The 143,414-nt window shown below is 42.2% G+C and overlaps 1 protein-coding gene and 1 pseudogene across 4 annotated transcripts; one reads left to right on the top strand and one right to left on the bottom strand.

Annotated features, from left to right (window-relative positions):
- Positions 1–24,559: 24,559 nt before the first annotated feature.
- On the bottom strand, positions 24,560–24,657 carry LOC144507387 (U6 spliceosomal RNA; annotated as a pseudogene).
- A 7,987-nt stretch (positions 24,658–32,644) lies between these two features.
- Positions 32,645–137,459, top strand: LOC144507338 (serine/threonine-protein phosphatase 4 regulatory subunit 3-like). Of its 4 annotated transcripts, none has more exons than XM_078234503.1 (15): positions 32,645–33,368; positions 66,889–66,944; positions 71,523–71,621; positions 86,355–86,972; positions 95,780–95,857; positions 96,789–96,905; positions 100,939–101,055; positions 108,908–109,039; positions 122,480–122,603; positions 129,309–129,467; positions 129,579–129,748; positions 129,919–130,061; positions 131,205–131,395; positions 132,886–133,115; positions 136,608–137,459. In XM_078234503.1, the coding sequence occupies exons 1-15, from the start codon at positions 33,227–33,229 to the stop codon at positions 136,728–136,730; spliced, it is 2,499 nt and encodes an 832-aa protein (XP_078090629.1). In that variant the 5' UTR covers positions 32,645–33,226; the 3' UTR covers positions 136,731–137,459. The 4 variants fall into 4 exon arrangements, 2 of the variants coding, with proteins under 2 accessions (XP_078090629.1, XP_078090630.1); XR_013500070.1 differs by having other exon boundaries at positions 32,741–33,368; positions 122,480–122,582; positions 131,205–131,417; XR_013500069.1 differs by having other exon boundaries at positions 32,741–33,368; positions 131,205–131,417.
- Positions 137,460–143,414: the final 5,955 nt, after the last annotated feature.

Genomic DNA, 143,414 nt, shown 5'->3' with positions numbered 1-143,414 from the left:
GTACAAGGGTACCTGAAGTCTCTTCGCACATGTTCCCTCTCTCAATCTATAGCCATTCAGATAACAATTTGCCCTCCTGTTTTTTGCATTTGCCCACTCACTCAACTTGTCCAAATCACACTGAAGCATCTCTGCATCCTCCTCACAGATCACCCTCCCATCCATCACTTGTGCCATCTGCAAATTTGAAGATACTGCATTTAATTCCCTCATCTAAATCATTAATCTACATTTTGAATAGCTGGGGTCCGAGCACTGATCCCAGCGGTGTCCCACTAGTTACTCCTTGCCAATTCAAAAAAGATTGGTTTATTCCTACTCTTTGTATCCTGTCTGTCAACCTGTTTTCTATCCATCTCAATACACTACATCCAATCCCACACACTTTAATTTTACATGCTAATCTCTTAGGTGGACCTTATCCTGTATATTCAGGTGATTCAAATAATCTAGATCCATGTAGTGTTGTCAGATGTTCAGCTTTGTACCAGACAACCTGTTTGCAACCTGCCTTGTTGATTATTGATGATGAAAGGTTTTTTGATGTTGTCTCTAGCTTCACGTTGTAGCAACCACTAGAAATGGTTGTGGAGAACTGTAGTCCAATTAAAAATAACATAATGATCTGCTTACCCTTTCAACATCTGAAAGGTTTCATTCTGTAACTCAACTGAACAGGAAAATATAATAAAATCCAAATCTATTTGATGTCGCATTATTTTTATTTCCACCTCTCCAAGGTAATCAATCTCAATATTGGCTGCTGAGAAATTTTCCAAGAACTCTACAAAGTTCTCTCTGAAGTGGGCTATACAGATGGGAGTTGAATGGGACATTTTGCCCATCTATTTTCTCTTCACAACCCCAGAATCTCCCCACACTGCGGGAAGGATTCAAGGATGAGTAACAAAGACAGTTGCCAAGGGTTTAGATAATCGAAAGCTCTAATGGCCACAAGGGCTGATCCCACTGGAAGAACCCCCTGTAGAAAGACTCTTCCCCTGCCCCCTACAACAATCCTCCAGCTTGACTGGCCCCTGTGAGGCCCCACCCCACTTACCAGACCTTGTGGGTTTCAATGGCTTCTTCTTGTCCTGGGTCTACTGCCGTCCCAGCAGTGGACACCATTCCCAATAGCACTGCTGTGTTTGAAGAATTGTCAGCTTCTCATTGTCTGGCTGTCCTTGGAGATGGGATCCTTACCCTGAAGGACCTTGGAACCCAATGTCAGGTCGGCAATTGCCTGATTGGAATTTAGGATCCCAGAAACAGCCAGAGTGGGGTTGCCACCATCTCCCAGGCCAGTGGATAGGCCATTCCCACAGTCATTAAATTCAGTCTAGTGGGAATGATTAGAACTATAGGTGGACCAGGCAGCTTTCAGCAGATTCCTATCCTGAGGCACATTAATATGCCAATTTCATTGTTTGCGAAATCTGGCAACTTTCATGGTCCATTCTCCCAGGTTGAAAATTACCAGTTTAATTTTATTCAAGTTCAAAATTTAAAAACCTTCATTGTTAATCCAGGAGGTATAGGGAGGAAATTCCATAGCTTAGGGCACAGGCAACTGAGAAATGGCTACCATTGATGGACCGATTAAAACCAATTGAACTTGTCCACATTACAGCAGTGACTATACTTCAAAAGTACTTCAATTGAAGGGTAATTAGGGTGGGCAATAAACATTGGCCCAACCAATGATGTCCATATCCTATGAAAGGACAAAAAATAGCCTAACATTAGTCCAAAGATGTGCGGGTTAGGTTGATTGGCCAGGTTAAAAATTGCCCCTTAGAGTCCTGAGATGCGTAGATTAGAGGGATTAGCGGGTAAAATATGTGGGGGTAGGGCCTGGGTGGGATTGTGGTCGGTGCAGACTCGATGGGCCGAATGGCCTCCTTCTGCACTGTAGGGATTCTATGATTCTATGATTAGTCACTAAGTAGGCTTACAATTAGGTCTTGGTCATTTGAATGAAGTACTGGGGGATTACTGGTGTTGAAAGAGCCATACCCCAGTTACAAGACTCAGAAAGTGGGTGAAGAATTTTAAAATGTGATAAGGGGTTTTATAAATTCAAGTCTTTTGAACCATAAGAGGGCGATCTCAGACCAGTTATTCACCTACTCAAGTATGTTTCATCACTTGGTGGTGCAAAACTTGAGTATTACTAAAAAAGAGATATGGGGTGGGATTTTCCCAAAAACATTCTAAGTGTAGAATTCGCATAAAAACAGGAATGTCGTGCTGGTTTTTTCAGCGGGAGTTTCAAAAGGAATCTCCCACACTCTGTGCACTGCAGAGTGCACTAGCATAAATCTCGCAAAAAATCAGTGGGCGGGGCCTATTCCCGCTGGAGAGGCCGGCAGCATAGCACTGAGTGGGCCATTGCGCATGCGCCAATCTGTCAGCGCCAAGATCAGCGCACGTGCAGTGGCCCGCACTGCAGGCCTCCCGATCACTGGCCAGCATAGCAACCCTCGCATCGCTGCCCCTCGGACCTCCCCCACGGCCAAATGTCTCCCCCGACCCCTGTCTCGCAGCCCCGAACCCACCCCGCAGCCCTGACACCCACCCCCCAAGCAGGCCAGCCCCGTGCCCCCATCCCGATGTTTAGCCCCGTTTGCTGGCCTCCCTCCCTCTGTCACTGCCATGTGCAGAGCAGCAGCAGCCCCCATCCCCACCAATTTCCCTCCCAGAGACTCAGACCCTGCTTGTTTGGCACTGCCCGATGCGTGATGGGCGGTGCCAAAGTGCCATTGCCACTTTGCCTCTTGGGCAGTGCTGGGGGCAAGCTGGCACAGCCAAGCTGGCAATGCCCAGGGAGCACCACCCCCCCAACCCCCAACCCTCTGGGGGGCCTCGATGGCCCCCCTTCATTTCAGCGGGGTCAGGCTGCCAGCTCCCGCAAGTGGAGAGCTTTTCTAAATCCTGCTGGAGTGAAACACTCCTAGCGGGGGGCGGGGAGGGGAGGGGGTGGGGGAGGATAATGGGCCTGGAGACTTCAGCCCTGGGCCCACGAATGAGATGGAAATCCTAACTGAAGTAATCATACAGCTCCGCGCCGATATCTGGCGTAGAGCTAACGGCACCAGAAATCGACAGCCGGAGACTCACGGAGGCCATGGTGCCCAGCGGGAAGCTCGCTAAATGGCCTCCGCTTGAATCTCCCGGCCCGCTGTTCTGCTTATTTCAATTACTTAAGTGTAATCAAATGACATTGGAAAATTAAATTCAGGTTCAATGTGTAAAATTAATCCTTCTTTCCTTCGAATTGCTCACCCTCTCCAGTAGATGGTGACTCTAGTGCCCGCTACTGTTGGATGGGCATGCCCATGTTCAGGCTCTTTGCTAAGCTTTTGGATGCGATAAAATGGTTCTTCTTCCAGGCATGTATCAGCATCTAAAAAGAAACAGATTCCTTGTTAAATTCCAAGCTGAGTTTAAAACACTGCATCCTCTCTGTCTTAATGGATATCTTCTTTCCACATGGAACACTGGTTACTTCAAACTCTAACTCAACCCATGCATGATTCCTTCCCCATCTCGGTATTTGCTAACATCAGTATTTACCTCTATCCATAAGGGTGGGATACGAGGAAAGGGACCAATTCATCAATATGGAGCGTACAAGCTTTCTTTCACTGTTAAGTTACAAGTTTTCCTGAAAGTAGTTGGTGATGGCTGTGTTCAGGGCAACACAACTAACCAACACATCTTCGGACTGTGGGATGAAACCAGAGCACCCAGAGGAAACCCACGCAGACACGGGGAGAATGTGCAGACTTCACACAGACAGTGACCAAGCCAGGAATTGAACCCGGGTCCCTGGCGCTGTAAGGCAGTACTGCTAACCACTGTGCCACCGTGCTGCCCTTATCAACTTTGGACAAGTGTGAGGCTGCTTATAGAACATAGAACAGTGCAGCACAGGAACAGGCCTGATGCCACATTAAACTAATCCCTTCTGCCTGCGCTTGGTCCATATCCCTCTATTCCTTGGATATTCATGTGCTTATCTAAAAACCATTTACACACCCCTATTGTATCTGCCTGCACCACGACCCCTGGCAGCGCATTACACTCTGCGTAAAAAAGTTGCCCCCTCTGCTTTGAACTTTCCTCCTCTCACCTTAAGTGCATGTCCCCAATGTGAGACATTTGAAAAATATTCTGACTGTCAACCCTATCTATGCCTCTCATAATTTTATACATTTCTATCAGGTCTCCCCTCAGCCTCCGGTGCTCCAGAGAAAACAACCCTGAGAACTCTAGCTAAACATGATCTGAATATTTGGTTCCATCCTGCAGGCCATTGTTCTTTTTATCCAGTTTATTGTTCCGTTTTCTCACTTCTTTCCTGAAGGCGCATTATGAAATCTGGTTCCACAGCGATCCAGTATATTCGTCATGCCTCAGTGGTGGCACTCTCACCTCTGAGCAGTTCAGTTCCCACTCCAGAGACTTGAGTAAATTAGGATTAGGGTTAAGGTACTGACACACATATGGAATTCTGAGGGAGTCCTTCACTTTTGGTGGTGCTATCTTTCAGATGAAGCGTTAAACTGAGGCTCCATTACCTTCTCAGAAGGACGAAAAAAATATCACATGCACTGTACAAAGGTCAGGTGAGTTCTTCCTGGCCAGTATTTATCCCTCAACTATCATGGAAACAGATGATCTGTTATTTGCGAACTCCACACAGACAGTGACCCAAGCCGGGAATCGAACCCGGGTCCTTGGCGCTGTGGGGCGGCAGTGCTAACCACTGTGCCAATGTGCTGTCCCAATGGCTGTGGTCAAATAGATTCTCGGTTCTGAACATAAAGTTATTGTCTATGGATTTCCCCTCTGAATCCCCAATGATTGTCACAAAGGTTCCAAACACCGCTCCCAAAAAGTATGTCGTAAAATCTTCTTTTACAATCATGCTTTCCATTAGTGGTTTGCATTCTAAACTCCAGTCCATGTTTTCCAAATGACTCTTAAACAAAGCTTCCACTCTACTTTTAACAACAAATCCAGTATCCAGGTTTTACCACTTTCTTTTTAGGATTTCTTAGCCTTGACTTGTACAAACTGTTCACAATCGCTTTACCTATCAATTCTCCATTAAGATGGCTTCAAACTTTTGATATACCTCTGAAGTCTGCTTTCCCACTTTAAATCTGGTTACTGCAATTGCCCCTTTAACTCGGAACACTTTGTTTATTTTTCCCTTTGAATTCTCCTGAACAATACCTCGGTTTCTGTTTTCTTAAAGAATGTCTGAAGAAGACTGAAGTTATGTCCCGATTCCCTGGTTATCTGGACTGTATCTGGTTCTTTGAGAATCCCTCCTCTTTGCAGCTCCCTTGTACTGTCCAGTCTTTCTTCTGGCAGAGTTGAGAGATGTTCACTCCCCAGTGTCCTCCACCGGTGCCCGACAAGGCTGTGTTCTCAGCCCCCTACTATACTCCTTACACACCTATGACTGTGTGGCCAAACTCTCCTCCAATTTGATTTTCAAGTTTGCTGACGACATCACCATAGTGGATCGGATCTCAAACAATGACGAGACGGAGTACAGGAATGAGATAGAGAATCTGGTGAACTGGTGCAGCAACAATAATTTCTCCCTCAGTGTCAACAAAATGAAGGAGATGGTCATCAACTTCAGGAAACGTAAAGGAGAACATGCCCCTGTCTACATCAACGGGGACGTAGTAGTAAAGGTCGAGAGTTTCAGGTTTTTAGGTGTCCAGATCACCAACAACCTGTCCTGGTCCCCCCATGCTGACACTATAGTTAAGAAAGCCCTCCAAAGCCTCAACTTTCTCAGAAACCTAAGGAAATTTTGCTCTGCCCAAGGCCGCAAGGAACTACAAAAGATCGTGACTGTAGCCCAATCCATCACTCAAACCAGCATCCCATCCATTGACTCTGTCTACATTTCCCGCTGCCTCGGCAAAACAGCCAGCATAATTAAGGACCCCGCACACCCCGGCATTCTCTCTTCCACCTTCTTCCTTCGGGAAAAGGATACAAAAGTCTGAGGTCACGTACCAACTGACTCAAGAACAGCTTCTTCCCTGCTGCTGTCAGACTTTTGAATGGACTTACCTTGCATTAAGTTGATCTTTCTCTACACCCTAGCTATGACTGTAACACTACATTCTGCATTCTCTTGTTTCCTTCTCTATGAACAGTATGTTTTGTCTATATAGCGCGCAAGAAACAATACTTTTCACTGTATGTTAATACATGTGACAATAATAAATCAAATCAAATCAAATCAGACAGTGAGGCAGCTGTCTGGGTAGGAAAAGCATAGTAAGAAGTTTAACAACACCAGGTTAAAGTCCAACAGGTTTATTTGGTAGCAAAAGCCACACAAGCTTTCGGAGCTCTAAGCCCCTTCTTCAGGTGGGTTTACCCCAACGCGGGCATCTCCACATTAGGAAAAGCATTGCAGCCTAGCAAAGTCCTGTCCTCACCAGAGTTTAGGCAATGAAAGAGGATCTCATTGAAGCACATTGCATTTTTACTGGGCTTGGTAGGGTGGATGCTGCTTTCCATGGCTACAAAGTCAAAAATTAGGAGCCAGTCTCAGGATAGGGGGTTTGCCATTTAGGAGAGAGATAAGGATAGATTTCTGTACTTGGAGGGTTGCGAGTTCTCTACCCCAAAGGGCTGTGGATACTCAGTCATTCAGTTATTCAAGACTGAAACAGATAGATTTTTGCACACTACAAAAACCAAGCTCTATGGGGATCAGGCAGATAAGTGGAGTTGATGTAGAAGTTCAGTCACGATCTTATTGAATGACAAGACAGGCTCGAGGGATTGTGTGATTGACTCCTGCTCTTATTTCTTATATTCTTACTCACACGTGCGTTTCCTTATAGGAGTCTGATCACTGATTGTGACAGTGGTGCTCAGACCAGTTGTAAAATTCTGACCTATATCACCTTCTTCAGTTCTCTGTCCGAAGACAAGTCCAACCCCTAGCATCACAACTTCCAAAAGGAGGAAGATCCTTAATTCAACACCCCCCCCAACCACCACCCATCCCCCCCTCCCCCCATCCCCCATCTAACACCCCAAGGCAGTCCAAGTTGTTGTGGCAACTTGAACTTTTACATTCACGTTGCAGTCCAGAACTATGGTTAATGATAAAAGCAAAATACTGCGGATGCTGGAATCTGAAACAAAAACAGAAAAATGGAAAATCTCAGCAGGGACAGATATAGTATTAGAGGATTAGATGGAGAGAAATTTGTTGAGTGTATTCAGGAGGAATTTCTCATTCAGTATGTGGATGGCCCGACTAGAGAGGGGGCAAAATGTGACCTCCTCTTGGGAAATAAGGAAGGGCAAGTGACAGAAGTGTTAGTGAGGGATCACTTTGAGACCAGTGACCATAATTCCATTAGTTTTAAGATAGTGATGGAGAATGATAGGTCTAGCCCAAAAGATAAAATTCTAAATTGGGGCAAGGCCAATTTTGATGGTATCAGGCAGGAACTTTCAAGTTAATTGGGGGAGTCTGTGGAAAGGCAAAGGGATGTCTGGTAAGTGGGAGGCTTTCAAACGTGTGTTAACCAGAGTTCAGGGTAAGCACATTCCTCTCAGAGTGAAGAACAAAGCTGATAGAAGTAGGGAACCCTGGATGACTTGGGATATTGAGGCCCTGGTCAAGAAGAAGAAGGGGGCACATGACATGCATAGGCAGCTGGGATCAAGTGGATCCCTTGAAGAGCATAGAGGGTGTAGGAGTAGAGTTAAGAGAGAAATCAGTAGAGCAAAAAGGGGACACAAGATTATTTTGGCAGATAAAGCAATGGAGAATCCAAAGAGCTTGTACAACTACATAAAGGGCAAAAGAGTAACTAGGGAGAGAGTAGGACCTCTTAAGGATCAACAAGGTCATCGATGTGCAGATCCACAAGAGATGGGTGAGATCCTAAATGAATATCTAGAACCATAGAACCATAGAAAATTACAGCTCAGAAACAGGCCTTTTGGCCCTTCTTGTCTGTGCTGAACTATTTTATGCCTAGTCCCACTGACCTGCACTTGGACCATATCCCTCCACACCCCTCTCATCCATGAACCCGTCCAAGTTTTTCTTAAATGTTAAAAGTGACCCCGCATTTACCACTTTATCCGGCAGCTCATTCCACACTCCCACCACTCTCTGCGTGAAGAAGCCCCCCCTAATATTCCCTTTAAACTTTTCTCCTTTCACCCTTAACCCATGCCCTCTGGTTTTTTTCTCCCCTAGCCTCAGCGGAAAAAGCCTGCTTGCATTCACTCTATCTATACCCATCAAAATCTTATACACCTCTATCAAATCTCCCCTCAATCTTCTACGCTCCAGGGAATAAAGTCCCAACCTATTCAAACTCTCTCTGTAACTCAGCTTCTCAAGTCCCGGCAACATCTCATCACTTTACTGTTGAGAAAAACATGGATGTTAGGAAACTTGGGGAAATAAATAGTGATGTCTTGAGGAGTGTACATATTACAGAGTCATAGAGTCATAGAGGTTTACAGCATGGAAACAGGCCCTTTGGACCAACTTGTCCATGCCGCCCTTTTTTTTTAAACCCCTAAGCTAATCCCAATTGCCCCCTCTATACCCATCATACCCATGTAACTATCTAAATACTTTTTAAAAGATAAAATTGTATCCGCCTCTACTACTACCTCTGGCAGCTTGTTCCAGACACTCACTACCCTCTGTGTGAAAAAATTGCCCCTCTGGACACTTTTGTATCTCTCCCCTCTCACCTTAAACCTCTGGTTTTAGACTCCCCTACCTTTGGGAAAAGATATAGAACATAGAACATTACAGCGCAGAACAGGCCCTTCGGCCCACGATGTTGCACCGACCAGTTAAAAAAAAAACTGTGACCCTCCAACCTAAACCAATTTCTTTTCGTCCATGAACCTATCTACGGATCTCTTAAACGCCCCCAAACTAGGCGCATTTACTACTGATGCTGGCAGGGCATTCCAATCCCTCACCACCCTCTGGGTAAAGAACCTACCCCTGACATCGGTTCTATAACTACCCCCCCTCAATTTAAAGCCATGCCCCCTCGTGCTGGATTTCTCCATCAGAGGAAAAAGGCTATCACTATCCACCCTATCTAAACCTCTAATCATCTTATATGTTTCAATAAGATCCCCTCTTAGCCGCCGCCTTTCCAGCGAAAACAATCCCAAATCCCTCAGCCTCTCCTCATAGGATCTCCCCTCCATACCAGGCAACATCCTGGTAAACCTCCTCTGCACCCTCTCCAAAGCCTCCACATCCTTCCTGTAATGTGGGGACCAGAACTGCACACAGTACTCCAAGTGCGGCCGCACCAGAGTTGTGTACAGTTGCAACATAACGCTACGACTCCTAAATTCAATCCCCCTACCAATAAACGCCAAGACACCATATGCCTTCTTAACAACCTTATCTACTTGATTCCCAACTTTCAGGGATCTATGCACACATACACCTAGATCCCTCTGCTCCTCCACACTATTCAAAGTCCTCCCGTTAGCCCTATACTCAACACATCTGTTATTCCTACCAAAGTGAATTACCTCACACTTCTCCGCATTAAACTCCATCCGCCACCTCTCGGCCCAACTTTGCAACCTGTCTAAGTCTTCCTGCAAACTACGACACCCTTCCTCACTGTCTACCACACCACCGACTTTGGTGTCATCAGCAAATTTGCTAATCCACCCAACTATACCCTCATCCAGATCATTAATAAATATTACAAACAGCAGTGGCCCCAAAACAGATCCCTGAGGTACACCACTTGTAACCGCACTCCATGATGAATATTTACTATCAACCACCACCCTCTGTTTCCTATCCGCTAGCCAATTCCTGATCCAATTTCCTAGATCACCCCCAATCCCATACATCAGCATTTTCTGCAGAAGCCTACCATGGTGAACCTTATCAAACGCCTTACTAAAATCCATATATACCACGTCCACTGCCTTGCCCCCATCCACCTCCTTGGTCACTTTCTCAAAAAACTCAATAAGGTTAGTAAGGCACGACCTACCTGCCACAAAACCATGCTGACTATCACCTATCAATTCATTACTCTCCAAATAACTATAAATCCTATCCCTTATAATTTTTTCCAACATCTTGCCGACAACAGAAGTGAGACTCACCGGTCTATAATTCCCGGGGAAGTCTCTGTTCCCCTTCTTAAACAATGGGACAACATTCGCTAACCTCCAATCTTCTGGTACTATACCAGAGGCCAATGACGACCTGAAGATCAGAGCCAGAGGCTCTGCAATCACTTCTCTTGCCTCCCAGAGAATCCTTGGATAAATCCCATCCGGACCAGGGGATTTATCTATTTTCAGACCCTCCAGAATATCCTGCACATCCTCCTTATCAACTGTAATACTGTCTATTCTACTCCCTTGCAACCCAGTGTCCTCCTCAGCTATATTCATGTCCCCTTGCGTGAACACCGAAGAGAAATATTGGTTCAATGCTTCACCAATCTCCTCCGGTTCCACACATAACTTCCCTCTGCCATCTATAACTGGCCCTAAACTTGCCCTAACCAACCTTCTGTTCTTGACATACCTATAGAACGCCTTAGGATTCTCTTTAACCCTATCCGCCAAAGTCTTCTCATGTCCCCTTTTAGCCCTTCTAAGCTCGCTCTTCAACTCCCTCTTAGCCAATCTAAAGCTTTCTAGTGCACTACCCGAGTGCTCACGTCTCATCCGAACATAAGCCTCCTTTTTCTTTTTAACCAACAAAGAAACTTTTTTGGTGCACCACGGTTCCCTAGCCCTACCAATTCCTCCTTGCCTGACAGGGACATACCTATCACAGACTCGCAGTAGCTGCTCCTTGAAAAAACTCCACATGTCGGACGTTCCCAGTCCCTGTCATCTCCTAGTCCAACCTATGTTTCCTAATTCTCTCCTAATAGCCTCATAATTACCCTTCCCCCAGCTAAAACCACTGGCCCGAGGTTCATGCCTATCCCTTTCCATCACTAAGGTGAACGTAACCGAATTGTGGTCACTATCACCAAAATGCACACCAACTTCCAAGTCTAGCACCTGGTCTGGCTCATTTCCCAGCACCAGATCCAATATAGCCTCACCTCTAGTTGGCCTGTCTACATACTGAGTCAAAAAACCTTCCTGCACGCTTTGAACAAAAACTGACCCCTCTAACGAGCTAGAGCTATAACAATTCCAGTCAATATTAGTCAAGTTAAAATCCCCCATAACAATTGCCCTATTACTTTCACTCCTAAGCAGGATTGACTCCGCAATCCTTTCCTCAACCTCTCTAGAACTTTTATTGACTATCTACCTTGTCTATGCCCCTCATTATTTTATAGACCTCTATCAGGTCACCCCTCAGCCTCCTACGCTCCAGAGAAAAAAGTCCTAATCTATTCAGCCGCTCCTTATAACTCAATCCATCAAGTCCCGGTAGCATCCTAGTAAATCTTTTCTGCACTCTTTCTAGTTTAATAATATCCTTTCTATAATAGGGTGACCAGAATTGCACACAGTATTCCAAGTGTGGCCTTACTAATGTCTTGTACAACTTTAACAAGACGTCCCAACTCCTCTATTCAATAAATAGAGAAGGAGATGCTGGAAGCCTTAAAAAGCGCATCAAGGTAGATCAATCCCTGGGACCTGGTGAAGTGTAGCCCAGGACACTGTGGGAGGCTAGGGAGGAAATTGCTGGTCCCCTAGCAGAGATATTTGAATCATCGATTGCCACAGGTAAGGTGCCTGAAGATTGGAGGGTGGCCAATGTTGTGCCTTTGTTTAAGAAGGGCTGCAGGGAAAAGCCTGGGAACTACAGGCCCAGTGAGCCTCAGATCTGTAGTGGGTAAGTTGTTAGAAGGTATTTTGAGAGACAGGATCTACAGGCATTTAGAGACACACGGACTGATTAGGACAGTCAGCATGGCTTTGTGAGTGGAAAATCATGTCTCGCAAATTTGATTGAGTTTTTTGAAGGGGTAACCAAGAAGGTAGATAAGGGCAGTGCAATTGATGTTGTCTACATGGACTTTAGCAAGGCCTTTGACAAGGTACCTCATGGTAGGTTGTTGCATAAGGTTAAATCTCACAGGATCCAGGGTGAGACAGCCAAATGGATACAAAATTGGCCTGATGACAGAAGACATCAGAATGACAGAAGACTTGCTACCCTTCTTGTTTCAGAAGGGTAGCAAGAATAATCCAGGTAATTACAGGCCGGTGAGCCTTACATCAGTGGTAGGGAAATTATTGGAGAGGATTCTTCGAGACAGGATTTATTCCCACTTGGAAATAAGTGGACGTATTACTGGGAGGCAACATAGTTTTGTGAAGGGGAGGTCGTGTCTCACGAACTTGATCGAGTTTTTTGAGGAAGTGACGAAGATGATTGATGAGGGTAGGGCAGTGGATGTTGCCTACATGGACTTCAGTAAGGCCTTTAACAAGGTCCCTCATGGCAGACTGGTGCAGAAGGTGAAGTCGCATGGGATCAGAGGTGAGCTGGCAAGGTGGATACAAAACTGGCTCGGTCAAAGAAGTCATGATGTGGAGATGTCGGCGTTGAACTGGGGTGAACACAGTAAGAAGTCTCACAACACCAGGTTAAAGTCCAACAGGTCAGGAGTTGAGGTCAGGAGTTGAGCTGCCCTAGTGGAACCCAAACTGAACGTCAGTGAACACATTATTGCTGAGTAGCTAAGACTGCTGAAGATCGTAAGATTAAGTGGAATTATTGTGCGTTATTAAAATATATTAAATGTGCTGCTTCATGTAGAGTACTGGTACCAGCAATGACATAATGCCACTTTTTATATAGAATCATAGAATCCTGACAGTACAGAAGGAGGCCATTTGGCCCATCAAGTCTGTACTGACGGCAATCCCACCCAGGTCCTATTCCTGTGCATTTATCCTGCTAATTCTGCTGATACTAGGGTCAATTTAGCATGGCCAATCAACCTAACCTGCACTCTTTTGGACTGTGGGAGGAAACCGGAACATCCGGAGGAAACCCACGCAGACACAGGGAGAACGTGCAAACTCCAAACAGACAGTGACCCAAGGCTGGAATTGAACCAGGGACCCTGGCTCTGTGAGACAGCAGTGCTAACCACTGTGCCACCGTGCTGCCCCATCAGCCTTTAGTGGCTGTATATGCGTCCAGATATCAAGGGAGTGATAGGAACCTAATATCACAATGGATTTCATACTGATATTGGAATTCATTAATCTGCTTTGGTCTAACTAGTACTTTTAATTGTATGTTGTTACAGTGGTTACAATTTAAACAGAGTGTTCGAAGTGCTTAAGTATCATTTCTTTTTCTTTGATTGAAGCAACCAATGAAAGTTTGGAAATACTGAATCTACAATGGAACCAGATCCAAACAGAGGGCGCAGTGGCTTTGAGTGCAGGGTTGCAGGTGAGAACATACACTTGATGCCAATGTTTACTTTTCTCCCCTCTTTCCTCTTCTCCTGAAGGCAGTACCTGATGTTGAGGTACAGTTCCACTGCCTCAGGCAGGCCTTCAATCCTTCAGCCTATAATGGCTGTACATGTGTCCAGATATCAAGGGAGTGATATGAACCTAATAATATATTGTGCAAGAAACTCCTGGGATACCGTAGTGGGTCGGATCTCAAACAATAATGAGACAGAGTACAGGAATGAGATAGAGAATCTGGTGAGCTGGTGCTGCAACAATAACCTCTCCCTCAATGTCAACAAAATGAAGGAGATTGTCATCGACTTCAGGAAGTCTAAAGGAAAACATGCCCCTGTCTACATCAACGGGGACGTAGTTGAAAGGGTCGAGAACTTCAAGATTTCAGATGTCCAGATCACTAACAACCTGTCCTAGTCCCTCCATGCCGACACTACAGTTAAGAAAGCCCACCAATGCCTCAACTTTCTCAGAAGACTAAGGAAATTTTGCTCTGCCCAAGACCACAAGGAACTACAAAAGGTCGTGAATGTAGCCCAATCCATCACGCAAACCAGCTTCCCATCCATTGACTCTGTCTACACTTCCCACTGCTTCGGTAAAGCAGCCAGCATAATTAAAGACCCCACGCACCCCGGACATTCTCTCTTCCACCTTCTTCCTTCGGGAAAAAGATACAAAAGCCTGAGGTCACGTACCAACCGACTCAAGAACAGCTTCTTCCCTGCTGCTGTCAGACTTTTGAATGGACTTACCTTGCATTAAGTTGATCTTTCTCTACACTGTAGCTATGACTGTAACACTACATTCTGCACTCTCTCATTTCCTTCTCTATGAACAGTATGTTTTGTCTGTATAGTGCGCAAGAAACAATACTTTTCACTGTATGTTAATACATGTGACAATAATAAATTAAATCAAATCAAATCCTCCAACTGCAAACAAATTCAGCTAAAAACTAAAACTTAAAAGCCTTCCTACCTCAAAAGGCCCACAGTTGCTAAGCAACCACTGCTATTTCACACCGTAACCGTCCCTAAACATAATAGAAACATGGTTGGAATTGAAACCAACCCCTACAAATACAAACACTTTTATCCAGCATGAATCTAACTATAGGTTTTACCCTTCCAGGCACAGAAACATTAAATTAAATCCACTTAAAATGATACCTTGGCTGCAATTCACCTGAAGCAGGGTGAAGTGCTTGCGCCAGTGGGAAAACCAGAGGCCCAATCTTGCCACCGTTCACACCAGTGGGATTTTCCCACCCCACCACAGTGAAAGGAGATTTGGCTGGCCGCCAAATTCTCCGAACTCACTGCAGTGGGAGTGTGGTATGAACGGAGGTAAAATTGAGCCCAGGGTGTTTCCCGTTGGCATTGGCAGTGTCTGTCAGGTGCGATTCACCCACCTGAAAGATGCAAATGAGCCCATCTCCTGAGGCCCACCAACCAGCTTGACGTTTCAGAGATTGGGGCACCATTTTCTAAGATCTCTGCAGTCGAAGACAATCCCCCCTCCCCCCAGAAACAGAAGTGGTGACCCCCCTGCTTGCTGACCAGAGGCACACCACCAACCCCTCGGCAAAGAGGGGCATTCTCCCCCCACCACTGAAATAAGTGGTCATCCATCCCCACACCACGCAGGCATGAGGGTGAACTGACCAACTCTTCAGCCCCCTTTCCCCCTCAAATCCCCACTCATGCCCCTCTTAAGGCCACGTGCCTTGGCAGTGTCAATTGTGCACTGCCCCTGGAACCCTAGCACTGACACATTGGCTTGGCATTTGGGCCCCGAAGAGAGTCTGAAAGTAAGTCTAGTGCCCATGTGCCCTTTGCCACTGTCAGGCTACAAAGGAAGTGTCCCCCAAGGGTCAAGGTGGTCAGGTGAGTTCAGGTTGGGGGCAAGGGGTTGACCTCACCACTCTCCCCTGGAATGGAGGTCCCGTGGCTGGACTGCCCTTTCCAGTCCTGGCAAACCTGAACATCATCCCTGGCATGGTTATTTCAAGCAGCTCTGTGATTAATATCTTCATTCTTGCCTGTCAGCTGCAAATATTTGAAGTGGCCAGGTCACTTTAATCTCCATGTCCCATGAACAGCTGGCAGGTTTTCAAATCACAGGAGCACTCTATTTTGCAGCAGGGATCTCCCTTTTTCTCTGTCAGAAGCTGCAGGTCAGAAGGAGGCCTTTTGGTCCATCGAGTCTGCACCGACCACAATCCCACCCAGGCCCTTTCCCCATAACCCCATGCATTTACCCTAGCTAATTCCCCTGACACTAAGGGGCAATTTAGCATAGCCAATCCACCTAACCCGCACATCTTTGGACTGTGGGAGGAAACTGGAGCACCCAGAGGAAACCCACGCAGAAACAGGGCGAATGTGCAAACTCCACACAGACAGCAACCCAAGCCGGGATCGAACCCAGATCCCTGGCGATGTGAAGCAGCAGTGCTAACCACTGTGCCACCATGTGAGCAGACTCCTTTGAAGTCCTCTGACAGAGAGGAGATGTCAATTTCACTGGAGGGGTCCTCTCTTCACAGCTGATTACTCGCCCTGGTGTGTTCACACAACTTTTAGACAAAGTCTCTGAACCATCCTAGCAAGCAGAAACCTTTGGAACCCTCTCTGTTGCATTCAAAAACTTTGACCTCTTTCAATTTCATAGCGCAGTGCTTTGAAATACACTTTCATTCACAACATAATGCATTTCTACTTGTGGGGGAGGGGGGGCTCCAGTCAGCTATGTTTATTTACCTTTCCCTTCATGTTTAAATGCATCTAAGTCTGACTGACAGTTGTGGTTTTTCAAAGGGACAAATTGGTTTCTATTCCTTTTGAAAAAACACAGCTGTCAGAGAGCTCTTTGAACAAAATCAAACATGCAATTATGGGTGATATCAAGAAGCATTTCTTCACACAAGTGGTATGGAAACCTAGAATCCTACAAACACTGAAAATGTTAAAACTGAGATAAACAGGTCTTTGTTTGACAGGGGTAAAAGGAGTTATGATGCAGATCAACCATGATCCAATTGAATGAAGAGGTTCAAAGGGCTGAATGGTCTACATCTGTTCCTATGGTCCAGTAGGAGAAATCTAAATCAGAATCTGTTGGGAAGTTAGGAAAATAACAAGTAACTCCTGTATTAATCAATGCTAAAACAATCTTCTTTACAAAAAAGTGATTACAAGTTGGAATGGGCTTACAAGAAAGTTTGGGAGGCCATCGCACTAAACGTAAAAATACAAGATGCAAATATAGAGTTGATATGTTAATAGAATGAGATTAAATGAATTGAAACCCCCTCTTCATACAAATCTACCATGTAACTAAGCCACACTAGCTCCCAGGAGCAGAAAGCAGGCAAATGTTAAAGGAAAGAGGCCGAGCCTCCAACCAAGTTAATATAGGAAAACCTAGGCTCCAACCTCTGCGCAGAGACCCAGAATAAAAGAATTGACTTTAATCTCACAAACGCTCATTGTTCTCAGTTCACACATAACCCAGCAAACTAAGCAAACTAACCTTATTTAACGAAACTTACTGCTGCTTATGCATGCTATTATGATGTCAGCTGATTTTAATACTGGACAATTCAGATCCCAGGGTATACCCTGGCTTGATAGATCCTTTGTTTCACAAACCGTAGAGAAAAGTTACTGAACAAGTTAAAGGAGTCAGCTGATGAACTTTAATGAAAAGAATAAATAATATATTAAACAGGAAATTGAACATTACACCAGACAAAATGGTTGGGAAAATCTCAATACAAAGAAAAGAAGGTGACTCAAATATTCACCATTCCTTCAACCCAGCTAAATATTTTGGAAAAAATAAAACAAGTTAACATACCTGTCTTATATCCTAATATTCAGGGTAAGTGTGAGATACATGTGGATACACAGGCGAACTGTGGTCAGACACACAACTCTCCAATGTAGAAGACAATTGCAAACAAAGCAGATTCCATGGATTTCTCAAGAACCCACCCATACATTTGTCACCTTGTGAGCCAACTAGTCTCATTGAAACTGTCTTTCTCACAAAGTTATCAAACTCCACATTTGAAGAACATGCCCTGAATTCTCTCCAACTGTTACTCCCATTTGGATGGCTTTAACAATAGCCCACCTCACAGGGTTTCAACCTAGCCTTCCAAGATTAATTTCTCCCAAATCTTTGAGTACATTCGAACTTCACTTTCCAAGCACAATTTCAAATCCTTGACCATACCAAGCAGAACATCACTGCTCCAAAAAGCCCACAGAAAGGAGTCACCAATCTACAGCTGCCAGGGCTTCTCTCAATTCCATTTTGCTTCAAGTCTGCTTCTCATAGCTTTCTAACTTGGAGCCCATTGCTCTGCTCCTTTCTTTTATTTTGACTTCTGGGACCTCTTTCTATCCAGTCCCAGGCTTTGGTCCTTCTCCCTGTCCCCTGGGACACATTCAGCACAATGGCACTCCATTTCAGGGCACCTAACCTGCAGTTTCGTGTCATTTCACTCCTTTGCTTCTATTCATCTGTACAGATGCGCAGGTCCTGTTTCCAGCTTAAAAACAGTGAAAGACACCAGCTGTGCATATACGGCCACTTCCTGGCTGGCCCTATTTAAAAGGGAGGTAGAGAGAAAAAGGGGAATTCTAGACCAGTCAGCCTGACGTCACTTGTGGGGAAAATTCTAAAGTCTGTTACAAAAATGTAACAGCAGAGCACTTGGAAAACAGTGGCAGAATTGGACAGAGTCAGTATGGATTTATAAAAGAGAAATCATGCTTGACAAATTTACTGAAATTCTTTGAGGATGCAACTAGTAGAGCTGATGAGGGGAGCCAGTGGGTGTGGTTTATTTGGACTTTCAGAAGGCTTTTGACAAAGTCCAACAAAAGAGATTAGCTTGTAAAATTCACTTATGGGATTGAGCATAGTATATTAAGATGGATAGAAGACTGGTTAGCAGACAGGAAACAAAGAGTAGGAATAAGCAAGTCTTTTCTGAATGGTAGGTAGTGACGAGTAGGGTACCGCACGGATCAGTACTAGGACCCCAGCTATTTACAATATATATTAATGATTTAGATGAGGGAACTAAAGGTAGTATCTCCAAGTTTGCAGATGACACAAAACTGGGTGGGAGGGTGAGCTCTGAGGAGGATGCAGAGGTCCTTCAGTGTGATTTGGACAAGTTGAGTGAGTAGGCAAATGCATGGCAGTTGCAGTATAATGTGAATAAATGTGAGGTTTCCACTTTGGTAGCAAAACAGGAAGGCAGATTATTATCTGAATGGCTGTAAATTGAGAGGGCAACGAGACATGGGTGTTCTTGTACACCAGTCATTGAAGATAAGCATGTAGGTGCAGCAGGCAGTAAAGAACTCAAATGATATGTTGGTCTTTTTGGCAAGAGGATTCACGTACAGGAACAGAAATGTCTTGTTACAATTATACAGGTCCTTGGTGAGACCACACTTGGAATACTGTGTGCAGTTTTGGTCTTCTTATCTGAAGAAGGATGTTCTTGCAATGGAGGGAGTGCAGAGAAGTTTTACCAGATTGATTCTTGGAATGGTAGGACTGATGTATGACTTGAGATTGAGTCAATTAGGGTTACATTCACTGCAGTTCGAAAAAAATGAGGGGGGTGGGGGGGAGCTGGTATCTCATAGAAACCTAAAACATTCTAACAGGACCAGACAGGTTAGATGCAGGAAGGATGTTATCGATGGTGAGAGAGTCCAGAACCTAGGGTCACATGCTGAAGATACGGGTAGAACATTTAGGACTGAGATGAGGAGAAATTTCTTACCCCAGAGTGGGAAGTCTGTGGAATTCGCTACCACAGGAAGTAGTTGAGGTCAAAACTTTGTATGTTTCCAAGAAGGAGGTCGATTTCGCTCTTGGGGCGAAAGGGATCAAAGGATATGACGGGGAAGGCAGGAACAGGCTATTGAGTTGGATAATCAGCCACGATCATAAAGTTTATTAGTGTCACAAGTAGGCTTACATTAACACTACAATGAAGTTATTGTGAAAATCCCCTAGTCACCACACTCTGGCGCCTGTTTGGGTACACTGAGGGAGAATTTAGGATGGCCAATCCACCTAACCAGAATGGCGGAGCAGGTCCAAGGGGCCGAATGGCCTACTCCTGCTGCTATTTTCTGTTTCAATGTTTCCCAGGACCTGTCGATGCTCTGTGATGAGTTGACTGATCTCAGCCTGAGTAGAACAATTGGCCATGACGTTCCTGGGTTAAGGAGTTAGAAAATAAGCTCAAGTTGCCAATGTTGATCACTGATTGCTGGAAACTTTAGGTGGATATTAGGTGACAACAAGATTGGGAGTTGCTATAATGTCCTTTATGGTCAAATACTTCACTGTCACTGGTTGCCAAGAATCATAATATGAAGTACTGTTACTAAGGCAATATACTAGCTAGAGAGTGACCAATAACATAATCCAGCACCGAAAAATCATTTTCAAGAAAAGGTGGAGAATATCAGAGGAAAAAGAAATTTAAAGATTCATGCTAGTTCACCATTACACAGTAATTACATTCTCAAGAGAAAATGCTCATGCAACCACAAACCAGATCCTGATAACTTAGAACTGCCTTTTAGGTTAGTCATGGTCTATGTGCTATTGGTTTCATTGTGCAAAAATGATTGAGTTCTTCCACAGATATATACAAATGAACTCAAACCGGCAATGGCCTTTATCCTGGCTATGATTGCATAATGATCTATGTAACAACAGCTGCCATTACTCATCTGACACATACACAGTTGTAACACTGCAGGCCAGTTTATAATGTGCCGGCACAATGGAATTTCACTCCTGACAAATACCAGAGCAATTAGGTCAGTTGTATTGTGTTCAGGTTACTAAGGAAGCATTCTGAATGTACTTTAACCTTGTGCTAAGCAGTTGTATGGTAGCGACACTAAAACAGAAACTGACCTTGGACTTGAGGGAATAATGATGGTGAAACTGTCAGCATTCACTGTCATCACTCTTCTGAAACTGACAATAACTAGTGGAGATCCACACAAGGGCAATTAAATACAAAAAGATAAAGTTCTGTCATTGATTCTATGGGTGGAATTTTCCGGTTGTGCTCACTCTGCTACGAAACTCATCTCCAAACTCCGTGGCCTGGGGCTCGGCTCCTCCCTCCGTGACTGGATCCGGAAATTCCTAACCCACAGACCGCAACCAGTAAGGATAGGCAACAACACCTCCTCCATGATCATCCTCAACACTGGTGCCCCACAAGGCTGTGTCCTCAGCCCTTTACTATATTCCTATACACCTATGACTGTGTGGCAAATTCCCCTGAAACTCGATTTTCAAGTTTGCTGATGACATCACCATATTGGGTCGGATCTCAAACAATGATGAGACAGAGTACAGGGATGAGAGAGAGAATCTGGTGAACTGGTGCAACGACAATAATCTCTCCCTCAATGTCAACAAAATGGAGGAGATAGTCATCGACTTCAGGAAGCATAGTGGAGGATATGCCCTGTCTACATCAATGGGAATGAAGTAGAAATGGTCAAGAGCTTCAAGTTTTTAGGTGTCCAGATCACCAACAACCTGCCTTGGTCCCCCCACACTGACAGTATAGTTAAGGAAGCCCACCAACGCCTCTACTTTCTCAGAAGACTAAGGAAATTTGGCATGTCCGCTATGACTCTCACCAACTTTTACAGATGCATCATAGAAAGCATTCTTTCTGATTGTATCACAGCTTGGTATGGCTCCTGCTCTGTCCAAGACAGCAAGAAATTACAAAGGGTCATGAATGAAGCCCAGTGCATCACTCAAACCAGCCTCCCACCCATTGACACTGTCTACATTTCCCGCTGTCTCAGAAAAGCACCCAGCATAATTAAGGACACCATGCACCCTGGGCATACTCTCTTCCACCTTCTTCAGTTGGGAAAAAGATACAAAAGTCTGAGGATATGCACCAACTGACTCAAGAACGGCTTCTTCCCTGCTGCCATCAGACTTTTGAAAAGACCTACCTCGCATTAAGTTAATCTTTCTCTACACCCTAGCTATGACTGTATCACTACATTTTGCACCCTCTCCTTTCCTTCTCTATATACGGTATGCTTTGTCTATATAGCACACAAGAAACAATACTTTTCATGGTGTACTAATACATGTGACAATAAATTAGATCAAAATCAAATCATCAAGTCCCCTACAATCAACATTCTGGGGGTCACCGTTTACCAGAAACTTAACTGGACTAGTCATGTTGAGGTACTACAGTCTCTTTTGGGAGAGACTAAGTTAAAAAATAGAACTTCAAAGATAGGCTCTATTATTTCCCATGCCATATGCTAGCAAGAATAAAATAGGAAGATGGGGAAGTCAATGAATGGCTTGAGCCATGGTGCAAGGGGATGGGCAGAAGGCACCTATCTATTCAAAAGGGACAGGTTGCACCCCAGGACAGGGACCAATGCCCTCATGAACAGGTTGAATAGTGTGATTCGGGAAGGTTTCAACTAATTTGACAAAGGGATATAGTATATCGAAGTAGAAAAGAGTAATAAGATACATACAGTGAAAGTGTTGGATCATACTAGAGAAGGAAGTCATTCCATATTAGGAGTGTAGGACTTAGGAGCAGGAGTAGACCATTCAGCCCTTTCAGCCTCCTCCACTATTCGGTAAAATCATGGCTAATCCGGTAATGGTCTCAACTCCATTTTCCTGTGTGCTCCCTTAACACTTAGATCCCTTGTCGATCAAAAATCTATCTGACTCAAGCTTGAATAAATTCATAGAAAATAGAAGCAGGAGGAGGCTGTTCGGCCGTTTGAGCCTTCTCCACCATTCATTATGATCATGGCAGATCATCCAACTCAACAGCCTGATCTCGTCTTCTTCCCATATCCTTTGATGCCCTTCACCCAAGTGCTATATATCTAACTGCTTCTTGAAAACATACCATGTTTTGGCTTCAATTACTTCTGTGATAGTGAATTCCACAGGCTGACCACTCTCTGGGTTAAGAAATTCCTCCTCTGTCCTAAATGGTCTATCCTGTATCTACCCTGGTTCTGGTCCTTAATTATGAGAATTTAATAATTATGAATAATTAAGAATAATTATGGGAATGCCACTGAATATCAAGGGGGCATGTGTAAATTCTTTCTTGATCGTGGTGGTCATTGGTTGTTTGACACTTGTGTGGCATGAATAAATATGGTTATATTGTGAGCACAACCCCGAAGAATTTCTGCAGTGACATACTGAAGCTGACATAATGATTGGCCTCCAACAACCATAACCATCATGTAGAGTTTCCGCCCCCCGCCACCCCCCCCCCCCCCTCCGCCGCCGATTCCTATTGCCTTCAATTTTGTTAAGGCATCTTATTGCCACTCTCGCCTCACCTTTTGAATTCAGCTTTCTTTTCCACGTTTGGACCAAGGTTGTGATGGAGCCTGGAACTAAATGGCCCTGGAATGTTCTCTAGGCTTTTGATCTATCCAGCACCTTTAGTAGTTTCTTGATGGCATGGAAAGTGAATCAAGTTGGCTGAAGACTGATATCTGTGATGTAGGGATCCTCAGCAAGAAGCTGAGTTGGACCATTCACTCTGCACGTCTGGCTGAAGATGGTTGCAAATGTTTATTTGCATTGATGTGTTGGGCTCCAGCATCATTGAGGATGGCAATGCTGTGGAAGCTCCTGTTTAATTGTCCACCTCTAATCACAACAGGATGCAGCAGAACTTTGATCTGATTCATTGGTTGTGGGATCACTTAGCTCTTTTAACCTGCTGCTTCTGCTGTTTAGCATGCATGTTGTTATAGCTTCAACAGGTTGCCAAACCATTGTTAGGTTTACAAAGTGCTGCTCCTGGCATGCTCTCCTACAGACTTTATTGAACCAGGTTTCATTCCCTGGCTTTTTGATGGTAATGGGGCCATGTGATTACAGACTGTGGTCAAAAACAATTTTGCTGCTGCTGATAGACCATAGAGCCTTGTGGATTCCTACTTTCGGCCTGTTAGATCTGACTCCTTTTAGCACAGAGATAGTGCTACACATAATGGCAAGTGTCTTCAGCATAAAATCAGGACTTGATGCCCACAACATCTGTGCAGTGTGTTACCGTACAGATCAGAAACTATTTTGGCATTAGTGTGAGGAGATGATGTTTCACTGCAGGCACAATTCTACTTACAACACTGGGAAGCTTTTATCAAAACAAAATTTATTTAACAACACAGTTTAACATAACAAATGAATTAGCTTAACATTTAACAATTGAACAACACGTAAACAAAATATACAATTCTTAACTGCTAATCTATCCCTATGAGTTCCAATTCAAGCAATATTCCTCTTGCAGACTTAAACCGCTCTTCAAAATCAGTTACCAAAATACAGGCTTACGTGCTTGTACTTAGATTGCCAACCCTGAAGCTGCCAAACAACCTCCAGAGAGAGAGGGAAAGAGACAGAACGACATATCTTACTTCTTTAAGAACCAGGCAGGAACTGCTTGTTTTTTAAAAAATGAAAGAGAAACTGTTTTTGCCTGCAAGCTTAGCTCCTCCCATTGAGCACATACTATGTCTCTGTCTCTGTCAATCAACCTAATCAAAACTCTACTCTGAAACCCCAGGACAAAAACCAAGTAAACACAAATGCATTAACAATGTTTAGACAAACACACCATAGAAATCATAGAAACCCTACAGTGCAGAAGGAGGCCATTCGGCCCATCGAGTCTGCACCGACCACAATTCCACCCAGGCCCTACCCCCACATATTTACCCGCTAATCCCACTAACCTACGCATCTCAGGACTCTAAGGGGCAATTTTTAACCTGGCCAATCAACCTAACCCACACATCTTTGGACTGTGGGAGGAAACCGGAGCACCCGGAGGAAACCCACGCAGACACGAGGAGAATGTGCAAACTCCACACAGACAGTGACCCGAGCCGGGAATCGAACCCGGGACCGTGGAGCTGTGAAGCAGCAGTGCTAACCACTGTGCTACCATGCCGCCCCCAAACGCTTCACGAATTTGCGTGTCATCCTTGCGCAGGGGCCATGCTAATCTTCTCTGTATCGTTCCAATTTTAGTATATGTGCTGCCGAAGCGAGCATTAGCTAAAACGAGTTATTATTCTGTAGTTTCAGATTGGAGCTGCATGCTTTTTCAGACAAATTGATTCTTTGCAAAAAAAACACTGCAACATCTGATATTTGACTAATTGGTCCATAGTTCACTGTTTTCTCTCTCTCTCTTTTCTTGAAAAGTGGTGGAGCATTTGATGACTTCCAATCTAGTGGGACCATTCCTGAATCTAAGGAATTTTGCAAAATCATAGCTAGCACATCCACTATCTCTGTGGCTATCTCTTTTAGAAGCCTAGGTTTTAGGCCACCCGGTCCGCAAATTTGTCAGAATTTACTCCTTTAAGTTTCTCCTATAATTTATCTCTGCTGCATTAATTTCCCTAATTTACTCACTGTTTTTAGCCCCTAGGTTGTCGGTTTCTGGTATGAAACTTGTGTACTCTACTATGAAGAGAGTCACAAAGGGCAAGATTTTCTGGTCACGTAACCCCAGACAGGAAAATCACGCTCAAGGTCAACAGACCTTTACATGGTAGTGAATAAACAACTAGCTAAAGGAGGAGAGGGCTTGGGAGATGTTAGTAGCGCTTCAACAAACCGGGTCCAGATAAAGGCTGGCATAAAGACACTTTGCCTGAATGCACGAAGCATTTGAAACAAAGTAAATGAGTTGATGGCACAAATCCATACAAATGAATATGATCTAGTGTCCATCAAAGAAACGTGGTTGCAGGGTGACCGGGACTGGGAACTGAATATACAGGGTTATCAGGCATTTAGGAAGGATAGACAGGTAGAAAAAGGAGGTGGGGTAGCTTTGTTAATAAAGGATAATATCAGGACGGTAGTGAGAGACGACATAGGCTCTAAGGAGCAAAACGTGGAATCGTTGTGGGTGGAGATAAGGAATAGTAGGGGGAGAAAGACACTGGTAGGCGTGGTCTATAGGCCCCCAAATAATAACTTAGAGGTGGGGAGGGCTATAAACAAGCAAATAATGGATGCGTGCAAAAGTGGAACGGCAATAATCATGGGGGATTTTAACCTACATATTGATTGGTCGACTCAAATTGGACGTGGAGGGCTTGAGGAAGAGTTCTTGGAATGCTGTCGGGATTGTTTCATTGAACAGTATGTTACAGAACCTATGAGAGAGCGAGCTATCTTGGATCTGGTTCTGTGCAATGAGACAGGTAGGATTAAGGATCTTCTTGTGAAGGATCCTCTTGGGATGAGTGATCATAATATGGTGGAATTTCTGATACAGATGGAGGGTGAGAAAGTAGGGTCCCAAACCAGTGTCCTCTGCTTGAACAGAGGGGAGTACGATAGGATGAGGGTGGAATTGGCTAATGTAGACTGGGCGAGCAGACTGGTAGGTAGTACAGCTGAGGAACAGTGGAGGATTTTTAAGGAGATTTTTTTAAGTACTCAGCAAAAATATATTCCGGTGATAAAGAAGGACTGTAAGAAAAAGGATAACCGGACGTGGATAACGAAGGAAATAAAGGAGAGTACTAAAATAAAATCAGATGCGTACAGAGTGGCCAAAAATAGTGGAGAATTAGTGGATTGGGAAAGCTTTAAAGAAAAACAAAGAACGACTAAGAAAGCGATTAAGAAAGGAAAGATAGATTATGAAACTAAACTAGCTCAAAATATAAAAAATGATAGTAAGAGTTTTTACAAGTATATAAAAAGGAATAGAGTGGCTAGAGTGAATGTTGGACCCTTGGAAGATGAGAGGGGGGATTTAATAGTGGAAAACGAGGAAATGGCTGAGACTTTAAATAAGTTCTTTGTGTCGGTCTTCACGGTGGAAGACACAAATAGTTTGCCGAATATTAGAGATCGAGAGTTGGTGGGAGGGGAGGTCCTTAAAACAATTACTGTTACTAAGGAGGTGGTGCTTGGTAGACTAATAGGACTGAAGGTAGACAAGTCCCCGGGCCCGGATGGAATGCATCCCAGGGTACTGAAAGAAATGGCTGAGGTAATAGCAGATGCGTTAGTAGTAATTTATCAAAATTCGCTGGACTCTGGGGTAGTGCCGGCTGACTGGAAAACAGCTACTGTTACGCCGCTGTTTAAAAAAGGAAGTAGACAAAAGGCGGGTAACTACAGGCCGGTTAGCTTAACGTCCGTAGTTGGGAAGATGCTAGAGTCCATTATTAAAGAGGAAATAACAGAGCACCTGAATAAGAATGGTTCGATCAAGCAGGCGCAGCATGGATTCATGAAGGGAAAGTCGTGTTTGACGAATCTACTGGATTTTTATGAAGATGTCACTAGTGCGGTTGACAGAGGGGAACCGGTGGATGTGGTGTTTTTAGATTTCCAGAAGGCGTTCGATAAGGTGCCTCACAAAAGGTTGCTGCAGAAGATTGGGGTACACGGAGTTAGGGGTAAGGTGTTGGCGTGGATTGGGGATTGGCTATCTAACAGGAAGCAGAGAGTTGGGATAAATGGGTGCTTTTCTGGTTGGCAGTTGGTGACCAGTGGTGTGCCGCAGGGATCGGTGCTGGGGCCTCAATTGTTTACCATTTACATAGATGATCTGGAGGAGGGGACTGAATCTAGGGTATTCAAGTTTGCTGATGACACGAAGGTGAGTGGGAAAGCGAATTGCGTGGAGGACGCGGAAAGTCTGCAGAGAGATTTGGATAGGCTGAGCGAGTGGGCGAGGATCTGGCAGATGGAATATAATGTTAGCAAATGTGAGGTTATCCACTTTGGAAGAAATAATAGTAAATTGGAATATTATTTAAATGGAGAAAAATTACATCGTGCGACTGTGCAGAGGGACCTGGGGGTCCTTGTGCACGAATCGCAAAAACTCAGTCTGCAGGTGCAGCAGGCGATTAAGAAGGCGAATGGAATGTTGGCCTTTATCGCGAGGGGGATAGAATATAAAAGCAGGGAGGTCTTGCTGCAACTGTACAAGGCACTGGTGAGGCCGCAACTGGAGTACTGTGTGCAGTTTTGGTCCCCTTATTTGCGAAAGGATATATTGGCCTTGGAGGGAGTGCAGAGAAGGTTCACCAGGATGATACCGGAGATGAGGGGTGTAGCTTATGAGGAGAGATTAAACAGATTGGGTCTGTACTCGTTGGAGTTTAGAAGGATGAGGGGTGATCTTATAGAGACATATAAGATAATGAAGGGGCTGGATAGGGTAGAGGTGGAGAGATTCTTCCCACTTGGAAGGGAAACCAGAACTAGAGGGCACAGCCTCAAAATAAGGGGGGGCCGGTTCAGAACAGAGTTGAGGGGGAACTTCTTCTCTCAGAGGGTAGTGAATCTCTGGAATTCTCTGCCCATTGAAGTGATGGAGGCTTCCTCGTTGAATATGTTTAAATCACGGGTAGATAGTTTTCTGATTGATAAGGGAATTCGGGGATATGGGGAGCAGGCGGGTAAGTGGAACTGATTCGCTTCAGATCAGCCATGATCTTGTTGAATGGCGGGGCAGGCTCGAAGGGCCAGATGGCCTACTCCTGCTCCTATTTCTTATGTTCTTATGTTCTCTCCTGCCTGCTATGATTCCCATGCCAGACAGAATGGGAAAATTCCGCCGAAAATATTTGTTCAATGCTCCCATTGTTTCCTGATTCTACATGATAATTTCTATTGCCTCTGCTTCTAAGATACCAATATTCACTCTAGCTACTCGCCTCCTTTCTATATACTTATAAAAGCCCTTACAATCTGTTTTTATATTCCTGGCAAGTTTACTCTCATTCTATTTTTTTCCTTTTTTATCAACTTTTTGGTCGCTCTTTGCTGGTTTCCAATCCTCAGACATGCGACTGATTTTTGCAACATTATAATTCTCTTCTTTTAATTCCAATACAAATGTGGCCTCCTGACCCCAGGAATGTTCGGGGCCTGCATTTATTACTGATAACAGAAATACTGGAAAAAATAGTCAGTCAACATCCAAAGGAGAAAAGGCAATTCATAGTATAATCACTCTTTGTAAGAAGACACTTTGAGATGCTCCTCAAAACATGTCTCTTTGGTCACCAGTCTTACTACAAGTCTCCTTACATGATTCAGTATCAAATTTAATGATAATATTCCTATAGCATGTTTGATTTACTATGTTAAAGAACAAAGAAAATTACAGCACAGGAACAGGCCCTTCTGCCCTCCAAGCCTGCACCAACCATGCCCAACTGAACTAAAACCACCTATCCTTCCAGGGGACCATATCCCTGTATTCCCATCCTATTCATGTATTTCAGGCACCCACCACCCTCTGTGTAAAAAACTTGTTAAAGATGCTAAATAAATTCAACTTGTTATTGAAGTATTTCCTGATATCATTGTGTGGTCCTGAAATCTCGGGCAGGATTTTCCGGCCGCGCTCGCCCCAAAACTGGAAAGTCCTGCCTGAGGTCAACGGACCTTTGGATGCTCCGCCCCCCCGCCCGCTATGATTCCTGTGACGGATGGGCAGAAAGATTCCCCCCTCGTGTTTCATCCTGGTCTATACTGAGTTAACTGATGTCATTTATTTTCACCTCTTAGACTGTTGGAAAGTTTAACAATATCTCCCATAAATCCTCACTGACCCTCAGCACAGTGATGGTCACTCACAGGCCCTCAGCACAGTGATGGTCACTCACTGACCCTCAGCACAGTGATGGTCATTCACTGACCCTCAGCACAGTGATGGTCACTCACTGACCATCAGTACAGTGAGGGTCACTCACTGACCCTCAGCACAGTGATGGTCACTCACTGACCCTCAGCACAGTGATGGTCACTCACTGATCCTCAGCACAGTGATGGTCACTCAGTGACCCTCGGGCAGTCACAGTGTTGGTCACTTTAGGCCCTCAGCACAGTGATGGTCACTCACTAACCCTCGGAGCAGTCACAGTGATGGTCACTCACTGATCCTCAGCATAATGACGTTCAACCACTGAGCCTCGGCACGGTGATGGTCACTCACTGACCCTCAGCACAGTGATGGTCACTCACTGACCATCAGCACAGTGATAGTCACCCACTGACCCTCAGCACAGTGATGGTCACTCACTGACCCTCAGCACAGTGATGGTCACTCACTGACCCTCAGTACAGTGAGGGTCACTCACTGACCCTCAGCTCAGTGATGGTCACTCACTGACCCTCAGCACAGTGACGTTCGCTCACTGACCCTCAGTACAGTGAGGGTCACTCACTGACCCTCAGCACAGTGATGGTCACTCACTGACCCTCAGCACAGTGATGGTCACTCACTAATCCTCAGCACAGTGATGGTCACTCAGTGACCCTCGGGCAGTCACAGTGTTGGTCACTTTAGGCCCTCAGCACAGTGACGGTCACTCACTAACCCTCGGAGCAGTCACAGTGATGGTCACTCACTGATCCTCAGCATAATGACGTTCAACCACTGACCCTCGGCACGGTGATGGTCACTCACTGACCCTCAGCACAGTGATGGTCACTCACTGACCATCAGCACAGTGATAGTCACCCACTGACCCTCAGCACAGTGATGGTCACTCACTGACCCTCAGCACAGTGATGGTCACTCACTGACCCTCAGGCAGACACAGTGATAGTCATTCACTGACCCTCAGCACAGTGATGGTCACTCACTGATCCTCAGCACAGTGATGGTCACTCAGTGACCCTCGGGCAGTCACAGTGATGGTCACTCCCTGATCCTCAGCACAGTGACGTTCAACCACTGACCCTCGGCACGGTGATGGTCACTCACTGACCCTCAGCACAGTAATGGTCACTCACTGACCCTCAGGCAGACACAGTGATGGTCATTCACTGACCCTCAGCACAGTGATGGTCACTCACTGACCCTCAGTACAGTGACGTTCGCTCACTGACCCTCAGCACAGTGATGGTCACTCACTGATCCTCAGCACAGTGATGGTCACTCAGTGACCCTCGGGCAGTCACAGTGATGGTCACTCACTGATCCTCAGCACAGTGACGTTCAACCACTGACCCTCGGCACGGTGATGGTCACTCACTGACCCTCAGCATAGTGATGTTCAACCACTGACCCTCGGCATGGTGATGGTCACTCACTGACCCTCAACACAGTGATGGTCACTCACTGACCCTCAACACAGTGATGGTCACTCACTGACCCTCAGGCAGACACAGTAATGGTCACTCACTGACCCTCAGCACAGTGATGGTCACTCACTGGCCCTCAGGCAGACACAGTAATGGTCACTCACTGACCCTCAGCACAGTGATGGTCACTCACTGGCCCTCAGCACAGTGATGGTCACTCACTGACCCTCAGCACAGTGACGTTCACTGACTGACCCTCAGCACGGCGAAGGTCACTCACTGACCTTCAGCACAGTGATGGTCACTCATTGACACTCGGGCAGTCACAGTGATGGTCACTCACTGACCCTCAGCACAGTGGTCACTCACTCATCCTCAGCACAGTGATGGTCACTCACCGACCCTTGGGCAGTCATAGTGATGGTCACTCACTGATCCTCAGCACAGTGATGGTCACTCACTGACTCTCAGCACAGTGATGGTCACTCACTGACCCTCAGCACAGTGATGGTCACTCACTGATCCTCAGCACAGTGATGGTCACTCACTGACCGTCAGCACAGTGATGGTCACTCACTGATCCTCGGCACAGTGACGTTCACTCACTGACCGTCAGCACAGTGATGGTCACTCACTGACCCTCAGCACAGTGATGGTCACTCACTGACCCTCAGCACAGTGATGGTCACTCACTGACCCTCAGCACAGTGATGGTCACTCACTGATCCTCGGCACAGTGACATTCACTCACTGACCCTCAGCACAGTAATGGTCACTCAGTGACCCTCAGCACAGTGATGGTCACTCACTGATCCTCAGGCAGTCACAGTAATGGTCACTCACTGACCCTCAGCACAGTGACGTTCACTCACTGACCCTCAGCACAGTGATGGTCACTCACTGATCCTCAGCACAGTGATGATCACTCGCTGACCCTCAGCACAGTGATGGTCACTCACTGACCCTCAGCACAGTGATGGTCACTCACTGACCATCGGGCAGTCACTGTGATGGTCACTCACTGACACTCGGGCAGACACAGTGATGGCCACTCACTGACCCTCAGCATGGTGATGGTCACTCACTGGGCGACACGGTAGCACAGTTGTTGTGGGCAGCACGGTAGCACAGTGGTTGGGGGGGGGGGGGCGGCACGGTAGCACAGTGGTTAGCACTGCTGCTTCAGAGCTCCAGGGACCTGGGTTCGATTCCCGGCTTGGGTCACTGTCTGTGTGGAGTTTGCACATTCTCCTCGTGTCTGCGTGGGTTTCCTCCGGGTGCTCTGGTTTCCTCCCACAGTCCAAAGATGTGCGGGTTAGGTTAATTGGCTATGCTAAATTGCCCCTTAGTGTCCTGAGATGCGTAGATTAGAGGGATTAATGGGTAAATATGTAGGGATATGGGGGTAGGGCCTGGGTGGGATTGTGGTCGGTGCAGACTCGATGGGCCGAATGGCCTCTTTCTGTACTGTAGGGTTTCTGTGATTCTGTTCACTGACCCTCAGCACGGTGATGGTCACTCACTGACCCTCGGGCAGTCACATGATGGTCACTCACTGAGCCTCAGCACGGTGATGGTCACTCACTGATCCTCAGCACGGTGATGGTCACTCACTGACCCTCAGCACGTTGATGGTCACTCACTGACCCTCAGCATGGTGATGGTCACTCACTGACCCTCAGCACGTTGATGGTCACTCATTGACCCTCAGCACGGCGATGGCCACTCACTGACCCTCAGCACGGTGATGGTCACTCACTGACCCTCAGTACGGTGATGGTCACTCACTGACCCTCAGCACGGCGATGGCCACTCACTGACCCTCAGCACGGTGATGGTCACTCACTGACCCTCAGTACGGTGATGGTCACTCACTGACCCTCAGCACGGCGATGGCCACTCACTGACCCTCAGCACGGTGATGGTCACTCACTGACCCTCAGCACGGTGATGGTCACTCACTGACCCTCGGGCCGGGCTGCGGATGACGGTTGGCGGGGGCGCGTGCCGCGGCCGCATTTGGCGGGAAGGCGGCCCCTGGCGCACGGCGCCTGGCGGGAGACCCCGTGCCGCCTGTCGGGGAGGCGGCAAGATGGCGGCCGCTGGCTGAGGGAGCGGGGGGAGGAGAGGAGAGCGGGGAGGGAGAGAGAGAGAGAGCGAGCGCGGGGCGGCCTCCAGCCAGCCAGCGGGAGTAAACACCGGAGCCCGGCCCGGCCTGGCGCGGAAGCAGTGGGCAGACAAACAAACCCGACATGAGGATTTAAACCTGCGAGAGCCAGCGGCGCGGCTCCGGTGTGAGGAGGCGGCGTTGACGGGACGGGGGGAAGAGATTCACCGGCCCCCTGTTACCGGGGGCCTGAGGCTTAGGCCCGGGCCTAGGCCTCGGCAGGATGAGCGCGGTGTGAGCCGGGCTTCGCTATTTCTTTTATTTTCCTTTCGGTATTTTTTTTTGTTTTATTGTTGTGGGGAGAGATCGGTCCCGGTTCCCCATCGCCGCCAGCCCTCCATTTGCTTCCTCCTCCCCCGAGCCTGAGCCGCGGCCATGGCGGATACCCGGAGGCGGGTGAAGGTTTACACTCTCAACGAGGACAGGCAGTGGGACGATCGCGGCACCGGGCATGTCTCGTCCAGCTATGTGGAGCGGCTGAAGGGAATGTCCCTCCTTGTCCGGGCCGAGTCTGATGGTAAGAGATGACTGGGAAGGGGAGGGGGGGCAGCCCTCTGTCAGGGTGCTGTATTGGTGGCATATTACAGGCCTCAACCACCCAGCAATAGGTCTGTACACACTCAGTAATGTGTTAATATCTGAAATTCGAGTCTGCTTAATAGATCAGAGTGAATGAGGGGGAGGTTTATCTGAAATTATATCTTATTGGTACTGAATATCTTCCCTGACACCTTCCTCCTGCATGGTATAACTCTAAAGAAGTTTAGTGTTGCTGCAAAGAGTTTATATCTATCCCTCATTAACCCTCGAGTGGTTTGTCAACCTCTGATTTGTATTGGTCAGCTGTCTCATGGAGGCAGTTCCCTTGAAAGAAAAACATTATGGCTCCACTTGATTGATTCTGTTTTCTGATGTTGATGATCAGATTGTGGAGTGCCATGATTCCTTGAGTTAACCACGGAATTGGCTGGATGCTGCAAATAAAAAACATGGAGTTGATGTCTCTTTGAGGTCCAGTTTTCTTTCTTTCACCGTTGGGATATTTATTGTTGATTTGTGTCAACATACATTGAAAATGATTTTCTTCAATGAGCAATCGGTATTTGAAAGGAAAGATGGTTTAAGATCATAAACTTTTACAGTACAGACCTTTTGCCCATTTGCCGTGGCAATTTGAAAGAGCTGTAGTTCTGTTTCCCAGCTCTCTCCAACATTATTTTTTTCATTTTTCCAATATTAAATTCTTCAAAAGCAGTTACTATGGGGCATATGTCCTCACAACCTGTTTTAACAATATCATTTTTCAGCCCTCTCTTTGCTCATTTGGTAGTGTGGACTAGTGTGCATGGGGACAGACCACTGTGTCCATCCACATGGCTGAAAATGATCTCCCCACCTGGTCCCATTCTCTCAACTCTCAAGTGGCCAATGTACAGGGGAGAACAAAGAAAACACTTCAAAGGCACTGAAGTGCAGCAGCATTGACCTTAATGACTGTGAGGAGCTTACCATCCTGAGTTCCTGAGAATGGCCACAAATTATCCATCCATCTGCATCACACTTTGTGTCCCAACACCTTAACAACGAGGTAGAGCGGTGGTGAAGGAAGGAAAAAGAAGAAAGATCCTGCATTCCAGATCGCGTTCCAGATCGGATGCCCTGCCCATTTGCTAAAGATCTGCAAGTCAAAATACAGCCTGCTCAGTCACATGAAGACCCATGCCAAAACTCAACTCCGAGTGGACATCATCCTCAAATCGAGAGCCAATGATCATGACTAGCATGCTTGACATTTCGAGCTATGTGGAGTAATCCACACCTGCTAAATTAGTGTCAGGTGAGTTTGTGTTAGGACACTGAAAAGAACTTGTAGCTCCGAAGCATCTTCATCTCCTATCCAAGATGGCGCCGGAGTGTGGCAACTTCTTGCGAGCTGTGCCCAGCGTACCCTCTAATTCTATCTTTTACACTCATTCTATGCACTCTCTCCTCCTTCTCTATGAATGGTATGCTTTGTATAGCGCGCAAGAAACAATATTTTTCACAGTATACTAATACATGTGACAATAAATCAAATCAAAATCTCCCATCAGTTTTGTAACTCCTCATAACACAGGTGAATCCCAAAACTGGGAGCTTTCTCCATGATCATTTAGAAAAATAAATATGAGCCAGTGGGGTTCTCAGGCCTGAGATGTTAGATCTGACAAACGGACATTGACCCGGATCATGAAATCTTTCTCTCTCCATAAATGCATTGAGTACTGCTGAGTATTTCTCGCATTTTCTGTTTCTTTGGCGGACCTAAAGCTAAGTTTAATTCCTTCTGCTTTGTGAGCTGTTCTGAGATAATATAATCATCCCTATTGGAAGGGGCGAGGTGAGGGACCATACTCAATCATACTTCTGATCACTTGCTTCTTATCCACCTCATGATCATCAAGTGAGTGAGGTTGGTTTGTATCATGCTATTCATAAAAGGTAATAACTCCATATCACCCCATTAACATAAGAATTGCTTAGTTGGTTTTGAAGTTAATATCTTTTATTTCCCACTTTAAGTTGGTTGCATCACCGTGACTGAACCATCTTCTGGTAATAACAGTGTTCAGTTTTCAGTAGCATGGCATAACAAACTTCCTCATTTCACTGTACATGTTTTGGTTAGCATTGTCAGCTTATGGAGAATTTGGATGGAAACCAGGGACCTAACACTTTGATTGCCATGATAGTAATGTCCTTGAGGGAGCAGTTAATTACTTTTGAAATTATGCATATGTGGTTTTGAGTGTATACATTGATGTGAAAGTGGTGGTATAACATTTAAGTCAGAGAATTGACTTGGAAACATTCTGAGGCTAAACGTATCACCTTCACATCAGCAGCAGTATACCTTTTGGCAGTTGCAATCTTATATTTTGGAAATGCATGCACAGTCTATCGACCACCTGGGTACTTTCTAAACCCTATTTTCAGATAACGTTACCAAGACAGGTTATTTTGTCATTTTATTTTCATTTTTGTGGGACATTGTTGTGTGCAGTTTGATTGCTATGTTTTGCTTCTATAATACTGGCTACATTTAATTCATTGACAGTGAAGGACTTTGCAATTTCCTGGGGTGCAAAAGGCATTAAATCTCAAGTTTTGTCAATCTTTTGTTGTTTTGGGAGAAGGGTACTTCTGCCAGTTGCCTTCCAAAATGAAACAAGAGCAACACAGCAAAAGGTGAGCATGTTTTTCCGCACAACCAAGCCCTTCATTACCAAGTTTTCATACACAACTGGCAGTGTAACTGGGATCTGCTAACAGAACATCACAAATTTCAGGTAAAAGTCTGAGGCCGATGTCTGACATATAGTTGTCGATGTCAAGCTCTGAAGGGCTCCATTAGCAAATCAGTCTGCCATTGCAACTTAGAAAGATTTTTCTGTATGATTTTTATGTGATGGAATGAAACTTATAAAGCACATGTAAATAGACATGGAATTGTGGCAGTAAAAGTTAAGTAGGGGAGCAGATTTTTTCCCCCTTTTATGGCAGATAAATACAGGTATAAGAAAGCATTAATAAAGTCAGTTTTTGTATTCTTCAATCAGTTGTTTTTGTCGTCTTTTACCCATTCCTATATATTATGGGTTTACAGTTCCATCTGATTTTTTCCCCCTTTTTACGGTACCTGCAGTCAATGGATTTCCTCATTTCATGTTGGGCTTTGAATAAGTCATAGTACAAGACATGATAAATTTTCATGCATTTCCACTTAAACAGTATGAAACACCAATTATTAAAACAATGCATTTTTGTTTTTCCAATCTTGTTTGGAGAAGGTCATTTGAGTATAATTCTATGGTGAAGTATTGGTTGGAGGTTTTCCAATGGTGCAAGCAATTTGAAGTGACTAATTAGCAGCATCACACAAGCCAATTGCACAGCATTAATGTGTATTCGCTTTCTCTCCTAGTTCCCATTTCTCACCCCCTCCACTCTTTCTTCCACTAATTTTTTTAAAGCCTAGTCAGTGACAGCATGACACTTGTGTTAATTTCCCACTGAAGGGATAATAAAAATATACAATTTGTTAAGAACATTTACCTGCTAGTTACAAATTTTCTAGTTGAAAGGTTATTTGAATTGAAGGTTAATTCCTATAACGTTGAGATTATTTTTAACAACTTCACACTTGGATCATTTGTAGCTTGGGTTTCATTCTTGTTCATTGAGGGAAATGCAAGAATTAAATTTTATCTTGTATCTGCTATATCACCTCCAGTGTTACACAGAAATAGCGCATTGAATGAAGCTTCTGTAGTTTATAACTGAGTCTGAAAGTTTCAGTGGCTTATTGTCTCAATTCAAGATCTGCTACAGCGTAATATTGAAAAATAGTATTATGCACAGAAGTTAGGTTTGATTGGTTTAATAAACTGTCCAGTTGGGATTTAGCTTACTGACATGGGGATATTTTAGATTTTCTAGAAAACTAAAACTTACTGTTGTGATGCTGTTTTAACTATCGCCCGAGCCACAAATAATTTTTGACACTTGAACTTGCTGGGAGTTCTATAATATTTATTTATTGTTTACTACTTTCTAAAATTCTTAATGTAGGTGATTTGGATAGCAATCTGCAATACATGTATTGTGTGTAGTCAATATAAGGAATTTTGAATGTAGTATCCAAACTAATTAACACGATTAAGAACTCATTGCATTAGCAATTTCTTTTTTAAAAACGAAGAAATAGTTCATTAATTTCATGTGTGAAGCTGCGATGGTCATTTTTGGTAATTCTGTCTCCCTCCATGTCCTTTAAATTGGATCATTCTAGTCCAACGAAGTAGTCTGATAAGAAGCTGTCTCTTATGTACATAATTGGTAGCGGTGCCAAGTAGCCAATTCAGCAGTGAAGACTAGCCTCGGGACCTCTAAAGTAGAGAGAAAAAAACCTCACGCTGTCGCTACTAATTGCCAGCCAGAAACCCCTACCTAAACCATAAATGTAGTGTGGAAATAAAATTTTCTGTGGTTGACCAGACTGCCTAGGCCTGTATATAAAGAAGATGCAGTTCCCAAGAGGATTAATACCTGAAGGACATTTGACAAAGTATTCATTTCTTTAGCTTATTTTCCTTTGAGCTGGCCCGACATCATCTTCAAACCTTCTGATAAAATTACTAAGTGGAACGAGCACGTCTTTTTCCAAAGATTGCCCAAGTGGAGGGGTCTGGACAGGGCAGACAAGGAGAAATTGTGACGAACCAATGCACACTAATTTATGGTGAATGGCAAAAGAACCAAAGACAACATGAGGAAAACGTTCTAACGTAGTGTGTGATTCGGATCTGGAATTTACTTCCTGAGAGTGTAGTGGAGGCAGATTCGATCGTGACTTTCAAAATGGAATTTAATAATTATCTGAAGAGAGAAAATTTGCAAGCCTACGGATAAAACGCGGTGAAGTAGGACTAGCTGAGTTCTTGCAGAGAAGTCTGTAATTGCAGAGAGCCAGCATGAACATGACGGATTGAATGGCCTCCTGTGTTGCAACTATTCTGTGATTCTATGAATATTGTTCACAGCAGCTGGAAGTGTTTTGTTTGAAGTAATGGAGCAATAAATTAAGGTTTGGCCTTTTGGTCCCTTGGTGTCCAATAGTAGCAATGTAAACTATCATAGTATTGTAAACTATGCACTGGCGTGCATTATTATAAGGGTTTATATGTGGGAGAGTTGTTTCAAGTTGTTGAGAAATTCTAAAAGAGTTACTAATTTTTAACTAAACAAGTAGAAATTTTACTTATCCATGGGATGTGGGTGTTGTTAACATGCCAAGTGTTGATTATCCACCTCTAGTTCCCCTTGGGAAGGTGATGGTGATCCACTTTCTTGAACTACTGCACTCCATGTGATGAAGGTACTTCTCTCTTTAATGTTATATAGAGATTTACAGCAATGACTCAAAATTGATCGCTGGAATGCCCAAGATTGTTTGCTTGGCAATGTGTTTTCAATCCCATGATCTTATGTTTGATAGTGTTTCTTTAATTTCTGAAAGAATTGTTGTAGTAAATTGTTATCTGTTGAACATGGAGTTGTCCTGAATTTTAAAAAAATTCTCAATGTTCAATAATGCTCTCAAGGCTGCATTTATTTGCCCCCTTTTTAATTGCCCTGAAAGGTGATGGGTCACCAAAATCACTGAAGTCCTCATGGGGATACTGCACTCACGTTGCATTTGGTAGGAAATTCCAGCATATTGTCTCAATGACAGTAAAGGAAAGTGATACTACAGGTCTCAGGTTTGGATGATACATCTTTTTTGAAGAACTAATAATGTGATGTTTTCATGATACTGCTCAGGCAGGTGCTATGTATTGTTATCACACTGTGCTCATGATGGAGGGACGAGGTGTTAACTTCAGGATTGGGTGGGGCAGCGTAGGAAGGCAGAACAAGGATAAATGATCAATCAAACCCAGCTGGTATTGGGATACCAGCTGGTATCCCAATCAAACCCAGCTAGTATCCCAGCTGGTAATTTAGTGGCGGAAAGTATTCCATTGTATTATTGGTTTGGTTCCTACATCCAGGCCTAAAATTATTCTTCAATTTTATCAAGTGGCCAATGGAAGTATGAAAATATTTCTTTATGAATTCTATTTGAATCTCAAACTTTTAGCACGCTGACTTGCACGTGAACAAGGTCAGGTGTACCAAGAAGTATTTTCTGTGAGTTTGCCTCACTGAGCAATGGTGGAACTGTAAAACGCAGGTTTTGCTGAATGCCTGTTGTTTCATTTGTTTCACACACAGTGGTGATCCTTTATTCACTACAGTGATTCTTTTTTATTCTGTTAAAGCAGTTATAGGAGAAAGCACTACACAATATAAAACTTTAGTTGAATCATGTATGATACATATCCTAGTTTATCAAGGCTGGCCAGATTTCCATTCTTCATTCCTGTTGGGAAAGTTGCAATTGATAAAAGTTTAGCTGGGATTGTGGGCCCTTTTTTGAATGGTGAAAGATAGTGGTAATAATCATGTATCTTTTTATGGTGAAGTACTGAATATATATTAATCACATAAGGGTTAGGCCTGATACTGGGACCTGATGATGTTCTAATACTCTTCAACACTTTGATTTGGGGTAAAATTTATTTATTCTCTCTGGTTCTTTTAAAATTGTGACAGGCAAAGAGTATACTTTTCTATTGGTTAGTATCTAATTTGTCTTGTTGGGGCAAATATTTGCATATGTCTCTGATTCACTACAGTATCAAATCCTATCCCATACTGACAAAAAATACCAATGTTATATGATGGAAAAAATGGTGAACAATGTTTTTAATGTCATTTGCCAGCTGAGTACTTGATATTCATGAACACAGTAATGTAATCTGGACAAGTTGGGTCTTGTTTTTACCACTTCCTGGTTAATTGCATAATCTTTCTCAAAAACTGCTGATGCCTTGTGAGTGCTGGACCCAGTTTGAATATCTGGCCATTTCAGTCAGTGGAATGATCAAAAATAGGAACAATAGTGAATCATTTATTTGTACATATTTTTGCTGAGGAAATTCATCTATTCTATAGACCTAAAGATCATAGACATATAGACCCAAGGGGGACGAGCTAGGGTAAATGCATGGGGTTATGGGGATGGGGCCTGGATGGGATTGTGGTTGGTGCAGACTCGATGGACCGAACAGCCTCCTCCTGCACTGTAGGATCTATGATTCTATAGAAGTTGAACATTGTACACACTTCCTACATTTTTTTTAGTTTTTTGTAGACTCATTTACACGTGTATGCTAATATTCTGGTAAGTCAGTAAATTTTTGCAGATTTGTTCCCTGTGAAATTTCATCAACCAGAAATATTGACACATTTATTATGAAATGACTAATGGTAGCTAGGTGTGAGAAAAAGCCACAAAGTTTTAAAGCTGCTGCTGTGAAAGTTAAGCAATTTTGGACTATAGTCCTTTCACTTTCTCTCAGTGGATCTGTGTTGTTGACAAGGCTAGCATTTATTACCCATCCTAATTGCCCTTGACAAGGTGGGTTACCTTAAACCACGGCAGTCTGAAGGTACACCCACAGTGCTGTTAGGAAGGATATTCTATGATTTTAATGCTAGACGATGAAGGAACAACAATATATTTCCAAGTCAAGGTGAGGTGTGACTTGGAGGAGAACTTGCAGGTGGTGATGTTGGAATCCACCTGCTGCCTTTGTCCTTGTAAGCAGTAGAGGTTGTGGGCTTTGGAGCTGCTATTGAAGAAACTGTGGTGAATTATTGCAGTATATCTTGTAGACAACATACATTGCTGCCACTGTGCACCAGTGGTGGAGGGATAGGCTGCCGATCAAGTGAGCTGCTTTGTCCTAAATGATGTTGAGCTTCTCGAGTATTGTTGGAGTTGCACTCAGCCAGGCAAATGGTGAGTATTTCATCACACCCTTTGACTTGTGCCTCGTGGATGGTTGACAAGCTTTAGAGATGAAGAGGTGAACTACTAACCACAGAATCCCCAGCATCTGGCTTGCTCTTATAGCTGTAGTAGTTTCTGGTAAGATGTGACCCAAGAATATCATGATGGGAAATTGGACAATGCTGTTTAAAAACAGAAGGAAGTAGTTGAAGTCTGTCTTGTTGAGGATGGTCATTATCTGCAACCTGTAAGGTATGAATGTTATTTGCTACTTTTCAATCCAAACTTGAATGTTGTTCAGGTCTTGCTGCTTGTGGACATGGAATGCTTTGTTACCTGAGAAGTTGTGAATGGATTTTGAACACTGTGCAATCATTGAACATCGCCTTTGCTGACCTTTTGCTGAAGGGATGGTCATTGTTGAAAGTAGCTGAAGGTAATTGAGTCTAAAAAACTTCCCTGAGGAAATCTGTTCCAGTGTTCTGGGGTGAGATGGTTGGCCTCTAACAACCACAATCATCTTCCTTTGTGCTAGATTTGACTCCAGCCTGTGGAGAGATTTTCCCTCTAATTTCCATTGACATTAATTTTACAAGGGCTTCTTGATTGACTGTTTGGTCAATTACTGTCTTGATGTTGAGGGAAATCACATTCACCTTGCCTTAATTCAGCTCTTTTGTCCTTGTTTGAACCACGGCTGTAATGAGGTTTTGAGCTGAGTGATCCTGGCGGAGCCCAAACTGAGTATCTGTGAGCAGGTTTTTAATGAGTAATCCTGCTTGATGGCACTGTAAACAGCAGCTTCCATTACTTTTCTGATGACTGAGAGTCGACTGATGGGACAGTTATTGGCCAAATTAGAATTATTAACAGCACGCAACGGCATTTAAAAAACACATTTACAGGATGTGGGCATTGCCTCCTAGTCCAGCATTTATTGGCCTTCCCTAATTGCTCTTGAGAAGGTAGTGGTGAGCTGCTTTCTTAAATTGCTGCAGTCCCTGAGGTATAGGTACATCCACAGTGCTGCTAGGGAGCGAATTCCAGGATTTTGACCGAGCAGCAGTGAAGGGATGGCGATATATTTCCATGTCAGGATGGAGAATGACTTGTTGGGAACCTCTAGGTGGTTGTGTTCCCAGCCGTCCGCTACCCTTGTCCTTCCAGGTGGAGGTAGCGGTCATGGGTTTGGAAGGTGCTTCGGTGAGTTTCTGTAGTGCATCTTGCAGATGGTACACACTGCTAACACTTTCTCGGTGGCAGTGGAAGGATTGGATGTTTGTGGAATGGATAGCAATCAAGCTGTCCTGGATGGTGTCAAGCTTCTTGAGTGATTGTGGAACTGCATTCATCCAAGCACATGGATGAAATTTACCATTTTTCTTGGGTAAATCCCAGTATTGTAGCTGTACTGGAAAACATGACTGAGAAAAACATAAGAGTATAAGCAAAGGAGCAGGAGTAGGTCATTTAGTCCCTCGAGCCTGCTCTGCCATTCAATAGATACCATGGTTGATCTGATTGTGACCTTAACTCATTTTCCAGCCTGACCCCAATAACCCTTGACTTCTGTGTAGATCAAAAATCTGTCTAACTCGGCTTTGAATATATTGAAGGCTGCACAGCTCACTGGGGTAAACACAGTAAGAAATCTCACAGCACCAGGTTAAAGTCCAACAAGTTTATTTGGTAGCAAAAGCCACTAGCTTTCGGAGCGCTGCTCCTTCGTCAGGTAAGCTTCGTCAGCTTGACTTACCTGACGAAGGAGCAGCGCTCCGAAAGCTAGTGGCTTTTGCTACCAAATAAACCTGTTGGACTTTAACCTGGTGTTGTGAGACTTCTTACTGTGCTTACCCCAGTCCAATGCCGGCATCTCCACAGCTCACTGGGGAACAGAATTCCAAACACGGAACAACTCTGAGAGAATAGAGATGTAGAAGCATAATCTTTAGCTCAAATATTCCACACAATTATTGCTGAAATGAGGCTTAAAGGGGAGTATGAATGGGAGCTTAGCGTTTCTGGTTACAGGGCTTTCTGATGAGTTAGATAGGGGAGCAAAACAGGAAGTGGGTTGCAGTATTGCACATAACTATGAGTAGGCCATCTGGCCCTTCAAGCCTGCTCTGCATTCAATAAGATCATGGCTGATCTTTTCATGGACTCAACTCCACTTACCCGCCCACTCAACATAACCCTTAAGATCTAGCATATCGACGCAGACATCACAAGATCACCATAACCCTTAATTCCTTTACTGTTCAAAAATCTATCTATCTTTGCCTTAAAAACATTCAACGAGGTAGCCTCAACTGCTTCAGTGGGCAGGGAGTTCCACAGATTCACATCGCTTTGGATGGCGAAGTTCCTCGTCAACTCAGTCCTAAATTTGCTCCCCCTTATTTTGCGCCTATGCCCCCTAGTTCTAGTTTTAAAAACCTGGTTTAAAAGAAACAATCACAGCTATGAGGAGGGATAATATGGGGGAAGGAGGATTGAATGAGGTCGTGTAGATTGAACTGAGGAACAAAAAAACTGCCTCCACATGCACACACACACGCACGCAGTCAGGTAGGCAAAGTAACTGAGAGGTGCAGAAACAATCGGGCACTAACAGCAGGGGATTTCAACAACCCTAATACTAACTGAGATAAATTCAATGTGAAAGATACAGAAGGGTGCAGAACTCTTAAAATGCATTCAGGAGAATTTGTTTTAAGCCAGTATGCAGCAAGCCCGACAAGACAGTTTTGGGCTTAATTTGAGGGAATTAAGCTGGATAGATGGAAGCGGTATCAGTGGAAGAGCATCTTAATGATAATTCAGTTAGATCCAGAGTAGTTATGAGAAAGGAAAAAAGATAAACCAGGAGTAAAAGTTTTGAATTAGGGAAAGAACATTTTTTTCAGCTGAGATGTCATTTGACAAAAGTAGATTGAAACAGTTATTTGCAATTAAATCAGTGTCAGAGAAGTGGGGGGGTATTTGAGGAGATAATAAATAGGAGGTAAAAAAGGATGGGGCCCTCAAATTCAGAACTCTTGAATGTCAAAAGAGCAGACAGCTTAAGATTAGACAAAAAAGCTTGTATCAGATGCCAAAAATGAAATACTGCAGAGAGCCTCAAGGAGTAGAGAAAGTATAGTAGTGAAATTAAAAAAGAAATTAGGTAGGCAGAGAAGTATAAAATAATATTGGCCATTAACATCAAGGAATGTCCAAAGATGTTTTTGAAATTCATATTGAGCAAGAGGATAGTTAAGGAAAGAATAGACCATTCAGAGACCAAAAAGGTAACTTGTTTGTGGAGGTGGAAAACATAGACACAGTCCTTAATGCTTCCTTTTTCACAAAAGAGGAAGAAGAAGACATTATAGTTGAGGAGGGATGTGGAAAATAGAATGTGTTAAACATTGTGTGGGAGGAAGCATCAAGCATACTTGAAAGGTCATAAACCGGATGAAGTGCATCCCAGGCTGCTAAGGGAATAAATAGCAGAAGCCCTAAGAATTTTCCAGTTCTGTTTGGCTGCAGGCATGATACAGGAGTACTGCTAACATTGTACCGTTGTGCACAAAGGGAGGAAAGGATAACCTGAGTAAGAGATAAAGTTGCTATAGTCCCAGATGACCATAGGCTGGTCTACCCTTTGAGGGGGAGATCTGACTGGTGATGATTTAACTTGAGGATCTCCACGCTTCAATCAAGAGGCAAGGTTGAAAAGGCGGCCTTCGTGAATAACCTCAGCTGGTATGGGAATTGAACCCGCATTGTTGGCATTGCGCTGCATCACAAACCAGCCAGTCGAGCTAACTGTAATTGCAGACCAGTCAGCAGAACCCCACTACTGGGCAAATTATTGGGGGGAAAAGTTCCGAAGATTATACAAATCATCATTCAGAAAGGTACAGATGGTCAAGGCCAGTCAGCATGGATTTGTTATGGGAAAGGTTGTAGCTGACTAATTTGTCTGAGTTTTTCAAAAAGGGCCAGTAAATGTAGCATGTTTGATGTAGTCTATATAGATTTTAGCAATACTTTTGACAAGGTTCCACATAGACTGGTCAGAAAATTAAAAGATCATGGAATCCAAAATTGTCTCAATGGCAGGAAGGAAAGGGCTATAGACAGTGGGTATTTTTGTGACTGGAAAACTGTATCTAATGGCACAAGGCTCAGAACTGGGTCCTTGGTATTCTTGATATCTATCAGTGATATAGAATTAAACATAAGAGGCATGCTTAAGGTGCCACAAAAAATTGCTATGTGATTTGTAAGTGAGGAAGAAAGCTGTACGTTGCAGGACGCTATCAATGGACTGGTTAGGAGGGCAGAAAAGTGACAAATGGAATTCAGTCTGAAGAAGTGTGAGGTAACACATTTGGAGAGAATACACAAGACAGTGTAATGCACAATAAATAGTAGAATTCTGAGCAGAGTGCAAAGGATCAGAAGAACATTTGGAGTGTACATGCACTGATCCCTGAGTGTAGCAGGACAGGTAGACAAACGGGTCACGAAGGCCATTATTAAATGAGGCAGGAGAGGTCATGTCAGAACTGTAAAACACTTGTTAGATTGCAGCTAGATTACTGCGCAGAGTTCTGGTCATCCTTTACAAGAAGGTTGTGATTGTACTGGAAAGGGTACAAAGGAAATTTATGAAACTGTTGCCAGAAATGGAGAATTTTAGCTATGAACAAAGATTGGAAGGCCAGGTTGTTTTCTTTGGAGCAGAGGGGAGATTTAATTGAGGCATATAAATAATAAGGGGTCTGGGGAGTGTGAGTAGAATGGAGAGGTTAATACAGAGGTGGGGGGTGGGGGGGAGCATAAAGATGGATTAGAGGGAAATTGAGTTTTCTCACCCAGAGGAGGAATGAGATCTGGAATATTTGGATATGCACTTAAGGTGTTGTAACCTGAAGGGCTATGAACCAAGAACTAGAAGATGGGTACGGCCGGATAGTGCTTTTTTAGCCAGCATGGATATGTTGGGCCAAATTGCCACCTCCTGTGCTGTAATTGTTTTTAAGTTCTATGTTTTTATACTCCACATCCCTCTCCACAACAGCAAAATCAACTTTGGACTGTACCAATTCCTATTGATTTTGGGGGAAGCAACGAGAGTTATCACCATATTGCCACTCTTGAGCATGTGGCAGTTAAGCTTTTACAACTTTTCTTTGTACTGTTTTTGCATCACTCCTTTGTTTCTCATGATTTAGAAAACTGAGATAGTTCACCGGTTATAGAAATATCCCAGCCGAACCATTCTGCTTTCCTTGTGGTACTTGACAATTTTACTGCATTTTAGTTGGTTGTACACCAGCATAGCTTAAACAGTTCTACTCAGTAAATGGAGAACAGTGGGACACAGCGAGAGTGATTATGTAGCAGAAATCTAACCAACAGCTCACGCTAACACGAGAACAAAATTGAGAAATTTCTAGCTGAATCTGATTGGATTGCAGTTTATCCTTCGTTCTCAAGCTAGCTTAACATTCTATAGCATGGACTGCATTTTACACTCGCTGCTGAACTTGCTGAAAATTGTCCACAAAATTCTAGCAACCTCTATGTTAAAGATATCCCTTTTCCCAGCAGCAATTTAAATCTGGTGTCGATTCAAGGAGATTTCCAGACATCCAACAACAGTGATGTCAGCAAGCAAGATAAAAAGCCAGTCATGTTGAAACATTCATGTAAACATGCAAACCAGGAAGTTCACTGACTCACAAGAGTATTGCCATTATGGTATAGAGAGAGGCCATTCAGCCCCTCCAGTCTGCGGCTGTGTGCAGAACAATCTAATCAGTTCCATCCATTGCTCTGCTCCCATAACTCCAAAAATGTATTTCCCTGAACTGTCCATCCAATTTTCTTTTTAATCATTCACTGTCTCCACTTCCACAACCGTGGTGGGAAGCTAGTTCCAGGTAATTTTTAAGACAAATTCAGTTTTTAGATTTGTGCAATGTCACTGTCATGACTGGATGATGCTCATTATTACATCTTTTGCATTCATAACAGGACGGGTCAATTTTTGGAAACTTTGATGGCAACTTTTCTTAAGATTACTGCTAAAGTAATGAATACCTTGACAAATGCCTTTCATGTATTAATTAAACCTCATTGGAAACTGCACCTTCTTTGTATATGTGCCTAGGCAGTTGAGTCAACCACAGAAACTTTTCACAGCCAAACTCGATACCCCCCACCCCTGCTGCCCTTTCTATGGTAGACATCCTGAGGCTAGTTATGTGAGACTGCTTTCAATCAGAGCACTTTGTCTGACTACAATTATCCAATTTTAAGGACATTGAGGCAGACAATTACCAAAAATGAATATTCATAAACAAAATACAGCAATTGTTCCTTTCTTTAAAAAGTAATTGTAAATACGTGTCATTAATTAGTTTGGGTACTGCATTCAAACTATTCAAACAAGAACAAAGAACAATACAGCACAGGAACAGGCCCTTCAGCCCTCCAAGCCCGCGCTGCTCCCCGGTCCAGGATTGAATCCTGAATCCAGGATCCCCGCCCAATTTTCCAGCCTATCTACATACCAATATCCTATCCACCGAGCTGTCCCTCACAGCTACGATGCTTTGTTCATCACAACCTATTAACTCACCCCCACCCCCCCATTCCAGACCATGTGATCTCCAGGGAGAGGCGAAAACCCAGAGTGAAAACCCCAGGGCCAATATGGGGGAAAAAAAATCTGGGAAATTCCTCTCCGACCCCCTGAGGCGATCGAAACGAGTCCAGGAGATCACACTGGCCCTGATCGGAAAATGCTTCCCAACCCTAGTCATTTCCACTTCCACGAACACCATATGAATTCCCTGCCCCTGAGACAGGTTCCCAACTATCCGCAGTCTCGCTCTGTACTGGCACCAGCAAGATGATCATAGAATGAAGCCTGCTACGCTCTTTGCATTGAAGTATAAGCACTCCAGACCTCCAGGCTCAGTGAGGTCGTCCTCCCCCAGAGTGCTCTTCTTCTTTGCCAGCCTTGTCCCAGCCCCAAGCTCGTCCCCAGCCACCACACTTATAGACCTAATAGTTTGATCCCCACCCCCCTGCCATACTAGTTTAAACCCCCCCGAACTGCACTAGCAAAGCTCCCAGCCAGGATATTTGTGCCCTTCCAACTTAGTTGTGACCCCTCCCTCTTGTACAGGTGCCATCCTCTCCTGAAAACCTCCCATTGATCTATGAAAATAAAGCCCTCCCTCCTGGACCAGTCCTTTAGCCAGGCATTCATTTGTACCAACTCCCCATTCTTAGCCTCACTCCCCGGTATTGATTGTATTGATTACACACAATGCCTGCATTGCCTGCTGCTATTCAAATCATCTACATTAATTCTTTTAGAAATTACATTCAAAGGGAAGCAGATACGTCAAAACTTGTTTGTGGCACAGAGAAACCGTTAAAACAGCATCAGCAACTTAGTAGAGTTTTAATTTTCTACGAAGCCTGGAATATTCCCATGTCGGTAAATTAAAACCCTATAGAACAGTTTATCAAACCAATTGGACCTAAGGCAGGAATAGATCTTGAAGTTGACGCAATAAACCACTTAAACTATAGAAACAACATTTAATGTGGTATTTCTGTGGAACACTGATAATCCATCACTTTGAATCTTCAGATCTGGAGGTAAATAATCATAATCATGAAAGGAAGAAGGTAAACTACCATAAACATGAAAATCTTTCAAAAATATATGTGGAATTGCGTATCATAATGTAAAGTTAGCTTTTTGGGACCAGTGAGGGTGTTTAGTAATAATGCAGTAATTATGAACTTATGCCAGTAAAACTCAGGTACACAATTCAATATGACGTAACTTTTCTAAAGGGTTTTAAAGTGAAATTAACAGGGTCATATTCAAAGGTTTCATCTGTTCACTGTTTAGGGGCTATACACTGGAGAATACCTCAACCATGTACCCTCTGGAGGAGCGTGGAATCATTGACAGTAACTTCAGAATTTCCAGGTTCTTCACACATATGTGTACTCCTGAAGTTGGTGTCAGTTTTGTGGAGTAATGATGGTGAATGCTAACAACTTTGCCGTCGAAATCCAGGCCATTGGTTCAGAAGAATTGGACCCCATGAGAGCAGAGTTATCTGATGGAAGTTTTGTTTATGAGAGTGTTGATTTGTCAGAATTGGGAAGGTAGTCCTGGAAATGAGATAAAGAATCTAGGTGACTGGCATTCCTGTGAGTGGCATCTCCGGGTATGGTACAGGTGGAGTACCTCAAATCTGGCTACTCAAAAAACTGGCGGTGTCTGAAAGCTGGACATTTTTTTCCCCACATTGCAGCCAACTTTGAGTCCACCCAGTTGGAAAAGTTCAGGGAGTTTCTGAGGACTGATAGATTTTGTATGTCTGACATTTCCCACGCTCCAGTGAACCTTGACCCCCAGTGACCTGCATAGGAGCCCCCAACCCAATCTCAATGTCAAATAAAACAGGTAACCTGATGCAGATTTAAAAAAAAATAGAAGTCTTGATAGTGTACGGGGAAAATAGAATAAAATATGGGGAAGTGGGGCAGAGAGAGTTATTAAATCTAATGTGTGAGAAGTGAAACAATACCAGTAATTACATGGCCATTAACCCAAAGTGCTTTGCAATCATGCATCCCGTGTCGCTAACTAAGGCATTCCGATTTGCATGAAGGCTTTCCAATTTGTTTCTGAGACCTGACAGGTTCTGAATTCTAACAGACTTGGTCCCGAGGTTTGAGGTACTCTATTCCTATATTAATTCAGGGTGGTTCTTGGGGTCTGGTAGCTTGAATGAGAGGGTTTCATTGGAGCTTCAGAATAGGTCCCAGGTTCGGGGACCGATGCTGTCCTGGTACCGTTGACGGTTTGGAAGCAGGAAGGTCTACAAAGCTTATCCTGGAAATTGTGAAAATTATCTGGAAGCATTTGTGAATACTGGGAACTAATCTCTCTCATTCCCAATTTGTTTTCATTAGAATCCCTAGAGTGCAGAAAGAGGCCTTTAGGCCCATTGAGTCTGCACCGAAACTTCAACAGAACATCTTACCTAGGCCCACCCCATCCCTTTAACCCTACACATCTTGGGACACTAAGGGGGCAATTTAGCATGGCCAATCCACTAACCTGCTCATCTTTGGATTGTCGGAAGAAACCTGAGCACCTGGGGAAAACCCACGCAGCCACGGGGAGGACTGCAAACTCCACACAGACAGTCACCCAGGCTGGAATCAAGGCTTGATCCAGGTGATCAAGAAGGCAAATGGGATGTTGGCCTATATCACAAGGGGGATAGAATATAAAAGCAGAGATGTCTTGCTGCATCTGTACAGGGCATTGGTGAGGCCGCAGCTGGAATACTGTGTGCAGTATTGGTCCCCTTATTTGCGAAAGGATATATTGGCTTTGGAGGGAGTGCAGAGAAGGTTCACCAGGTTGATACCAGAGATGAGGGGTGTTGATTATGAGGAGAGACTGAGCAGATTGGGTTTGTACTCGTTGGAATTTAGAAGGCTGAGGGGGGATCTTATAGAGACCTATAAGATAATGAAAGGGCTGGATAGGGTAGAGGTGGAGAGATTCTTTCCACTTAGAAAGGAAGCGCGAACTAGAGGGCACAGCCTCAAAATAAAGGGGGGTCAGTTTAGGACAGAGTTGAGGAGGAACTTCTTCTCTCAGAGGGTGGTGAATCTCTGGAATTCTCTGCCCACTGAAGTGGTGGAGGCTACCTCGTTGAATATGTTTAAATCACGGATAGATGGATTCCTGATCGGTAAGGGAATTAGGGGTTATGGGGATCAGGCGGGTAAGTGGAACTGATCCACTTCAGATCAGCCATGATATTATTGAATGGCGGGGCAGGCTCGAGGGGCTAGATGGCCTACTTCTGCTCCTATTTCTTATGTTCTTAAACCTGGGCCCCTGGCGTAATGCAGCAGTGCCACCAATCATTTTTAAAGTTTTGAATTCTGAAAAAGAGTCTCCTCCTCCAGGATGAGGGGATGTGCCTTTCTCCTCTCCACAAATGCTTTGTATATTTTGCAAGCTGTATTTGTTTCAAAAAGATGGCTGTGATAGTTTTGTTTCAACAGTTTTGGGGATGTAATATCCAGTTGGAAGCATTGGCTTTTCAAAAGGGCTGAGTAAAACTTTAAGGTATGAAACATGGCAAGAAGCATTGGATAAATTTAATCATGTAAAATATGTATTTTTTGACTTTTCAAATCTCATTTCATTACTTGAAGTGGGGAAGCTTTTTGAATGGTTCAGTAGTTTTTTTTATTAAAGGCTGGCTGTCTTTTGGTTGTTTTTGAACTGCTTTCCTCGGTACTTATCAAATGCAAGATTCTTAATTATTGCCCCAAAAGTAGCTGTGGAGCAGGGTTGGATTCTTCTCCAGCAAGAAATAGGAAGAGTTGGAGAAATCCTAATTTCATTTGAAACTCTAGGTCTTTCAGTTTAATAAAACATTTTTACTTGCTGTACAAACAATGGAATCCAGTACTTGCTTTACAGTTATATAAATGATTAATTATTTCTATGATTGTGCCACATCTACAGATTGCATGGTATTTCTAGATAGATATGTTGATAGTTCAAGTACAATGCATGAAATTGTTTTCTTGTTCCAGTGCAAGAACGTACTTCCATAGATGACTTCACATTTTGATAAACCATGTGGCCCTTGCACAAAGTGAACTGGGAGGCAGCATGATTGAGTGAACAACAAAAGCGAATTTTCTTTGATTTACAGACAAATAACATGCCAACAGACCATATGTGCCTGATTATCAACTCTTACATCAGGCTTATTCAGAAATAATGAAATTGGAACAAGGGTCATTAACAGTCATTTATTTTAGATCAATTTGTAAAGAAGAAATTTTTGCTTCAACGGCCTTCATAATTTGGAACCTTTCTTCCCTTCTGAGGGAAAGCTCATCGGAAATAGAAATACACTGTGTTTACCTGCTGAGCAGAGATTTACTTCAACCGATTTACTGGCTCACCATTTTCTTGCTTTGAAGGTTAAATTGTGAAGCCTTGCTGATGAAATATAGGTTTCAGGGAATTTTAAAACTTTTTTTCTTGTGTTCTGTGTTGCAGATGTATTTAAGTTGTTGTATGCCTAAGGTTAAACTGAAAACTGCTTACTTTATTTCTCAGTCTATCAAGAGCCTTTAAGCTATCTTTGGCAATCAATTTAACGTGTCCCAAAGTCAACAAGCAAATTTACTTAACGACAAACAAATCTGTAGTTTGTTAAAATTAGGCAACATGGAACTTGCCATGTTGTTTTGATATTTATTAGTTAAGTGGAAAAAACCAAGGTGAAAAAGAAAGTATTGTCATGCTGAACTGCAGTCCAGTGCAACATTTGCACCTGTTTGATGTCATGTAAGTGTACCTTCAAGAAACCTTTTTCAAAAAATTATGCTGCTTACAGCTTCAGCGATGTCATTGGGGGGTGGAGCTAAGCTGTGGCAGTCAGGTGATAGACGTTTTTCCCTTTGGGCTTTCAGTTTCGTTTTGGGGAGTGTGAAGCAGTTTAGCAGCAAGTAAGAAGCAGTCTCTCTCCTTCCCTGTTATTTTTGTTTGGTTCTGAAACTATTATCAGTTAGCTGAAGGAGAGGCTTATGGCCATCTGCCTTAAAGAAGCTGTGTTTTGGGAAACAGATTCGATTACAACCTCTTATGAGTTTCTTCACAAGGGATTTTGAGCATTCAACCCAAGAGGTGGGATTCCTGTAACAAGTGGCACATTGGCGTTAACCTATGCAGTATTGTGCTTATTTGGAGGTTTTGTGTATTGGATGTTGGCTTTGGTTGGAACACATTAGAGATGTTCCTTAAAAGTTATACGTTATCGTGGTTGTTGTGTTTCTTGTTTGTAATTGTTAAATGTTCTTGCTAATTGTCTTACTATGCATGCCAACAATATTCTTAATTTTTTTTTTGATAAAAGCTCCTCGTGGGTCAGTTGAATCACACCTGAAGTGAAATCTCTCATGCTCACCTAGCCAAATTCAACATAAAACGTTATAGGTCAGGCGAGCTTCACAGAACACCTTGAAGTGTCTGACCTGACTTGTAACATTGGTTTTCTAATTGAACTTTTTTTTGCTGTGGCTCCGTTGGTAGCACTGCTGTCTCTGAGTCTTGAAGGTTGTGTGTTCAAGTCCAGTGCCGAACTTGAGCACAAAAATCAGAGCTGACACTCCAGTACAGTACTGAGAGAGTCAGAGGTGCAATCTTTCAGATGAGATGTGTAATCAAGACCCTGTCTGCTCCCTCGGGTGGACGTAAAAAGTCTACAGCACTTTTTTAAGGATGAGCAGAAGTGTCCCTGACTAGTATTTATCTCTCGACATCGGATTATCTGATTATTATTGTATTTGTGGGAGGTTGTTGTGCATAAATTGGCTGCCCCATTTCCTGCATTACAGTCGTGACTACACTGCAAAAGTACTTAATTAGCTATAAAGTGTTTCAGGATGAGCTGGGGTTGTGAAAGTTCCTTTCTAAATGTATGCCCTTTACCTTTATTTAACAAAATAAATACTTAAGCTGCATAACTATTAGGTTCTAGGTTGTGTCTCCCAATTAATTAAGTTGTGATCAGTACCATTATACATGTGAGAGAAAAATGAAACAATTTTGTCATAGGAATAATCAATTATTACTGATTTAACTCATCTTACATCTGTGGATCACCACCTTGACATGGTGAAGAGAATTGTCTGCTCTGATGGCCTCTTGAGCAATGCTGTAGTGATCTCCTTGCTCCTTTGGGTGCATCCATGCCACAAGTTCAGCGGGAAGGAGGTGCAGAAGAATGCAGTCGAAAAAGTCCTCAAAGGCAGAACAGATGAAGGAAGACTGTGTCGCTAATTGTGAACGTAAGAAGGTTGCAGTGGCAAGGTGGTCCTGATTCAACATATCACTGAAACCTGACACCAACCCATGAAGATTGTGAACAATGAAGGTGCCCCAAGTTAAACCAAGTCACATGCGGGCTTCTACAAGGGTGCATTTGCCAAGAACTGTGGCGATAGAGAATTGGCGACAGGGCTGCGAACCTGGGAGTCTCTAGTTAAGAATTGGTGCATGTGTGACATATCCATGAAGGTTATTGGATATCTGTGTTGTGACACAGGTGTCTTTGGGCAGCATCACCTGTGACTGAACAGTCCTGCTTACCCCAAATGGGGAGGGGGGTTGAAAAAATGCTCTAAAACTAGACTGGCTGGCTGAAGAACCACACCCTAAGAGATCACCATTTTAAAAATTAATTTGTGTGATATGGGCATCGCAAGCTAGGCCAACATTTATTGCCCATCCTTAGTTGCCTTTTAGAAGTTGGTGGTGAGCTGCCTTCAACCACTGCAATCTCTGAGGTATAGGTACAACCACAATGTTGTTAGGGAGGTTTTCCAGGATTTTGACAGCAGAGTGAAGGAATGACGATGCATTGCCAAGGCAGGATAATTGACTTGGAGGAGAACCTCCAAGTGGTGATGTTCCCAGGTATTTACTGCCCTTGTCCTTCTAGATGGTTGTGGACATGGATTTGGAAGGTGATGCCAAAAGAACCGTGATGAGTTCCTGCAGTGAATCTTGTAGATGGTACACATGGCTGCCACTGTTCATAGCTAGTTGATGGATTGAAACTTTGTGGAAGGGTTAGCAATAAAGCGGGCTGCTTTGTCCTCGATGCTGTCAAGCTTCTTGAGTGTTGTTGGAGCTGCACTAATTCACGCAAGTGGAGAGTATTCCATCACACTCCTGACTTGTGCCTTGTAGATGGTGGACAGGCTTTGGGGAGTCAGGAGGTGAGTTCTCATACGAACATAGGAATTAGGAACGGGAGTAAGCAATTCACCTCTTCAAGCCCGTTCCACCATTTAACATCATGGCTGATCTTATCTTGGCCTCAACTCCACTTTCCTACCTGTTCCCCATAACTCTTTATCCTGCTTTTTATCAGAAACATATCTATCCCTTTCTTGAATCTGTTGATTGATTCTGCCTCCACCGCACTCTAGGGCAGTGAGTTCCACAGATTCACAACTCTCTGAGAGAAGTAGTTTCACCTCATCTCAGTTTTGAACCTACCTCCTCTCTCACACCACATGATTCATAGCCTTTGATGTACTCTGGTAGCCACAGTATTTATATGGCTAGTCCGGTTCAGTTTCTGGTGAATAGTAACCGCCAGGATGTTGATGGTAGGGAATTCAGCATGGTAATGCCATTGAATGTCATGGGGTGATGATTAGATTCTCTCTTGTTGGAGATAGTCATTGCCTGGCACTTGTGTGGCACGAATGTTACTTGCCACTGGATATTGTCCAGGTCTTGCTACATTTGGACATGGACTACTTTAGTATCTGAGGAGTCGCAGATGGTACTGAACATTGTGCAGTCATTAGTGAACATCCCACTTATGACCTTATGATGGAAGGAAGGTCATTGATGATTGGGCCTAGGACACTATCCTGACAAATTCCTGCAGTGATGTCCTGGAGCTGAGGTGATTGACCTCCAACCACCACAGCCATCTTGCTTTGTGCCAGGTATGTCTTCAACCAGCGGAAGGTTTTTCTCCTGATTGCCATTGACTCCAATTTTGCTCAGACTCCTTGAAGCCATTCTCTGTTAAATTCTGCCTTGATGCGAAGGTCAGCCACTCTCACCTCACTCCGGGAGTTCAGTTCGTTTATCTATGTTTGAACCAAGGCTGAAATGAGCTGACTGATCCTGGCAGAACCAAAATTGAGCATCCGTGAGCAGATTATTGCTGAGTAAGCGCCGCTTGATACCACTGTTGATGACGCCTTTCATTGCTTTGTTGATGATCAAGGGTAGACTGATGGATCAGTAATTGGCTGGATTGGATTTGTCCTTGGGCAATTTTCTGCATTGCCGAGTAGATGCCAGTGTTGTAGCTGTACTGGAACTGCTTGGCTAGGGGTGCGGCAAGTTCTGGAGCACAAGTCTTCAGTACTGTTGCTGGAATGTTGTCAGGGCCCGTAACCGTTGCCGTATCCAGTGCCTTCAGCTGTTCTTGATATCATGTGAAATGAATTGAATTGACTAAAGACTGGCCAAAGAAAGAAAACTTAAAATTTTGCAACTTGGAATGTTACAATCTCATAAAGACCTATGCAGTTCTAACAGGGTAGATGCAAGAAGGGTGTTCCCAAGGGTGGGGGCATGCATGGGGTCACAGTCTAAGGATACAGGGTAGACCATTTAGGACAGAGTTGAGGAGAAATGTCTTTACTCAGAGATTGGCCAAACTATGGAATTCACTATCACAGAAAGTAGTTGAAGCCAAAACATTGTCTGTTTTCAAGAAGCAGTTAGATATAGCACTTGAGGTGAAGGGGATGAAGGGGAAGGCAAGATCAGGTTATTGAGTTAGATGATCAGCCATGATAATAGATGGCGGAGCAGGCCCGAAGGGTCAAATGGCCCCCTGCAGCTCTTACTTTCTATGTTTCTATGAATCATCTCGAGTGACTGCCTGGAGAGAAACTCAGATGAGTTATCAAGGCTCCAAATTGGTATCACCACCCTCAGTGAAACCTGCCTTGCTGGGAGGTACAGCTGAAGGAACAAGCAGGATGATATACCTCCTACTGGTAAGGAAAGGCTGACAGTGATCCTTGTGTCCACAAAGTTGGATGCCATTTGGAATAGGATCTTGGATGTACTGCCAGTTGTATAAATGCAACACTCATGACATTTCTTCAACAACTCAGCGATAACCAATATGCCATGGTCATCAGCACTTATGCCCCAAACTACGAGTCTGTGAAGGAACAGTTCTATTCTGACTTTGATGAAATCCTTACTTGCCATTTCAAAAGAAACGTCTTTCTGGAGAATTTAATGTCAGGGTTGACCATGACTCTGTCTGGAGTAGAACCATTGGGAAAAATGGAGTGGGAAAAGCCAATGCAAATGGCATCCTCCTGTTGAGAAAGCATGCTCAGCATGGCTTTATTATAACCCTTTTCCGACAGAAGGAGACAGCCTGGATCAAAGTATTGTCATTACCTGCATTATGTCATTGTTCAGGTCAAAGATCTACATTTGTATTGCTTGTACCATGTGGGGCCTGATGCCTGCAGACAAACAATAGACTCATTCAACCAGTGATGAAAGCAAGGCATCATAAGGCCCAAAAGTCCAAGAGGAAGAAGATCAATGCCTCGGCCATAAAGCAGCCTGACCAAAGAGAGGAATTCCAAATGCAGCACCTAAATTTTCTCACACCCAACTCAATTTCAGAACGCTGAGATAAAATAAAGTCAACTGTACTCGATTCATATGCCCAGACTATTGGGTTTGAGCATCGTTGTCACTGGGTCTGGTTTGATGAAAGCTGCTAATATATTTAACCTTCTAGAACAGGCAGGCTTCATTGCCAAAAGCCCAGGTCACAAGTCAAGAAAGCAACATTCCATTGGCTCAAGGCTGGCGCCCAAAGCCAAATCCAGAAGGTAAAGGACATGTGATGGAAAGAGAGCCTGAGAGATCCAACAATGTGCTAACCATCACGTTATGTGAATCTTTTTTGAACCCATCAGAGCATTTTCAACCACTAACCATGAATCCATAATGGCAGCTGATACTGCCCAGACTATTCCTTCGTATCTTGTGGTAGAATCTGCAGGTGTACCACCATCTATGGGAGAGCTACAGCAAGCAATAATGTGGATGATAAACAGCATGATGACCCCCCCCCCCACCGCTTGACTTCAGGAATGTGATAATTGTACCTATCTTCAAGAAGGAAGATTAATCATGCCGTGGAAACAATTGGGTACTTCCACCATGTCCACAGCAGGAAAAATCCAAACTCTCATTCTCCTGAAGCAGCCACTTTGTGTGGCTGAGGAAATCCTCTCAGGATGGTTCTAGACCTTCCAGAGGAATCTATCACATGCCAGACAAATCCAAGAAAAATGTCAATAACAACAAGAACTCTTCATTGCATTCATTGTCCTGACCAAAGCTTTTAATTCAGTAAAGAGCGAGGCTCTGTGGATTGTGCACCAAAGATTTGGATTTCCAAGAAATTTTGTCACAATTCTGCAATTGCTTCGTGATGATATACTTAGAATGGTCTTGTGTAGGAGATCGAAAACAGATACCTTCAAAGTCCAGTCTGGGGTCAAATAAGGATGTGTGATAGTCCCCATAGTATTCACAATCTATCCAACAGTGGCTATTTGTCTCATTGAAGATCAGCTGCCGTCTGATGTGAGTATTAAATACCACCCAGATTACTTTAAACTCATCTGCCACTCCGCCGAAATTAAAGTGACCACCATAGACGTGTATGATCTACAGTTTACAGATGACAGCAGTGTCATTGCACTAGATTTGTAAGCCACTCACAATCACTTCAATTCTGAAGACAGACTCAGCTTGGCTTTAAATATTGCCAAACAAAACTCATATCAACCCACATCCGGTCAGCCAAATGTACCTCCCAACTGTGTTGCCAGAGCCACTCTGGCAGAAACCTTGGCAGCCACCTTTCAAAAGACCACCATGGATGAGATTTGATTTGGATCAGCCGCACCACTAATTCTACAGACTAAGACAGTGAATGTTTCAAAACAAAGACCTCCACACGTCAACAGTTGTCGTCACCTCAGGCGAGTCTTGAACTCTGTATCATACGAAAATATAAATTGGGAGCAGAGCAGGCCATTTGGCCTTCAATCCTGTCCTGCCATTCAGTAAACCAATGGCTGACCTGATTGTGGCCTCAACTGCACATTACACGTGATAACATCTGATTCCTTTGTTAATTAAAAATCTATCTTCCTCTGCTTCAAAAATTTACATTGCCCTGCCTCCGCCGCTCTCTTTGGGAAGAGTTCCAGAGATTCACAACCTCTTGAGAGAAAAATAATTCTTACCATCTCTGTCTTAAATGGGAGACCCCTTATTTTTAAATTGTGTCTCTTAGTTCTAGTTATGAATCAGTGACATACAAGACTGCAAGAGGAACTCTATCAGTGGTGCACCCACTATATCTTCCAGATTGATTGGGAGGACTGCCAAGTAAACACTAGTGCATTTCTTGAAGCCAGCTCCACAAGCATTCAGGCAAAACTCCTGCAGAATAATTTTCAATGGATTGAATATTATGTCCATGCGGCCAGCAAGCATCTACCCTGTCAGGTCCTGTTTTCTCAACTCTCAAACAGCAACATTCCAGGAGGGGACAAAGAAAACATTTCAGAATTATTTCTTAAAGTGTGGCAGCATTGCCATTAATGACTGAGAGGAGTTTGCTACAAGTTGTTCAAAATGGTGACAACCTGTCCATCAAGATGCATCATGCCTTGAGACACGATGCCTTAATGGTGAGGCAGAGTGGCTCCAAATCCCATTACCTTGCGGTATGTCCTGCCCCATATGCCCAAAGATCTGTGGGTTGAAAATCAGCCTGTTCAGTCACATGAAGACACATGGTAGAAACTGAGGAAATGTCACCCTTGAATCGAGGAACAGCTGACAGTGATGATCATGCAGCAGCTAGATATTCTAAATACATTCAGTGCTTGTCACTTTCAAGGATGATGCTCATTAAGTCATCTCACTATAGATAAATCATTTATTCTCTATTTTTGTCACCTACCCACACAGATTGACACACAAGGTCTGTGGTTAATGTGCATAGATGTGATATTCCCAGGAAGCATTAATTTTAAAGGTTACTGGTGCAGACTATCAAAAAAAATCAGCTTTTATGTTCATGTGATTGGTTTTTTCCTTATCTTTGGTTTCTTTGTGAAGAAATTGTAAGTTCTTCAGAACAAATTGCTAGTTTAAAGGAAAAAAAATGTTTCAGGTGCTTGTGTGGAGAAAATGTGGTGGGAAGGATACTACTGTTCAACATATAAGCAATTTGGTGACCATTTATTTGTTTCCATCACCCAGTGTTGAAAACAATCCTCAGTACTGATGAGGTTTTTTTGGGCCAATGTTGCCCAGTCATCAGTTTGATATGTCACTTCATTTGGATTTGATTTAAACTGAGTACAAATGATTTTACTTCAAAGTGTTAATTTCCAGTTTAGCGTCATTATGACACAGAAGAGAGACCATTTGGCCCATTGATTCTGTTCTAGCTCTCTGGAGAGCAATCCAAACAGTTGCATTCCCAGCTCTGTCGCCTTTTTAAATTAATGAACGTCTCTGCTTTCTCCACCTTCGTGGGCAGCCAGTTCTAGATCACTTTTAAGGCAAATTTAGTTTTTCAGTTTGTACAATGGAGCTGTCATGATTGGATGTTGCTCACCTATACATCCTTTTGTATTCACAACTTTACTGTCCTGACCTCCTGCTGGTCAAATATATGAAACGTTAATAGTAATTTTTCTGCTGAAGTAATGAATACATTGACAAATGCCCTTCAGGTTTAAATCCTCTTTGGCAACTGCACCTTTTTAATGTAGAAACCTAGGCATTGAGTGAATGCAGTCTAGTCGACAACCGAAAATGTGCTACTCTTATGGGTCCTCTACCACAAGTTCCCCTCCCGGTCACGCACCATCTTGCCCTGGAAATATATTTCAGTTTCTTCATAGTCACTGGGTCAAAATATTGGAACTCCCTTCCAAACAGCGCTTTGGTTGTAGCTCTACCCTATGGACTGTTCAAGGCAACAGCTCACTACCACCCCATTGATAAATAGGGATAGGCATAAATGCTGCCTTTGGTGACAACGCCTACACTGTGTGAACAAATAATAAAAAGGAACCGAGAACTGGACTGACTGAAGCATTCATGACTTTCGTTTACACTCACTCACTAATTTACTTTTGTCATTTTACTGTGTGCCTTCTCATTTCAATAATCTAATCTTATAACAACTTGAGGGGGAAAGAGAATAAACTATTATGGTCAACTCTGTTGCCTTCCACTTCTTTTGACCCATCCACTATCTCTAAATTATCTGACTGCTTATCTTACATTCAGTTCTGGGTGAGCAGAAATTTCCTCAAAATAAGTACTTGGAAGACTGAAGCCATTACCTTCAGTCTCTCTCTCTCTCTCTCTCCTCCTCCTCCTCCTCTCTCCCCCCCCCCCAACAAACACTGCTCCCAGACCGCTAACTCCATCTCTTTCCCTAGCAACTGTCTGATGCTGAACCAGACTGTTCGCAACCTCAGTCTCATGAATGTATCCCTGCTGTCACTGAAATCATCTATTTCCACCTCTGTAACATATCTCCCCTTCATCCCTGTCTCAGTCTATCTGCTGATGAAACCCTCATCCTTGCCTTTGTTATCTCTAGACTCAGACTATTCTAATACAATCCTGGGACAGCCTCCCTTTTCTTTCATTCAATAACTTGAAATCATCCAAAGCTTTGCTGACAAAATTTGTTTGTCCATCACCATTGTGTTTGATAACCTACACGGCTCCTGGTTAAACATTGCTTTAATTTTAAAATTCTCACCTTTGTGTTCAAATCTCTGTCTCTGTCTCTCGCCTCTTCCCCACCCTTCAATCTCTGTAACCTCCTCCAGCCTCACAATCCTCATACATCTATGGATCCTCCAATTCTGGCTTCATGCACATTCCCAAATATAATTGCTCCCAAACCACTAACTCCATCTCTTTCTCCATCTCTTGGTGTCCTGCTTTCAACTGTGTAGGCTCTGAGCACTGGGATTTTCTCCCTAAGCCTCTCCAGTTCTTTCTCTCTTCAGATACTCCTTAAAACTTTTCTTTTGGCCAAACATTTGGTTTGCTGCCATAATATCATATGCTGCTTGGTGTCATATATGATGCATCTGTGGGACATTGTATTACATTAAAGGCACAATGTAAATAAGTTAGTGTCATTGTTTCCATTTCGCCAGCTCTCACTCTTTATTTTGATACTCATGAGCAATAATTAACATCGTTTTAGTGATACTTAATTAAATATTTAGTTGGCTGTAAAAGGGTGGGGCAGTGTGGGAAAGTCTTTCTGATCTTAAAGTACTGCCTTTTAAATTATGTACTGCTCCCTCATTCCTTATATATCGGGCACTGCAAATGTGAACTTGAAACCAGCTATCTGAGAGGTGGGTGGGGTGGTTTGTGAGATAATCTTGAACTGTTCTGTCTACTTTTTTTCCCTCTGCGTGTATGAGGGAAAGCAAGTGTTATGGAAATCGAATGTTTCTCTTGCATAACTGCTATAATCTTGACCCTAAACTTGATGCAGCTACCAAATCTTTGTTTTATTATCTCCTAAATTTTAGGATAGTTTAATGGATTGAAGTTTATCCATCAATAATTTGATTCATTTACTAATTTAACTATGCTGTTGTGCTGTTCTTGCTGCACATCCAGAGACTTTGTCTTATACACATATTGACTCTCCCCTTTTCCTTCTAATGCACTGCTGAAAAGTATTTAAAAATTGGCACTCAGAGATGTTGGGCCTTGAGGCAGAAAACAGAAACTGGCTAATTCTATACATCCAACATTAAATTTTTCATGTTTTTATCTGCTTCCCTTTTGTAAGCAATTATATATTCCACTTCCATTGTCCTACTAAATTATAATAATCCTGTATTTTTCAAGGAAAAAGCTTCTTCCCCCTTGATCTTTAGTGATAAAGTTATGACCTCCAGTTTACAACTCATTGACAAGTGGGAATAGTTTTTAATCTTCAAATTTTGAGCATCTCTATTAGATTTCTCTTAACTCTTATTCGGACAAAGAGAGCCTCAGTTTTGTTAGTCTCCTCATAACGAGAGCCTCTCTTTTTCTAGTATCAGTGGATCTCTTCTAAATCATTGCCACAGATTTCACTCTGAATTCAACTGCAGGATGTTATTGCATTATCAGGTGAATTTACAGGATTAAATGCTAGATTGTAGAGTATTGCAAAGTTATTCAGTGTAAACATCCTATTTGGAACAGTTAATATAGTGTTGTTACAGTCTGTTCATAGTATGGCACATCAGTAAACTGGTCAGTATTTAAAAACTCTACAACCAGCCTGAACGAGTACGCTACTACAGTAACTGACTTCATTAATAAGTGTGTAGAAGACTGTGTGCCAAAGAATCTGCGTGTTTCCCAACCGGAAACCATGGATGAACAGGGATATCCAATGCTTGCTGAAGTCCGGGTCTGAGGTGTTTAAGTCAGGCGACCCTGACCTATACAAGAAAGCCAAATATGATCTAAGGAGATCCATCAAAGACGCCAAAAGACAGTACCGGATCAAGCTAGACTCCCAGACTAGCCACGTGGACCCCTGCCGACTATGGCAAGGTCTGCAAGACATAACAGGCTACAAGATGAAAGCATGTCACATTGCCGGCACCAGCGCACCCCTTCCTGATGAGCTCAGTGCATTCTATGCCCGTTTTGAGCAAGAGGTCTGCGAGCGCACGCCCTCCACCGCGGAAGCCTTGGATGAACCTGTATCCGAGGTCACCATTGCAGATATCAGAGCAGCCTTCTCGAAGGTCAACCCAAGGAAAGGGACTGGCCCGGATGGGATACGCAGATGAGCACTCAGATCCTGTGCAGACCAGATGGCAGGGGTATTCGCAGACATCCTCAACCTCTCTACAAGAATCTGAGGTCCCTATCTGCTTCACAAAGACGTACCATCATGCCGATATCTAAGAAGAGCCAGACAGTGTGCCTTAATAACTATCGTCCGGTAGCTCTGATATCCATCAGAGCACTTTATGAAGTGCTTCGAAAGGTTAGTCATAGCACGAATCAATATTGGCCTCCGAGATTGCCTGGATTCACTACAGTTCGCTAACCGCCGCAACAGGTCCACAGCAGACACCATCTCCCTGGCCCTGCACTCAACCCTGGAACACCTAGATAACAAAGACACCTGTGTCAGACTTTTATTTATTGACTACAGCTCAGCCTTCAACACCCTTATTCCTACGACTAATCTCCAAACTCTGTGGCCTGGGGCTCGGCTCCTCCCTCTGCGACTGGATCCTGAACTTCCTAACCGACAGACCGCAATCAGTAAGGATAGGCAACAACACCTCCTGCACGATCATCAACACCGGTACCCCACAAGACTGTGTCCTCAGCCCTCTACTATATTCCATGTGTACCTATGAATTGCTGATGACACCACTGTAGTGGGTTGGATCTCAAACAATGATGAGGCGGAGTACAGGAAAGAGATAGAGAATCTGGTGAACTGGTGCAGCAACAGTAATCTCTCCCTGAATGTCAACAAAACGAAGGAGATAGTCATCGACTTTCGGAAGCATAGTGCAGGACAAGCACCTGTCTACATCAGTGGGGATGAAGTAGAAATGGTCGAGAGCTTCAGGTTTTTTGGGTGTCCAGGTCACCAACAACCTGTCCTGGTCCCCCCATGCTGACACTATAGTTAAGAAAGTACACCAACGCCTCTACTTTCTCAGAAGTCTAAGGAAATTTGGCATGTCTACTATGACTCTCACCAATCATAGAAAGCATTCTTTCTGGTTGTGTCACAGCTTGGTATGACTCCTGTTCTGTCCAAGATCACAAGAAACTCCGAAGGGTCATGAACGAATCCCAGTCCATCACTCTAACCAGCCTCCCACCCATTGACTCTGTCTACATTTCCCGTTGCGTCGGAAAAGCAGCCAGCATTATTAAGGACCCATGAACCTCGGACATACTCTCTTCCACCTTCTTCTATTGGGAGAAAGATACAAAAGTCTGAGGAGACGCACCAATTGACTCAAGAACAGCTTCTTCCCTGCTGCCATCAGACTTTTGAATGGACCTACCTCGCATTAAATTGATCTTTCTTTGCGATCTAGCTATGACTGTAACACTACATTTTGCACTCTCTCCTTTCCTTCTCTATGAAAGGTATGCTTTGTCTGTATAGTGTGCAAGAAATGATACTTTTCACTGTATACTAATGCATGTGACAATAAATCAAATCATTAGGAAACTATTTGAAAAATAAATATCATGCTGGGTTGTTTTTATTCACCCACAGCAAAATTAGAAAGGCATTAAAACTGGAGAAAATGTTATAAAAACGAGGTTGATAGATGCAATTGGAATATTTTGTGCAGAATTAGACACCCCATTATAGAAAGAACATAAAAACAAAAAATATGAAAATGTCTGCTGTTCCCAGGGATTTAATTATGAAGCGAGTATCTGAGCTTTCTACTTTTGTGGGTGCATAGATTCATGTGAAGATTTCTGTGCCACATATTGCATACCAATTTAAACTTTATATGTGGCTGCAAAGGTATGCACTTATCAGAGCTGTTCAACTATTGGACTGTCGGATCGTGTAACACTTAAACTTGACTTATTCTATCTTTGTTAACATAAAAAAACAGAGTTGGGAACCTGGTTTTTATTTTCCTTCCATCTTGCAGCACGGGGGACATCAAGTCCACGTTAATTGCAGAGAGCACACACACACACACATCACTTACCAGATGCAGACTGGGACCACTTTAGACTGTATGGATTAGTTCCTCGGAGGACAGTGTTAGCCTTCCTCAAAATAACTTGCAATAAAAGGACTAAAACCTGGAGTTTTTATTTTCTTAATTGCTCCTTTGTTGGCATTCAGGCAGAAACCAGATTAGATTTCTGTGATATTCCCTCTGTTTTAACAGAATGCTGCCAGTCTATCCAGGCTTAAATGATTGTTATTTGGCTCATCAAGCATGCAGTGCCATTTTTGGTTGGTTGTGGCAATCCTCCTTTTATTCCACATTATTTTTTTCCTAAGTATCTGCTTGGCTGAGCAACCGATGTAATTCTGGCCCCTTTTTAAATAATATAATGGCATTCTGTGATAGCCATTGCCTTTCTACCATCAAACCTTTTAATGTATTTTCCCAATTCAACACAGCCAATTTTTTCCTCATAATCTTCATAATTTCTATTTTTCAAAATGACCTATATCATTTTCAAATTTAGTGTCACTATTTCCTAATGGCTTCTTTGCATCAATGTTATTATTAGCCTCTTTCTCATTACATAACATTAAATCTAAAATAGCACGATCCCCAATTGGTTCCTCAACGTACTACTTCAGAAACTCATTTCATACACAGGTCAGGAATTCATCCTCCACAGGATTAGTGCTAATTAACTTTACCCAGTCTGTATGTAAATTGAACCTATGCTACGTACAGCTCTAATTTCCTGATTTATACCATGCCCAACATCACCACTACAGATTGGTGGCTTATAAACAACTGCCACCAATGTTTGCTGCTTCTCGCTGTTTCTTACTGCACCCAAACTGCTCCGACATCTTGATCCTTCAATCCCATCCCTTATTAACAATGCTACCCCATAGTGCCAGTATTTATTGCATAGGCCATAGTGAAGGTATGGAGTTGGGATGGGGATGGAAGGACTAAGGAAGTATTTGCCAGAATAAGTCAATGCCTTTAGGAAAATAATCTTTTTGTGCCTGAAGAAAGCAATTTTAAACGATCCTTTTTATTCAAATAAAATAAAAAGCATATATGATTTTCTTATTTATCACAATGTTTTTCTTTTCTCTTTTAGGTTCTCTTCTTCTTGAATCTAAAATAAATCCTAATACAGCGTATCAAAAACAACAGGTAAGGAACCTAGGTAAATTTATATTATAGTTTGGCATTGAAACCATATTACAAGCTGACTTACGTTAGCTCCCTTTCTAACACCTCAATTTTAAATTTTTAAAATTTTTTTGTTTAAATTCCTCCATGGCCTTTTCTCATCTACCTTTGTTCTTTCCACCATCCCTACGAGATATCTGCACTCCTCATTATATGTCCATAATTTCCTTTGCTCCACTGTTGGCAGCCATCTTTTCAGCTGCCAAATTAATTCCTAAAAAATGCTACTAACAGAATACTTTGGAATTTCTTCCCTAAAGTAAAAGGCACAAAAAGCATACCAAAGGCGCTAGGGAACCAATGGGAATATCAGAAGAGAAAAAGTATTAGATAAATAATGGGATTCCCCAGAGCTGATGGCCCACCTCCTAGGGTTTTAAAACAAGTTGCTGCAGAAATAGTGGATTTAGAAACATAGAAACCCTACAGTGCAGAAGGAGGCCATTCGGCCCATCGAGTCTGCACCGACCACAATCCCACCCAGGCCCTACCCCCACATATTTTACCTGCTACTCCCTCTAACCTACGCATCCCAGGACTCTAAGGGACAATTTTTAACCTGGCCAATCAACCTAACCCACACATCTTTGGATTTGTTGTCGTGTCCCAAAACTCTTAAATTCTAGAACAGTCCCAGTGGATTATTAGCAAATATCACACCGAGAATGCTGGAATCTCTTATAAAGGACATGTTAACAAGGTACACAAAAGAAATAATGGCATTTGGCAGAATCAATATGGTTTTATGAAAGGCACATTTTATTTGAAAAAATTATTTGACATTTCTGAGGTATTAATTAACAGGGTTAGATAAAGGAGAACCAGTGGATACAGTATACCTGGATTTTGAAAAGGTTTTCAATAAGATGAAACATAAAAGGTTAATAAACAGAATAAGTGCTCATGGGGTTAGAGTGATATATAAACATGGATAGAGGATTTGGTTAATCAACAGAAAATAGAGTAAGGGATAAATGGGGTATTTTCAAGTTGACAATTTGTAACTAGTAGAGTGGAGCTGCCTTAGATATTTGTAACTTATATTAATGACTTGGATAAAATGTTATTTATCACAAATTTGCTAATGAAGCAGACGAGGTGGGACAGTGAGGACATGAAAGGCTGCATTGAGAAATAGACGATTCAGTGAATGGCAAGCTGGCAGACTGAGTATAGTGTGGGGAAATATGAGGCTATGCACATTGGTAGGAAGAATAAATAGATGAGCAAAATTTGTTTTAACTATTGAGAATTTTGTATTTTGGTGCACAGTGAGATTAAGCGCACTCAAAAAAACCAAGTTAACATGCAGGTGCAGCAAGCAATCAGAAAGGCAAATTACATGTTGGGCCTTTATTACAAGGGTTGGAGTACAAGAGTAAGGATAACTTTGCTACAGTTGAACAGGGCTTGGGTGAGACTATATCCAGAGTGCTGTGCACAGTTGTGATCTCCTTATCTAACTAAAGAAGGATATACTTGAATTGGAGATGGTGCAACTCGAAGGGTCATTGGATTGATTCCAGGAGTGACAAGATTGTTCCATAATGAGTGGTTGAGTAAATTGTGCCAATACAGGTACTAATTTTAGTTTAGCAGAACGGTGGTGATCTCATTGTAATATACTAAATGGGGTTTTACAAGGTGAATGCTGAGAGGTTATTTCCCTGGCTGGTGAATCTAGAACTAGAGGGCTTTATAAGTGTAGATCGCTTAAGACTAACATGAGGAGAAATTTCTTAGTTGGAGGGTTGTGAATATTCACTCTGGACTAGTGAGTTATGGATGTTCAAGGCTGAGAGAGATTTTTGAGGATCAGGTGGAGAAGTAGAATTGGAGCAGGTTTGAGGACCAGACTGGGTTACTCCTTGTTCTATTTCCTATGTTCTTTCGGCGCCTCCTCCTTCAAGTCACTTCATAAGACCTAACTGTTTGGCCAAACCTTTGGTCAGCTGCCTTTAAAAGTTTTGTGTGGCTAGATGTCATATTTTGCCTGAACGCTTCCGTGGAATGCCTGAGGACATTTTATTGCCTTAAGGGCACTATATAAATATAACTTGCCACTGATCTGGAATTCACTGATTGCAAGACTTTGGATGGAAAAACATGGCTCCTGCACACGTCCCTACTCTGTAGAAAGAAACTGGCCTCAGCTGTTACCTCATAGTGGAGTAACTGAGGATGGGCGATTCCAGACTATTCTGTCATCACATAGAAATTCCATCCTAACTTTTAATTGTGAGCATTGCTACTAATTGTTATTCACTTCAGTCAGTGTACATGTGTGTGTATTATATATATAGAATGTAGAATCTGCATTTAAAAATATGTTTGAATAGAGACCAAGTAACTCGTGCTTGATCGATGTAATCGAGTAAGTGCGTGGTTCATAATTTACCTTTGTATGTGATATTTAAATTGGTACTATAATGTAGTTTTTTTGTGTGACTGAACTCAAAACCCAAAGGGTATATAGTTGTGAAATCTAACCATTTGTGGGCTGGCGAAAGGGAGTGAGTGGGGGAGGTGGGGAGGAGGAAATGAAGAAAACATGAATATTGCTGAAGCCTAACTGGAATACCAAAGTCCTTCAGGCAAGAAAACCCCTCCCATATTATATGCTACATTTGATTCTTGATGTTCACTGAAGTATCCTAGCAACTCACTTGGTTGTAAAAACACTTTCTATTGAAACACTTTTTCATGGCAGCTAAGGCAATGCAATGAATGTAGTTTTGTTTATATTTACTTTCCTACATTTATCCCCACCCCATTTCACCAACAAAGAAAATGAAATGTTTTTAGTGAAGTCACTTGATTACTGATTGTTGTGATGCCTGATTTTTGGTACATGAGAGCTTGGTTTGAAGGTTTGATTTTAATTTAGATGCTGGTTTTGAGTTCTTGTTAATCAGCTGTGTTAGCACCAGCACATTTTTTCTCTCTGCTTCAGAATGCTTTGAGGGCAATCATAATGAGAGAGTTGCTATGGATACAGCAATGCACTTTAGAGAGTGAGTGCACAGCTGTTTTGATGTATTTTTAAACTGCTGGTAGCTAGGGGGAAGCAGTTTTGGTCAGATTGCTATCTCCATTACACAGAGCAAATTACACATTCCTTATTCGATAACGAGCGTGCATTATTGTATCTGCAGTTCTGGCCTGAGTGTTGTATTAAGCATTCTGCTATGGTACAGTGCGTAGTGTTTACATTAGATCCATCGTGTGAACTTTAGATCCATCTGACAATTCAAATAATTAATTGCTCACCTGTGTGAAATTATTTAAATCTACTGTAGAGAGAAACATTAAATTCAAACATTGCAGTGGGAAACCAAATGACTTAATAGAGAAATGATTTGATAACTTCCCAACATGCAGTTTAATGTACAGGTTATTAGTTATATTTTTTAACTTGGTGGAAAAGCAGCACTGGCTCAATTTAGTTGTCAGAAAATGTGCAGATTATTGTATGTTCTATATTAAATGAGTACCTTTGACGCTAACAACATTCATTCATTGGAGTGATATTTTGAAAGTTAATATTTTAGCACTTTCCCAGAAAAGTTTGATTGTGTTTTCTTAAGTACCATGAAGTGATGTTCACTGCTTTTATACATGCTCAGTTAACTAAAGCAGAAAGCTGAGGAAAATATATCCATAATTTATATTTGTGCTAAGGAAATCAATAATTTGTCAGCCAGTGTTCATAATCTTGATAGTGGCCAGTGCTGCAAAGTACAATTTGGACATGATGATTTTCAGTTTATCTGACCTCCATAGTGGAATAGCATGTCAAGCTTTGCGCATGATGAATAATAATGTTTAGAGAGCTGCTAATACATGTTGATCAGTGCCCTAAGAATCGCCATCTTCTAGGGAGAAATTTTGGGGAGAGGGTTAAAGAACTTGACTAGCTTTATGGCATCCACAGGTTACCATCTAGTTGAAGGAAGATGTGTGTTGGCGCAGAGTAGAGATAATATTCTGCAGGTGTTTGTCGCAGGTGTTTGTCACAAGACTATTATTTTATTGATATTTGGGAGACAGTGATATAGTGGTAATGTTGCTGTAGTAGTAATCCAGAGGCCCAGCCTATTGCTCTAGGGGCATGATTTCAAATTCCACCCTGGTAACTGGTGGAATTAGAATTCGGTTAATAATTCCAGAATATAAAGCTAGTCTTAGTGATTGTGACCATGAAACTGTCATCGATTGACGTAAAAACCCATCTGGTTCACTAATGACCTTTAGGGAAGGAAATCTGCCTTCCATACCTAGTCTGGCCTACGTGCGACTCCAGATCCATAGCAATATAGTTGACTCTTAATTGCCCTCTGAAATGGTCCAGCAAGCCACTCAGTTCAAGGGCAATTGGGAATGGGCAGCAAATGCTGACTTTGCCAGTGACGCCCACATTCTATTATTGTGGTTCATAAATAATAGAACAAATATCATGCCATTTCTGGTATTCGTGAAACAGGCCATGGCATATTTGTGTGCTCATTTTATTGATTTTCTCATTTTGATTTATTTTAGGATACATTGATTGTGTGGTCAGAAGCGGAAAACTATGACTTGGCCCTTAGCTTTCAAGAAAAAGCAGGCTGTGATGAAATTTGGGAAAAGATATGCCAGGTGAGTATCACAAAGCAAAAATGGTGCATTAAGTCTGGCCATTATTCAAAAAACATTTTCTTCACAAATTTAGGTCTGAGTTTCTCTCTGACTCAATGCAAATTGATTCAGCTTGAGGAGCTCACTGTTGCATTTAAAAGCCTGGAAGTTGGTGTAAAATAAAACTGCGGCATTGTAGTTTATATGGTAAACTGCTGAACGGACCCAGTTTTAATGGTGATGGGAACTACATTCACTTGTTAGATGAAGCTGTAGTGTCATTTTTGGTCCTTGCTCTACATCGCAACATTAACTAGGTTTCAAAAACGTACCTCCAGTGTAAAATGTTTTGGAACACTCAAATTGCAGGATGCTACATAATAACATTTGCCTAATGTTCTTATAGAGATATATAATTTATAGACAACACAATGGTCCATAACTTCCTTAGAGTGGCAATCAGTATCAAATTCGGGGAGGAGCTGGTCCAACCAGTTTGAGTCAGGAAGCTAAGTTGGGTGAGTGTGGGGCAGCTCCCTGGGGGTCAGAGAAAGTCTCATACGGGCATCGATCTGGGTATTTAAAATAGTTGTGCTGAAGTTAGAAGTGCTTTTATTTCTTCTAACTTTTTTCAGAGTTAGTATTCGCATAACACCATTAGAACCATCCAAAGTTAGCAATTTAAATAATCGCTTTGTTGGATGGTTCCCAGCACAGGGCAATTGTCACGGGGAAGTTAGTGCTTCTGGACAATATTTGTGTAAACCCTTAACTGGGAACTTTCAAGAGGGATTCCCCAGTGTATGTGGGAAAGTGTGAGATTATGCACTTTGGTAAGAAGAATAGAGGCGAAGAATAGAGGCGCAGACTATTTCTTAAATGGGGTGAGAATTCAGAAGTCAGAACTGTCAAGGGTCTTGGGAGTCCGAATTCAGGATTCCCTTGAGGTTAACTTGCAGGTTGACTTGGCAGTTGGGGAAACAAATGCGATGTTAGCATTCATTTTGAGAGGACTAGAATACAAAAGCAGGGATGTACTGCTGAGGCTTTATAAGGCTCTGGTCAGACCACATTTAGAATATTGCGAGCAATTTTGGACCCTGTATCTAAAGAAGGATGTGCTGGCCTTGGAGAGGTCCAGAGGAGGTTCACGTGAATGATCCTGGGAATGAAAAGCTTGACATATGAGGAGCCACTGAGGACTCTGGGTCTGTATTTGATGGAATTTAAAAGGATGAGGGGGTAGCTGTTGAAACTTGCAGAATACTGAAAGGGCTGGATAGAGTGGATGTGGGGAAGGTGTTTCCATCAGTAGGCGAGACTAAGATGCGAGGCACAGCCTCAGAGTAAAGGGATGACCCATTAGAACTGAGATGAGGAAGAATTTTTTCAGCCAGAGGGTGGAGAATCTATGGAATTCATTGCCACAGCGGGCTCTGGAGGCCAGGTCAGTGAGTGTATTTAAGATCCCTCAATGCATTCTATGCCCATTTTGAGCAAGAGGTCAGCGAGACCATGCCTTCCACCCCGGATGCCTCAGCTGAACTGGTATCCAAGGTCAACACCACAGACGTCAGGTCAGCCTTCTCGCAATTCAACCCACGGAAAGCGACTGACCGGAGGGGGTACCCGGATGAGTACTCAGATCCTGTGCGGACCAGCTGGTAGGGGTATTTGCAGACATCTTTAGCCTCTCCTTATACCAATCTGCTTCAAGAAGACAACCATCATCCCAGTACCAAAGAAAAGCCAGGCAGCGTGCCTTAATGACTATCGTGGCTCTGACATCCATCATTATGAAGCGCTTCGAGAGCTTAGTTGTGGCACGAATCAATTCCAGCCTCCCAGATTGCCTGGATCCAGCACAGGTTGCCTACCACCGCAACAGGTCCACTGCAGACGCCATCTCCCTGGTCCTACACTCAACCCTGGAACACGTGGATAACAAAGACCACCTATGTCAGACCCTATTTATTGACTACTACAGCTCAACCTTTAACACCATTATTCTTTTAAAATTCATCTCGTGGCCTAGGACTTGGCTCCCCCCCTCTGCAATTGGATCCTAGACTTCCTAACCCACAGACCGCAATCAGGAAGGATAGGCAACACCTCCTCCAGGATTATCCCTCAACACCGCTACCCCACAAGGCTGTGTCCTCAGCCCTTTGCTATACTCCTTATACACCTATGACTATGTGGCCAAATTCCCCTCCAACTCAATTTCAAGTAGTGGGTCAGATCTCAAACAATGGTGAGACAGAGTAAAGGAAAGAGAGAATCTGGTGAACTGATGCAGGCAGTAATCTTTCCCTCGGTGTCAGTAAAAAGGAAATAGTCATCGACTTCAGGAAGCGTAATGGAGGACGTGCCCCTGTCTACATTAACGGGGATGAAGTGGAAATGGTTGAGGGCTTCGAGTTTTTAAGTGTCCTGATCACCAACAACCTGTCCTGGTCCCTTCACCCCAATGCTATAGTTGAGAATGTCCACCAGCCCCTCTTTGTCAGGAGGATAAGGATTTTTGGCATGTCCGCTACAACTCTTACCAACTTTTACAGATGCACCATAGAAAGCATCCTTTCTGGTTGTATCACAGCTTGGTATGGCTCCTGCTCTGTCCAAGACCACGAGAAACTACAAAGGGTCGTGAACGAAGCCCAGTCCACCTTGCAAACCAGCCTCCCATCCATTGACTCCGTCTACATTTCCTGCTGCCTTGGAAAAGCAGCCAGCATAATTAAGAACCCCACACACCCCGGACATACTCTCTTCTACCTTCTTCCATCGGGAAAAAGGTCCAAAAGTCTGAGGTCACGTACCAACTGATTCAAGAACCGCTTATTCCCTGCTACCATCAGACTTTACCTTATATTAACATAATCTTTCTCTACACCCTAGCTGTGACTGTAATACTACATTCTGCACCATCTCCTTTCCTTCTCTATGCTTTGTCTGTATAGTGCACAAGAAACAATACTTTTCACTGTATACTAACTAACAAATCAAATCAAAGTCAGAGATAGATATGTTCTTGATTGGTAAATGGATCAAAGGTTATGGGGGAAAAATGAGAGAATGAGGTTGAGAAACTTAGCTATGATTGAATGGTGGAGCAGACTCAGTGGGCCGAATGACCTAATTCTGCTCCTATGCCTGATGGTCTTGTAGTGCATCTTTGGGATACCTCCCAAATCTGATCCCAGGGAGCCAGGAAGTTAAGGTAAACCCAGAAAATCATTACAAATTAAATTGCAAATACAGGACAAATGGTAACAGGGTCAAAGCAGTAAAAGGCAAATTTAGGATTTATATCAGGATAGTTTCCGCGGAGTGATCAATAAGATGAATAGGCTTCGAAGTCAAATGCTGGCAGCCACAACCCAATGAGGAGGAGAAATTCTTAATGCACATTTTTCTGGGCTAAATCTAAAGGGATCGTTGGTTTAGTGAAATTAAACTTTATTAGAAACTTGAGGTTGAGAGTTCAAATTCCATCATTGCAATTTCATAAATTGCATTCAGTATATCTGCTTAAAGTAGCAACAGAAAATGGCTATGTTGCCTGCCGGATTATCATTTAAATCAAAGTTTCTGTGATGTCCTTCATAGAAGGTAACATGCCACCTCTATACAGTCAGGTCTACACATTACTCCAGTCCCATACTTCATAGTTATCTCTTAATTGCTTCAGAACAACTCGGATGGACATGAAATATTGTCTTGCCAGTGTTATACAGATCCTAGTATTGAAAAAAATGGGCCAAATTAACAGTTGTTATTTTGATTTGTACTTCATTCTTCCTGTGGTTTTTAAAATATTGGGTAAGTACCTTGGCTTTTGATACAGAATAGTGACATTTTATCACCAAAACTGATATTTAAACTTCCAAACTGACATGTCATAAGTTATTCTGTAATGCCAGTGGATCTTCTCCATGACTTCATAAAGCTTTAATTCCTTCATTGATCTTGTTGCTAAGCATATTGGTGCAAATAATAAGTGACACTTGACCCAATATATTTTTGATCTGCTAAAATTTGAAAATTCTACAGTTATATCCCTCACATAACACATTTATTCCATAATTAGTGATTGCGGTTATTCATCAATCTATAGTGACCTGGCTATCCCTTTTCCAGCAGCTGTTTTTGACCAATGTCGATGTGACTGTATCTGCTAAGTGTGCCATTTCTAAAGGTCATGGGTGTCAATTGCTGCTGAAAATAAAAATCTACTTTTCAATATTAGTACCGACTTCCTGCTTGGTGTGTGATAACATATTGCAGTTTCTGTGAAACATTTTCTAAACTCCTTCCAAAGACAAGATTGAAATTTATTAATCAAGCACTTTGAAATCAAATGCTGGCAGCCACAACCCAATGAGGAGGAGAAATTCTTAATGCACATTAAATTTAAACATCAATAGCCTTATTTTGAAAGTTGTCATTGTATGTTATTTAATTAAAATTCTGTGGGGCTCTCTAAAGGATGTGGGCCCGTTTCCCTTCCCTTTTAAAAGCTATTATAAATTCTGATTCCATGATTGTTTCTGATAGGACATTCCATGTTCAAATAACCCTTTGCGTTCAGCAACAATGAAAGCAGCTTATATAGCACTCTTAATGCCATAAACCATCCCACAGTATTTCACTGGAGTGTTAATAGACAAAATATAATGTCACAGAAGGAGATAATTGATCAAGTGACCAAAGGCATTGTCAAAGAGGTGGGTTTTGAGGAAAGCCTTAAGGAAAACAAGGTAGCTGGGTGTAGACTATTGGGCCTAGTTGGCTGTAGACATGGCCACCAATGGTGGAATGATTAAAATTGGGAATGTTCAGGAGTTCAGAATTAGAGAACAAAGGATCTCAGAGCAGCAAGAGGAGATTGCAGCAGTAGAAGCGGGAGTGAGGCCATGGAGGATTTGAAAATGAGAATAAAAATTTAATACCAAGATATTGCTTGACCAGAACTAATGTTGGTCATTGAGCACAGGAGTGATAGGACATTGGATAATCAATTTTATGGGGGGGTTGAATGTGGGAAACCGGTGAGGAGTGCATCGGAATAGTCAACTCGAGGTAGCAGGCATGAATGAGTATTTCAGCATGTGGGCTGAGACGGATGAAGTTGTGCCGTGTTATAGAGGTGGAAATAGGTGTGAATGTGAGGTCTGGAGCTCATTTTAGGGTTGAGTGTGACACCAAGATTACGAACAGATTGGCTTAATCTTGAACCTTAGCAGAGATAAGGATGGAGTAAGTAGCTAGGGAGCAGAGTTTGAAACTCTTGAGTTCTTTCTTTATTTCTTCAAGTTTATGCTCCTTTGTAAACAACCAAGTAGGAGTTTTCCCATATTTTGATGAAACCATTCAGAATTTGAAATGGTTTTATGGACCTCACCTTGATAAGTAAAAACTCACATTTTTAGTTTCCTTTAAAATTATCTCGTAGCACTTTTCTGATTCTATTCATAAAACTTAGGATCAAATTTTTGGGAGGGGTTTTAACAGGTTTTTCACTTCTAAAGATTTATGTACCCATCCTTTGGAAGTCTTGTCATCATCGCCTCATATTTCTCTGTATTGAATTTCAACTGACATGTCTCCCCATTCCAACAGTCGGATCAGTCTTCTCCAAAAATTATGTAATTGTCTCTATGGTTCCCAATTCAGTGTTGTCTGCAAACTTTGACAAAATGAAATCCATGTAATCTTTTATTAAGACATATGGTCCCAATAATCCTTTGATATTGTTTATAATCCTTCTGGCAACAAAACATGCATTAATACCTACTCTCTTTATCATTAATAAATATAACATTTCAAAAATGTATTCTCAAATACTGGTTAAGGCTGGAAAGCCCAGCATTTATTCCCATCCCCACGTTTCCTAGGGTGGTGTTGCTGAGCTTGTATCTTGAACCACTGCAGACTTTGTGATGAAGATACCTCCACAATGCTGTTGGGTAGTCAGTACCAGCATTTTAACTGAAAATGTGAGAATACTCAAGTACCACTACCGCAGTTTCAAGCCCTGAAGATGGGCAGATTAGTGAACCTTCGAGCTTTTAGATTGCAGCAGATCACTCAAGAATTAAATTAATTGTTGCAAACCTTTCTTCATTTCATTATTGTCAACAGTGTAGCCTCCTAAAGGTCAAATTAGAATTCCTGGAAGTTACTTATTACCCAAGTATTTGTTTACTGTTCCTGCTGTGAGCAGGAAATAACATTTTCGGCCAAGTGGATTCTTCTATGTATGAACGTAAATAAAATTACACACAATGTACAGCACTGGAACAAGCCATTCAGCCCAACTAATCTACATCTGTTGTTATCCTCCATGTCATGTACTGTAAGCCAATGCATCTCTGTAGTATGTCACATGATTACGTGGTGGCATCATCAGAGGCATTTGGGAGATTGTCCTTCTCTTCCATCTTGGATTGCAAGCAAACAGCACCTATTTAATAAAACTCCATAAACTGATTAAGTAACCCACCATGTGGCCGCCTTTTCATTCTTTTATCTTTGCTGTTAAAGTTAACTGCCCACTTTAGTACACAACACTCCAAATGAACTGTTTCCCACAGTCCTACTTCCTCTAACTCTGGCAGTAAAGACCTCTGTTTCTTTCACCTGACTGTTCATCCGGATTTCTTTTAAATATTTCTGCTATCCACCTCATCTCTTTGTGGTAGAAATTGACACTGTAACTGCTCTCTTGGTAGTCTTATTAGTTACTATCTTATGCATAAGATCCCTAATTTTGAACACTCCCAAAGTGGAAACATCTCTATTTCTCATCTTCCAACATTTTTTAAAATCATAAAATCCTCTATCAGCTCACTGCTCAAGTCATTTTTCCCCAAAGAGTATCAGCTAGTTCACCAATACTTATAACCTCTCAGTTTTGGTATTGGTCTGTGTAAACCTTTTATGATGTGGAGATGCCAGCGTTGGACTGGGGTGAACACTGTAAGAAGTCCCACAACACCAGGTTAAAGTCCAACAGGTTTATTCGGTAGCAAATACCAAAGCCCAAAGCTTATGGTATTTGCTACCGAATAAACCTGTTGGACTTTAACCTGGTGTTGTGGGACTTCTTACTGTGTAAACCTTTTATGCACATGTTCCAATGCCTCGACATTCTACCTATAACACGGAGACCGGAACTTTGCACAATACTCTTGAGTATGGCCAAACCAAGATTCTATGGAAAATTAATGTAACTCTTCTGCTATTCTGTTCTATCCCCCTAGAAATGAACCCGAATAATTTGTTTACAAAGCAAAATATTGATTGCTTTATTTAGTGACCTGATTAGTCATGCTTGCTGACACTTTGACTGCTGGAAGCATTGCAGGCAAGTCTATGGCTCTTCTCACGAGAGCCATGAGATAGCAAATAGGAGTGATAATCTAACTGTTTTTTCGGTTATATTTTGCAATTTGCTTTATTATTTGCATTGTACATGTCTCCTAAAATTACTTTTATGATTAAACTCAAAGTTTTCTGGGGATAAACAATCTGTTCTATTCCTAACCTGGAAAAGCCGTGACTTGATTGCAACTGATTGCCATATTCTAAATCCAAAATCAGGACGTGGCTGGAGTTAGATGGGGAGGGTGCTGAAGACAAATGACAAAGTCTAATTTTGCAGCAGAAATACGTTTGATATTTTTTACAGAAACCTGAGAGAACTCAGTGATGCTGTTTGTGCAGAATGATGTAATGACTATTTTTAGGATTGTTTACTCACAGTTTTCATTACCAAGAATGCCTCAGTGCTTCCCAAATATCCTAAGTATTGCTGAATATTATTTACACCAGATGTTGGTTAATCATCGCACTGCTGCAGTATTTATTGCCCGTAGTAATTAAAAATAAAAATTCACTTTTATTCAGGGTAACAACAAAGGTATAAATTTACAAAAGCAAAATACTGCGATTCTGGAAAAAAAAGGTATTCTCTACTTTCCCTTTGCTGTTGACAGCACATTTCTTGCAATGTGTGGTCCCTTTGAGGTTGTCGTACATGTACACATCTCAAAAAAACTGCCCCTTGCACACTTCCAATTTCTGAGTGACTGCAGACCTACACAACTTAGAAAGAACATTGTTGTGGATGTTCAAAACCTGAAATATAAGCAAAAAAAACTGGAAAATACTCAGCGGGTCTGGTGGCATCAGTGACAAGAAACTTAAGTTAATGTTTGAAGTATTATTGCCCCTTAGCAGGTGGGTTAGGAATCAGTGTGCCGATAAAATGACAGGGAACCATGGTGGGGTGGGTCCTCGATGCAGTTTTGTCATTGGGCAGGTTTCCCAGCAATGGCAAATCTACTTCCCACCATGTGAGGAGGGGGGAGAGATGAGGCATCTGAGCCAGGGGTTCCATGGCCCAAGGAGGGGCTACCCGGGACAAAGACAACTCCCACAACCCCTGTGCCACCACTGAGAAGTTTTTCCTTTTGAAAATGGAGCGTGCCTGTTTGGCCTCAGCAAAACAAAAGCAATTCTTTACCATCCTGCACGAGTGCCTCCAATTGGAGATGCCCTGATGCATCCCTTGCTGCCTCATCAACAGCTATCTCCCTCTCTGGCCAAAAAACTCCACAGTGCCGGACATTGCATGAAGATTCTGCCCTCTATTCATCAGAGCTGGGAAGCAGGTGAAAAAGGGTGACGGAGGAAAGAACAAAGGGAAAGGTCTGTGATGGGCTTCAGGTGGTAGAGATTTCAATGACAAATAAAATGATGATACAAGACAAAAAGAGTGGTAATGGGACAAGTAAAGATACAAAAGATGGGTCTAGAGGAAATGTAAATGGCTTTAGTAGATTCATACGGCTGTCTGATAATGGAGTGGTTGTTATGAACGGAAATTGCTAGACTCACTGTTGAGTCTGGAAAGAGGGAAGAAACCTAGTCAAAGATGGGTATGTAGCTATGTTAGTCTCTACAATCTTTCTCTATAAAGAAACATAATGGTGAGGAAAAAAAACACTATTTGATTTATTTATAGAAATCTTGAACTTGCCTTTACCCAAAACCATGGTTTAAGTAGGTAAATATATTTAGTAAAACATTATGTTGGTCCTCAGCCTTTTCAGTATTTCGGTGTTTACCCTCTGACTTGCCTCTCAATTCTACTCATTTCACCCTCTCAAGCAATAACTCCACACAACATGACCACCATAGAGACCACCACATGGGAAATAAGAACATAAGAGCATAAGAACATAAGAAATAGGAGCAGGAGTAGGCCATCTAGCCCCTCGAGCCTGCCCCGCCATTCAGTAAGATCATGGCTGATTTGATAGTGGTTTAGTTCCACTTACCCGCCCGCTCCCCATAACCCTTAATTCCCTTATTGATCAGAAATCTATCTACCTGTGACTTAAACATATTTAACGAGGTAGCCTCCATTGTTTCAATGGGCAGAGAATTCCAGAGATTCACTACCCTCTGAGAGAAGAAGTTCCTCCTCAACTCTGTTCTAAACTGACTCCCCCTTATTTTGAGGCTGTGTCCTCTAGTTCTTGTTTCCTTTCTAAGTGGAAAGAATCTCTCTGCCTCTACCCTGTCTAGCCCCTTCATTATCTTACATGTCTCTATAAGATCTCCCTTCAGCCTTCTAAACTCCGAGTACAGGCCCAATCTACTCAATCTCTCCTCATAAGCCAACCCCCTCATCTCCGGTATCAACCTGGTGAACCTTCTCTGTACTCCCTCCAAGGCCAATATATCCTTCCGCAAATAAGGGGACCAAAATTGCACACAGTACTCCAGCTGCGGCCTCACCAGTACCTTGTACAATTGCAGCAAGACCTCCTTGCTTTTATACTCCATCCCCTTCGCGATAAAGGCCAACATTCCATTTGCCTCCTTGATCACCTGCAAACTGAGTTTTTGCGATTCATGCACAAGGACCCCCAGGTCCCTCTGCACAGTAGCATGTTGTAATTTTTCACCATTTAAATAATAGTCCATTTTACTATTATTCCTTCCAAAGTGGATAACCTCACACTTGTCAACGTTATACTCCATCTGCCAGATCCTCGCCCACTCACTTAGCCTATCCAAATCTCTCTGCAGACTTTCCGCATCCTCCACGCAATTTGCTTTCCCACTCATCTTTGTGTCATCCACAAACTTTGTTACCCTACACTCGGTCCCCTCCTCCAGATCGTCTATGTATATCGTAAAAAGTTGAGGCCCCAGCACCGATCCCTGCGGCACGCCACTAGTCACCAACTGCCAACCAGAAAAGCACCCATTTATTCCAACTCTCTGCTTCCTGTTAGATAGCCAATCCTCAATCCACGCTAACACTTTACCCCCAACTCCGTGTACCTTAATCTTCTGCAGCAACCTTTTGTGAGGCACCTTATCGAACGCCTTCTGGAAATCCAAAAACACCACATCCACCGGTTCCCCTCTGTCAACTGCACTCGTTGCATATTCATAAAAATCCATTAAATTCGTCAAACACAACTTTCCCTTCATGAATCCATGCTGCATCTGCTTGATCGAACCATTTTTTTCCAGGTGTCCTGCTATTTCTTCTTTAATGATGGATTCCAGCAATTTCCCAACTACGGACGTTAAGCTAACCGGCCTGTAGTTACCCGCCTTTTGTCTACCTCCTTTTTTAAACAGTGGCGTCACATTAGCTGTTTTCCAATCAGCCGGCACTTCCCCAGAGTCCAGCGAATTTTGATAAATTACAACCAACGCATCTGCTATTACTTCTGCCATTTCTTTCAGTACCCTGGCATGCATTCCATCCGGGCCCGGGGACTTGTCTACCTTTAGTCCCATTAGCCTACCAAGCACTACCTCTTTAGTAATAGTAATCGTTTTAAGGACCTCACCCCCTACAGTCCCACGACCGTCAATTTTCGGTAAGCTATTTGTGTCCTCTACTGTGAAGACCGACACAAAAAAACTTGTTTAAGGCCTCGGCCATTTCCTCGTTTCCCATTATTAAATCCCCCTTCTCGTCTTCTAAGGGTCCAACATTTACTTTAGCTGCTCTTTTCCTTTTTATATATTTGTAAAAACTTTTACTATCAGTTTTTATATTTTGTGCTAGTTTAGTTTCATAATCTATCTTTCCTTTCTTTATCGCTTTCTTAGTAGTTCTTTATTGTTTTTTAAAGCTTTCCCAATCTTCTAATTCCCCACTAGTTTTGGCCACTCTGTGCACATCGGTTTTTAATTTAATACTCTCCTTTATTTCCTTAGTTATCCATGGCTGGTTATCCCTTTTCTTACATTCCTTCTTTATCACAGGAATATATTTTTGCTGAGTACTGAGAAAAATCTCCTTAAAAATCTGCCACTGTTGCTCAGCTGTCCTACCAACTAGTCTGCGCTCCCAGTCTACATTAGCCAGTTCTGCCCTCATCCTATTGTACTCCCCTCTGTTCAAGCAGGCATCACTTCAGTAAGCAGTGTAAACCTGTTGCACAATAATGTATTAACATACAGTGAAAAGTATTGTTTCTTGCGCGCTATACAGACAAAACGTACCATTCATAGAAAAGGAAATGAGGAGAGTGCAGAATGTAGTGTTACATCTATGTAACAGGGTGTAGAGAAAGGTAACTTAAGGCGAGGTAGGTCCATTCAAAAGTCTGATGGCAGCAGGGAAGAAGCTGTTCTTGAGTCGTTTGGTATGTGACCTCAGACTTTTGTATCTTTTTCCCAATGGAAGAAGGTGTAATAGCAAATGTCCGAGGTGTGCGGGGACTTTAATTATGTTGGCTTCTTTGCCAAGGCAGTGAGAAATGTAGACAGAGTCAATAGATGGGAAGCTGGTTTGCGTGATGGATTGGGCTACATTCACGACCTTTTGTAGTTTCTAGTGGTCTTGGGCAGAGCAGGAGCAATACCAAGCTGTGATACAACCAGAAATGGTTGTCTCTGGTGCATCTGTAAATGTTGGTGGGAGTCGTAGCTGACATGCTAAATTTCCTTAGTCTTCTAAGAAAGTAGAGGCGTTCGTGGGCTTTCTTAACTATAATGTCGGCATGGGAGGACCAGGACAGGTTATTGGTGATCTGGACACCTAAAAATTTGAAGCTCTCAACCGTTTCTACTTTGTCCCCGTTGATGTAGACAGCCGCATGTTCTCCACTACGCTTCCTGAAGTTGATGACAATCTCCTTTGTTTTGTTGACATTGAGGGAGAGATTATTGTTGCTGCACCAGTTCACCAGATTCCCTATCTCATTCCTGTATTCTGTCTTGTCATGGTTGGAGATCCGACCCACTACGGTGGTGTCGTCAGCAAACTTGAAAATTGAGTTGGAGGGGAATTTGGCCACACAGTCGTAGGTGTATAAAGAGTATAATAGGCGGCGGAGAACACAGCCTTGTGGGGCACCGGTATTGAGGATGATCGTGGAGGAGGTGTTGTTGCCTTTCCTTACTGATTGCGCTCTGTGGGTTAGGAAGTTCAGGATCCAGTCAGAGGGAAGAGCCGAGGCCCAGGCCACGGAGTTTGGAGATTAGTTTTGTAGGAATAAAAGTGTTAATAATGCCACATTGGCCAATTTCATCCGGTGCAGGGAGGGCGTTTGTTACATTTTGCCTCCATGCCCCTGCACAGAAAATGATCAGAATTTCTGCTTTTGGGTGCTTCCTACAGAAGAGTAAATGTTGAGTGGCTGGGATCTGGCTCAGATATGATGCCGCCATAGAATCCCTAGAAGGAGGCCATTCAGCCCATATAGTTTGCACCAACAACAATCCTACCCAGGCCCTATCCCCGTAACCCCACATTAACACCACTGTTGCATGGTGCAATAGTCATGGTGTTCCTTTCACACATGAAGAATAGCCGCCACACAGCATACCAGTGGCCACTTGTTCAGCATGTTTTAATACTTTCAGGAGATGAAAAAGGAACCAAAGAGCATTGGCGACCTTTGTAGGACACAAATACTTCAGTGATGATAAAGAATTAACCCCTTCTGAAATTATAATATCAACTTGGCTCGGTGGACAGCATTCTCTCTTCCAAAAGAGAACTTTGTAGCTTTGAGTGGCTCATGAGTTTGAGCGTGTAATCTTGGTTAACAAAGACTTTCAGCGGACTTTGGGGAGCAGGGTACAGCATTGTTTTTGGATGAAACTGAATAACCATGAACTGATTAAGTAGTAATTCATCTCTAGTTTATTGCGCACAGATTGCTTGCTGCGTTTGCCTGTGAATTGATTTGAGGGATCCCAAGGGTATGGTGGGGGACCAGTTAGCTCACTTGTCAAGGTGGCTAAGATGTGGCTCAGTTTAACACCAATAGCACAGGGTTCAATCCCCATTCTGGCTGATGTAGACTCAGAGCCTGTCTCTTGGCCCACCTGTAGCTTAAAATAAAAATCACTTAGCAGCGCTTTGTCGAACAGTCGCAAAGGACCTGCCTTCCATTAGAGAACTTCAAGAAGAAGAATGATACTAATTGTATTATTTTTTTATCTGTTAATACTAATTATAGTACGAGTTCACTGAGTGAATTACTCATTTGGAGAGCAGGTGAGATAGGATGGGCCAAATGTGTTCCTTCTGCTTCGTAACAATTCTGCGATTCTGAAGATTTTGAAACTGAGTGACCTGATGTTACTTATGTCAGCGGTACTATTGTAGAATAAGACACTTAAGTGCACAGGTGCTTGCTTTGGGGAAAGTGAATTGAGAGAGGGGGAAATGCAATAAAATTACTGTTTATAATTCTGTGATAACAGAAGTATGTCAATGTCTACAGCAGAACTGGATTGCCATTTTTCTGTGCATATCTGTAATATAAACATGTTTTAGCAATTTAGTGCAGTTTTCGGGGGGAAAAACTAATCCAAGATGAGACTTGGGTCGAAATAAATGTCCAGTGGAGTATCCCCTTGTGACTGAATAGCACAGCTCTGTTTCAACAAGTGATACATGAACTGAACTTGTGATACTTTAGTTATAGTCTTCTCCCATACAGATGTTTAATTACATTTCACAATCGGGCATGTATCAATACAAGAATGCCAGCTCGTGAGATTTTATTGATGTGTGTGTCATTTTGGTTGAAGCTTGCTGTATAGTTGGAAACTGATGCTAATGCTCAACATAAAGATGTTGTGAGGGGATTTAAATTATAAATGTTGCCATAAATGTGTTGGCATGGAGCTAGTTTTCAATTTCACTGTGATCCAGAAATATAATAGAAACTGATTTCATATCTAAACCCTTTGTTGATTGTTTGTGGTTCACCTTACATACTGATGCTGTTAGCTTAAATTTTCAATGTAATTACAATGCTCAGCTTGACTTGATTTTCATGTATGTATGACAGGTTTTGCAATGTGTATTACAGAATTATAAATGCAGTGGTTCATTTTAGCATGAATATAGTCTTTAACAGGAGGCTGTTTTTGTATGTGAGAGGTTATTGTAAGGACCACTATTTACTGTCTTCTGTTATGTGTTAGAAAGGAGGTGATGTTTGCAATGGTTTGTTCATTTGTTTTTTTCAGCCTATAGCACTTCCAAACTTTATCTTTTGTGATCACCTTAGTACAATTGACTGCAAGACCTTATGAAAATTTTCCTTATTTGAAACTTCAGGAGCTGCATGAACAATTGTACCTTTAATCAATGCAGCGCAGTCACAACAAACACTCTTCACTTGTCTGAAAACAAATTCTGATGGCACAGTTTTGCATTAGAATAATTCTGTCTTCTTTTTTGACCAGGTTCAAGGGAAGGACCCCTCGGTGGACATCACACAGGACCTCGTGGATGAGTCTGAGGAGGAACGTTTCGATGACATGTCATCACCCGGTTTGGAACTTCCACCTTGTGAGTTGAGCAGATTGGAAGAGCTGGCAGAACTAGTTGCGACATCACTACCTTCTCCCTTGCGGCGGGAGAAACTTGCACTTGCACTGGAAAATGAGGGCTACATTAAGAAGCTCCTGGAACTCTTTCACGTGTGTGAGGACTTGGAAAACGTTGAAGGACTACACCACTTGTACGAAATAATCAAGGGAATTTTCCTTTTGAACAGAACTGCACTTTTTGAAGTCATGTTTTCAGAAGAATGTATAATGGACGTAATAGGATGTCTAGAATATGATCCTTCTTTATCCCTGCCAAGAAAACACAGAGAATTTCTGACAAAAACGGCTAAGTTTAAAGAGGTGATTCCCATATCTGATCCAGAACTTAAACAGAAAATCCACCAGACATACAGAGTACAGTACATTCAGGATATGGTTCTGCCTACACCATCTGTATTTGAGGAAAACATGTTATCAACACTTCACTCCTTCATCTTTTTTAATAAAGTTGAAATAGTTGGTATGCTTCAGGTAAGCATTCAACATCTGTCCTGATATAGCAGAAAAACTGCGCAAGTATGACAGGCATGTTACTGAGTTTCATATTTTATTTTGTCACTACTAGTTTTTGTAGTGTGATTGTGAAATGTTTATACTGAGCTAAAACCATCCAACATTGTGAATATAGAGTTTTGTACTTCCAGACTTTGGTTATCTAGATTGACCATTTTGAGCCATGTAACATCATGGTGAATTACACCTCTCATTAGTCATGGTAGTTTCAGTATTAATTTGAGGTGTGGTTTCAAGATCAGTTTGAAGTATTAAATTAAGAATAGCACACTGGAAGTGCAATTTGGCTTAAGTGCAATCTTTTTCTTTCACTGATATGAATATATGGTAATTAAGTAAGTTTAACATTTATCGTTATCTGCTATTGTATTGTATAATTAGCTCCTGAATTGTGAAACCACATAAAACTCCCTCTTCTTTCTGGCTTTCTGGCCATTTTAGAAGGGAGTGTGATTGATACCTTTGGGGTTACAGGAAAGGTTCGTTGTAAGTTTTGAAGAAAAAGTATAAATTATTTTGGTGCTTCCAAGAAGAATTTGTTACGAACCTCCTTACAGAATGGTTAGAAGGCCGACTGGAAGGCAAAGCAGAAGGTCTGGATAAAGGATACCTATTCTGAGTGCCACAGGATGGGAAGTGGGGTCCCACAAAGATCAGTGCAGGGATCACTGTTCATAATTTATATTAATGCTGGAATTAAAAGCACAATTTCTAAATTAGGAAATGAAAGTCAACATTGAGGAAGACTGTAATGAATTACAGAATCAGAGAAAAATTGGCCAACAAATTTCAACATAGCAAAGTGTACGGTATTACATTAAGAAAACTAAGGAGGCCGACATTGAAGTGCCTAGAATTTGGATAGCACCTTAATTGGGCCACAAATGGAGTACTGTGTGCAGTTCTGGTTGCCATGTTAGAAAAATGATATAGGTGCATTGGATATTAAGATTGATAAGGATGATATCAGAACTGAGGTTATAGCTATCGGGAAATGATGACCGTGGGGGTTGCTTCTTTTAAAAAGGAGGAGGTTGAGGGATGACCCAGTAGAGGTCTTTGGAATGATAGGTTTTGATAGAGTTGATGCAGGGTGTGTTTCCACTTGCGGGGAAGAGCAAAACTAGAGACATCAATGCAAGACAATCACTAAGAAATCAAATAGGGAATTCACAAGAAACTTCTTTACCCAAAGAGTGATGCGAATGTAGAACTCGCTGCCACAGGGAGTGGTTGAGGCGAATGGTATTGGTGCATTTAAAGGGAAGCTGGTTAAATACACGAGGAATAGCGGTTATGATAAAGTTAGATGCAGAAGAATGGAAGGAGGCTTAAGTGGACCACAAATGCCATCATCAACTGGACGGAATAGCCTGTCTTTCTTTCAGTGCATATATACATGTGTGCGTGCATGTGCCACAGAAGGGTTTTAAGTACTATTAAATAAGTGAAAAGGCCTACTGACTTGTTCAACAACTTACCACGCCATGTATTTATTTGCTTCACATGCATGTTGTCTCCCGAGCTCCCAGTGATCAGTGACCATTGACCCCCACCTGGCCAGCGTGGATAGGTTCGGGGAATTGCGCTTGTCTGCACAACTTCCATCTCAAGTGTTTCTCTATAGCTTTAATGGCCTGAAGTGAACATTGTTTTTCAGTTACCAAAGCGCTACCCAGTTTCAGTATGGCTGCCTTAGACTCAATCACTGCCAATCTTTACCTGATTATGTTAGCGGTACATGAAAGCTCTCGGAAACCTTGTCTGAAAACCGGCAAGATCCAAAATCCGGCATGGATTCTGTCTTCCGTGGCCAGTTTTGAGGCACTGTATCTGTACTTTATATAATTAGATAACAGTAACTGAAGCATTAAAAATCTTGCCAGAACATTATTTGAAGTTGTGATATTCATGTCAAATGGCTTTGTAGCTTATTGCAAGGATCCTAATAGCAGCAAAAGAATTCTGGCAGCTAGGTACTTAAAAAGAGCCAGCATCCAAAAAGGAAATTAGCAGCTAATCATTTTACTGCTGGGAAGTGATTTTCTCTTGTAACTGATTTTTTCTGTATTTCTGCCTCAATTTGGAAGATTACTTTGTTTTAACATTAGGTTAGCATCCTACTTAACAACCTCATAGCCTCCATCACAAGCATTACCTATGTTTCACCTCTATGCTATGTCTGGATCCACTCTACCTTTGTACCTGAGGGGCAACACAGCGGCACAGTGGTTAGCACTGCAGCCTCACAGCACCAGGGACCCAGGTTCGATTCCCGGCTTGGGTCACTGTGCGGAGTTTGCACGTTCTCCCCGTGTCTGCGTGGGTTTCCTCCGGGTACTCCGATTTCCTCCCACAGTCCAAAAGACATGCTGGTTAGGTGCTTTGGCCATGCTAAATTCTCCCTCCGTGTACCCGAACAGGCACCAGAGCATGGTGACTCGGGGATTTTCACAGTAACTTCATTGCAGTGTTAATGTAAGCCTACTTGTGACAATCATAAATAAGCTAAATTTAAACTTTAATATCCACCTGCTGCTAAACACTTACTTGTGCCTTTGTTACCTCAAGAAACAACTTTTCCAAAGTTCTCAGGTTCTCCTCCCATGCTGCACCTTCCATTATGTTTAGATCATCCAAAACACATGCTCCACATTCTGTCACAGTCACATTTCACCCGTCTGTACTGACCTATATTGGCTTACAATCTTCCATTTAACATTTCTCATACTCCTGTTCAAACCAAGTCATGAACCGGTCCCTCCTCACCACCATTTTTGGCAGTCCTAGACCCTAGGAGAATTACATGGGCGGCATGTTGGCACAGTGGTTAGCACTGCTGCCTCACAGCGCCAGGAACCCGGGTTCAATTCCCGGCTTGGGTCCCTGTCTGTGCGGAGTCTGCACGTTCTCCCTGTGTCTGCGTGGGTTTCCTCCGGGTGCTCCAGTTTCTTCCCACAGTCTGAAATACATGCTGGTTAGGTGCATTGACCCAAACAGGCGCCGAAGTTTGGCAACTAGGGGAATTTCGCAGTAACTTCATTGCAGTATTAATGTAAGCCTTGTGACTAATAAACTTTACTTTAGTTCAACATATACCTCAATCCCATCCTGTCTCTTCTCCCCATCACTGGTAGCTCCACCTTGGGGTGGTGAGCTCTGGAATTCCTTTCCCACACCTGTTTACCTTTAAGAGCTTCCATTGAACTCACCTTCTTTAGCTCCGTGTTGATTTTCGTCTGTTTGATTCTGGAAAGTGCCTTGGGCACTATGGTGTGATAAAAGATACAATAAAAATGTAAGTTGTTTTCGCATACATTTAGCAACTGTTTTTCCATGCCTTATTGTAGAATTTGACAACAAAGAATGGGATGCAGCCTATATATTCTGTTACTTATTGGGTGTTAACCAGAGTCTGCGTTATTCGTGAATTGTGAGGTCTTTGTTTTTACACTGTACTGCAAAGATCAAGCTTGTGAGGATCCGGAGACCAACTCATCGAGCACTTGTTTTGGGATTAATCAGTTGAAGTGGCTCTTGCTTGTATTGGGTACGTTGAGAAGCAAGGGATTAGTACAGATGCAACAAGTATCAGGGTGTTATGTGAGTACTTTGGCACTCTGGATCAAATGGTAAAGCTGTGTTTGGAATCAGAACATAAAATGAAATAGTTAAATTATGCAGATGGATCCTTGTGGCTCGCTATGCTTATCCAGTGAATAGCTGAACTATACAGATCAGGAAGGTTGACCTCTAGTTTACACTGTTGGCTGATCTATCCTTTTGTGGTTCAAGTTAGGCGATGCAACTGTCCAGCTAGTGTTTAAAGAAAATGTAAAGGTAGCAGAATGGATCCAGATTGCAGTCCCTTTGTAATCATAACAATCAGCATTTTGCTCAACTTAAATACATTTCATAAAATTAAAAGTATTATCCTCCACAATTTGAACATGCATGATTTTTGAGCTTTGTTTTTCCAATGAACTGCCCTTTCTTGTGACTTCCAAACTGCTGGGCAATGTGTCAGGTTTTGCAATAACTAGATGTTGAATTCTACATTTCAGTGTGGTCACCAACAGTTAGAATTAAAGAATTTCCAGTTTGTGGAATAACAGTACAAAACTGTACAAACATAGAATTGACTGAGGTCTCTACAGATCCAATATGGATTTAAGCACTGGCTGCTATGTTGTGCAATATGCAACTCATTCATGTTTCATTAACTAGTCCAAAGTCAACATTGATTTCTTGTTCAAATGTGGGGATATTGATACAATTTTACTTTTGAAATTTATGTAGTTTAAAAATTTACTTTAGAAATCTATGTACTTTAAAAAAAAAGCAAACTTAATTTTTAGGTTCAAACCCTACTCCCGCATGTGAACACATAATCCAGGCTGATATTCAATGCAGTGTGATTGAGTGCTGCAATGTTGGAAACATCGGTCCTTTTGTTCGCTTTTTGATCAATCTTAAATTGTCCATGCCTGCTCAGGTGGAAGGAGAAGATCCTATGACAATATTTGAAGAGCAGGGAATTCACTCGTGTCCTTGTTGATATTTACCGTACAACCCGCACTACTAAAACCATTTAACTGTCATTCATTTCATTGCTTTTTGTGAGATCTTTGTGTGTAAAAATAGGCTGTTGTGTTTGCTAGTATAACAAGAGCAATAGCACTTCTAAAGTACGTTATTGAACTTGAAGAGCTTTGAGGGCATGAAAGTTTTTTCTTTCTTTAATAGTTGCAACAAAGGTTATTTTGAATTATTTAACATTGACTCTGCTAATTAGAATAGACTGATACTTGTTTGAAATGTAAACTAGTCTGTACAGTAAATCAATTCAAGACGAGAAATTTGAACAAGCTCCTCACAAATTGTATTTTAAAACTTTAGGGACAAGGGCTTAAAAGATCTATATCATTTCAAAACAATGTACCTTGAGGCAAAAAACATGAAGACTCTTAATTTGCAACGACTAGGTTGCTGTACTTTTCAGATGGCATCAGTTGTTGAATTGAGTGGTCCTGATATAATAGAGAACACACATGAAGGTTTTTCTAATCAAATGACTGCACCAAATAAGATATTAGAAGCAGAATCTTGTAATGTCTTCTCATTAGCTGAATGTAATTTTAAAAGATGTATTAGAGCGTTCACCAGGTCCTATTCTATTCTATGTAGTTTAGTTTATGATGTTGAAGATGAGCAAGTGCCAGTGAGTCTGCAAAATGATGTCATGATGCAGCAAAGTTACTGCAGTAAAATTCCTCGCCGCTCATGAATGATAGTTGATCACTGTTCAATAATCTATGCAGTATAAGTATTCTTTATACTGGACTAGAGTAATTGTGCAAATATGTTGTAGCAGAGCCCAAAACCTGTCGTTGCAATATAAGATATGTTGCTAAATCAGTGCTTTTAGATGTTTTTATCGATTTATGTTATTTATCCATTTATGTTATATTGAACACTATTAAAGTAATAGGGTGGGGTCCATGATACCAGAAGCCTCAAAAGGTAGATTTGTGCTTTAGTAGTTGGGTGATAGGTACTGAGCGCTTGGAAAGGGAGGTTACTCCATGGTTTTGAAGTATTGGGGAAGAGAGTCCCAATTTCAGTGAAGGGGAGTTGAAAATCCAACAGAAAAGGCATTTCCAAAGTTCTTTTTGCATTTTCACCGTAAGACATTTGTATGAACAAAATGTAAGGTTTTTTTTGTGTTAAAATTGCAAGTCTTGACCTCCTTGGGGCTATGGGAATAGGGCCTGGGTGGGATGTTCTGTCAGAGAGTCGGTGCAGACTCGATGCGCCAAATGGCCTCCTCCTGCACTGTAGGGATTCTATACTTGAGAGTGAAGTTTAAGATTTCACTGATGTGTTGCACTACATTGTTTGTGTATTCAATTGTGTGTGATTTCTGTCACTTTAAAAAACTTTGGCCAAGTTCAAGAAGATTGCAAGTCTTTTGTGATGCCAATCCATTAACCAAATTGGCAAACTCATAGCAGATTTCAGTAAATGAACCACTTTTGCTAGCTCATTCCTGAACTCTGGAAAATTATTTTGCCTCAGCTATTCCAAGATTGATGAAATTACATAACTAATGGAAGACATACTTAACTTTTGTAGTTTATTTTACATTTCTGATAGAATTTGCAAAAATGTACAGAATCCTTTACTCCTAGTATTTCAGTAGCTTACAGGATAGTTAGTGCAACGTTTGGGGCTCTTGTTTAATAGAAATCCAATTATTCCGGAACAGTCATGTCAAAAGAAGTTTTATGATGAGGAAAATTCACTAATGCTTTGGCTTTGGCCTTGTTAAAAGAAGCACCAAGATAAATGCTGAAGCGAAATACTGCAAACCCTGCAAATCTGAAATATAAACAGAAAATTCCAGAAATACTCAGCATACCTAGCAGCATCTCTGGAGGTAGGAATCGAGTTAACATTTCAGGATGCTGTTTGCCTGTGTAACCAGTGTTATTACTCAATCAGGTGAAGTGCTTTAAGATACAAAAACAGAAAATGCTGGAAAATCTCAGCAGGTCTGACAGCACTTTGTGGAGAGAGCATGGGCTCTATTCTCTTTCCACAGACGCTGTCAGACCCGCTGAGATTTTCCAGCATTTTCTGTTTTTGTTTCAGATTCCAGCATCCACAGTATTTTGCTTTTATCTAAGTGCTTTAAGATGTTTTGACTTAAGGTACTGTATGAATTAACTATTTTAAATAAACCTTGTTGCTCTTCTCTGTATCTTCAGCATATCTGTATTCTAGCTCTGGCTTCAATGGTGATATGTACAAGGTTAGATTAACTTAATTTGACTTCTTATCAGAAGCCTTCAAACTGTATTCTGATATTGTGATGAACTGTGTTGCTTAATTATCTGAGTTGACTCGAAATCTTTGGTGAATGATCAGCAATCACAGCTCAATTCTTTTTCTTTATAGAAAACACTTATTTGACAGCATACATTACATTTGTCAAATAGCCCTTTCTAAAAGAAGGAGGGACTTCTCCTCGTGTCCTAACTGATATTTTCTCCTCAGCCAGTGGTGCCAGTAAGCAGTTTATCTGGTCATTCAATTTGCTGTGTGCAAAATAGCTATTGCAACAGCCATTGCACTTCAGAATAGAGTGCTATGAGAGGAACTTTATAATGTTTCAGATGTTATGGTGTGCAATGTAAATGCAAGTCATTCGAGAGCTATCATCTTCAATTATCATGATTACCAACAACGTGACATACCTGTAACTACCGTTATTTACCCTGATTCCATACAGTTCGGAGTGTGGTCTCCAGAAAAAGGAAATTAAAATCAATAGTGGCACTCCTGAGTGTTTTTTGCACATCAAATGGACATATTACTAAAAAGTTACTAAAATCCTAGTAATAACACAGAGGAGGATGGCTACTTTTTTCCAAAATCTAAATGCTGAATGTTCTTAAGTCAGGCTCTGTCGAGAAACTTTTAGTAATAGCGAAAAAAAGCATGTGCCATAGAACAGGTGCAACAAAAATATCACTGACTGTCTTTGTTGCAGGATATCGCTGCAATATGACCATAACCACTGCCTTCCCCTTCTCTGTCTAATGCTTCCTAGCACTTCCTTGCAATGTGCTGTACCAGCATTGGTATCTCAGTCAAACTTTACAGCATGAACTCTTAACAAATTAATACTGACATCATAAGGAAGTGCCAGTCTGGACAGCAATTTAATATTGTGCCAATGTTTGTATAGCTAGGCTTTCTCTTTTTATTAAAAACATTGTCCTCAATCCATCTTGGTTGTTCAGGCTAAGTCCAACCAGACTAATTATTATCAGTAACTATATCCACCTTAACAGATGTGTATAATATGGCTTTTAACTATCTTCTTAAATTTATTCATGAGATGTGGGTGTCACTGGCAAAGCCAACATTTATTGCCCCAACCAAATTATGCTCAAGAAACTGATGGTGAGTCACCACCTTGAATTGTTGAAGCCCGTGTAGTGATGGAACACCCATACTGCTGTTTCAGCTCGAGCTCCAAGTGACGATGAAGGAATGGAAATATTTTCCAAGCCTGGTTGGTTTGGCATTGGAGGAGAACTTGAAGGTGGCAGTGTTCCTATGTGCCTCTTGCCCTTTTTCTTTATGGGTGATAGTTCATAGGTTTGGAAGTTAATGTCGAATATGCCTTTGCTGCATTCAGTGAGAATGGCAACACAAGTTTTACCTCCGTCAAAATGTCCTTATTGCGCACATCTGCTTCTCCGCCAAAAATTGAGTCAACTGCATGATGTGGGACTGGAATCTTCCATAGGCCAGAGCAGACAAAAGTGAGCAGTTAGGTTTTGATAACAATTTGTCAGCCCTCATGGTCATTTGTTGTATTTATTGCTGGCTGCCCAAAAATTTACTATTTATTGACTTCAATTAATTTGAGCTTATTGCCTCAGCATTGCTAGACTAGTACCATAACTGCTAGAATACTATGCCTATTTGTGTACAAGTGGAGTTAATTATATTTTTAAAAGAATCTTGAGGGAAAATCAATGTAACTGACTGGCTAAGGATCTGCAGGCAGTGACTGAGTGTCTGTTGCTCCCTGCTTCAGTCATGGTCATGAGTTATTTTTATTGTGCTAGTGTATTAACAAATGTTATAGTCACACAGTAAAGAAGAAAAAACCCTGTTCAGTGGGTCACAGCTAGTCTTCTGTCTGTATTTTATCAGCGATCTTGCACTTTTTATTTTAAATCTTCCAGGAAGATGAGAAGTTCCTAACAGAACTTTTTGCACAGTTAACGGATGATGCCACCGATGATGATAAGAGACAGGAACTGGTAAGTGTGGGAATGTCTGAGTGTATATGTGCTACTGGAGATATGCGCAGGGGCTGAACAGAGCCATTTTGGGATGGTTCATAGCTAAAATGTAATTGGGTGAATAATATATCGGACCAGATCTGTTGGTGTTCCTTGGTACACAGTCTTTGGAAGTAACTATTTTCTGCAAATCAGTGTGCTTTTACTATAAGAGGGTCTCACTTGTGTCTCTGGAGTGTCACAGGATCTAGCTCTACATACATAAATACCCCGAACATGTGAATTTGTATTTTGTACAGTTGTTTAAAGAGAAATTGTAAAGAATAGTACTTTGAAGAAGTTGTTCCAGTGCAGCCTTTGAGCCAGTTTGATCCATTTACTTCTGAGCCTTCCTTCCTAGCTTACATAGCTGTTGGATGTGGAAGAAGTTGGACCAAAAGGAAGGAAATGCTATTAGGAGGCATGGCAACACCAGAACTCATAGGATAAGCATAAGCAAAGGAACCCTAATCAAAGCATGCTGCAGATCATAAAGCTTTCTCCTGTCCTATGGCAAAGCACTGGGAATGTCACATTTGAGCTGGAACGTTCCGGCTGTTCATGCCGGCGGGATCTTCCGGTCCCACTGAGAGTGCATCCCTGCCACGGGTTTCCTGACATCAAGGGGTACATTCAACACAAAACCCCATTTGACAATGGCAAGACCAGAATATTTGGCTGTTGTGGAAAATTTTACCCTTGGAAGTCAAGCTATACGTAGGGATCTGTAGACACCATCTCATGTCCTTCCACTTGTGAAGTATGTAGGGAGTATTATTAATAGCAATGGAATTGGGATTGTAGTGCTCAAAATAAACTTAGTGAGTGTCATCAGTCGAGTGGATGGGTGGAATGAATGATACCTAGTGGTCTGATTGATCCCCAAAATGTAATTTTGCTTTTGTTACAGGTGAATTTTCTGAAAGAATTTTGTGCATTTTCTCAAACTTTGCAACCTCAGAACAGGGACTCTTTCTTCAAAACGTTGTCAAATATGGGTATACTGCCAGCTCTTGAGGTCATTTTGGTAAGTTGTTAATTGCAAATTGCGGAAAGTGCAATTCCAAACGGAACAGATGCCCTCCAATATCTCATCAAAATTTTTCATGTCAGCCTGACAGTGAGCATCAGGCAACTGTTTGGCCATGGGAGCTCCTGCCCTCACCCGACCTCCACAAGTTTAAAGTGGGAGTTAGTGGATGGGAATGGGAAGCCTGATTACCCTCTTTCCCCCCACTCCCCTCTCTCCCCCCCCCCCCCCCCCCCCCCCCCCCCTCCAGCCCAGCAGTACTGAGGCCAATTATTGTAGACCCAAGCTGTTATTAGACTGAAGGATTCAGTTGAATCCTTCCTGATTGTTCCTTTGTGACTTCCCATCCTCAATGCTGCGGTCATCCATTGGGAAAGAGTCTTTAACCAGGAAATCACACGGTTTATTTGATCATACACTGTGACCAAATGCTTGTCTGCTTTTAATTAAAAATGATCCAGGATTTTCGTTCATCCATTTAGACCAAGTGACATTAGCATTTCACACCACACTCCTAATCGGCAGTGTGCTAAGGATGTTCATGTTGATGGTGTCTGTGTTGTTCTTCTGGATTGGAGTATTGGAGTAGAGGGATGGATTATATGTCTTCTGTTTGTGTTGCTACTTTAAAGTTCTATTTTCATCTCTCAAATGCAGAGCACCTTAAAATAGTTGAGCTATTTTACTTTACATGAATGAAACATTGCCATACCATATGTGGGGAGAGAGGAAGGCACATGTAGAGGAGTATTTATAATGCAGACTGTCTTCTACTTACTACAAGTATATATTTAGTCTGTTTTATGGAAATGAGTGGTTAGGAGGGAGCAATCAGACTCCAGAAATAGCCTGGAATGTGTCTGTTGGGCGCAGAGGAGAGCCACAGGCATTAAAACTATAGCTGAAGAAGGGCTAAAGAGCAGCACCATTGGTCCTGCTGCTTATACATTTTGGTTACCTTCCCTCTGCTGGCCTGACTCTTAATCTCGCTTTAGGCCTGTCAGAAACTAGTGTGAGGCAGGGCGTAGGTCTTTGTGGACATATGTGAGTGTAATATTTATACAGAAAAGTTTCACAGACATCAGTTTTAATATGACAGCAGCTCCAAGGAATTCAAACTGAGTTGTGTTATTTTGCAATTATAATCAATGCCAGATTGGCTGCTACACTGTTTTCTAGACTCAAAACAAATTCATTCTTTTTAAATCGTGGGGAAAAAGTATATTAGTCTTCTGTCTTGTATGAAAGTTAATTACTCTTGTCAAAGTCCTGTGAATTGCAACCCCACAGCTACCTCCATCAAGTGACACACAAGCATCAGGTCCTCCATTGATTGCGTGACATCCCTTTCATTCTCATTTGTGAGTCTTCTGATATTGAATGTTTCAGTCATGGTGAATGCTAGGTTTTGGCTCTGATTGGGATCAAGAATTGGGATCAAGAATCACAAAAGATGCCAAGCAATGAATGTTTGGAGTCGGGCACGCTTGGGGTTGTGAGACTGCAAATCAAATTGTAAGCCTGGATCCTACACAAACTCAGGAGGATTGCCTTTCTCTTCCCTTCCTGTTCCGATGGCATGAAAGTAATAGCCCTATGTATTGTGTACAGCCTTCCACAGAAGTATCAAAAGGATCTATTCGTCCAAATAGGAGCATTTTTCTAATCAGTCTTGCCTCAATTTTCAACGGAAACCATATACTCTCAGTCCGAGACTTCCTTTTACCCTCATCGCCAATGTAATAATTCTTGCCCACCAGTTAAGGGAAGAACAAGAGAAGTTTATTTAAAGGTAAAGGCTGTACAGAAGCTTACAGCATCTTGGTTGCAACCAGCTCCCAAGATGGTTCTGGAACAGAAACCCCAGCTTGCTGGGATGAACCCTCAACCAGGTCCCTGATTGGTTTACTGAGTCATGTGACCCTTAAAGGGACTATCAGCATGCATGGGCAATTAGGGATGGGCAATAAAATGCTGGCCTAGCCAGTGATGCCCGCATCTCAAGAATTATTTTTTTAAAAGGGCAACTTCCTGCGGCATTTGACTGGCAACAGGAGACTTTGCCATGTCTGCCATGCCAGAAGATGAGAAGTAACCTTTGTGGCCTTGGAGTGGGGCTTCCTTTATGGCCGCCCCTTAACTACAACAGCACCAATGGAGTGGATACCTCCCCTAGCCCTTTTCCCTCCATCACACCACCATAGATCCACCCACTATCACAGATTGCCTGCCTGGCCCTGCCAAACTAAGTTTTCATAAGTGGTTACAAGTGGTGTACCTCAGGGATCTGTTTTGGGGCCACTGCTGTTTGTAATATTTATTAATGATCTGGATGAGGGTATAGTTGGGTGGATTAGCAAATTTGCTGATGACACCAAAGTCGGTGGTGTGGTAGACAGTGAGGAAGGGTGTCGTAGTTTGCAGGAAGACTTAGACAGGTTGCAAAGTTGGGCCGAGAGGTGGCGGATGGAGTTTAATGCGGAGAAGTGTGAGGTAATTCACTTTGGTAGGAATAACAGATGTGTTGAGTATAGGGCTAACGGGAGGACTTTGAATAGTGTGGAGGAGCAGAGGGATCTAGGTGTATGTGTGCATAGATCCCTGAAAGTTGGGAATCAAGTAGATAAGGTTGTTAAGAAGGCATATGGTGTCTTGGCGTTTATTGGTAGGGGGATTGAATTTAGGAGTCGTAGCGTTATGTTGCAACTGTACACAACTCTGGTGCGGCCGCACTTGGAGTACTGTGTGCAGTTCTGGTCCCCACATTACAGGAAGGATGTGGAGGCTTTGGAGAGGGTGCAGAGGAGGTTTACCAGGATGTTGCCTGGTATGGAGGGGAGATCCTATGAGGAGAGGCTGAGGGATTTGGGATTGTTTTCGCTGGAAAGGCGGCGGCTAAGAGGGGATCTTATTGAAACATATAAGATGATTAGAGGTTTAGATAGGGTGGATAGTGATAGCCTTTTTCCTCTGATGGAGAAATCCAGCACGAGGGGGCATGGCTTTAAATTGAGGGGGGGTAGTTATAGAACCGATGTCAGGGGTAGGTTCTTTACCCAGAGGGTGGTGAGGGATTGGAATGCCCTGCCAGCATCAGTAGTAAATGCGCCTAGTTTGGGGGCGTTTAAGAGATCCGTAGATAGGTTCATGGACGAAAAGAAATTGGTTTAGGTTGGAGGGTCACAGTTTTTTTTTTCACTGGTCGGTGCAACATCGTGGGCCGAAGGGCCTGTTCTGCGCTGTAATGTTCTATGTTCTATGTTCTATATCTTTATGGGTGCCTTGACAAGCTCTGATCCTTGGATTCAATATTTCCCACCCACGAATCCATCAGAATCACTGAATCCTAAAGGAATTACAACATTTTATTTGTAGCTAACTCAGTTTGTGGATAATTGAATTGTGCTCAAAAACTTTAATTGTATTTATTTAATTGATTTAATTAATGGAGGCACTGGCACCACCTTCTTCTTGCAGCCTCAACGGTGGCCAATGGCGCTGCAAGGGTTGGCAGCTCAGGGGGTATGGGCAGCTATCCATAGGCGGACAGTGGTGCTGGTGGCAGCCAATTGAGCACTAGTAAAATGTCCCGAGTCTCACAGCCCTTCTGTGGTTGGTTTCTCCTTTCAGTCCTGCCCTGCCCTTTGATAAAATTCTGGACTAAGAGGCGCAGTGTATGGAGGGGAAGGAGCTTCAGAAAAAGGAAATTTTAAATATTTTTTCGTAAGGGTGATGGAACTTGCTGTACGCCTTCAAAGGGTAATTGAATAGAAACCTGTGGTAGTCTTTGGATTATGTTAGGGAACAAGATAAGTGATGCAAATTCCTGAATCAGCATTAGGAACCAGACTGATCCATATAGCCTACTCTTATCTCCAATCCTCTTCCCTTTTTGAAAACAATACTGTATTTGATATGGAGTAACAGTATCAATGGTTTCGGTGGGATAATTTGACTGAAATCTCACTGCTTTCTTTCCAAATCTAGCTATTGTGTGATAACACTATATACCATTATATTGATTTTTCAGGGTATGGATGACGTTCAGGTGCGAAGTGCAGCCACTGATATATTTTCCTATTTGGTCGAGTACAATCCATCTATGGTACGAGAATTTGTCATGCAGGAAGCGCAACAAAATGACGATGTAAGTACTTGAAAGCTGGTTTTCTTAAATGTTTGAACTTTGCCATGACATGGTCTGTTTTGCTTAATGCAAGCTAGTCAGATTAATGGGATATGCATGTTGCTGGCAAGGACAGCATTGTTACCGATCCACAATTTCCTGTGAGCAGGTGGTGGTGAACCTTGAGGTACTGCAGTCCACGCGGTGTAGGTACATGTCCTGCGCTGTGAAGGAGGAAGTTCCAAGATTTTCACACAGTGAAGAAACAGCACAGCAATATATTTCTGTATCAGGATGGTGTGTGGCTTGGAGGTGAATATGCAGTTGGTGGTGTCCCCACTACTTGTCCTACTAAATAGTGGAGTTTTGCAGGTTATAAAGGTGCTATCAAAAGAATCTTGGTGAGTCTCTGCAGTGTGTCACGAAGATGGTACATGCTGCTGTCACTGTGTGCCAGTGTTAGAGGGAGTGAATGTTTAAGGTGGATGTGGTAACTGATGGTTGTGTTACTATATATTGTAAATGAAATCACAGCATTGGTGTGAAGGTGTGTGGTTAATTTGAGTCAGAAGGTCAGATGTGGGGGAAGGTGGGCCTAGGTATGATGTTCTTTCAGAGAGTCGATGCAGACTCGATAGGCCATATGGCCGCCTCCTGTCCTGTAGGGATTCTGTAATTCTGGCCCAGTCTTGACCCCTCAGGAAGAAGTAAAAGATACATTATCAAAAGAGAGCAAGGGAGTTCTTAAATCCTGGCCAATTATTTTATCCTTCAACCAACGTGCAGATCGTCTAAACATTGCTCTTTGTGGGACCTTGCTGTACACAAATTGGTTGCTCTGATACCCTCTTTATAATAGTGACTATATTTCAAAAATAACTCGTTGACTGCCAGATGCTTTGGAATGCCTTGAGATTGTGAAAGATGTTCTTTCAGTACAAGTTTTCGTTTTTATAAAACTTTAGTTGGAATCACATTGGAGAACATTGAAAGGGTGCTGTCTAGTATGAGGTAATATGATAGAGGAGCTGAAAAGTTAGGGATATTTTCTTTGAAACTGATATTAAGGTTTTTTTTATAGCAATGTTTAAGATTGTGAAAGCTTGGGACAAAGTAAGTAAAATAAAACTCATGGTGATTAAGGGACTTAGAATAAGGGGACATACATATAAAATTGAATGTGGAATATAGGACAGAGCAGGAGAAATGTTTTACACAAGGTGATGAGATTGTGAAATGTAGAATCAGCTACTGATTGAAGCAGAGACCATGTAAACATTTAATAGATAAAGGAAATGGGGATAGAAGGAATGGAAATGTGTGATTGTGATTGCTCTTCCTGGAGGACAAATACCAACATGGACTGTTGGGACTGAACAGCCTGTCCTTTGCTGTAAATTCCATGTAATTCTATTTTCAAATATTATTGCTTTAAGTATGTACAATTTGGTTTACTTTGTATTCTTTAAGGCTAGGGATGTTTGTGTTGTGGAATGAGACAACATCCATTCAACTACATTGAGCCATCCTGAATTCTAGGTTAAATGAGGATTGTGTTTTGTACACCATATTGAGCCATTTTCGAGTACTGTTCTACATTACCTGCTGACTTCCCAATTGAACTAAATTGGAGTTACTCATGATTGCTAAATTATTGTGCAGCTGAACATCTCTCTCAGCTTCACACTGTGAAGTTTTTTTTTGAATGCACTGATTGTTATGTAGCCAAAAGCAAGACTCCACTGGCAAAGATTGAGTGGCCACTCAAATCCGTGTTTTGGTGTTTTTCTGTCTTTTGTTGGCTTGGGCACCAGGAGAACTCTGCTTATTTTCAAATACTCTCCATGCAACTTTTAACATCTCATCTGAACAGGTAGGAAGAACCTGGTTTAGCTCCCCACCTGAATGGTATAGTTTCTGACAATATGTTGCTCACTTAGTCTTTGAGCTTTGAACCAGCAGCTTTCTTCTCTGAATTGATCCAAGATAGCAACTTTCAAGCTTGTTGAGATCCACCAGACTGACAATTTAATGAGGCAGGACTTAATGCTAATGAGCCTGTTCCATGTAGAAATTTATCTCGCTGCATTTATGATATATCATATTTATTATATCTTGTATATAAAATGGAATACCAAAATTGCAGTATGGGTAGGGGTTTGATTCCTCCAAAAGTGCCAGAAAATGGGAGTGGTACGGCAGCACAGTGGTTAGCACTGCTGCCTCACAGTGCCAGGGACTGGGTTTGATTCCCGGCTTGGGTCACTGTCTGTGTGGAGTTTTCACATTCTCCCTGTGTCTGCGTGGGTTTCCTCCGGGTGCTCCAGTTTCCTCCCACAGTCCAAAGATGTGCTGGTTAGGTGCATTGGCCTTCAGTGTACCCGAACAGGCTCCAGAATGTGGCGACTAGGGGAATTTCACAGTAACTTCATTGCAGTGTTAATGTAAGCCTACTTGTGACTAATAAATAAAAACTTAAATGTTTACACTTGCCACAAATCTGCATCTGGTTTTACCATGTCATTGGAATCTCCACTTAGTCTTCAGCTGTCAAATCAATCAGTGAATCTCATCTCTCGAGATCAAAATAAAAACAATTACAATTCTTTAAAGTTACAGGGCCATTAAGTCTGAAATAAAATACTGATATCAGTAATGGTTTCCGTGAAACTACCGTGTTGTTTTAAATCCCATCTGGTTCACTAATATCCTTTAGGGAAGGAGTTTACTTATTGACTGCATGATAATACTTTTTCAGTACAGTGTTAAGCATGATATATATTTTGGCACAAATTCCCAAGAACCAAAATACAAAATCAAGCAAACCTGCTAAAGTAGTTTCTCGTAAGAGACCGTTGCTGTACTTTTAGGGAAGGAAAAAAATAATAAAGTATTTAGTTTCTGTTGTACCTCTGTCTCAGGTGTTCTAATAGATGTTTAGTATTTGTATAGCTGAGGCAGAGGTTCAGCAAAGACTATATTTAGTTTTTCATAACGGTTTCACTTTCTCCCCCAGCTCCTTGTTATTATATTTAATTGCCTAGGAATTGGGGTTTGTGTGAGTTTCAGAGGGCGAGCTGTTGGTGTTTGGGTTTGTTCAGCAGCCCTTTTGCGGTGCAGCAAGGTCCTGTGAGATTGGTGCTAAAACTGGCTCCAATACGGCAACAGAGATCAGGCCATTTTCTGATAGGAGTGGAAGCTATTCTGAAATGTGAGCATCAGTCATGGTAAGGGGTGGTGGGTGGGGAGCTGTGGGTGGGTGATGGAAATATGTGTGCACATAATGTGAGGCAGGCATAGAAATTGGACAAACGCAACAGTTGATGTCTTGATGTTTCAACAATTCACAAAAGGGTGCTGAGCTGAAATATATAAAACATTTTATGGCACACCCTGGACATCTAATTCCATAAAGGAATCTAATGGAAGTCTCCATTAGCACTTTTAATTAACACTCTGCATGATGTCATCCATGGCAATCTTCTGGATGGCACAGTGTTTAGCACTGCTATCTCACAGTGCCAGCGACCCGGGTTTGATTCTAGCCTTGGGTGACTGTGTGGAGTTTGCACATTCTCCCTGTGTTTGCGTGAGTTTCCTCCAGGTGTTTGGGTGCAAGTTAGGTGGATTTGTCATGCTAAATTGCCGTGTAGTGTCTGAAGATGTGCTGGCTAGTGGGATTAGCGGGGTAAATGTGTAGGGGTTACAGGGATAGGGCGGGGCGGGGCTGGACCAGGGTCAGATGCTCAGTCGTAGAGTCGGTGTAGACTTGATGGGCCAAATGGCCTCCCTCTGCACTGTAGGAATTCTTTGATTCTCCTTGAATGAGAGAATTGAAATAAGGCATTAAATCAATTTTACATCATCCTGGGACAGGAGGACAGAAATGAAAGCATTTTCACACCTTGAAAGCATTTATTAACTTTATTTTTTATTTTTTCAAAATCTTCATCCCTTTTCACAAAATAAACTGAACTAAACAGGACTTGCCACCTAGATGTAGCAGCATTTCAACATTAAGTCTGAATTTGCTACCACATGGAGTAATTGAGGCAAATATCATGAATATATTCATGAGGTAAGCACGTGAGGGAGAAAGGATTATAGGACATGTTGATAGGCTGAGTGCAGTTAGGTGAGTGGACGCTAGTGACAAGCGTAAATACCCTGATAAACTTACTCAGCAGAATGGCCTTTTTTCTGTGTTACAAATTCTGTGAAACCCCACTGTGAAAACAAGCAGCTATCTGGTTATTTGAAGCTTTAAAAAAAAGTGACCCATAATTGTTACCTAATACCAGTTGCCACTTTGCTGCTCATTTCAGTACTGCCTATACAATGTTGATGCAGCTGCTCCCTCCCCCTGTACATTAGTGCTGCAATCACAGATATTCCTTCTGACAACAGTAGTGAATCTCTGCTTCCTCAGAAAACTGCCAATCATTTTGAGCATTTAAAAACTCACCAATAACTCAACAGCTGCATGTTAGTAACTACTGTGTCACACTATTAGTAGGTAGAACTTTGGAGTCTAATCCTACGCTCATGTTTTCTTACCATGGCCTTCACTTTCAAGTAACTATCTAATCTCCTTGATTATTTTTAAGATCAATCCTCCAAGCTTTTCTAATCCTAAGTTATCAAACCACTCTCTGTGACTCGAATCTCTCATCCTTGGTAACATCCTGGTTAATTCATACCATATCTTTTCGGTTGGTTTTATATCCTCTCTCATGGAGTGTCCATATTTGTACTTCGAATTCTATTTAATTAATACAGTAAAGGTCTTGAAGAACATCAGCATTATTACCTTGATTTTGTATGTTTCTGGATAGGGAACCAGGATTCCTTGTGCTTTTTTAGAAGACATAAAAATCATAACTAGGAGCAGTAGGCAATTCAGCCCCTCATGCATGCTCCGCCATTTAATACAGTCATGGCTGATCTCATCTCTGTCTCAACTCCACTTACCTGCCTGTTCGCCATAGCCCTTCAAACCCTTCCTAATTAAAAACCTGTCCACCTAAGTTTATTCAAAGTTGCGGCATCCACCATACTCTGAATTCCACAGACTCTCAACCCTTTGAGAGAAGTAATTTCTCCTTGTCTCTTGTTTTAAATCTGTCACCCCTTATCCTAAAACTATGATCCCCATTTTTGGATTGCCCTACGAGAGGAAACATCCTCTCCACAATGACTTTGTCAATCCCCCTGATCATCTTGTACACCTCAATTAGATCTCCCCTCATTCTTCTAAACTCCAGGGAGCATAGGTCTAATTCTGTTCAATCCCTCTTCGTAAGTCAAACTCCCTCGGGCAGGATCTTCCGGTTGCACTTGCCCTAAGACCGGAAAATCCCACCTGAGATCAATGGACCTTTGCATGATCCTGTCCTGCCCATTACATTTCCCGTGGCAGGCGGAACAGGAAAATTCCGCCCCTTATCTCTGGAGTCAATTTAGTGAATCTCCTCTGAACCGCCTCCAATGAAACTACATCCCTCCTCGAGTAAGGGCCAAAACTGTACAATATTCTAAGTGCGGTCTCACTAATGTTTTGTACAGTAGCAGCCTCATCCAATAGAGCCACCACCTTTTAATGGCCTATGTCTGCACATCAAGATATCTCTGCTTCTTTACTCCATCTAATACTGACAATTTTACAGACCATTTCCTTTACACGTTGCAAAATCCAGTATTTTTCAATTTTCTTTAATTATAATATAGACTTGGATACTAGTTATATAATGTATACAAAATATGTTGTACTATATTTGTAATTTCCAATTATTCACTTTCAAAATATATTTTATTGTTTAAGAAGTTTATTTATTAGTGTCACAAATAAGCTAACATTAGCACTGCAATGAAGTTACTGTGGAAGTCCCCTAATGTGTAGAGTACTTGAGGTACAAAGACGTCATAGCTACAATTCCTTATTGTAAACGCTTCTCTTACCCATTGAATCTCATGTTTGCAAATTGAAGGGAGAAAGCAGAGACTACAATGTTGCAGGAAATAATTAGGGAAATGTAATTGGACTGCCAGAGTTCTGCTGTGGTCTTTGTGCACTGATGCTTGTAGCGTTTGCAGAAAAGGCTGTAAAGTGTTACTTTTGATAGTGAATGCAATGAGCAACCACAAAAGGCTTGCATTTGTCAGTTCAGACAGGTTTGTGGTTTTCACTGAAATTCATGCCCACTGTGACGACGGAAGATTTCAAATTGAACCCAATAAAAACACAATGCAACTTATTTAATCACTATAATCTAGTCAGCTCTGGTTTACACGGAATTGTAGAATTGTTGTATGTTCCTGAAAGGAAAATGATTAACAGTTGTCAGAAACGCTTGTATGCTTATAATGCCTTCAAGATCGTAAAATATCCGAAAAAAACTTCTTGGGAGCATTATCAAACATCACTGCAGGCCATACAGAATTCTCCAACCCAGAGAGGTTTACATACTCCGACATGAAGTATATTTAAGACTGAGATCAATAGATTCTTGGAATCCAGGCAAATCGATGGATATGGAAGTCGGTCAGGAAAGTGGAGTTGAGCTTGAAGATCAGCCATGATATTAAAGTTTATTTATTAGTCACAAGTAGGCTTACATTAGTACTGCAATGAAGTTACTGTGAAAATTCCCTAGTCTTCACACTCCGGCACCTGTCTGGGTACCCTGAGGGAGGATTTAGCAAGCCCAATGCACCTAACCAGCACGTCTTTCGGACTGGAAGGAAATGGGAGCACCCGGAGGAACCCCACGCAGACATGGGGGAACATGCCGACTCCGTGCAAACAGTGACCCAAGCCGAGAATCATACCCGCATCCCTGGCGCTGTGGGGCAGCAGTGCTAACCATTGTGAATGGCAGAGCAAACTCAGAGGCCATATAGCCCATACCTGCACCAAATTCCTGTGTTGTTGGTAGATATGGCCAAGAGCTTGGTTGGAGGTGGTTTGTGATTTACTGCTTGGAGAAGAAAAGGGAGGAAATTACAGAGATTAAGGCATTAGCAGCTAAAGAAACTGCTGCCATTAGTAGAGCAATTTAAATTGGGGATGCGCAACAGGCTAGAATTAGAGGAATGCAGATATCTTTATTGTGGGGCTGAAGGAGATTATGGAGATAGGAAGTGGGAAGGTTAGAGAGAGGGTTTTGAAAACAAGGATAAGAATTTTCATGTCAAGATGTTGTTTAACTGGGAGCCAAAGCAGGTCAGCAAACACAGGATTGATGGATGAATGGGAGTTTGCTGCCTGTATTCAAATTCACAAAGAGTTTTGGATCACTTCAAGCTTACAGACAGTAAAACGTGAGAGACTGGCCAGGGGTGCATTGGAATATTTAAACCCAGATGTGACAAAGGCAGAATGAGGGTTTCAGCAGAAAGTGAACTGAGAGGGTGGAGTTGGGCACTGTTACAGGGCAGTTTTAGTGACGGTTTCAATGTGCAGAATCTCAGCTCAGGGTCAAATGTACCAAGTTTGTGAACTGTTTGGTTTAGCCTGGGTTGCAAGCAGAGGGTTACAGTCATTAACTTGGGAATGGAATTTGCAGAGAGGACCGAAGCCAATAACTTTGGCCTTATTGGTATTTAGTTGGAAGAAATTCAATACGGAATATCAGACAAGCAGTTTGTTACTGTAACAAAAACAATCATGGAATATGGAAAATTAGCTTGACACTTTGAATTGCATGATTACACACAAAGCAGAGAGGAAAGCCAAAGTCAACACACATTCCTGAAATTAAATGGCAGAAAAACTAGGAACGTTTGCTTGTGCTGTTTTGTGTTTAGTTGTGTGTGCTAATTCACAGCTTGGTTTGATTATGAAACTTATAGCTATTGATGTACTTTCTTTTAGGATATCCTCCTCATCAATCTCATCATTGAACATATGATTTGTGATCCCGATCCTGAGCTAGGCGGCGCAGTCCAACTTATGGGACTACTCCGCACTTTAGTTGACCCCGAGAACATGTTGGCCACAGCCAATGTAAGTATATTTTTTTTTTAAGTTGCATTCGATGTTCCAGTTATCCGGGTGTTTATTAATGTCCATTTGCTGCTGTGTGTCTGTTTCTTTGAGTCCAGTGGTGTTGACCCTTTTGCTCAGTCCTGAACTCTGCTTCCTTCACTGCATTTTTCCTTTACCAATGTTGCTTTCTTAGACCTTCAACACATTGGTGGTTACCTCCACCTTTGTCACAAAACCTCAGTCCATAATTTCCTTGACTCCAAACTTCACCGATGCTCTCATTCCCATCCTTCCCACTTCCTACCTATGAGCTGAGACATCTGGAATACCCTGTCCTTTCTACTCATGCACACATCTGTATAGTCTGCATCTCAATCACCTACCTTTCCTTGAACAATCCACTGGTTCCCACGTAAAGAAAGAAGGACTTGCATTCATATGGCACCTTTCACAACCACTGTGCATCTCAAAGCACTCTACAATCAATGAAATACTCCTGATGTGCAGCCATTTTGTGCACAGCAAGCTCCCACAAGCAGCAAAATGATAATGACCAGATATCTATTTTTTTGGATTGTCAATTAAGGGATACATATTGACCAGGACACCAGCGAGATCTCCCATGCTGTTCTTCAAAATACTACCATCTTTTATGTATACCTGAGAGGGCAGACAGAGTCTCAATTTAATGTCTTAAAAGAAAGATAACACCTCTTAAGGAGAAGTAGTCCCTCAGTGCTAAGATGTTGTGTCAGCTGGATTGTTATGCTCAAGTCCTGGAGTGGGACTTGAACCCACAACCTTTTGACTTTTGACATGAGACTGCTACCACGGAGCCTAGACTGACAAAGCAAAGATCCCTAAAAGAAAGATACTCTGTTGATGATCAAAACTTAGCAGTGGCATATTTTTAGCAACCTGTGGAAGTCAAATTAGATTATTTTGCTTGCCTCAAACAGTTCCTTTGAGGTATCGAGTCAGAGAGAGTGAGACGTTAAGACCGAGTTGTTTTAGGTATATGTGTCTTGGGATTAGTGCAGAATACACCAGTGATTCTCCATAGAGTTGTTCAGCTGTTACCCAGACTATTGAGTCTACCCATTGGTGCCTTAATTTGTTCATTCATTAAAGTTACAATACCTCATTTTGTGTCTTCTAACCCTGCTTAAATTGTTTTCTTCATGTTGAAAGCTACCTGTTCTTCACCCAGTGGATTTGGATATTCCTGCCTGGCTATATTTCAAAGCATTTTCCCCCAGTGGCAAGCACATTAATGCACACCATCTAACTTAAATTCCAAGCACGGTGATTTTCCCCAGAATGTGACTAATTGTGAGAAAAATACACGCTCCAGAATTTTCTGTTGGTAATCCTGGTGTATGAGATAATCCAAGGGAGGGAACAGAGGGATACGGTCCGAGTAAGGGCAGAAGTTTTTTTTTAGTTTAGTTAGGGCATCATGATCGGCTTGGAGAGCCTCAGGGCCTGTTCCTGTGCTGTACTTTTCTTCTTTGATCCCTTGCTGCAAGATGATCATGAACAGCAGCATATTTCAGCTTTCCATCGCTCTGATGCTGCAAAAGAAGGAAAAGCAAAATGGGGCTCAGTAATGAAGGCATAGAAAGCTAGCATCATTTCTGAAAGTACTTTATATAGTGTTAGACCACTATATAAGGCTTCAGTTGATCCATGAAACAGACTTGAGGCGCTGAAGAGCAGCCTGTTCCTATGAAACTAATTATTGACAAGATAATTGATCTCTTTTCTCTCACTCTTTTGTTTCTTTCTCACATGCTCTCTGTTACCTCTTCTGTTTTAAATATATAACAAAGCTTCTGGTCCTGCTGTGAGTGTCTTTAGAGATCTCTATTGTAGTAATCTTTCCTGTCCTTCAGTCCGAAGTTGCACATAACACCATGTTTATGAAAAGGTCTAAAACGAAACTGATGCATCTAACTTAAATTCTACATGCAGTGATTTCCCCTAGATGCTAACTTTGAATCTGTGACAGTCCAAGCAGTTCATCAAAAGGTGAGGCAAAACACAGTTGGAAAATCCAGCTGGCTTGCTGTCCATCAAGGACAGTAAGTTCTCCTTCAACCCACACACCACTCTGATTTAGAAATATGTTGCTGCTGCTTCATCGTCAACCAGTCAAAATCCCCTCCTCCCTATCAGCATTCAGTACAGACTACAGCATTCCAAGAAGATGACTCACCACCACTTCTCCAGGGCAGTTCGGAATGAGCAATATATGCTGGCCTTGCCACTACATCCCGATCTTATGAATCAACAAAAAAACAAATATTGCAGGACATTTTATCATATCCTTGAACTGAACCCATATTCATCTTCTCCTTGCTGCTTCAGAAATGTTTTTCTATTTTGGGTGATTCAGCTGAATTCTTCTTCTCAGCCAGTTCTATGGGATTGAGGATGACTTGCTGTACTCCATTTTGATGGGTTCTAAAATAAATGATACGTCCAATGTGCAATTTACAGACTGCTACATGCAAGGCACGTGGTGCTTGGAGGATTGGGTGAATGAGTTGTTGGAAGGTTATTGCGTTCCCTCCAATGTCTTGGCTTCACCCTGCATTTTTCCGACGAAGCCTCTTGATGTGTTTGGTACCTTTCTGAATGAACCTTCCCCACTTTGCTCTGTCATAAGCCAGGAACTCACATGAGTTGGCAGGGATTTTGACCTCTTCAGGGATGTTTTGAGAACATTCCGAATGTGTTTCTGTTATATATTTAATTGGTTGCATGATTGCTTTAAAAGGCCGCTTGACTTGATCATGAGATCATTCGGGTGTTTCACAGGCTGCTGTTCAGTTTGTTCAGTTTCATTTTCTGTTCTGTGCAGAGAGCATCTTTCAATAAACCCGTTGTATGTTACTTAGAATCTATGTGTGCAAACCACATCTTTCTCTTTCTGTTGAAAACCCACAGCCCCTAATATAGTTACGACATTACAAAAAGAAAATTGATGACGAGTCGGGGTTTGTTTCATCGAGAACATCAAGAAAAGATCCTAAATAGAAAAAGGGGAGTACTCAGAAGGCAGTAAACAAAAAATGCTGAGCAGTCGTGAGTCGCTAACACCTGCAAGAGAAGTGGTGGGTCAATTAGGATCCATGGGTCCTTTCAATGAAGAAAATGAATCCTAGAGTTGCTATGCAGAGCGTTTTCAGCACTTTACAATTTTATTTACTTGTACAATGAGTTGAACAAAGAAAATTACAGCACAGGAACAGGCCCTTTGGCCCTCCAAGCCTGCACCGACCATGCTGCCCGACTTAACTAAAGCCCCCTACCCAAAGCTCGTACCAGCTTTTCTCAGTACAATAGGAAGTAAAACCAAAATGTTCCAGAACTTGGTTCATCTCGCAAAACTAGGAACCAAAAATTGTGATGGCTTGACAAAGATCTTGGGAAGAGCCTAACTCTCCAAAGCCACGGATCGTTGCAGAAATGTTCAGGTTCCACCAAAGGATTTAAGTGGAAAGTGAAGGTATTGCTCAGTTTGTGGCAATCTTAAAAAGGCTGGCACAACACTGTGAGTTTGGTGAGTCATGAGAAGATGCTCTTCAAGATCGTCTAGTTTGTGGTCTCCAAAATGAGGCTATCCAAAGAAGATTACTAACTGAACACGCATTGATTTTAAAGACAACAGTAGAAACTTCCGTGTCGATGGAACTGGCCTCTAAAGAGGCTTCACAATTTGGTACAGGAATGAAGATCCACAAATTGCGAACTGCCCATAAGAATTCAAAACAGCAACAAGCATGTCACAGATGTGTTAAAATGGGCCATTCAGCAGGTGAATAATGGAGCAACAATAGTCAGTGCAAGAATTGTGGCAAAATGGGTCTCATTGCAAAGGCTTGTTGGCTAGTCAAACTTCCCCTGAGAAGAATATTCAGAAGAAGAAGAATCTGGGTACATTCAAGAAGAACCAAGTTGCATTCTAGATTCTACAAAAATAATTTGAGTTGTTTGATTTTATTTATTATTGTCACATGTATTAGGATACAGTGAAAAGTATTGTTTCTTGCGCATTATACAGACAAAGCATACCATTCATAGGGAAGGAAAGAAAAGAGTGCAGAATGTAGTGTTACAGTCATAGCTAGGGTGTAGAGAAAGATCAATTTATTGCGACGTAAGTCCATTCAAAAGTCTGATGGCAGTAGGGAAGAAGCTGTTTTTGAGTTGATTGGTATGTGATCTCAGACTTTTGTTTCTTTTTTCCAATGGAAGAAGGTAGAAGAGAGTGTCCGGGGTGCGTGGGGTCCTTGATTGTGCTGGCTGCTTTTTGCGGCAGCGGGAAGTGTAGACAGAGTCAATGGATGGGAGGCTGGTTTGAGAGATGGATCGGGTTTCATTCATGACTGTTTGTAGTTTCAACATGTGAATTAGCAACATGAAAGAAAAGAATGAGGACTGTGAAGAAGAGAATGTCGAGAAATATGGTGAAGAGCTTGAACTGAATGTATTATCCATACAGGGTGAAGCACATAGATTCTGGGTGATTCTGAAGTTAAGTGGACAATCTATTAGGATGGAGGTTGATACTGGTGCTGCTGTATCTTTTAATTCCTGAAACTATATACAACAAAAGCTGAATCATCTTCCTTTAAACTAGCTGATGTGATTTTAAAGACATAAAAGGTAGAGATTGTGCAGGTAAAAGTTTACATCATAGTCAACATGGAGATGAGTGGACAGAATTGCATATCCATGTGGTTTGTGGTAATTTTCCAGCTCTATTTGGGATATCGTGATTGGAGAAGATAAAGCTTAACTGGAGTGCTGGCATCAGATTGGCCGATGCTAAAACAGACCTGCAGCACCTTCTGGATAAATACAAGAGTGTATTCAAAGAGACACTTGGCTCAATGAAGGGAGTTCAAGTGAAACTCAAGATAAAGCCCAATACTCAACCAAAGATTCTCAAGGCAAGAGCAGTGCTATTTGCAATTCGTGTCAAGGTCCAAGAAGAATTAGTACGACTTGTTGACACTGACGTGTTAGAGCCAGTTATAATGAGTGACTGGGTACCTTAACTGTACTTGTCATGAAACCAGATGATTCGGTTCGTATTATGGGGCTATCCAAAGAAGAGCTTTTAAACAACCATAAATCCAGAAAAGATCCCTTGATGGGGAAGGTGATGGATATGGTATTGAAAGGAATGATAGCTAGAAAACATTGCACACATCCTGATTTGAAGCCACTTGTGTCAAGAAAGTTTGAATTGACCGTCCAAGGTAGCTAGGTGTCTATTGTAGGAAATCTGTGTGATCATTCCTCCTAGTCTGCATGGAAGAATTCTTGAACAACCACATGAAGAACATCCTGGTATAGCCCAGATGAAGGAATTAGCATGTAGTTGTTGTTGGTGACCAGGCTGGATACTCGGATTGAAGAAAAAGTCGGACCGTGTTAATCCCCTGCACAAATAAGAAATATACCACCGCTGTCTCCTTTTACACCTTGGGAGTGGCCTAAGATGCTATGGCGACAATTGCATGTAGATTTTGCTGGTTTGTTTAAGGATTGCATGTTCTTAGTCATAATTGATAAACATGCAAAGTGACCAGAAGTTATCATGAGATCTACTGCAACTGAACAAACCATTGAAACACTTGATGAATTTTTTGCAAGATTTTGTAAACTGGCACAGATTATTAGCGATAATGGTTCACAGATTACTTCGCAAGAGTTTGAGGATTATCTCAAAGTAAATGGTATTCAGCATATACAATCCGCAACTTATCATCCATCAACCAATGGTTTTGCGGCAAGATTTGTATAATCCTTGAAACACTCTTTAAAAGCTTCAAGAGAGCAAGATTCGTCATCATATCATGTGAATGGCTTTTTGGCATCTTATAGAAACACTGCTCATGTGACCACCCAAAGTTTACCTGCATTACTACTCTTAAATAGGAAGTTGAGAACTATGTTTGATTTGTTTTTACCTGCAGAAACTTCAGAGATAGTGAGTGTCAACAACAATCTCAAGTTGCGAGATGAGAAGTGAGGGCAAAATTGCTCATTTCAACAAGGAGATCGAGTGTTAGCGCATAATTATGTAACAAATGAGAAATGGGTACCCGTCATAGTTTTTGCAAAAAAAGGTCCAATTTCATACACGGTTCAAACCACAGATAAACTAGTTTGGCGACGTCATGCTGACCAATTGTTGTCATCTTCAAATAATTTCTCGGAATCATTTCAGAAATACCAACTTCTTTAGTCCCTCGTGTTGTGAATACTACTACTTAGTTGAATCTGATTTTCCTGTTGATTGTGTCTTAGCTACTGTACCACGTGAGAATGATGCAGAATTAATTCCAAGAGGAGAAGTGCCTACTGAAATTCCAAATTCCAGAATACCATATACAACGAAAGAGGAATAGACATCCTCCTGATCAACTTTCTTATTAACTGTATTATGATTAATGTTGCATAGTACAGTGCCTAAAGTATTATTGATCCTATGTATGACATCGTAATTTTTTGTCTTGACCACAGAAGTAAAGGAGGAGGGATGTTATATACTTAAGTGGTTGCATGATTGCTTTAAGAGACAGTCACATGACTTGGTCCTTCGGGTGCTTCACAGGCTGCTGTTTAGTTTCATTTTCTGTTCTGCGCAGAGAACATCTCTTTCAATAAACCTGATGTGTGTTACGTTGAATCTGTGTGTGAAAATCACATGCTTTTCTTTTTGTTTAATATCAACAATCCCCAAAATAGTTAGGACTTAACAGTTTCCATTGTCCTTCTGGGAATCTCCCATCCCACTGAGTTCTGCATCAAGAAATTGCCTTGGCGGTCTGGTGTCAGGCTTATGAATAACGTCCTGCCCAATGGACGTGGTTTTGAGTGATTAGCACCTCATCCTGGGTATGTTAGCTTGGGAGAAGATGCTGCTGTTGGACCAACTTCCTTAAGGTTCCTGCTGTAGGTGTCTAATCCCCTGAGTAAGAAGTCTCACAACATCAGGTTAAAGTCCAACAGGTTTATTTGACAGCTTTCGGAATGCTGCTCCTTCATCAGGTGAGTGGAGAGTTGGGTTCACAAACAGGGCATATATGGACACAGACTCAATTACAAGATAATGGTTGGAATGCGAGTCTTAACAGGTAATCTAGTCTTTACAGGTACAGACAATGCGAGTGGAGAGAGGGTTAAGCACAGGTTAAAGAAGTGTGAATTGTTTCAAGCCAGAACAGTTAATAAGATTTTGCAAGCCCAGGCCAAATGGTCGGGGTTACAGGTAGTGTGACATGAACCCAAGATCCCGGTTGAGGCCGTCCTTGTGTGCGGAACTTGGCTATCAGTTTCTGCTCGGCAATTCTGCATTGTCGTGTGTCCTGAAGGCGGCCTTAGAGAATGCGGAGGCTGAATGCCCTTGACTGTAGAAGTGTTCCCCAACAGGAAAGGAACACTCTTGCCTGATAATTGTCGAGCGGTGTCCATTCATCCGCTGTTGTAGCGTCTGCATGGTCTTGCCGAAGTACCATGCCTCAGGACATCCTTTCCTACAGCGTATCACAGAGACAATGTTGGCTGAGTCGCAAGATAATGTACCATGTCCCTGGTGGATGGTGTTCTCACATGAGATGATGGCATCCGTGTTGATGATCTGGCACGCCTTGCAGAGGTTGCTGTGACAGGGTTGTGTGGTGTTGTGGTCGTTGTTCTCCTGAAGGCTTGGTAGTTTGCTGCGAACAATGGTCTGTTCGAGGTTGTGCGGTTGTTTGAAGGCAAGTAGTAGGAGTGTGGGGATGGCCTTGACGAGATGTTCGTCTTCATCAATGACATGTTGAAGGCTTCGAAGAAGATGTCGTAGCTTCTCCGCTCCGGGGAAGTACTGGACGACAAAGGGTACTCTGTCGGCTATGTCCCATGTTTGTCTTCTGAGGAGGTCGGTGCAGTTTTTCGCTGTGGCGCGTCGGAACTGTTGATCGATGAGTCGAGCGCCATATTCTGTTCTTACGAGGGCATTTTTCAGTGTCTGTAGGTGTCTGTTGCTTTCCTCATCAGAGCAGATCTTGTGTATACGGAGGGCTTGTCCGTAGGGGATGGCTTCTTTAACGTGTTTAGAGTGGAAGGTGGAGAAGTGGAGCATCGTGAGGTTATCCTTGGACTTGCGGTACAGTGAAGTGTTGAGGTGACCGTCCTTGATGGAGATGCGTGTGTCCAAGAATGCAACCGATTCTGGAGAGTAGGCCATGGTGAGTCTGATGGTGGGATGAAATTTGTTGATGTCATCATGTAGTTGTTTCAGTGACTCTTCGTTGTGAGTCCAAAGGAAGAAAATGCCATTGATGTATCTAGTGTATAGCATCGGTTGAAGGTCCTGTGCAGTGAAGAGGTCTTGTTCGAACCTGTGCATGAAAATATTGGCATATTGAGGTGCGAATTTGGTCCTCATGGCTGTTCCATGTGTCTGGATGAAGAACTGGTTGTTGAAGGTGAAGATGTTGTGGTCCAGGACAAAGTGAATGAGTTGTAGAATTGCATCTGGGGATTGGCAGCTGTCGGTGTTGAGTGCTGAGGCAGTTGCAGCAATGCTGTCATCGTGGGGGATGCTGGTGTAGAGTGCCGAGAAGTCCATTGTGACGAGGAGTGTTCCTGGTTCGACTGCTCCTTGGGTGCTGAGTTTCTCTAAGAAGTCTGTATTGTTACGACAGAAGCTGGGGGCTCCTTGTGCGATGGGTTCCAGGATGCCCTCAACCTAGCCAGAGAGGTTCTCACACTGGGTCCCATTGCCTGATACGATGGGACAGCCGGGTGTGATGGCCTTGTGTATCTTTGGGAGGCAGTAGAGATCGCCAACGTGGGGAGTACGTGGGATGAGAGCATGGAGGGTGCTCTGAAGGTCCGGATGAAAGGTCTTGATCAGTCTGTTGAATTTGCGGGTGTGTTCTTTGGTTGGATCTGCGGGTAACTGTGGTGTTTCTGGTTGTTCCATTGTCAGTACACTTCTTTGCAGTAATCCATTCTGTTCAGTATGACGGTGGCCCCTTTTTGTCTGCTGGTTTGATGACAATGTTGCGGTTGGTCTTGAGAGTGCGAATGGCATTGCATTGTACTTGGGTGATGTTTGGGGCTGTCTTGTGAGTACGGCTGTTGAATCTGGCATTGACGCATCTCCTAACGGCTTGGGCATACATGTTGAGTCGAGGCCAGCAGCCTTCCGTAGGGATCCAATTCGACTTTTTCCTCTTCGGTTGTTGCACCGCGGATCTCTCTGCTGGCTGTTCCCACGGTGGAGACCTCTACTGCCTCCTGAAGATGCACAAGGCCATCACACCCGACCGTCCCATCGTATCAAGCAATGGGACCCTGTGTGAGAACCTCTCCGGCTACGTCGAGGGTATCCTGAACCCCGTTGTACAAGGAACCCCCAGCTTCTGTCGTGAAACTACGTACTACTTGTAGAAACTCAGCACCCATGAAGCAGTCAAACCAGGAACACTCCTCATCACAATGGACGTCTTGGCACTCTATACCAGCATCCCCTCTGTGTTGTATGTCATTGGCAAACTTGGAAATACAGATTTCTAGTGTATAACATAAGTTACAATAAATATGAATAGTTGAGGCTCCGGCACAGATGATTGTTGGACATTGAGACATTTCCATCTAATTCAAATATGTGCCCATTTCTCCCTACCCTCTGCCTTTTATCATTTAACCAATCTCCTACCCAGGTCAATAATTGAATTCCATGAGCTTTTTCTTTACAATACAGACTTTTCAAAGTGGATCCTTATCAGGTATTTCCTGGAAGTCAAAACCATGGACGTTTTCCTGTCTGTGACCTTTCTTCCTCATATATTCACTTAGGTTTATTAAACATGTCCTACTCTTCTCAAATCTGTCGCCCAGCTATGTTATTTCATGAAACCATAGAATGCTGCAACACAGAAGAGAGCCATTTGGCCCTTCGTACACGTGCTTGATCTTTGAAAGAGCTTGCGGAACATAGAGTATCTTTAAATTTCACTTTGTTGGAAATTTAACTTGGTGTCCTTTATTCACTGTTCCAAGTTATCCCTTCAATGTGAAAGTTTTGGTTTTGCAAAGTATTCTCTGACTGAATCATCAAGTCTTGTTAGCTGTAATAGTTGAAATCATTTTGCTTTGTTACAGATAGATTTGAGGATTGATTCTATTAAGTTCTGTGCCACGGTCAGAATGAGTTGTTTGCTACTAAATTACTGCAAATGACACTCAGCTGGCATTAGGTTACAGAAGCTACCACTTAACTCTCCAGATTGACATGCTTTCCTATACGGCTTCCTACCCTAAATGGTTGTTTCCGAGTGGCGAGTAGCCAAGTGCTGGGGTGAAATAGACTAAACAATGCTATTTACTAGTCGTAACCCTACATGAATGTTCAGAATGGTATTTCCTTAAAAATTGAACAACATTGAATAACAACACCAGGTGGCACGGTGGTTAGCACTGTTGCCTCACAGCACCAGGACCCAGGTTCGATTCCCGGCTTGGGTCACTGTCTGTGCGGAGTTTGCACATTCTCCCCGTGTCTGCGTGGGTTTCCTCCAGGTGCTCCGGTTTCCTCCCACAAAGGTGTGCAGGTTAGGTGGATTGGCCATGTTAAATTGCCCCTTAGAGTCAGGGGGACTAGCTAGGGTAAATGCTTGGGGTTATGGGGATAGGGTTTGGGTGGGATTGTGATCGGTGCAGATTCGATGGGCCAAATGGCCTCCTTCTGCACTGTAGGATTCTATGATAATGTCTATGATTTAACCAACCTTCAGTCTCTTCCATCAGACTTCTAGAAGATGTGCATGTTTAACGTAGCCTTTGTAAATTCTGTAGTGCTATGATCCAAATCCCTTGACAGTTCCCTTTGTTGGATAGTTGAAGGACATAAATAGCAGATGTGAATATCTGTGACTGGTTTGAGCAGAATTTTGAATCCATGCCAATGTTTTTATGGACATGTCCTACCCTTCACAAATTCTTCCTGGCTCTCAAGTCAGTTGCCAAGCTATGATATTTCATTAAATCATAGACTGCTGCAACACAGAAGGGGACCATAAACATAAGTGATCATTCTGCTATTTATTAAAGATCACAGCTATGTGGTTTTTGACCACCTGTTGGTACTATTGACAGAGTAACAGAATTACGTCTGCTTTGCAAGACCGCAAGAAACTACAAAATGTTGTAAATGTAGCCCGGTCCATCACGCAAACCAGCCTTCCGTCCATTGACTCCATCTACACTTCCCACTGCTTCAGAAAAGCAGCCAGCATAATCAAGGATCCCACGCATCCCGGACACAATCTCTTTTTCCGTCGGAAAAAAGCTACAAAAGTCAGGTCACGTACCAACCGACTCGAACAGCTTCGTCCCTACTGTCATCAGACTTTTGAATGGACTTACCATATATTAAGCTGACCTTTCTCTTCACCCTAGCTGTAACTGTAGCACTATATTCTGCACCGTCTCCTTTCCTTCTCTATGAACGGTATGCTTTGTCTGTATAGCACGCAAGAAACAATACTTTTCACTGTATCCCAATGCATGTGCCAATAAATCAAATCAAAGTATAGAACCAATCTGGAGTTAGGTCTGGAGCAAACATGTGTGAATCTCTTCCTGCTGAGCATTTCCAGGTATGTCACAGCACGGGGTAATCAAACTCCCTCCACTAAGTCTCAGAAAAATTCCTTATTCTCAACACAGAGACATCAGGTTGAAACTTTTTGCAACCCCTGTGGCTATTTTAAATGATCTTGGGAATTTAATGATGGATTGAGGGCAGTTATCTGGTTTGTGCACTCAGCCCAAGTGAAATTGGATTGAGAGATAGGTCAACAAAACGAAGGAGATGGTCATCGACTTCAGGAAGCATAAAGGAGAACATGCCACTGTCCACATCAACGGGAACAAAGTAGAAAGGGTCGAGAGCTTCAGGTTTTTAGGTGTCCAGATCAGAAAACAACTTGTCCTGGTCCCCCCCATGCCGACACTATAGTTAAGAAAGCCCACCAATGCCTCTACTTTCTCAGAAGACTAAGGAAATTTGGCATGTCAGCTACGACTCACCAACTTTTACAGATGCACCATGGAAAGCATTCTTTCTAGTTGTATCACAGCTTGCTATGGCTCCTGCTCTGCCCAAGATCGCAAGGAACTACAAAAGGTCACGAATGTAGCCCAATCCATCACGCGAACCAGCCTCCCATCCATTGACTCTGTCTACACTTCCTGCTGCCTCAGCAAAGCAGCTAGCATAATTAAGGACCCCACGCACCTCAGACATTCTCTCTTCCACCTTCTTCCATCGGGAAAAAGGTACAAAAGTCTGAGGTCACATACCAACCGACTCAAGAACAGCTTCTTCCCTGCTGCTGTTAGACTTTTGAATGGACTTACCTTGCATTAAGTTGATCGTTCTCTACACCGTAGCAATGACTGTAACACTACATTCTGCACTCTCTTGTTTCCTTCTCTGTGAACGGTATGTTTTGTCTGTATAGTGTGCAAGAAACAATACTTTTCACTGTATGTTAAATACATGTGACAATAATAAATCCAATCAAAGTCTAAACTCTGCTGCTCCCAAAATAAAAAGCCAAAATGTAGCTCAATAAAATAATTTTAGTATGTGTAACCGACACGGTAGCACAGTGATGAGCACTGCTGCTTCCCAGCGCCAGGGACCCGGGTTCGATTCCCGGCTTGGGTCACTGTATGGAGTTTGCACGTTCACCCCATGTCTGCGTGGGTTTCCTCTGGGTGCTCCAGTTTCCTCCCACATTCTGAAAGACGTGCTGGTTAGGTGCATTGACCCGAACAGGTGCCGGACTGAGGCGATTAGGGGAATTTCACAGTAACTTCATTGCAGTGTTAATGTAAGGCTTACTTGTGGCTAATAAATAAACTCTCAACTCTTTGCTGAAACTGTAAGCGAATGTGTATCCCTTTGCTGACAAAGCATACCATACATAGAGAAGGAAAGGAGAGAGTACAGAACGTAGTGCTACAGTCATAGCTACGGTGTAGAGAAAGATCAACAAAGGTCTGACGGCAGCAAGGAAGAAGCTGTTCAGTCGGTTGGTATGTAACCCAGACTTCTGTATTTTTTTCCCCGATGGTTCCTTCCATTGCCACCACTAGCAGCAGCAGACCTGTAATTACCACTATGCCTACACCTTAAATCCCATGTCCAAACACAGTCCAGACTGGAAGAACAAAGTCCACCGTTGTTCTGCCAGACCTTGAAGTATTTTTTCAGAAGTGTAAAGATTTCTTCTGACCAGCCTTTTCAACATCAGGTTCTGCTTCTTGGACTGTGATTGCATGTGTAATAAAATATTAGTAAATAATCATTAAGTTGCAGTCCCTGCGGGTTGTTAGATTTGCAAGGAGTCTAAATTGAAATGTTTTTTTGTGCAGAAAACAGAGAAGACGGAATTTCTGAGTTTCTTTTACAAACACTGCATGCATGTCCTGACTGCCCCCTTGCTGGCGAATACCACTGAGGAGAAGCCCAGCAAAGGTGAGCCATCTCCGTATAATGGTCAGTACCAATCATCATCTTTCTTCAGCGTGTGGCATGCAAATACACTTGTGTCAAAATGTTGAATGGTGATGAAGGGACTTGCTTGTCAACTCAAGTCCCAGCATTACCTGTTCCTGAAATCCAGCAGCACTAGCTGTGATGAGCATTGCTATTAGTTCTTAGGTGGAATGCCTTTGCTTGAGGAAAGGAAACTGAGACCGTAGCCCTTAACTCAAATATGCTGCTTGCCAGTGGGTCAGAACCACTTTGCAAAAGCTACATAGAATTAAAGAGATTGACTTTTGATGGAGAAAGTCAATGGGATTAAATGATTGGAGTTGGGCGGCATATTTAAAGTAAATGCTACAGAATAAGGATAGGGGTATATTTTCTTGCGCTATCTGTTTAACTTTTGTGCATTTTTATTCCTTATGGAGCAGTTTTAAGTTAAGTAAAACTTGATTCAGAGAATGAGGGAGCAGCGAGAGTTTTATAAGGTGTGTTTGGGGGGCTTGAAGTTGCACAAAATTTTAGTGCATCTCAGTTATGTTTGTACAATTCGAAAACGCTGTGCCTTTGGAATTACATTGTGGATTTCAAATTTGTCTGCATGATTGCTTGGTTTTACTGTGCAAAATTCTTGAGATACAGGTTAATATATAGTTTAGCAAAGGGCTCTGAATAAGTTTCAGGGTGTTAATAGCTAGTGAAAGTAGTTGGTGATTAAAGTCAAGTTTTTATTTTTATTTTGATTATTTCTACCTAAAATAACTTTCAATTCCTTAAAATTCATTTGAACAGAATTCTTTTCTTGGCATGTTTTTGAGAAGACATGGTCACTTTTGCCTTGGTCAACATTAAGGGCCCCCAAGTTAGATATATATGCAGACAAAGGCTCTTTTGATTGTATTAACATCCTCCATTGATGTGAATACAAGCAAATATTCAATTGGTGTGCTGATTTTATGTTTGTATGCCAAGTGAACTTGTGTATGTTGATTCTGAGTCCTGTAAGAACAGTTATTATATACTTTTGTTGGACTAGAATGTGCAATTTGAATTTTGTAACCTGATTTTAAGACCATCTCCCCTTGCCTCCCTCCTCCATGTCCTTACTCACAGTCGGACACATGGGATGCTAATTATAGTCAGATTTCACGTCACTGATTACAGTTAAATGATGCTAAATGTTTAAATGGTATATTGGGTAATGGGTTGTTGTGTTACAAAGAGGGCAACCTTGGATTTTGAGGAAAATGATCTGATTGTTTAATATTTTTATGTATGTTTAGAAATTACAATAGTTCTAATTGTGCAGAGCTGCTGGTGTCAGAACTTGTAGAAAACTCATCCATTGTTTTGAGAACCCTGACAGCAGGCAATGCCACTCACTTTTCTGTTTCAGAAAGTCTTGTTGTTTGCCACTTCATGTGGTTTTAGTCCAGCTCCTTATTTTCAGAACCACCTTCCACCCTAATAAATAATCTGTATTCATGCTGTTAGTCATTTTTAACAATGGCAAATATTTGATTTTTTATTTGGCTGTGCTTCCTGTCATGGGCCTGAGGTGAAGGACTTCCTCTAGAGACACCCACACAGTCCTGTACCAAAGAAGAAAGATTAACAGTCTCACTCATTAGTCTTAAAAGGCCGTAGGTATGTAAAGGTCTGACATTAGCTGTTTTGCTCGACAGAAACCGGAAATGATCTCTCTGTTCCTTCTCGTTTACAGAAAAGTCAATATTGTCGCAATAATGAGAGCATTAAAAATCAATGGAATCTTATGCATTTGAACATTGGGATGAACAAGTGATAGTTAATATACTAAGCTACTTTTGTAATCATGGGGAACACTGTAGTATCCAACATCAAGCCCATATTATCAAACTTTGATATTGAAGTAGATGTTCTTGATAAGCTTCAAAGGGCAAAAAACCCATAAATATTCTAGCTAGTTAACAAATCCACTGTAAACTCTGCAATCAAAATCTATGTTCCGAAACACCAGTTGTCCAGAATTCTTTTGAGCAGACCCAAGCAACTCGTGGCTTTTTCAAGAAGAAGTTAGATATAGCTCTTGGGGCGAAAGGGATCAAAGGATATGGGAGGAAGATGGGATCAGGCTATTGAGTTGGATGGCCAGCTGTGATCATAACAAATGGCGGGATTTTCCAACCCCTGCTGCATGTTTACCATCACATTGGCCGGTGGTGGGATCTTCCAGTCCTGCTGATGTCAATGGCACCTTCTGTTGTTCGCCGGCCACAACACCGGGAAACCCATTACAGGCGTGGGGGGGTGGGTCACCATCAGCAGGACCAGAAAATCCCACTGGCAGGAACGGGCTAGAAAATTCAGCCCAGTATTTGAATAAGTAATATTGTTATTATTACTGCTTTATAATGTTTTACCATTGTTTTATGCTTTGGATAAATATTTATATCTATGGTGTTTTCCGATTCATGCACTTGGGGTTAGACAATGTATCACCATTGTACAATCCAGAAAATTCCAAATTGCAGAAATGACTTGGTCCCAAGCATTCTGGATCGGAGAGGTTACAGTGTGATTGTGATCCACTAGCTGTAATTTTCAAAGAGTCAATGAAAAGAGGGATTGTTTTCCTGACCATAGAATCGTAGAAACCCTACAGTGCAGAAAGAGGCCATTCGGCCCATCGAGTCCGCACCGACCACAATCTCATCCAGGCCCTAACCCCATATCCCTACATGTTTACCCGCTAATCCCTCTAACCTATGCATCTCGGGACACTAAGGGGCAATTTAGCATGGCCAATCAACCTAACCCGCACATCTTTGGACGGTGGGAGGAAACCGGAGCACCCGGAGGAAACCCATGCAGACATGGGGAGAATGTGCAAACTCCACACGGACAGTGACCCAAGCTGGGAATTGAGCCCAGGTCCCTGGAGCTGTGAAGCAGCAATACTAACCACTGTGCTTCCGTGCCGCCCAATCTTGAATCTTTTTTGGGAGAGGTGATATCTCAAATTGGTAAGGGAAACTATCTGTTAACTTCCAGGTAATAAAAGGGCTGTAATAAACTATTGCACAAAAGATTCTTCACAAACCTAGTTCAGTAGATATCACAGGTAAGACCTGGATATGGGTTAGTTACTGGTTGAAGCAAAGAGCAGCAGCGAGCCAAAGGGAACTTTCGTCACATTTGGATCCATACTCCCCTTTTTGGAATGCATAAATAACCTGGACTTGCAGTCTCAATGCAAACTAGTCAGAACTGACAGCACAGAGGCAACGCAGTTTGTACCTGGACTGATTGAAAGGTGATATTCAGTGATGACAAATGCCAGAAACTGCATGTATTAGAAATTTTAAAAAGCACTTGTGATAACAAGGGGAAGATTTACTGATACCTGGAGTGCTGGTTGACTTGTCACTGTCTAAACACTGAGATAGGGCAATAAACATTAAAGTGCAGAAGATGCAACACCTGCCTTTTACTTTCTTCCTTCATGGTCCAGGACCCTAAAAGCACTTTCTAATTGAAACATTTAAATGTGCTTCTTTTAATGTAACTTGTTGTATTCACTGCTAATGATGCAGTCTCCTCTACATTGGAGGAAACCAAATCCAGAATGGGTGACTGATTTGCAGAGTATCTCTGGTGAGTCTGCAGACATGATCCCAAACCTCTGGTCACCTGTCATTTTAATTCCCTACCCCATTCCCACTCAAAGTACGACATCACAGGAAAGCAGGTAAGTGATTGCTTAGTGAGTATTTTTCTTTTTCTCTCTTCCTAAACTAGGACACTTAAAGAAAAAGCCAGAATTTTTAAAAAACGTTTGGGGTAAATATAACAGGTGAACTAATAAAAAGGTCCAGAGGTCGTAGTTCAGATGAATAGCTAAATAAAGTAATATCTTAATTCTAAAAGGAGGAGTAGATTTTTTTCGATCATGGATGAGCAACTGAGCCCTGTACTTGCAATTCCTGCATCATTAAAGTTTTAAAGGTTATTTATTATTGTCACAAGTAGGCTTACATTAACACTGCAGTGAAGTTACTATGAAAATCCCCTAGTTGCCACACTCTGATGCCTGTTTGGGTATTGAGGGAGAATTTAGCATGGCCAATGCACCTAACCAGTATGCCTTTCCGACTGTGGGAGGAAACCGGAGCACCCGGAAATCCACACAGACACAGGAAGAACGTGCAGACTCCATACAGACAGTGACCCAAGCTGGGAATCAAATCCGGGTCCCTGGCACTGTGAGACAGCAGTGCTAACCACGGTGCCGCCCATTTCCGTGGGAATTTCAGGACGCTTCATGTGTCTTGGGCGATCACCTGTGTAGGATATGTCTTCACCTGATTCAGAATCTAGCTTATGGTTTCTGAACTTGGGGGGCAGCTGGAGTCTGTATTTTTTGATGCTAACTGATCACTCATCTTGTTGCAGTTCATGGAATCTTGTGTACAAAATTGCTGCCTCATTTGCCTATCGAACATTGGACAGTGTATTTCAAAGTAATTAATTGTATGAAATATAAAAATAATACTCTTGACTTATCTGTTATTACAAGACATTGGCAGGTGCTTTATCATGATGGAAATTAAATTAAACAAGATGAGTCAGTTAGTAAAAGCTCAGAAACCTTATGAGTTCAGATAGGGGACATTTACTACATGTGATCAAGACACAAAGAGTGCCCTGAAGTTCCCACAGGAATGATGCAGGAATTGCAACCACAGGGCTCAGAAATTACATCTAGCCTGAAATGGTGATGCTGAGTGACTTGATGTTGGCACAAAGGTGTAAGATAGGTAGAAGGGCTAAATAATGAAAGTGATTGCAAAAGAGACCATTGTGTTGCCTCACCACATAACCTCAAAGCTCAAAGTTTATTCATTAGTCACAAGTAAGGCTTGCATTAACACTGCAATGAAGTTACTGTGAAATTCCCCTGGTCCCCACAGTCCGGCACCTGTTCGGGTCAATGCACCTAACCAGCACGTCTTTCAGAATGTGGGAGGAAACCGGAGCACCCGGAGGAAACCCATGCAGACACGAGGAGAACGTGCAAACTCCACACAGACAGTGACCCAAGCCGGGAATTGAACCCAGGTCCCAGGCGCTGTGAAGCAGCAGTGCTAACCACTGTGCTACAGTGTCGCCCACGGAACGGCACAATGATAAATAACCTTATCACTTAACTCCTTCATTTTAGTATGTTGTTAGCATTTTGTTTCTGTTCAATGATTCTGAAAAATACATTTGAATTCAAGAGTATCTAATGACTTTCAAGTACAGTGTCCATTGTTGTCTGGACAAATGAGGCAGCCACTTTGACCAGAAGATAATCCCACTGACAGCAATAAGATGAATGATCAGTTGGTACTGTTTTTTAGTCCTATTGCTTGAGGGAGGAATATTGGTTAAGACACTGAAAATTCCCTGCACTTCAAAAAGTATCATGAATCTTTATCTTGAACCATTGGAGCAGGTGACTCCTACCTTAAAGCAGTACTACAGTGGCATGTCTGCTTCAGTGTGCTTCAATCCACAATCTTCTGGTGAGTGAAAGCAAAGCTGACAGACTGAAAAGTAGATGATTGTTTCCTTCATTGAACTTTGTTGAGAAGCTGAGTACTATATGATCATGATGTATGATTAGTTGAAGCTACTATAAAGAATAACTATGTTATGTACCCGTACATTGAGTAATCATGTGGTTTTCATTAGAGTACTAAATACAAAGTACATCTTATACAGTACATAATTATCTTTTTACTGTATCCATATATTTCCTGTAGCTACTTATCAACATATTTTGTGGACTTGTTCTGTTAGGAATATCGATCTATCACATTTATATAGCATCCCTTTGGTATCTTAGACATTCCAAGCATTTTCACATTGAACAGAATTATACTGTGCAGTGACTGTTATGTGGACGTGCACAGCAAAGTCCCACAAGCTGCAAAGACATGAATTACCATAAGCTTCAGAGATCTTTTTTCAAACAAGGCCAAGTATGGGAACTTGTTAAGAAAGAAAAATAAATTTGTGACTTACACATGAAGCCACTTGCTGGGTTATAAACACTGAACTCCTGTAGTTTGAAGCTTTGGAAACCAATGAGTTCTCTTTCAGTGCATTGCAGTTTGTTGCATTAATATTGTCCACTTTTCTTTTTGACTTTGTTACACTGTAGTTCTGTTTTCACACAAAATCAGAATTCAGATCAGATAACTGATTTATAGCTTATTGGTTGCAATTTTTTTAGGAAAAATATTGTTTGTTGTTTAATAGTACAGAACTTGAGTATTGCTGAGCAAAAACATAGGTCGAAGCTTTTCGTCTTGCACTCATCAGGACACTTTGCAAGAATACTAATATAAGGGTAAAAAAAATTATGCTGCGTGAGAAAACTATTTATACTGTGTGAGAAGAGAATGGTGATTGGTTGGCAAGTGACAGCCATTTGCTGATTGATTCCCCAGGGCAGTGCCATGACCAGTCAGTAGGGTCAATTTCAAACAATTCTTGGCAGTTATCTGTCAGTCACCGTCAACTGGTGCATTCTTCATTGCCAGCCAACCAACCAGCATTCTCTTCTCATACAGTATAAATTATTATTTTTCCATCATACTGACTTCAATATGTCTTTTTTCAGCAATACTTAAGAAAATATTGTTTTAAAAGTTGGTCAACCCACATTCTTATTTTGCTCTTCAGATGACTTCCAGACAGCTCAGCTTTTGGCCTTAATTTTAGAGCTACTCACCTTCTGCGTGGAGCACCACACCTATCATATCAAGAACTACATTATAAACAAAGACATTTTACGGAGAGTGCTTGTACTCATGGGCTCAAAGCATGCCTTTGTGGCATTGTGTAAGTCATAGTTTGATGATTTCTTTTTAACTTCGTCTGCTGTCCTTTGTAAAATTTAGCTTTATGATGTTCAACATTTTATATTTCAAGCTGTATTTACTTAAATCTCAGGTGCACTTCGCTTCATGAGGAAGATAATTGGGTTGAAAGATGAGTTCTACAATCGCTACATAATGAAGGCCTTTCTGTTTGAAGCTGTGGTAAAGGCATTTCTGAATAACGGGTCCCGCTATAATTTGCTGAATTCGGCCATCATTGAAATGTTCGAGTTCATCAGAGTAGTAAGTATAGCTATCTGACTGACAAGTAAAAGAAGGTGAAGGTGTGGGAACTGGGGTAGAATCGCAGGTGCCATATTGTTCTGCTGTATCTAGTCTCAGTTACAATTTAATGGTAATGTTTGTAGGTTTTTGTTAAAAGCTAAAGCATAGCATCTTATTTTTCTATACAGGAAGACATCAAGTCTCTAACCGCCCATGTCATAGAAAATTACTGGAAAGCACTTGAAGATGTGGATTATGTGCAGACATTCAAAGGACTGAAACTTCGTTATGAGCAGCAAAGGGAAAGGCAGGATAATCCAAAACTTGACAGGTGAGCTTTTCAATAAATATTATTTCTCATCCTTGAGAACTCAGTGCAAACAGCACAATCCATTGGATGAGACAAAACTGAGGATGGAAAGTGTGAAAGAAGGTGAGAAGTGTGAAAGAAAGGTAACGTTCAAAAAGTTGTGGTTAGAGAATGCCAAGTTTTTAATTTAGAACATTGGGTATATAAAGCAAAATTGAAAGAAGTGTGGAAGTTTCACAGTTTTGTTGAGTTAGGAGTTAAGAGTTCAAAACAAAAATGTTATAGGTGGGTGCCTCCATGGTTTGTAACATAAATCTGCTAAAACAAGTGGGACTTGTGATGTGATCTTGCCTCATTTCTGCCAGACCTCTTTTTTAAAGATCACAGACAGTACACTGATCTAACTTACTTTGAAACCTGAGCATCATGCTTATTCATGTATAATGCTCTCAGCATTTGTGGTATCCAGTGGTGTTGGTGTGAATCATATATTTATGTCCAATGATCTATTATTGGTAGGTAGACTCAGGATAAACACAACCTTAAGTTGATCTTTCTCTACACCCCAGCTATGACTGTAACACTACATTCTGCAATCTCTCGTTTCCTTCTCTATGTACGGTATGGTTTGGCTGTATAGCACGCAAGAAACAAGACTTTTCATGTATGTTAATACATGGGACAATAATAAATCAAATCAAAAAAAAATGCAAGAGCTAACATTCTCTTTCTGTCTGTCTGTCTCTCTCTCACACAAACAGACACGCGCCATCTCTATCACCTCTCCCCCCACTCTCTCTGTCTCTCTTTCCCTCCTTTTTCTGGTCTGATCTGCTGGCTGCATTTCAAGTAATTTCCGACAACTAAATGTCAAAGAGTCACCCACGTAGCGCCATATATAGTAACCTGGATAAGGACTGCAGATTTAATTCAATTTCATAGAGAATATTAGCAAACCAATTGGGTTTTTAACAACAATCCTGTAATTCCATGTTGATAAACTGGGAAATCTATTCCCAGTCTTTCTTTCCAACCAAGTTGAAATCTCATTGCCATGGTGAGATTGGAACTCCAGTTATCTGGATTACTACTCCAGTGAGGTAATCACTACCATTCCTCCTATGTTAAAACCTTCTCATGTTTTGTTTCATTTCCGGCATACAGCATGCGCTCCATCTTACGGAATAACAGGTACCGACGAGATGCCCGCACCCTGGAGGAAGAGGAGGAGATGTGGTTCAACACGGATGAGGATGAAATGGAAGATGGAGAGTCAGTGCTACTCCCAACTGACAAGTCAAAAAATGATGACGAAATCATGGACCATTTTGGCAAATTTATGGAGAGGAAAAAATGTATGGAATCTGCCAATTAAGTGTAAATTCTTTTTTTTTATTACTGGACTGCAGGAATACAAAAAGACAAGTGGCTTTTGAGTTGAGCAGTATGCTCCAGTGCAACAGATTTGGGTACACGGTGGTGGGGGGGGGGGGTGTGTTAGATTTGGTTTCTGCAGCCCCGGGTTTGGGAGGTGAGGGTAGAAATGAAGCTAAGTCCCCACTCTGACCGTTTATGCAGTAATTACTCCTGGGAAGTCTGCCTATGTAGATGTCAAATGACCGAATTGACCTCGGCAATGATGTCCCAGCCAAAGACCAGTAGCTCATTGATCCCCACTCTCTCAAGAAGATTAACCCTTGGGTGATGGGCAAAGGGATGTTTCTGGCATCTATGGAGCCACAACTTGGCAACAGTCAGCACCCGCAGGAGAGACAAGAATAATGGAAAGAAGAGATATAGTGGATACAACTCAAGATTGTGGAACAACTAATTATTATATTTTGTAAATATGAAATTATGCATTACACATCAAATGAAACATTTATCTAACTGAACCGAGTTCAGGCCTAGCATAACAAGATTAATTCTTTATTTTATTTTTTTGTTTCATTATTAGTATCACAAGTAGGCTTACATTAACATTGCAATGAAGTTACTGTGAAAATCCCCTCGTCGCCACACTCCGGCGCCTGTTCGGATTCACTGAGGGAGAATTTAGCATAGCCAGTACACCTAACCAGCACGTCTTTCAGACTGAGAGAGGAAACCCACACAAACACAGGGAGAACGTGCAGACTTTGCACAGACAGTGACCCAAGCCGGGAATTGAACCGGGTCCCTGGCGCTGACAGGCAGAAATACTAACCACTGTGCCACCATGCCGCCCATTCCCATGCAAAACAACAGAACAGCCAGTAGATTGAGAGGAGCCTGATTAACAATGGCGGCGGGGGGGGGGGCCTTGGGGTTAGACTCTGCTGTTTACCATCTGTTCATTTTTAAATTGAAACAAGTATCACCTCAACACTGTTTGATCCCTGCTCCTTGTGTTGTCACTATCGCAAGCTCTCAAGCTGACTAGTGGATAATTCTGTTCCCTCCAGGACCTACTGAGAATATGTCCATTATTGCTAACATTCTGTTCTGATTTCACTTTTGTGCAGTGTGTGAAATTCACTACATAAAATACAGTATGCAAATATAGTAAAATACAGTAATAGTTACTGCCTGAATTATTTTAGCTTTTCTTTGTGAGTTTAGTTTTACAGGAGGAATTTATTGGGAGTACTAATGGCAGAGAAACTTTAATTTGAGCGTTTAATCATCTTACAATTCCTTCACTTAATTCTCCTGTAAATCTAGTAGTTCAATTTGTCACACTTCTGATTTGAAGTGATGACTTGGGAACATGTTGAAACATCATTTTCATGTATTAAAATTAAATTGTTGGTTTTGTAAATATTTTAAATGTTTTTGAAGTAAATTATGCACTTGCTCTTTTTAGTGAAGGACGGGGACGAGAAGGAGGTCCTGACAAAAAGTACTCTGACAGGGAGGCAAAGCCCCAGCTTTAAGCTTTCCTTCTCCAGCACCAGCAGTGGAAGCAGCAAGTCCAGCCTCACCAGCCAATCAGCCTCAAGTAACTCACCTGGATCGCCAGGTTCCCCGGGATCTCCAGGGTCACCTGGAACAATAGCCAAAAGCACACCTCATATGGCAGCTATTACCACCAAGGTATTGTATTTAAATTAATGATTCCTCAAATCCTGGGGGATTTCAAGCATAATTGCTGCAGCCTCTCATCTCCATCTGATTAACTCCCTCATCAAAGTAGTATTCACTATGCATTTGTTCGCATTGTAGTCAAGTCGATCCTTCATTGCTTTTGTGTAATTGTATTAATAGAACGTTAACTCCAAAATCATCATTATTCAATCTCAAATCTTATAATTCGGTTGTTTTCTGCAAAGGTTCATCTTGTACAGGGAGAAAGCAAGTGCTGAGCTCCCTCGATCTTCAGCCAGTTGCTTAGCCTCGGTGTAACCCTAAAGCCCGTCATGATAACTGGGGATTATTGCTGTCTTTTATAAAATGCATATCAACCAAATATACACGTGCTAGACTGGAGACCCAAATGGATCCTGCAGTGCCAGGACTTAAGGACTTTCTTGATCAGATGAATGCCCTTCCTCATCTATAATTATCTTGTGAGCTGAACCATGATGTAGTTGCTACCTTTTATTACTTTTGTGCCCAAACCATGTCTTTTTTGAAGGCAACCCATTCTTCAGCAAGTTTTTTCTGCCAACCTTTTGTTCCAGTCCACCTAGCCCAGCTCTGTTCTTACCCCATTGAAGTTGGCCCTCCCCCAGTTAATTATTCTTACTCTGAATTCCCTATTAGCCTTTTCTTTTGTCATTCTAAACCTTACAATGTAATGATCACTGTTTCCTAACTGTTCCCCCACTGACACTTGATCTACTTGGCCCACCTTGTTTCCAAGAACCAGGTCCAACAGTGCATCCTTTCTTGTTGGACTGGACATATACTGCTGTAGAAACTTTTTCTGAGGACAATCTAGGAACATTCGCCCCTCTCCGCCCTTTACACTGCCACTGTCCCAATCTACATTTGGGTATTTAAAGTCCCCCATTATAACTACAGTATAATATTTGCATCTCTTTGCAATTCATTGCAAATATTTTCTCTAAATCCTTCCCACTAGGTGGTGGTCTGTAGACTACACCGAGCAATGTAATTGCACCTTTTTTGTTCCTTAGCTCTAGTCAAATTGATTCTGTCCCTGAACCCCCAGGGACATCTACTTGGGGCAAAGAATTCTATGTCTTTACTAATATTGCTTTGATCATTTGATCACAGCAGCATTTGGGTTAATCTGGCCCTTTTTCCTTCTTTTATAAAGAATCACTGTCAAAATCTTTAATTTTGCCATTCCGGGATGGTGCCTTGAGGCTACAACTTTGAACCCTTCAATGTAACAACCACTTATCACTCTGCATTCTCGTGGTATGCCCCCTGCTAGTTTTCTAAAGCTGTGGCTTGAGGTAGCCCATTGTGTGGTGATTGGATAAATTATTTTGGGCAATCTGTTGTCATCTGTTCATAGCACAAAACACCTCTCAAATATTGCATTTCTGTGTCGCCCTGGCTCAGTTGGTAGCGCTTTTACTGAGTCAGAAGGTTGTGTCTTTAAGTCCCATTCCAGGACTTGACCGCAACAATCTAAGCTAACACTCCAATGCAATACTGAGGGGATGCTGCACTGTACGCAGTGCCAGCTTTTGGATGAGACTCTAAACCTAGTCCTGTCCACCCCCGCAGGTGGACATAAAACAGCAGAGGATTTATCCTCATTGTCCTGGCCAATATTTTTCCTTTAATCAACATTGCAAAAAACAGATTTATCTGGTCATTATCTCAGTATTATTTGTGGGAGCTTAATGTGCACAAGCTAGCTGCGATGTTTCCTACGTTACAACAGTGACCATTGTTCAAAAGTAGTTAATTGACTAAAGTATTTTGGGACGCTTGGTGTTTGTGAAAAGTGTTATATAAATTCAGGTCTTTTGCCCTGTTTTCAGAAAGGTCGCATTTTAGAACATAGAACATTACAGCGCAGTACAGGCCCTTCGGCCTTTAATGTTGCGCCGACCTGTGAAACCAATCTAAAGCCCATCTAACCTACACTATTCCAATATCATCCATATGTTTATCCAATGACCCTTTAAATGCCCTTAATGTTGACGAGTCCACTACTGTTGCAGGCAGGGCATTCCACGCCCTTACTACTCTCTGAGTAAAGAACCTACCTCTGACATCTGTCCTATATCTATCACCCCGCAATTTAAAGCTATGTCCCCTCGTGCTAGCCATCACCATCTGAGGAAAAAGGCTCTCACTGTCCACCCTATCTAATCCTCTGATCATCTTGTATGCCTCTATTAAGTCACCTCTTAACCTTCTTCTCTCTAATGAAAACAGCCTCAAGTTACTCAGCCTTTCCCCATAAGACCTTCCCACCATACCAAGCAACATCCTGGTAAATCTCCTCTGCACCCTTTCCAATGCTTCCACATCCTTCCTATAATGCGGCGACCAGAACTGTACGCAATATTCCAAGTGCGGCCGCACCAGAGTTTTGTACAGCTGCAACATGTCATTATAGTTCCGAAACTCAATCCCTCTACCAATAAAAGCTAACACACCGTACGCCGCCTTAACAACCCTATCAACCTGGGTGTCAACTTTCAGGGATCTATGCACATGGACACCGAGATCTCTGCTCATCCACACTATCAAGTAACTTACCATTAGTCCAGTACTCTGTATTCTTGTTACTCTTTCCAAAGTGAATTTTGTATTTGATTATGAAGTAACAGGAGCCAGTAGCAAACCACAAATGATGTGAGCTATTTGTTGCATTGGATTAGTGCTACTGACCTGATGTTTGGATCATCTGATCCAATCAGTGCTTGGAAGAGGAGTGTAATATTCTCCTTTGACATCCAGATCCCTTGTACCGTGCATAATTGTGATTGTCTAGTTGACATCCTGTGGAATTTCTCATGGTGAGTCATGAATAAATTCAATACGGAAATCTGGAGAAACATGTTTACCCAGAGAGTGGTGAGAATGTGGAAATCACTCCCACGAGGATTGGTTGGGGCAAAAAGCGTAGGTTCCTTTCAGGGGAAACTAGATATTTGCTCAAAGAAGGAGGAGGTAAAAGGAATTGGAGGCATGATGTAAGGAGCATAAATACTGGCATGGACCTATTGGGCCGAATGGCCTGTTTCAGTGCTGTAAATTGTAAATTCTACATAATATGCAAAAATAAGGATGGAAAGATGCAATGAACTAAGTGGATACTGTTGAGTTCCTCCCCCAAACAGTACTGCAGGTATTCCTATACCACATGGATTACACCAATTCAAAAAGACAGCTCACCACAACCTCCTTGAGGGCAATTAGGCATGGGCAATAAAAGTGCTGGTTGAGCCAGCGACACCCACCTTCTATGAAAGAATTTTTTTTTGCAATTCTGGCCTCCTGGGGTAGTCATGAAACTTGGTGTTTTTTTCAACCGAACTCTGATTCCCAGCAACAATTCAGAATAACATGAGTGATTTTTGTTCTACAGACAGCATTTGAAATGTGTTGCCCAGTATTTTACAGCTACCTGTTCAATAACTCTTTGTTGTGCAGGGAGGTCTAATCGGCCTTGTAGATTACCCAGATGATGATGAGGAGGAAGAAGAAGAGGAGGAAGACAGTGATGAAAAAGAACAATCGGCGCCTTTGACAAAGAAATCCAGGCTTGGATCCTAATGATGATCCCCTTCAGCCTTGCCCAGTGACACTTACTGACCTGCAAAAATCACCAGACTCAGAAAGGTGTCTGAACCATTCTGTCCCACACAGATAAATGTACACGTGGAATTCTGCTGATCAAGTGCCAATCCAGCGAAGCAGGAAACAACAAAACAAAAGATCAGAACAAAGGATTTGGAACTTGTTGACACTCAAGTGTATCCAGGCTTTGACCTCACTCTACCCCCTTTCTCAGGGAAGGAAGATAAAAAGAAACAGCAGCCAGTGAGGGTGGAGAGTTTTCTGGTGCTACAGAATGTAGCGTGACCGGCTCATTTTGATTCGGTCTGTAACGGTGTGTGGGAAGGTCATTGGGAACCGGAAGGACACAGAGTTGTCCAGCAGTAATTCCTCCCTGGAGTGCCAGCAGTTTTCTCATATTCAAAGACCTGCCTTTCCATTGTATATTCAGGACATCGATGGTCACGATGAAAGAAAACATTTTAAAGGAACCTCTGTTGGGAGGGCTGAGAGTACACAGTTTTTCTCTTTTTAACCTGTGCCCTTTAAAACTGCATAATTTTTTGAGAAAGAAACTCCCATCCCCTCTGACTAAAAAGTGAATGGAATTTCTAGATGTGATCATTTTTGTTTCATATCTTGCATTTTCTTCAGTTTTTTTTCTTGAGTGTACACTTAGTTGTTTAAGTATATTTGGGACCATTAAAGAAATTTTGATGTAATGTATTTCCCTCTGTTGTACTGGAACCCGTCATTGCGTGTGTTTGTGTGCGGGTGGGATTTTGTGGTTGGAACAGAAATTGTTTAGTTGCATATAAAAGGTGGATTGTTTAATTTTCTTAAAAAAGCTGATACATACTGACCATTTCATACAATGCTATTTTGATTACCAGTTGTACCTCAAGTTCTTTTTTATGGATATGGAAACAAAATTAACTTAAGAATTAGAAAAGGCTTGTGATAAAAGCCTGGCTGTTTACTAGGGTCCACTATGTTTTTGCTTACATTAATATTTTGTACTTGGAGGTACAGGGTACAATTTTGAAAGTTGCAAATGCCATGGAACTTGGAAGTGTGGTAAAGATGAAGGAAGATAGGAATAGACGCCAGGGGCATAGACAGGCTGGTGGAATGGGAGGACACGTGGCAGATAAATTCAACAGAGGTGGGTGAGGTGATACATTTTGGTCAGAGGGAGAGACAATACAAACTAAACGGTACAATTTTAAAGGGGGTGGATGAAAGATCTGGAGATGTTTGTGCACAGATCATTGAAGGCGGTAGAACTGGTTAACAAAGCAGTTACTAACGCATCTGGAATTCTCGGCTTGGTCAGCAGACTTGTACTAAAGCCAAGAAATTATGCTCCATCTATACCATACACTAGTTTCATGCCTGCTGGATTACTGTCCAGGAAGGACATAATGACTCTGGTGAGAGTACAGATGAGATTTACTAAATGGTCCCAAGGATAAGGGATAGACTAGAGATTTTTCTCCATTGAGCAGAGAAGGTTAATAGATTTGAAAGCACATAGAGATGTTTCAGATGACTGAAGAGTTGATACCAAAGGGTAAGGCTTTAATGTTATTGGCAGAAGTGGAGGCAGCATATGGAAAAAGATGTTTAACAATTCCCAGTTGTGGTTATCAGACTGATTTTGAAATGAGCAATCTGTTAGAGTTGTGGATGCCAATTCAGTGATAGCCTTCAAAAGGGAATTGGAAATATACTTGGACGAAACAAAGAAAACAAGGTTATGGGAGGGAAAGCAATAGGCTAAAAGGGCTGAATAGCCTTTCTGTCCTCAATTATGGAATTCATGAGCCATATAAATTTTAAATCCATTTTACACTGATTTGCATGCATCAAAGCTTCACATACGAACAGTAAATGCTCTGTCTGATCTAAGATTTATCCACCATTGGGACTGCAGCTCTAAGGGCCACACTTTCCAAGCCTTTAGTCCTAAAAAGTTCCAGAGAGGACAAGGCCAGCATCCCTAATTGCCCTTGAACTTAGTTGGCTTGCTGGATCATTTGAGAGGGCAGTTAAGAGCCAACCACATTGCTCTGGGTCTGGAGTCCCATGCAGGCCACACCAGGTAAGGATTTCCTTCCCCAAAGGGCATTAGATTGATCCATAAACAGAATGGAATAGCCTTAGCTTTGAATGCTTGATTACCGGTTTTAGACACTGGTAATTGCTGCCATTTTACCACCCTGGAAATGGTGCCAATGGATGGGATTTTCCAGCCAGCGGGATTTTCCTGTCCCACCGAAGGCAACCTCCTGCGCTGTGTTCCCCAGTGGCACCATCAGTGAGCAACTTAAATGGCCATTGACTTTAGCGGGACTGGTAGTTCTCACTGGTAGCCAATGGAGAGTCGCCTGGCTTGAATGAATGACCCTGGTCTTTTCCATTGGTATTTAGCTGATTTTTATCATCATTTAAATGTGTGAAAGACTATCAGGATTGTTATCAACATCCCCTCACGTCAGTGCCTTAACCCAAGATAAATGTATAATTTTTAAAAAACTTAATATTGGAAAAGCTGGGGTTGTTCTCATTGGAGCAAAGGACATTGAGGGGAGATCTGATCGAGATGCACAGCATTATAATTTACAGTAAATAAACAAAACTCCCAATTAATTGATGGTAAAACAACTGTGGGACACGCATTTAAGGCTTGGAGCAAGAGATGTAGCGAGAAAATGTGGGAGAACATTTTTACATAAAAAGTGGTAGTGACCTGGAGCTTACAGCCTAGAAGGCTGGTGGAAGCAGAGACAAATGATTTCAAAAGGATGGGTATTTGAGGGAAATAAGCTTGTGGGACTATGTGCATAGAATGGGGGAATGGAACTAACTGGTTTGCTCTGAGCTGCACAGACTCAATGGGTCGAATAGGAGCCTCCTGTGCTACAATTGACCCTATGTGCTCAGCCTGATACAGGTGGCTGCGCAAGTAGGAAATGTTCCGATCGACAACAGAATCCAAATCATCGTGCAGGAGTGCCACTTTACAATCATATTCACGATGATCTTTTATTAGCCAGAACATGTGGCCATCATGAGTTTGAAATGTCTCAGGATGGGATGGAAACAAAACCTTCCTTGGTAATTTTCAACTTAAGTTTTCAAGACGTTAGATTTCCTGAATCCACAAGGACTTAATGCCTTCGGGAGTTGCAATAAGACAAAGAAAAGGAAAAACTGCGATTTCTGGAAGTTTGAAATAAAAATGGCGAGTGCTGGAATTGGAAATTAGTCAAGTGCCTTGGTAGAAAAGATGCAGGTTGTGACATTTCACCCATATAGCTATCATCAGAACATAACATCCAAAATGTCTGCTAAAATATTACACTTCATCAATGGTAGTTATTAATATTTGAATGTGCTGTATGATCACTGTACTGCACACAATAGCTATTAGTCAATTTAGTAACTAATGAGAATGATGGTGATCTATGTATATAGGTCGCTGGGGAATGTAATGATAGTTGAAATTAAGCATTCGTAAGTGTAAAGTCATTGGAGGGAGAAGCAGAGACCTTGACCTTGCAGTAATGAGATCCAGAAGTATCGAAGAATCATTGAAATTTGCAGCACAGAAGGAGGTTGTTCAGTCCATCGTGCCTGTGCAGCTATCCAGTATTTGCCAGCTCTTGATCCATAGCCTTGCTGGTAAATTTATATCCAAGTACTTTTTAAATATGTTTCTTCCTCAACCACCCTTTCAGGCTGCGAGTTCCAGGCACACACTTCCAGTGAAAAAAATTCTCAACCCCCCTCTAATCTTCTTACTTGAAATCTCTGCTCCCTAATTATCCAGCTCTTTGCTTCCTGTCACTAAACCAATTTTGGATCCAACTCGCCGCTTCCTCTTGGGTCCCATGTATGTTTATTTTCCTGGCTAGTCATATGGCACCATGCTAAAATCCATATAGACTATATCAAATGAGCTACCCCCTTTAAAAAAGCTAATTCAAGTTAGACATGATTTTTCCTTAACAAATCCATGCCAACTTGCTTTGCTTAATCCAGGCCTTTCTAAATGATGATTAATGCTGTCCCTTTTATTTGCCCACCACCTAAATTAAGCCAACTGGCCTGTATTACACAGTCCATACCTTTCTCCCTTTTTCTAGAACAGTACAAAATTGACAATCCTCCAGCATTACACCATTAGCCAGAAAGGATTGAAAAATGATGGTCAGAGCTTATTTGTTTTTATTCATGTACAGAATGTGGATATCACAACATCATGGGGTTCATTTCATCCAGGCCTGGAGATTTTATCCACCTTTAAACATGCTAAACCCCTTGAATATTTCCTCTCTTGCTATGGTTACCCCATCCCATACTTTGCACTGCCCCTCAACCACAATGTCTTCACTGCCCTCCTGTTTTGAAAATTCAGACGCACAAAATATTCACTAAGACATATGGCCACATGCTTCTGGCTTACAACAACAATTGGCATTTATAAATTGCATTTTGTACACTCAGAACACTCTGAAGTGTTTTACAGCCAATTAAATGCTTCAGTTACTCTGGTAATACTGTATAGGAAGTGTGGCTGGCAATATGTGCAGAGTAAGCTCCCACAACCAGCAATGTCTTAATGGCTAATGAGTCAGTATGGTACAGAAGGAGATCATTTGGCCCATTGAATTCATTTTTGACTATACATAGAGCAATCCAGTCAACCCCACTTCTCCGCTCTATCCCTGCAGTTCTGGAAGTTTGTTCGCCGAAAGTGCCACTCCAATTTACATTTCAAATTATTGTCTCTGCCTCCACCAGCATGTTCCAGGTTAATATCATTACCACTTCCTCATGTCCTCCAGTATCTCCTGCCTAAAACCTTAAATCTTTGTCCCCTGGTCCAAATAGGAGCAGCTCTTCTTAGTCTAATTTTGTGCACCTCTATCAAATCTCTACTCCATCTAGTTTGCTCCAAGGCATGTTAAGCCTCTCAGTTGCCATCCAGTATAAAAGATGATGCAAGTCCAGCTTCTTCACATTCACTTTACTCTCTTTTACAACTCCACATACACACAGCCAACACCCAATGCCACCTGTAACCCCTTTATATATCCCAGTGAGTACTATTAAACAATTAATATACAAATTAGGTCTAAAGTGGAGGGTTACAGTTCCTAACAAGGAGAACAACCCATTTTTCTAACCCAGTCTTGTGGTTAAAATCCCCTGTTCCTGGAACCATTCTGGTAAATCTCTGCACCCTCTCAAAGACCCTTGCGTCTTTATTTGAATGTAGTTTACAGAACTGGATGCAATACTCCAGTTGTGACCTAACAAGAGCTTTACACCGGTTCAGCGTAACTTACCTGCTTTTATTCTTCAAACCTCTATGAAGCCCAAGGTCCCATACATTTTGCTAACCATTTTCCTAATATGTTCTCTTTGTACACCACAAAGTGCCTAATTTGCCACCTCCAAAGAACTATGCACATGAATCCCACCACCACCCCGATCCCTCTGAACTTGCACAAACTTTATAACTTCTGTTAAGTCTAAATTGCCTCTATCGCTTCTGCCAAAATGCATCACCTCACACCTCTCCATATTGAATTCCACCTGCCAGTTGTCTGTGCATGCTGCTAGGCTATCTAATGTCTAGTTGCAATCAATTGATACCATCTTCACTGCTTGCCATATCTCCAATTTTGGTATTAACAAATTTTGAGATATTACTCTTTATTAAATTGTCCATTTAAATATATATTTAAAAAAGCACTGGTCTGGATACTGACTCTTGAGAAACACTTCTGTCTGCTATCCTGCAGCCTGAAAAACAACTATTTACCACAACTTGCTGTTTTCTGTCTTTTAAGCTAATTTTTAAATCCAAGTTGTACTGACCTTCCTACTCTGCGAGTCAAGCGCCAAGGGTTCGAGATGGTGAGGGTCCGGGAACGGGTGGGTGTGTCAGCAAGCGAAGCGGCAAGGTCTGTGCGGGGGCAGCAGTTACTGTAAGGGCAGATTGGAAAATTATGGCAAACCCTTCTATCTTCACTCTCACCACCTGCGATTCAAGCCATCGGACTAGACAACTTATCAGCCAACCTTTCCATACTTTGTTCCTATCAATTTTCATCGCATCCATTAATCATGCCCTGTGCCCAGGTGCCTATTTATGCCAGTGCTTTACACATTGATCCTGTGATTATCACATTGATATTCTCCAATTGTCTACATTGATATTCTTGAACCACATGCTCCAATACGGAGGCAAATGCTGTTAGTTTGTTGCTGTCAGTTGCCATAGAGCCACAGTTAAGTAGTAAAAGTAATGGACTCAAAGGTAAGGAACACAAAAGCAATCTTGACTTGCTGTTTCTTAAGTGTACTGTAATATTTAGTGGCTGATTTTCTCCCTCCTCCATGTCATTTCTTTCTTCAGTGTCTTTAATAGTTGCAGTTCTGAACTCATGAACTGTTGTCTGGACTGGCAAAATGTTTTTGTATTTCTATGCTGATTCCTGACTAATATAGTGCATAATTGCTGGCGATCACTCTTTCCAAGTGACTTTGGGGATTTGCTTGCCAGATACACAGTAGGTTTCAGCCACAGCTGATTAGAACCACAATCCTGTTGCCTCCTAGGTTCTTTAAATGCATTTTGTGTGTCCCATGTCACAGCTCACACAT

The sequence above is a fragment of the Mustelus asterias genome, chromosome 18 (assembly GCF_964213995.1).
Source record: "Mustelus asterias chromosome 18, sMusAst1.hap1.1, whole genome shotgun sequence".
NCBI classification, from domain to species: domain Eukaryota; kingdom Metazoa; phylum Chordata; class Chondrichthyes; order Carcharhiniformes; family Triakidae; genus Mustelus; species Mustelus asterias.
Note: the sequence above shows the minus strand (reverse complement) of the source record. Positions and strands in the feature narration are given on the sequence as shown.

Excerpts from the sequence above, each read along its gene's own strand:
- LOC144507338 (XM_078234503.1), top strand. The coding sequence starts at position 33,227 with ATGGCGGATACCCGGAGGCGGGTGAAGGTTTACACTCTCAACGAGGAC. Across the intron at positions 129,468-129,578 it reads GCATGCCTTTGTGGCATTGT|GTGCACTTCGCTTCATGAGG; the intron begins GTAAGTCATAGT and ends CTTAAATCTCAG. Across the intron at positions 129,749-129,918 it reads TGTTCGAGTTCATCAGAGTA|GAAGACATCAAGTCTCTAAC; the intron begins GTAAGTATAGCT and ends TTTTCTATACAG.